The sequence below is a fragment of the Procambarus clarkii genome, chromosome 10 (genome assembly GCF_040958095.1).
Source record: "Procambarus clarkii isolate CNS0578487 chromosome 10, FALCON_Pclarkii_2.0, whole genome shotgun sequence".
Taxonomy (NCBI): Eukaryota; Metazoa; Arthropoda; class Malacostraca; order Decapoda; family Cambaridae; genus Procambarus; species Procambarus clarkii.
The window spans coordinates 9990008-10134186 of record NC_091159.1 but is presented as its reverse complement, the minus strand read 5'-3'; the positions used below and the strand labels follow the sequence as shown (position 1 = coordinate 10134186).

The following is a 144179-nucleotide window of genomic DNA, read 5'->3' as shown; positions in this document are numbered from 1 at the left end:
ACAGATGAAGGCCTGTGTGCGTGTGTGTATGTGGGGGGGGGGGGGAGGTGGGGGGGAACCTGTTGGGCTGGACGGTAGAGCGACGGTCTCGCTTCATGCAGGTCGGCGTTCAATCCCCGACCGTCCAAGTGGTAGGGCACCATTCCTTCCCCTCGTTCCATCCCTAATCCTTATCCTGGCACCTTCCAAATGCTATATGGTCTTAATAGATTCGTGCTTTTTTCCCCCTGAAAATTCCCCTGCCCTTCCCCCCCCCATCCCCTTTAATATTCAAAGTGTGAGATTCTCTTTTAAGTAATATATATTTATTAGCGTGTATAGTCATGACAGTTTTCCCTTAGCTAAAATATTGTCCTTGTTGGGTTTTCATAGAGGTACAATAATTGTATAGTGATAGCAGGTGAAGATATCCCTGATCTATGATGACAATCTCTGGACCACAAGGTGTTGTAGGAACATCAGGAGAGGATGGGGGGGGGGGGGATTGCCTATGTGGGTTGCACAACCCCAAACATGGGGTTGTGTTTGCGTGGGGGAGGGGGGGGGTAGGTGTTTGGCTGGTGGCTGGGGGGGGGGTCATCTCCCCCTCTCATCTCTGACTACCTTGCACAAGGTCGTCACGTGTGACTCCAGCATGGTGGTGGGGGTGATGGTGGGGGGTGGTGATGGTGGGGGGTGGTGAATGTGGGGGTGGTGATGGTGGGGGGTGGTGATGGTGGGGGGGGTTGATGGTGGGGTGGTGGTGATGGTGGGGGGTGGTGATGGTGGGGGGTGGTGATGGTGGGGGGTGGTGATGGTGGGGGGGTGATGGTGGGGTGGTGGTGATGGTGGGGGTGGTGATGGTGGGGGGGTGGTGATGGTGGGGTGGTGGTGATGGTGTAGCGAGGTGTGTTCCAGCTCCGGGGGGGGGGGGGGTTGCAGTAGATAAGAACAAGAATGTCTGGAGAGGAAGTCTTCAACGGAAGCCATAAATGCTATGGAAGATGTTGTATGTGTCACCATAAAGACACCATACACCGTGTATGTGGTGTATGTACTCACCTAGTAACACTCACCTGTGTGTGTACCACACAGTGCTAGGTCATGGCGGGCCGCTGGACACCACTGACTCAGGGAAGAACACAATTAAACAACACCTGTTAACCGCCTCAACACAATTGCGTTGCTATTTGTTTGTCTCTATTCTTAGTTACCTATTCAATGACGGTGGGGGGAAGGGGGTCGTCGCCCCCCTCCCTACCCCCCTTAAAGAGGGGGAAAAGACTTCGAGCGTCGACGGCCTGAAGGACAGTTGCTTTTGAAATATGAAGATCTTTTTGTTGGCTGAAGTTAAGAAACTGTAGATTCTCGGGAGATAACCTTTAGGTATGGTGGTGATGAGTTGGTCGCCCGGCCGTGGTCGGAGACGCCAGCAGACCAGCAGACTTACTTGGGAAAGATCAAGTTGTTTGGAGACCTGGACCCGGATTCACGAAGCAGTTACGCAAGCACTTACGAACCTGTACATCTTTTCTCAATCTTTGGCGGCTTTGTTTACAATTATTAAAAAATTAACGAGCTCCGAAGCACAGGAGGCTGTTTATAACAATAACAACAGTTGATTGGGAAGTTTTCATGCTTGTAAACGGTTTAATCAATGTAACCAAAGCCGTCAAAGATTGAGGAAAGATGTACACCTTCGTAAGTACTTGCGTAACTGCTTTGTGAATCTGGCCCCTGGCTCTTGGAGATGGTCCCCACTCGTGTATTCACCTAGTTGTGCTTGCGGGGGTTGAGCTCTGCTCTTTCGGTCCGCCTCTCAACTGTCAATCAATCAACTGTTACTAACTACTAACTAACTTTTTTTCCCACACGTGTATTGTATTGGCCTCTTGGTGTTCTGTAACCTGCACTCAGTCTCATCACCTTACAATTTCTAGCCTTAAATTCCAGTAGCCATCCCTCAAGTCAACTCTTATTACCCGTCTAGCTCCTCCTGGAGTAGTCCGCCATCTGTCTGTGCCCACGACTAAACAGAAAAATACAGCTGTGTGAACATGGACGTTATCAGCCACAAGACATAATAAAGGCCCTAGAACAGGAGGCTGGAAGCCGCGTTTATTAAACATTAACGGCCATTTTCCAGGCTGGAGCGTGGCCCTCTGCCTCCACATGGCTCAGGTACTGCTAAAAGGCAGTGCAGTTATTGTTGCTTTTGTAGACTCTTAGCGGTACTCTTTGGCCTTTTTTTAGTAATGTTTTAAAGATGGGGTTACATCCCTTTCGTTGCTGTGTTGCGAGGTTGTGTAGGTAGTGTTGCTGACCCTTGTATAGTATGTGTTGCGAAGTCTTGGTAATGCGTGTTTTGTGAGGCGGCTCTGAAGCAGCATTGTGACACTGGTTATTGGTGCCGGGTTCTCTAATACCTTAACCGCTTCCCACCGTTCACTTGTCCTATGTTCTAACAAAAAAAAGTCAAACAAATTTGCTAAAATTTTATAGTTTGTCCCGGAGGTGGCAAGGACAGGTGGTCGAATTTGATTACTTGTTTGCGTTACTTTCCCTTGATTTAGTCCCCCTTTCTTCTCCTTCCCTCCCCCCCCCCCCCCACCCTCTTCCCTCTCTGTTCTTCCCCTACAATTCCACCACCCTACAGTCTTACTGAAATTCCCGCCGCACCCTACCGATGCCCACTAGTCTTCCACACCCCCTCCCACTTCCCCCCACTTACCTACCTAGTCTTACCTCTTCCCTTCCATTTTCCCTCAGTCTTACCTGATACCTTCATCTCCCAACTGTGTTTCCTCCCCCCCCCCCCCCTCGCGGCCCCGGCAACAGGGGAGGCTGAGACGACCTTCCCTGGGAAGACGCCCCTCCGCCAGGCACACTCAGGTCAACTTTTTGTCCCGCGCTCAAAGGGCACCGGTACTAAGACCATCTCTGTCGCCCGTCTCTGGGGCCCGTCTCTGGGGCCCGTCTCTGGGGCTCGTCTCTGGGGCCCGTCTCTGGGGCTCGTCTCTGGGGCCCGTCTCTGGGGCCGTCTCTGGGGCTCGTCCCTGGTGCCCGTCTCTGTTGCCCGTCCCTGGCGCCCGTCCCTGTTGCCCGTCTCTGGGGCCCGTCTCTGGGACCCGTCTCTGGCGCCCGTCTCTGGCGCCCGTCTCTGGCGTCCGTCTCTGGCGCCCGTCTCTGGCGCCCGTCACTGGCGCCCGTCTCTGGGCCCCGTCTCTGGGCCCCGTCTCTGGCGCCCGTCTCTGGCGCCCGTCTCTGGCGCCCGTCTCTGGCGCTCGTCTCTGGCGCCCGTCTCTGGCGCCCGTCTCTGGCGCCCGTCTCTGTCGCCCGTCTCTGGGGCCCGTCTCTGGGGCCCGTCTTTGGGGGCCCGTCCCTGGCGCCCGTCTCTGTACCCCGTCTCTGGCGCCCGTCTCTGGCGCCCGTCTCTGTTGCCCGTCTCTGGGGCCCGTCTCTGGCGCCCGTCTCTGGCGCCCGTCTCTGGGGCCCGTCTCTGGCGTCCGTCTCTGGGGCCCGTCTCTGGGGCCCGTCTCTGGGGCCCGTCTCTGGGGCCCGTCTCTGGGGCCCGTCTCTGGGGCCCGTCTCTGGGGCCCGTCTCTGGGGCCCGTCTCTGGGGGCCGTCTCTGGGGCCCGTCTTTGGGGCCCGTCCCTGGCGCCCGTCTCTGTACCCCGTCTCTGGCGCCCGTCTCTGGGCCCCGTCTCTGTTGCCCGTCTCTGGGGCCCGTCTCTGGGGCCCGTCTCTGGCGCCCGTCTCTGGCGCCCGTCTCTGGGGCCTGTCTCTGGGGCCCGTCTTTGGGGCCCGTCCCTGGCGCCCGTCTCTGTCGCCCGTTTCTGTCGCCCCGTCCCTGTCGCCCGTCCCTGGCGCCCGTCTCTGGCGCCCGTCTCTGTCGCCCCGTCTCTGTCGCCCCGTCTCTGGCGCCCGTCTCTGGCGCCCGTCTCTGTCCCCTCGTCTCTGGCGCCCGTCTCTGTCCTCCGTCCCTGTCTCCCCGTCCCTGTCTCCCCGTCCCTGTCCTCCGTCCCTGGCGCGCGCACGCACCTTGCCCTACCGACCAGGCTGGTCTTGGGCTGCTCGCAGCGTGTTCACTCAAGTCACTGAACGAGTAAAATATACACGAGTAATTGCCTCGTGTCAGTGTCGAATTGGGGAGATGAGGAAAAAGTCGATAGTAAGAGTTTCTACACAAATTGAAAGTAGAGAGATTTGAGGAAGTTGTTTGTTTCTACCCCCATCTACTCCCTAGACCCCCCCCCCCCCGCCCCACGAGAGCGGTGGGGGGGGGAGGGACAATATGAACAAAAACAGCTTTTTATGATGAGAGACAATGGGACAAAGGTGTAAGTTGGAAACTCCGTTTAGTTACATACAAATGTATTACTTGTGGCCAGTACTTGTGGCCAGTACTTGTGGCCAGTACTTGTGGCCAGTACTTGTGGCCAGTACTTATGCCCAGTACTTGTGGCCAGAACTCGTGTCCAGTATTCGTGCCCAGTACTGGTGCCCTGTACTTGTGCCCTGTACTCGTGCCCAGTACTTATGCCCAGTACTTGTGCCCAGTACTCGTGCCCTGTACTCGTGCCCTGTACTCGTGCCCAGTACTCGTGCCCAGTACTCGTGCCCTGTACTCGTGCCCTGTACTCGTGCCCAGTACTTATGCCCGGTACTCGTGCCCAGTACTCGTGCCCAGTACTCGTGTCCTGTACTCGTACTCTGTACTCGTGTCCTGTACTCGTACTCTGTACTCGTGCCCAGTACTTATGCCCAGTACTCGTGCCCTGTACTCGTGCCCAGTACTCGTGCCCAGTACTCGTGCCCAATACTCGTGCCCAATACTCGTGCTCAGTACTCGTGCCCTGTACTCGTGCCCAGTACTTATGCCCGGTACTCGTACCCTGTGCTCGTGCCCAGTACTCGTGCCCAGTACTCGTGCCCTGTACTCGTGCCCAGTACTCGTGCCCAGTACTCGAGCCCAGTACTCGTGCCCAGTACTCGTGCCCAGTACTTATGCCCGGTACTCGTGCCCAGTACTCGTGCCCTGTAATCGTACCCTGTACTCGTGCCCAGTACTTGTGCCCTGTACTCGTGCCCAGTACTCGTGCCCAGTACTTATGCCCGGTACTTGTGCCCAGTACTCGTGCCATGTACTCGTACCCTGTACTCGTGCCCAGTACTCGTGCCCAGTACTCGTGCCCAATACTCATGCCCAGTACTCGTGCTCAGTACTCGTGCCCTGTACTCGTACCCTGTACTCGTGCCCAGTACTTATGCCCGGTACTCGTACCCTGTACTCGTGCCCAGTACTCGTGCTCAGTACTCGTGCCCTGTACTCGTGCCCAGTACTCGTGCCCAGTACTCGTGCCCAGTACTTATGCCCGGTACTCGTACCCTGTACTCGTGCCCTGTACTCGTGCCCTGTACTCGTGCCCAGTACTCGTGCCCAGTACTTATGCCCGGTACTCGTACCCTGTACTCGTGCCCAGTACTCGTGCCCTGTACTCGTGCCCAGTACTCGTACCCTGTACTCGTGCCCAGTACTCGTGCCCAGTACTCGTGCCCTGTACTCGTACCCTGTACTCGTGCCCAGTACTTATGCCCGGTACTCGTGCCCAGTACTCGTGCCCTGTAATCGTACCCTGTACTCGTGCCCAGTACTTGTGCCCTGTACTCGTGCCCAGTACTTATGCCCGGTACTTGTGCCCAGCACTCATGCCCAGTACTCGTGCTCAGTACTCGTGCCCTGTACTCGTACCCTGTACTCGTGCCCAGTACTTGTGCCCGGTACTCGTACCCTGTACTCGTGCCCAGTACTCGTGCTCAGTACTCGTACCCTGTACTCGTGCCCTGTACTCGTGCCTAGTACTCGTGCCCAGTACTCGTGCCCTGTACTCGTGCCCTGTACTCGTGCCCAGTACTCGTGCCCTGTACTCGTGCCCAATACTTATGCCCGGTACTCGTGCCCAGTACTCGTGCCCAGTACTCGTGCCCTGTACTCGTACCCTGTACTCGTGCCCAGTACTCGTGCCATGTACTCGTACCCTGTACTCGTGCCCAGTACTCGTGCCCTGTACTCGTACCCTGTACTCGTGCCCAGTACTTATGCCCGGTACTCGTGCCCAGTACTCGTGCCATGTACTCGTACCCTGTACTCGTGCCCAGTACTCGTGCCCAGTACTCGGGCCCTGTACTCGTACCCTGTACTCGTGCCCAGTACTCGTGCCCAATACTCGTGCCCAGTACTCGTGCCCTGTACTCGTACCCTGTACTCGTACCCTGTACTCGTGCCCAGTACTTATGCCCGGTACTTGTGCCCAGTACTCGTGCCAAGTACTCGTGCCCAGTAAGCGTGCCCAGTACTCGTGCCCAGTACTCGTGCCCAGTACTCGTGCCCAGTACTAGTGCCCAGTACTCGTGCCCAGTAAGCGTGCCCAGTACTCGTGCCCAGTAAGCGTGCCCAGTACTCGTGCCCAGTACTCGTGCCCAGTACTTGTGCCCAGTACTTATGCCCAGTACTCGTGCCCAGTACTTGTACCCAGTACTCGTGCCCAGTACTTGTACCCAGTACTCGTGCCCTGTACTCGTGCCCAGTAAGCGTGCCCAATACTCGTGCCCAGTACTCGTGCCCAGTTCTCGTGCCCTGTACTAGTGCCCGGTACTCGTGCCCAGTACTTATGCCCGGTACTTGTGCCCTGTACTCGTGCCCAGTACTTATGCCCGGTACTTGTGCCCAGTACTCGTGCCCAGTACTTGTACCCAGTACTCGTGCCCAATACTCGTGCCCAGTACTCGTGCCCAATACTCGTGCCCAGTACTCGTGCCCAGTACTCGTGCCCAGTACTTGTACCCAGTACTGGTGCCCAGTACTCGTGCCCAGTACTCGTGCCCAGTACTGGTGCCCAGTACTCGTGCCCAGTACTTGTACCCAGTACTCGTGCCCTGTTCAGGTGGTCAACAATGAGGGCAGAAGGTGTGGGAGCCACCTCCACCCTCAACCATACCAGATACCGCCAACATCTCCAACGTCAGGAAAGTTGTGTATATATACAGCATCACATACAACATGCCTTGTAGGTGAGGAATTCCCCCCCCCCCCCACCTTCCCAGCCCTATGGGCACCGCTAGGCAAGCACCGCTAGGCAAGCACAGTTAGGCAAGCACAGCTAGGCAAGCACAGCTAGGCAAGCACCGCTAGGCAAGCACAGCTAGGCAAGCACCGCTAGGCAAGCACCGCTAGGCAAGCACAGCTAGACAAGCACCGCTAGGCAAGCACCGCTAGGCAAGCACCGCTAGACAAGCACCACTAGACAAGCACCGCTAGACAAGCACCGCTAGACAAGCACCACTAGACAAGCACCGCTAGACAAGCACCGCCAGGCAAGCACCGCTAGACAAGCACCGCCAGGCAAGCACAGCTAGACAAGCACCGCTAGGCAAGCACAGCTAGACAAGCACCGCCAGGCAAGCACCGCTAGACAAGCACCGCCAGGCAAGCACAGCTAGACAAGCACCGCTAGGCAAGCACTGCTAGGCAAGCACAGCCAGGCAAGCACCGCTAGACAAGCACCGCTAGGCAAGCACCGCTAGGCAAGCACAGCCAGGCAAGCACAGCTAGGCAAGCACAGCTAGGCAAGCACCGCTAGACAAGCACCGCCAGGCAAGCACAGCTAGACAAGCACCGCTAGGCAAGCACCGCTAGGCAAGCACAGCCAGGCAAGCACCGCTAGACAAGCACCGCTAGGCAAGCACCGCTAGGCAAGCACAGCCAGGCAAGCACCGCTAGACAAGCACCGCTAGGCAAGCACCGCTAGGCAAGCACAGCCAGGCAAGCACCGCTAGACAAGCACCGCTAGGCAAGCACCGCCAGGCAAGCACAGCCAGGCAAGCACCGCTAGGCAAGCACAGCCAGGCAAGCACCGCTAGACAAGCACCGCTAGGCAAGCACAGCTAGACAAGCACCACTAGGCAAGCACCGCTAGACAAGCACCGCTAGACAAGCACCGCTAGACAAGCACCGCCAGGCAAGCACCGCTAGGCAAGCACAGCCAGGCAAGCACCGCTAGACAAGCACCGCTAGACATGCACCGCTAGACAAGCACCGCTAGACAAGCACAGCTAGGCAAGCACAGCTAGACAAGCACCGCCAGGCAAGCACAGCTAGACAAGCACCACCAGGCAAGCACAGCTAGACAAGCACCGCTAGACAAGCACCGCTAGACAAGCACCGCCAGGCAAGCACAGCTAGACAAGCACCGCCAGGCAAGCACAGCCAGGCAAGCACCACTAGGCAAGCACCGCTAGACAAGCACAGCTAGACAAGCACAGCTAGACAAGCACAGCTAGACAAGCACCACTAGACAAGCACAGCTAGACAAGCACCACTAGACAAGCACCACTAGACAAGCACAGATAGACAAGCACAGCTAGACAAGCACCACTAGACAAGCACAGCTAGACAAGCACAGCTAGACAAGCACAGCTAGACAAGCACCACTAGACAAGCACAGCTAGACAAGCACCACTAGACAAGCACAGCTAGACAAGCACAGCTAGACAAGCACAGCTAGACAAGCACCACTAGACAAGCACAGCTAGACAAGCACCACTAGACAAGCACAGCTAGACAAGCACCACTAGACAAGCACAGCTAGACAAGCACCACTAGACAAGCACAGCTAGACAAGCACCACTAGACAAGCACAGATAGACAAGCACAGCTAGACAAGCACCACTAGACAAGCACAGCTAGGCAAGCACAGCTAGACAAGCACAGCTAGACAAGCACAGATAGACAAGCACAGCTAGACAAGCACCACTAGACAAGCACAGCTAGACAAGCACCACTAGACAAGCACCACTAGACAAGCACAGATAGACAAGCACAGCTAGACAAGCACCACTAGACAAGCACAGCTAGACAAGCACCACTAGACAAGCACAGCTAGACAAGCACAGCTAGACAAGCACCACTAGACAAGCACCACTAGACAAGCACAGCTAGACAAGCACCACTAGACAAGCACAGATAGACAAGCACAGCTAGACAAGCACCACTAGACAAGCACAGCTAGACAAGCACCACTAGACAAGCACAGCTAGACAAGCACAGCTAGACAAGCACAGCTAGACAAGCACAGCTAGACAAGCACCACTAGACAAGCACAGCTAGACAAGCACCACTAGACAAGCACAGCTAGACAAGCACCACTAGACAAGCACAGCTAGGCAAGCACAGATAGACAAGCACCACTAGACAAGCACCACTAGACAAGCACAGCTAGACAAGCACAGCTAGACAAGCACCACTAGACAAGCACAGCTAGACAAGCACCGCTAGACAAGCACCGCCAGGCAAGCACAGCTAGACAAGCACCGCTAGGCAAGCACCGCTAGGCAAGCACAGCCAGGCAAGCACCGCTAGACAAGCACCGCTAGGCAAGCACCGCTAGGCCAGCACAGCCAGGCAAGCACCGCTAGACAAGCACCGCTAGGCAAGCACCGCTAGGCAAGCACAGCCAGGCAAGCACCGCTAGACAAGCACCGCTAGGCAAGCACCGCCAGGCAAGCACAGCCAGGCAAGCACCGCTAGGCAAGCACAGCCAGGCAAGCACCGCTAGACAAGCACCGCTAGGCAAGCACAGCTAGACAAGCACCACTAGGCAAGCACCGCTAGACAAGCACCGCTAGACAAGCACCGCCAGGCAAGCACCGCTAGGCAAGCACAGCCAGGCAAGCACCGCTAGACAAGCACCGCTAGACAAGCACCGCTAGACAAGCACCGCTAGACAAGCACCGCTAGGCAAGCACAGCTAGGCAAGCACAGCTAGACAAGCACCGCCAGGCAAGCACAGCTAGACAAGCACCGCTAGACAAGCACCGCTAGACAAGCACCGCTAGACAAGCACCGCTAGGCAAGCACAGCTAGACAAGCACCGCCAGGCAAGCACAGCTAGACAAGCACCGCCAGGCAAGCACAGCCAGGCAAGCACCACTAGGCAAGCACCGCTAGACAAGCACAGCTAGACAAGCACAGCTAGACAAGCACAGCTAGACAAGCACCACTAGACAAGCACAGCTAGACAAGCACCACTAGACAAGCACCACTAGACAAGCACAGATAGACAAGCACAGCTAGACAAGCACCACTAGACAAGCACAGCTAGACAAGCACCACTAGACAAGCACAGCTAGACAAGCACAGCTAGACAAGCACCACTAGACAAGCACCACTAGACAAGCACAGCTAGACAAGCACCACTAGACAAGCACAGCTAGACAAGCACCACTAGACAAGCACAGCTAGGCAAGCACAGCTAGACAAGCACAGCTAGACAAGCACCACTAGACAAGCACCACTAGACAAGCACCGCTAGACAAGCACCACTAGACAAGCACAGATAGACAAGCACAGCTAGACAAGCACCACTAGACAAGCACAGATAGACAAGCACAGCTAGACAAGCACCACTAGACAAGCACAGCTAGACAAGCACCACTAGACAAGCACAGCTAGACAAGCACAGCTAGACAAGCACAGCTAGACAAGCACAGCTAGACAAGCACCACTAGACAAGCACAGCTAGACAAGCACCACTAGACAAGCACAGCTAGACAAGCACCACTAGACAAGCACAGCTAGACAAGCACCACTAGACAAGCACAGCTAGACAAGCACAGCTAGACAAGCACAGCTAGACAAGCACAGCTAGACAAGCACCACTAGACAAGCACAGCTAGACAAGCACCACTAGACAAGCACAGCTAGACAAGCACAGCTAGACAAGCACCACTAGACAAGCACAGCTAGGCAAGCACAGCTAGACAAGCACAGCTAGACAAGCACCACTAGACAAGCACCACTAGACAAGCACCACTAGACAAGCACAGCTAGACAAGCACCACTAGACAAGCACAGCTAGACAAGCACCACTAGACAAGCACAGCTAGACAAGCACCACTAGACAAGCACCACTAGACAAGCACAGCTAGACAAGCACAGCTAGAAAAGCACAGCTAGACAAGCACAGCTAGACAAGCACAGCTAGACAAGCACAGCTAGACAAGCACCACTAGACAAGCACCACTAGACAAGCACAGCCAGGCAAGCACCACTAGACAAGCACCACTAGACAAGCACCACTAGACAAGCACAGCTAGACAAGCACAGCCAGGCAAGCACCACTAGACAAGCACCACTAGACAAGCACAGCTAGACAAGCACCACTAGACAAGCACCGCCAGGCAAGCACAGCCAGGCAAGCACAGCCAGGCAAGCACTACCTGGCCTCAGCGCCGCTGCACAGTCTCCCGCCCTCACCTACGGCCTTGTATGATTTATTCCGTTCCACGTCCAAATCCCCCTTCCCCCTCCCCCAACCGTCCCCCCTCCTCCCTCCCCCTATTGTTACCCTACCCCATTCCTCCCCCTCCCCCAACTATCCCCCCTTCCCCCACCCCCTCTTCCCCAACCTTCCCCCACCCCCTCTTCCCCCATCCCCCCCCCCAAGATCATTCCTTTCCCCCCCCCCCTTTCCCATCCCCCTACCAGGTTCACCCTGCTTGAGGACTGTGTGTGTGCTCATGTGTGTGCTCATGTGTGTGCTCATGTGTGTGCTCATGTGTGTGCTCATGTGTGTGCTCATGAGTGTGCTCGTGTGTGTGCTCATGTGTGTGCTCATGTGTGTGCTCATGTGTGTGCTCATGAGTGTGCTCATGTGTGTGCTCATGTGTGTGCTCATGAGTGTGCTCATGTGTGTGCTCATGTGTGTGCTCATGTGTGTGCTCATGTGTGTGCTCATGTGTGTGCTCATGTGTGTGCTCATGTGTGTGCTCATGAGTGTGCTCGTGTGTGTGCTCGTGTGTGTGCTCATGTGTGTGCTCATGAGTGTGCTCATGTGTGTGCTCATGTGTGTGCTCATGTGTGTGCTCATGTGTGTGCTCATGTGTGTGCTCATGAGTGTGCTCGTGTGTGTGCTCATGTGTGTGCTCATGTGTGTGCTCATGAGTGTGCTCATGAGTGTGCTCATGAGTGTGCTCATGTGTGTGCTCATGAGTGTGCTCATGTGTGTGCTCGTGTGTGTGCTCGTGTGTGTGCTCGTGTGTGTGCTCGTGTGTGTGCTCATGTGTGTGCTCATGTGTGTGCTCATGTGTGTGCTCATGAGTGTGCTCATGTGTGTGCTCATGTGTGTGCTCATGTGTGTGCTCATGTGTGTGCTCATGTGTGTGCTCATGAGTGTGCTCATGTGTGTGCTCATGTGTGTGCTCATGTGTGTGCTCATGTGTGTGCTCATGTGTGTGCTCATGTGTGTGCTCATGAGTGTGCTCATGTGTGTGCTCGTGTGTGTGCTCGTGTGTGTGCTCGTGTGTGTGCTCATGAGTGTGCTCGTGTGTGTGCTCGTGTGTGTGCTCGTGTGTGTGCTCATGTGTGTGCTCGTGTGTGTGCTCGTGTGTGTGCTCGTGTGTGTGCTCGTGTGTGTGCTCGTGTGTGTGCTCATGTGTGCTCATGTGTGTGCTCATGAGTGTGCTCATGAGTGTGCTCATGTGTGTGCTCATGAGTGTGCTCATGTGTGTGCTCATGTGTGTGCTCGTGTGTGTGCTCGTGTGTGTGCTCGTGTGTGTGCTCATGAGTGTGCTCATGTGTGTGCTCGTGTGTGTGCTCGTGTGTGTGCTCATGTGTGTGCTCGTGTGTGTGCTCGTGTGTGTGCTCGTGTGTGTGCTCATGTGTGTGCTCATGAGTGTGCTCGTGTGTGTGCTCGTGTGTGTACTCATGTGTGTGCTCATGTGTGTGCTCATGTGTGTGCTCGTGTGTGTGCTCGTGTGTGTGCTCATGTGTGTGCTCGTGTGTGTGCTCATGTGTGTGCTCATGAGTGTGCTCATGTGTGTGCTCATGAGTGTGCTCGTGTGTGTGCTCGTGTGTGTGCTCATGTGTGTGCTCGTGTGTGTGCTCGTGTGTGTGCTCGTGTGTGTGCTCGTGTGTGTGCTCGTGTGTGTGCTCATGTGTGTGCTCGTGTGTGTGCTCGTGTGTGTGCTCGTGTGTGTGCTCGTGTGTGTGCTCGTGTGTGTGCTCGTGTGTGTGCTCATGTGTGCTCATGTGTGTGCTCATGTGTGCTCATGTGTGTGCTCATGTGTGCTCATGTGTGTGCTCTTGTGTGTGCTCATGTGTGCTCATGTGTGTGCTCATGTGTGCTCATGTGTGTGCTCATGTGTGTGCTCATGTGTGTGCTCATGTGTGTGCTCATGAGTGTGCTCATGTGTGTGCTCATGTGTGTGCTCGTGTGTGTGCTCATGTGTGTGCTCATGTGTGCTCATGTGTGTGCTCATGTGTGCTCATGTGTGTGCTCATGTGTGTGCTCATGAGTGTGCTCATGTGTGTGCTCATGTGTGTGCTCATGAGTGTGCTCATGTGTGTGCTCATGTGTGTGCTCATGTGTGTGCTCATGAGTGTGCTCATGTGTGTGCTCATGTGTGTGCTCATGTGTGTGCTCGTGTGTGTGCTCATGTGTGTGCTCATGTGTGTGCTCATGAGTGTGCTCATGTGTGTGCTCATGTGTGTGCTCATGTGTGTGCTCATGAGGTAGGAACTGACGCAGGGAATGTAAAGCCCATATGTATTCACCTACTTGTGCTTGCGGGGGTTGAGCTCTGGCTCTATGGTCCCGCCTCTCAACCGTCAGTCAACTGGTGTAGAGGTTCCTGAGCCTACTGGGCTGTGTCATATCTACATTTGAAACTGTGTATGGAGTCAGCCTCCACCACATCACTGCCTAATGCATTCCAGCTGTTAACTGCTCTGACACTGAAAAAGTTCTTTCTTATGTAACACTCTGAGCTGTGAGAGGCTGAGAGTGAGAGTGAAGGTATGACAGGGTGAGAGTGAGAGTGAAGGTGTGACAGGGTGAGAGTGAGAGTGAAGGCAGGAGTGAGTGAGGTGTGAAAGGGTGAGAGTGAAGGTATGAGAGGGTGAGAGTGAGAGTGAGGTGTGAGAGGGTGAGAGTGAGAGTGAAGGTATGAGAGGGTGAGAGTGAGAGTGAAGGTGTGAGAGGGTGAGAGTGAGAGTGAAGGTAAGAGTGAGGTGTGAGAGGGTGAGAGTGAGAGTGAAGGTGTGAGAGGTGTGAGAGCAGGTGAGAGTGAGAGTGAAGGTGTGAGAGGGTGAGAGTGAGAGTGAAGGTGTGAGAGGGTGAGGGTGAGAGTGAAGGTGTGAGAGGTGTGAGAGAGTGAGAGTGAAGGTGTGAGAGGGTGAGAGTGAAGGTGTGAGAGGTGTGAGAGAGTGAGAGTGAAGGTGTGAGAGGAGGTGAGAGGGGGAACAAACGGAGAGAGAGTATAGCTTTGTGAGGTCGGTGGGTGGAGAAGTTTCGTCATCACTTCACTTGTTCTGTCACTACTTGTGCTTTGGTCTCTCTTTATTCCTGCCTCCCTCCCCTGCTTGTCTCCACATTCCTTGCCCTTCCCCCCCACCTGCCCTTCCACCACCTGTCCTTCCCCCACCTGCCCTTCACCTACCTGCCCTTCACCCACCTGCCCTTCCACCACCTGCCCTTCCCCCACCTGCCCTTCCCCCCCTCTGCACTTCCCCCACACCTGCCCTTCCCCCACCTGCCCTTCCCCCACCTGCCCTTCCCCCACCTGCCCTTCCCCCTACCTGCCCTTCCCCCCCACCTGCCCTTCCCCCCCACCTGCCCTTCCCCCACCTGCCCTTCCACCACCTGCCCTTCCCCCACCTGCCCTTCCCCCCCTCTGCCCTTCCCCCCCCACCTGCCCTTCCACCACCTGCCCTTCCCCCACCTGCCCTTCCCCCACCTGCCCTTCCCCCCTCTGCCCTTCCCCCCCACCTGCCCTTCCCCCACCTGCCCTTCCACCACCTGCCCTTCCCCCACCTGCCCTTCCCCCCCTCTGCCCTTCCCCCCACCTGCCCTTCCCCCCCTCTGCCCTTCCCCCCACCTGCCCTTCCCCCCACCTGCCCTTCCCCCCACCTGCCCTTCCCCCCCTCTGCCCTTCCCCCCCACCTGCCCTTCCCCCCCCACCTGCCCTTCCCCCCCACCTGCCCTTCCCCCCCACCTGCCCTTCCCCCCCACCTGCCCTTCCACCACCTGCCCTCCCCCCCCCTCTGCCCTTCCCCCCCCTCTGCCCTCCCCCCCCACCTGCCCTTCCCCCCACCTGCCCTTCCTCCACCTGCCCTTCCCCCACCTGCCCTTCCCCCACCTGCCCTTCCCCCCTCTGCCCTTCACCCACCTGCCCTTCCCCCCCTCTGCCCTTCCCCCCCCCACCTGCCCTTCCACCCACCTGCCCTTTCCCCCACCTGCCCTTTCCCCCCTCTGCCCTTCCCCCCCACCTGCCCTTCCCCCCCCACCTGCCCTTCCCCCCCTCTGCCCTTCCCCCCCCCCACCTGCCCTTCCACCCACCTGCCCTTTCCCCCACCTGCCCTTTCCCCCCTCTGCCCTTCCCCCCCACCTGCCCTTCCCCCCACCTGCCCTTCCCCCCCTCTGCCCTTCACCCACCTGCCCTTCCCCCCCCCTCTGCCCTTCCCCCCCCTCTGCCCTTCCCCCCCCTCTGCCCTTCACCCACCTGCCCTTCCCCCCACCTACCCTTCCCCCCCACCTGCCTTTCCCCCCCACCTGCCCTTCCCCCCCCCACCTGCCCTTCCCCCCCCACCTGCCCTTCCACCCACCTGCCCTTCCCCCACCTGCCCTTCCCCCCCCACCTGCCCTTCCACCCACCTGCCCTTCCCCCACCTGCCCTTCCCCCCCTCTGCCCTTCACCCACCTGCCCTTCCCCCCCCCTCTGCCCTTCCCCCCCCCTCTGCCCTTCCCCCCCCTCTGCCCTTCACCCACCTGCCCTTCCCCCCACCTACCCTTCCCCCCCACCTGCCTTTCCCCCCCACCTGCCCTTCCCCCCCCCACCTGCCCTTCCCCCCCCACCTGCCCTTCCACCCACCTGCCCTTCCCCCACCTGCCTTTCCCCCCCACCTGCCCTTCCCCCCACCTGCCCTTCCCCCCCCACCTGCCCTTCCACCCACCTGCCCTTCCCCCACCTGCCCTTTCCCCCCTCTGCCCTTCCCCCCCACCTGCCCTTCCCCCCCACCTGCCCTTCCCTCCCCCCACCTGCCCTTCCCCCCTCTGCCCTTCCCCCCCCACCTGCCCTTCCCCCCCCCCTCTGCCCTTCCCCCCACCTACCCTTCCCCCCCACCTGCCTTTCCCCCCCACCTGCCCTTCCCCCCCCCACCTGCCCTTCCCCCCTCTGCCCTTCACCCACCTGCCCTTCCCCTCACCTGCCCTTCCCCCCCACCTGCCCTTCCCCCACACCTGCCCTTCCCCCACCTGCCCTACTCTTACCTTGGCCACAATTACAGGATGGCCGCCTTTACGAGGCTTGTGTTGTGAAGGGTTGGTCAGTACACTAGAAAATAGCCCATTAATCCACAAATTTGCCGGTGGGTGTAAATGGCCTCGTTAACTGGTGTTGGGTAGTTAGTGGCGTCAGGGGCCCTCGTCTTGTCCGTAACTATCAGGGTTTTCTGGAGTGTTAATGACGAATTATAACTTTTTGTCTTAAGTTTAATCACAATGGTGGTTTGAGATTTTTGTCGCTGGCGTTTTCTTTTCTATTGTTTTTAATTGCTCAATTTTCCTTTCTTCGCAGAACGACTTTATAGTTAAAGATTTGTGTCGTGTTCAGTTTTGGGTGAACCAAGATTTCTGATATTCTTAGTTTTTTCATCTTAAGGTATTTTTCCCATCACTACCTGGTTGATACCTGGTTGATGGGGTTCTGGGAGTTCTTCTACTCCCCAAGCCCGGCTCGAGGCCAGGCTTGACTTGTGAGAGTTTGGTCCACCAGGCTGTTGCTTGGAGCGGCCCGCAAGCCCGCAAATTCAGCACTAGTTCAGTTCTGAATGTGGTGGCCGTGTGTATTCACCTAGTTGTATTCAGCTAGCTGTGCTTGCGGGGGTTGAACTCTGCTCTTTCGGCCCGCCTCTCACCCTTCAAGCAATCAACTGTTACTAACCACTATTTTTTTCACACACACACACACACACACACACACACGGGAAGCAACCCGTAGCAGCTGTCTAGCTCCCAGGTACCTATTTACTGCTAGATAACAGGCGCATCAGGGTGAAAGAAACTCTGCCCATTGTTTCTTGCCGGCGCCGGGAATCGAACCCGGGCCTACCTTGATCTACCTTGAGGTGCTTCCGGGGCTTAGCGTCCCCGCGGCCCGGTCGTCGACGAGGCCGCCTGGTTGCTGAACTGATCAACCAGGCTATTGGACGCGGCTGCTCGCAGCCTGACGTATGAGTCACAGCCTGGTTAATCAGGTATCGTTTGGAAGTGTTTGTCAAGTTCTCTCTTGAACACTGTGAGGGGTCGGCCAGTTATGCCCCTTATGTGTAGTGGAAGCGTGTTGAACAGTCTCGGGCCTCTGATGTTGATGTTGGGTGATCTCGGGCCTCTGATGTTGAGTTCTCTCTCAGAGTACCTGTTGCACCTCTGCTTTTCAACGGGGATATTCTGCACATCCTGCCATGCCTCCTGGTCTCATGTGATGTTATTTCAGTGTGCAGGTTTGGGACCAGCCCCTCAATTCTTTTCCACGTGTAAATTATTATGTATCTCTCCCGCCTGCGCTCAAGGGAGTACAGATTTAGGCTCTTTAGTCGGTCCCAATAGTTTAGATGTTTTACTGAGTGGATTCTAGCAGTAAAGGATCTCTGCACGCTCTCCAGGTCAGTATCTGGTATATCCCTTAGGAATTTTCTCATCTCATAATTTCCCTTTTGGTACGCCAGCCCTTTGTTTCCCAGTTCTTTTTTGGGGGGAGATGATTCCTAGCTCTACCAGGTACTCAAAGCTCAATACACTGTGATCACTCATTCCCAGGGGGGCTTCCAACTTAACTTCCCTTATATCCGGCTCATTTAGGGTAAATATCAATCAAGCCAGACTGGTTGATCCTCTCCTCTCATTCTTATCGGTCCCTTCATGTGTTCGCTTATTACGTTTTTTGTTGCCGCGTCCAGCAGCTAAGCTCTCCATGTGTCTGGACCTCCATGTGGGTCTCTGTTCTTTTTATACTTTGGATATACTTCCAGAGTTCTCCCCTCACCCGTCACACCCAGGGAAGTGTGTTTCCTGGGGGTGAAAATATGCTCCCGGGGGGGGGGGTGAAAATATACTCGGGGGGGGGGTACGGGAAAGGGGGGGGGGAGTATTTTAAGTGGCACTAGAAGCACAGGTGCGGCACAGGTGGTCAACCTTAGTTGGCCCTCATGTTTGTCTACTTGTATCTACCTTCCTCTTCCCTTCCCCGCCCCCCCCCCTCTCCCTTTCCCCCTCTCCCCCCTCTTCTCTTCCTCGCTCCCCCTTATCTCTCTAACAAACCTCTAACATCAGGAGTTAAATGCTTGGCTGCCAATTCTTACTAGAGATCCGGGAACTCATTGAGACAATAAAGTGGGGTTTAGAGTACAACTACATGCGGTACCCGGTGTTTCTCGGGTCGATCTTGTGTCCAAGCCTCTCCCACAGCCCCCTTACAGATCTCTTCTCCCCCCCACACTCCCCCGTCTCCTCCCCATATACTCCCCACATTCCCCCCGTCACTAACCATTATCATCACTGTAATCAAGAGATTGTGCCCAGAATACAAATCGAACGTCTGAACATTCGTTTCGTATGTCAATATCTGCATACACTACTATTTAAATGAATGCTAAACTTTACAGACTTTAGTCTGCACATTTCATATAGAGCAGCGTCGTGAAATGGGTGTAGAGGCAGAGTTCTCTTCAAGGGAGGCCCATGGACCCATCCACCCTACGAGACACTGTAAAATCAGAAAACACCACACGGGAGTTGTGAGAGACTAGGCACTAGCGTCTGCCTTCCAACTTTGGACAAATACACGTACATTCCCTTGATGGATGGGTTACCCGGCGGTGCCCGGGGTCTGTGTATGTGTGTGGGTGGGGGGAGGGGGTAGGGTTGCTGGTGGGCGCCACTCCCAGCTTGTTGATGGGCTGGCCGTGTGTAAATAATTACATTAACAGTTATATTCATTCCGCATACCTTACGACCACACAGATATTTTCCTCTGGAAGATCATTTTCACTTATCAGAAACAGTGATGGCCAGAGTACCGACTTAAGGAACTCTGGTAATGACATTTGTCACGTCATATTTTGCCCCCCCCCCCCTGGCAGTGATGAGACCACTGGAGTACCTTCACTGCAGGCCGGCCTCGTCAACAAGGACCTAGGGTCGTTAACACAGCCGACAAACCCGTGTTTATGTTTGAGATGAGCTTTACGCACGACTTACAACTGATGACGTTGGAACATTATAGACCTGGGGCCAGATTCACGAAGCAGTTACGCAAGCACTTACGAACCCGTACATCTTTTCTCAAACTTTGGCGGCTTTGTTTACAATTATTAAACAGTTAATGAGCTCCGAAGCACCAGGTGGCTGTTTATAACAATTACAACAATTGATTGGGAAGTTTTCATGCTTGTAAACTGTTTAATACATGTAACCAAAGCTGTCAAAGATTGAGGAAAGATGTACACGTTCGTAAGTACTTGCGTAACTGCTTCGTGAATCTGGCCCCTGTGCCTCTCTGATAACTCTGCTCCAATCGCATCTCTGTAAATGTTTGACCCACATTTCTCTGGCAAACTTCCACCAACAGAACGTGGACACGTAATCTACTCCTAACTATAGAACTTTAATGAATAAAAATGTTCATTTATGAGAATAAACCTATTTTTAATACACTAAGTTAAAATTGATGGATGTACTCACCTAGTACTCACCTAGTTGTGTTTGCGGGGGTTGAGCTCTGGCTCTTTGGTCCCGCCTCTCAACCGTCAATCAACAGGTGTACAGATTCCTGAGCCTATCGGGCTCTGTCATATCTACACTTGAAACTGTGTATGGAGTGAGCCTCCACCACATCACCCCCTAATGCATTCCATTTGTCAACCACTCTGACACTAAAAAAGTTCTTTCTAATATCTCTGTGGCTCATTTGGGCACTCAGTTTCCACCTGTGTCCCCTTGTGCGTGTTCCCCTTGTGTTAAATAGACTGTCTTTATCTACCCTATCAATCCCCTTCAGAATCTTGAATGTGGTGATCATGTCCCCCCTAACTCTTCTGTCTTCCAGCGAAGTGATGTGTCGTGGGGGGTTGGCCGCTGCATCAACGAGCCTGGCATGAGGACGAGTTGCTTGTTGAATGTCTACTTTGTAAATGCTTCACCCACGTATTACAAATACAAATAGTTCCCAACCTAACCAAACCTGCGCCTAACTATACACTGAATTCTAATCTGTAATAAAAAAGTGTTTGATTTTTTTAACATCCAGTACACTAAAATTTATGAATATGTCGTCAGGGGGTCGGCCGCCGCTTTAACGAGCCTAGTGTGAGTGAAGACAGGTCACAACTGGTTACGTTTCCAATTAGTCCCTTAGGGATACCGTCAGGTTTTCTGACAATCCAAAAAATTATCTTGCCTGATTTCTGAGGCCACGTCGCAGTTAAGTCTGTAATGTAAAATCGGGCAGGATATCTATCTATCTATCTATCGTTCGTTCGTTCTCTCTCGTTCTCTCTGAGACTATTTTATAGATTTCCTTCTCAGTTGATCATTGGTGGCCGTATGTTACTCCCGTAGTTCCTTTGTGCCCTTGGACTTGTTTTGCTTCCTTTCCTGTGCTGCAGTCTGCCAGACATGTCGCCTGCTGTTGATAGTCCTTGTATCCTTGCTGCAAACACTAAATTTTCTTTCATTTTTTTTCTTCCTACCTTCAGTTTTTTTTTCTTCTTTTGGACAGGGACAAATTAGACTTTCTACTGACACCTGTGGAGACGTAACCATGCCTTGTACAGTCTCCTCAGATGTTTCCTCATAGTATTCTTAGAATTAATATTACGGAGCTGAGAAAGTACCTTACTCTCCTCCATATACACAAATGACCAACTCGTATTTCTATGTTGTCTTAAATGGGATTTCCCTGAATGTCCGACTCGTACAGGGTAAACATCAGATTGTTTTGATGGTTAACAGTGCTCTGTTTGGGTGGAGTCACCGCCATATTAACTTGGGAGTGGAAAAGATATAACTTGCTTATAACTTAGCTCTCCATGTTCTCCCAATCTATCTTGCCACGGTTGAAGTCGTCCAGGATTAGTGATTGGCATACAGGCGACGGAAGGAGACCTATTGTACAGTGTAATTTTTGCCACCTTTGTCACTCTTGTGTGACTCCGTCGAGGAAGATTTAATTGTCTCACAATCGGGGATCCCGGGTTCTTTTTCCCGGCAAGACACAAATGGGCACGTTTTCTTTCACCTTATGCCTCTCTTTACTTAGCAGTAAATAGGTACCCTGGAGTTGAACAACATTTGTGGGTGTTGCATCCTGGGGACGTTCAATACTTAAACCTTGGAGGGAGGGGGGGGGGTGAGGACCTCAATAACAGCCTAGAGAGAGTGAGTGTTCTCACCTAGTTGTGCTTGCGGGGGTTAAGCTCTGTCTTTGGTCCCGCCTCTCAACCGTCACTCAACTGGTGTACAGGCTCCTGAGCCTAATGGGCTCAATCATATCTACACTTGAAACTGTGTATGGAGTCAGCCTCCACCACATCACTGCCTAATGCATTCCCTTTATCAACTACCGACACTAAAATTCTAATATCTCTATGGCTCATTTGGGCACTCAATTTCCACCTGTGTCCCCAAGTGCGTGTGCCCCCTTGTGTTAAATAGCCCGTCTTTATCTACCCTATCAATTGGTGTACAAAAAATAGTAGTAGTAGTAATAGAAACAGTTGATTGACAGTTGAGAGGCGGGCCGAAAGAACAGAGCTCAGCCCCCGCAAGCACAACTAGGTGAATACTCTCTCTCTCTCTCTCTCTCACACACACACACACACACACACACACACACACACACACACACACACACACACACACACACACACACACACACACACACACACACACAAAATCTTCAGCTCCTGGACACTGTCGCCTTATAATCACCACTAAGCTCCAGCAACACCACCACCTGCCGCAGCCGCCCGCCAGGTGTGACAACCTCACCTCACCTTCAGATTCCTGCACTTCCAGCACTGACGCCCCCTCTATCTGGACCCCCCCCCCCCCCACAGGAGTAAGCGGAAAGGCCCTAGTATGGGTGAAGAACTACCTAACAGGAAGGAGCCAGAGGGTAATGGTAAGGGGCGAAAAGTCGGACTGGCGAACAGTAACAAGTGGAGTACCTCAAGGATCGGTGCTGGGACCAATCCTCTTTCTAATTTACGTAAATGATATGTTTACAGGAGTGGAATCATACATGTCAATGTTTGCAGATGACGCAAAATTAATGAGAAGAGTTGTGACAGACGAGGATTGTAGGATCCTCCAAGAGGACTTACACAGGCTGCAGAGATGGTCAGAGAAATGGCTACTGGAGTTTAACACCAGTAAATGTAAAGTTATGGAAATGGGATCAGGTGACAGGAGACCAAAGGGACAGTACACAATGAAGGGGAACAGCCTACCTGTAACGATTCGAGAAAGAGACCTGGGAGTGGATGTGACACCCGATCTAACTCCTGAGGCACATATAAATAGGATAACGACAGCAGCGTACTCTACACTGGCGAAAATTAGAACTTCATTCAGAAACCTAAATGAGGAAGCTTTTAGGGCGCTTTACACTGCCTACGTGAGACCCGTCTTAGAGTATGCCGCGCCATCATGGAGCCCCCACCTGAAGAAACACATAAAGAAACTGGAGAAGGTTCAGAGGTTTGCGACGAGGCTTGTCCCAGAGCTACGAGGGATGGGATATGAAGAGCGGCTGAAGGAACTGAACCTTACGACACTAGAGAAAAGAAGGGAGAGAGGAGATATGATAGGGACATATAAAATACTCAGGGGAATTGACAAAGTGGAAATAGATCAAATGTTCACACGTAATAATAACAGAACGAGGGGACATGGGTGGAAACTGGAAACTCAGATGAGTCACAGAGATGTTAGGAAGTTTTCTTTTAGCGTGAGAGTAGTAGAAAAATGGAATGCACTTGGGGAACAGGTTGTGGAAGCAAATACTATTCATACTTTTAAAACTAGGTATGATAGGGAAATGGGACAGGAGTCATTGCTGTAAACAACCGATAGCTAGAAAGGCGGGATCCAAGAGTCAATGCTCGATCCTGCAAGCACATATAGGTGAGTACACACACACTTCCTGTCCCCCAACAAAATAAATTATATCACTGAACTACGTACGGTATCTTTTGGTTCTGCAACTGTTAGTGTGCCTGTCATGTCATCCTTGACAGCCTGGGATTGTCATCTTGAAACTGTAGTCTTTTCTTATCAAGGCCGCCACTCCCTCCCCCCCCCCCCCCCTCAGTGTCACACGGGACTCGCAGGGGGCGACACTGTCAGTTATGACACCTGACACTGTTGTCTGAGCTCAATTACATTCGCATTTTCGTCGCGTGTCCTTGCCCAACCACTTAAACCGGACCGTTTCGCTTCATGCAGGTCGGCGTTCAATCCCCGACCGTCCAAGTGGTTGGGTACCATTCCTCCCTCCCCTCCCACCTCTCAATAGCTTGGCACTTTCTCCAGATAGTTCCCTTCCCTTCGTGTAATCTCTGCCTAAGCTCATCGTGTGTTTGTGGACAGTATTTGAAGCTCACTTTGTTCTGCTCATTCTCCCTTGTTCACCTTCTCACCTCCGTTCCACTGAAGGAAGTTGCGTGCTTGACCGGGGGGGGGGGGGGGGCAGGGGGGGGAGGGCAGAAATTTTGGATGGCGATTTTATGGTGAGATGGTTGATGGTTGTATGAGGGGGGGGGGGGGGGGAGGTGGCAAGGCGAGGGAAGCAAGTCATCTTAGGGTACAAGTAGAGTATAATACACAAGAATCAAGGAAACTGCAGAAGGCCTATTGGCCCATACGTGGCTGCTCCTATATATATATCCTCCCAAACTTAGTCACGTGTGTGTGTAACCTGCGCTTGAAACCAGCGGTCTGTTATGTTACCCCAGTAATCCCTTCCACAAATAAACAAACCTGTTTACAGTTGTTTGCAACAAGGAGGCTGTTAGGGCTATCGAGATCCCCCCCCCCCCACCTTCACAACTCTTCGCCTTTACCAGGAGACAACCAACAAAAATTGCTCAACTTCCAGGTGTATATTTATACATGTTACTGCTAGGTGGACAGAGGCATCAGGTGAAAGGAAACGTGGCAAACAGTTCCCGTCCTGCTCGTGGAGTGAACCCGGGCCCCCTCGGTTGCGTGTTAAAGACGTAGACTACTGAGCCGGAGGATTGCAAGTAGAGGGGAGTGGAGCGGTTTACCTCTAGTTTAGATACATTGAAGGGGTGGGGGGTGGAAGTGAAGTTAGCAGTCCCCGTGGCGCAGTGGTAAAGCACTCGCCCGGCGCTTCGCGAGCCCTTTGGCCTGGGTTCGTATCCTGGCCGGAAAGAATTTATTGGGCGCCAATCTTTAACCATACGCCTCTGTTCACCCAGCTGTGAATGGGTACCCGGTTGTTAGAACGGTTTGGTGGGTCGTATTCGGTGGGAAAAATAGGATTAAGGACTTATCCGAAACGCTGAGGAGTATGGGGTGCACAATAAACTACCACTGGGCCACGCTGTGTGTGTTAGTAGTGACTGTGTGACACTGTAACAGCTCGTGTATAGTACTGATGGCACGCTGGGGGGGGGGGGGAGTCAATGTGTATTGCGTGTTAGCATAACGCTTATATAAATACACCTATAATGGGTTGAGATATATATATATGCATAAATATGTATAAAATAATATAATGTAAAATATATAATATGTATGTATAATATATAATATGCACTAATGTGTAACGCGTATATTGCATAGTAACAGTTGAACAATAATGTGAACACTGTGATATTGTAAGTTATGGCGCGCGCAGTTAGTGACCCAGCTGTTAGTCGGGCTCGGGTGGCCTCTTTCTGATTCATTACTCCACTTACAACTAATATATGAATGTTCACTGTGTGTGTGTGTGTGTGTGTGTGTGTGTGTGTGTGTGTGTGTGTGTGTGTTCAGCTGCGTGTGTTTGTAGGAATATGCTTTAGTCATGAACTCATCCAGTTTAAATATATATACAGTATATATATATATATAGATTGGTCGGGCACTTGTACACGGTATTCCCCCTTTTTAATGTAGCTGTAACTGGCTAGTGCTGGTTGTGTTTGTAATTCTGTAACAATAAGTCGTTGAATGTCCATTTCAGGAGGCAGTGAACCTTGCCAGTGGTCCACACCGGGCCCAGAGTGGTAGGTGACTGTGTGGGTTTTGTCAGTTGGAGTGGTGGTGGTGTGTGCGTGTGTGCGTCGGTGCGTGTGGCGGCGGTGACGTCACGGTCGCCACACGCCGCCACCTGCTAGCCCTCACCACCCATGCTCGGCTCGGCAACCCACTTGTCAGTTGACTAGTGGCTGTGGTTGAGTGAGGACACGGCTGGACTAGGCACGCAGGCACGCACACACGACCACTCGCTCTTAACTAGCTGTGTGTTCAAGGCTCTACCTCATCTCACCCTTCGCCTCTCTGCCCTTTTACAGAGCGGCAGTCTGGCCCCGGCTCAGGAGCGACTCCGCCTCAAGATGGAAGGGCTTGTCAACGTCAATATGGACGACCAAAGGTTTGCCGTGTTGAGCTACGATCAAGTGCGACAACTGAACGACGTGTTGCACGAGGTGGTACCTATCCATGGTCGTGGCAACTTCCCCACGCTGGAGATCCGGCTTCGCGACCTGGTGTCCATGGTAAGGAGCAAGCTGGAGGCTGACTCGATGACTGTGCGAGACATACGCATCAATGGGGGCGCCGCCTCGCACATCCTGGCCACAGACAGCGACCAGGCCTACAACGACCTCGACCTCATCTTCGCCGTGGACCTGAGCACGCCCAGGAACTACGACAGGGTGAAGAACGCAGTGCTGGAGGTGCTGCTCGACTTCTTGCCTGAAGGGGTAAGCAAGAAGCGCATGTCTTCGTGTTCCATGAAGGAGGGCTACGTCAACAAGATGGTCAAAGTCAATGACACTGATCGCTGGTCCCTCATATCCCTCTCCAACAACGGTGGTAGGAACGTGGAGTTGAAATTCGTTGACAGCATGAAGCGTCAGTTCGAGTTTTCTGTAGATTCCTTCCAGATAGTTCTCGACTCCCTGCTCCTGTTCTACGAGTGCGCCGAGATGCCCATTAGCGAGAGCTTCTACCCAACGGTAGTTGGCGAGAGCGTCTACGGCGACTTCCTGGAGGCGCTATACCACCTGCAGAAGAAGCTGATAGCAACAAAGAACCCAGAGGAGATCCGTGGCGGCGGCCTCCTGAAGTACTGCAACCTGCTGGTGAAGGACTACGAGCCCGCCCGCCCGGAGGAGATAAAGACCCTGGAGCGGTACATGTGTTCCCGCTTCTTCATAGACTTCCCAGACGTCAGCCAGCAGCAATCGAAGCTGGAGGCGTATTTGTGGAATCACTTCGTGGGTCCCGACGAGGCGCTGCGCTATGAGTACCTGATGGTGCTACACAGGGTAGTTGACGAATCCACAGTCTGTCTAATGGGTCACGAGAGACGCCAGACACTTAATCTCATTGATGAGCTTGCCTGTCAAGTGTTCTATAACGAGCAGCAACGGCTCTACGTTAAGCAACAGCACTGTAGTGGCAGCAGTAGCAGCAGCAGTTCTAGCAGCAGTAGCAGTTTCGATGTTCACATAGCTCCCCCTCCACCCGTCATCTACAGCAATGGTTACTATTACGCCCCTATTGTGCCCGCGCCTGCGCCGCCCCAGTCCTACACATGCACGTGTGGGTGGCTGCAGTGTGCCTAATGCACTCGCGTGCCCGGGCCCGACGGGTGCCAGCCCGACCAGGCCCGTTAGTGCCAAGAGTAAACACTGGTGACGCTGTGGTTGGTGGGGCGAGAGGTCGCTCCACCAGGACACTAGACTGATCCACAGTGCTTATCCTCACCACCTACCAGTGAGATGGGTGCCTGCCAGGCCAGTCACCAGCTGTGGTGGTGGTGGCGGCGGCAGCAGCAGCAGCAGGCACACCACCTGCAGGAGGTCCCTGCCCTGGTGAAGCTGCTGCTGCCGCTCTCGTGGTAACCTCAGCGTCACCGCCCCTATGTGATATGTACATGAATATGTGTGTAGTGCAGTACGAGTCCCCAGGCCATAGCCACACGTGTCCGTTTACGTTAGCCAAAGGAGTATTATTATTTCATTATATTGGTCGATTCTGGACAGACGTGTTACCAGAGGACCCACCACGCCCAAACGCAATTCCTCGCCAGGTGCCCCACACACACGGTGAGCCAACCACAGGTCTGATTGTTAGAGATGAAACACTGGTTATAGACTAAATTGGTAGATTGTTGTTTTTGAGATCTTTCCATGGCAGTACAGTGTTCCTGCCTTTGAACAACCCGAGAACATGGTGGGGGGGAAAAGTGGAGGGACAGGCTGAGCAGTTCGGTCGTGTCTGTAAAGTGGTGATTGTTGTCGGTGCCTCTACTTCCCTCCCCTACACGGGTAGGAGGGTGGGTGGCCCTGGCCCGCCCCTTGAATAAAATCCAAAAAGATGTGAATGGACGATGATTCCCAGTCATGCTTGCTGCTCCTGCCGCCGCCAGCCTTTGTACGAGGCTGTCAGTCCTTAGCTGGGCCAAGAGCTGGTCGGGAGGGCCCCCAGCACCCCAAGAGAGCCTTGAGGTGGTGTCCTGCAGCGTCGTCTTCAGGATCACTAGCAACCTCTTCTGACCTGCGCCCCACCCCCCCGTAGCTTCATCCCTGACGACCCATCCGCTCGCGGCACTCCCTCCTTAACTGGAGGCCATGTGCCATGACGGGGTCAAATGGGGTCACTCTGGGGTCACAGCCAGGAGGACCAACGCAACTCGTCCCACACGGTGAGGTGAGTAGAGTACATATTTGTTTATTTTTCCTCCCAACTGTATTCAGGTCACAACGGTGTTCAGTCTTGTTTACACACTATACAGCGACCACAATGGAGCTGCTCATTGCATGATACATGACCGTAACACAAGCCAATAAGGTCAGCGTACTGCGGCTGGTCTTACCCCCATACAGTGGGTGAGGTGTGAGCAGCAGCAGCCTTGGAGGTGTTAAAGGCGGTATTGTCATGCCAGGCACGTCGTGTGCCCATGGAGGTCCCTGGCTGGAGGGAGGTGGTATCGCAGATATCAAGGTGGTATCGCTGGTGTCGGTATCGACCGCTGTGCTTGCTGGCTACGGGCGGTGATGGGAGACGTGACAGTTGCGTTGGGACTGCTTGCTGTTGCTTGTTGCGTTTATTGCTTGTTGATTGTCATTTACTTGTTTTACTTGTTCGTCTGCTCTTATTCTTCGTGTTCTGTCGCCTGCCTTGTTACCCTTACAGTCTACTCTCCATCTTACTCACCCCCTCCCCTCCCCCTTTTCCTATTCGCTTAAAACAGTCCTCCCTTCTCCCCCTCCCTCGCCCTCCCTCCCCTCCCTACTCTCCACCCTCCCTCTCCTCTTACTTCCCCCACCCGACACCCTTCTCCCCGCCCTCCCTCCCTCCCCTCTCTACTCTCCCTCCCTACACTCCTCCCCATCCCTCCCTCCCTCCCCATCCCTCTCTCCCCATCCCTCTCTCCCGTCCTCCGCGTTCTATCGTTTCCCTCGACATTCGGCCATTCGACCCCCCCCCCCCCCTCCCCCATCATCTTACGCTCTGTACAGTTCACCGACATCCTCGACACCCTTTAATTCTTTACAGGTGTTGTAGGCGTACCCCTTCATGTACCCCTTTCCCTTTGCCATTTTCTGCGGACATGTTGTTGCTGTACCATATGCTGATAGTGAAGGTGTCCGTGCACGTGGGTCCTCCGTGTATACACACTAATACGCCGTTTACACAGCGATGGTTCCAGGGTAACACACAGCAATGGACGACGTTATACGGGAAGTTGTGAGATGGGCGAATTTTGAATTTAAGGGAAGAGGTGTGTGTGTGTGTGTGCTCACCTATTTGTACTCGGCTATTTGTGCTTGACGGGGTTGAGCTCTGGCTCTTTGGTCCCGCCTCAACCGTCAATCAACTGGAGTACAGGTTCCTGAGCCTACTGGGCTCTATCATATCTACACTTGAAACTGTGTATGGAGTCAGCCTCCACCACATCACTTCCTAATGCATTCCATTTGTCAACCAATTCTGACACTAAAAAAGTTTTTTCTTGTATCTCTGGCTCATTTGGGTACTCGGTTTCCACCTGTGTCCCCTTGTGCGTGTGCCCCTTGTGTTAATTAGCCTGTCTTTATCTACACTGAGAATCTTGTACGTGGTGATCATGTCCCCCCCTCCTAACTTCTGTCTTCCAGCGACGTAAGGTTTAATTCCCATAGTGTCTCCTCGTAGCTCATACCCGTCAGCCCGGGTACTAGTCTGGTGGCAAACCTTTGAACCTTTTCCAGTTTAGTCTTGTGCTTGACTAGATATGGACTCCATGCTGGGGCTGCATACTCCAGGATTGGTCTGACATATGTGGTATACAAAGTTCTGAATGACTCGTTACACAAGTTTCTAAATGCCGTTAAGTATTTCATCTCCAAAATGATACCTTGTATCTGACTTCCTGCTCCTTACGCCTAACGTAATTACATTACATTTGCTTGGGTTAAACTCTAACTACCATTTGTTCGACCATTCCTGCAGCTTGTCCAGGTCTTCTTGAAGCCTCGGGCAGGTGGTCCTCTGTCTTAGTCCTTCTCACAATTTTGGCGTCTGCATGAGAGGAATGAGTCTATACCCTCCGGGAGATCATTTACGTATATCAGAAACAGGATAGGTCCGAGTACAGAGCCCTGTGGGACTTCACTGGTGACTTCACGCCAGTCTGAGGTCTCACCCTTCATGGTAACTCTGCTTCCTATTGCTTAGGTATTCCCTTATCCACTGGAGCATCTTACCAGTTACTCTTGCCTGTCTCTCCAGCTTATGTACCAGTCTCTTATGGAGTACCGTGTCAAAGGCTTTCAGACAGTCCAAAAAAAATGCAGTCCGCCCAGGCTTCTTTTCCTTGCTTAATCTTTGTCACCTGGTCGTAGAATTCTATTAAGCCTGTAAGGCAAGATTTACCCTCCCTGAAGCCACGTTGGCGATTTGACACGAAGTCCCTTCTCTCCAGATGTGTTACTAGATTTTTTCTCGCGATCTTCTCCATCACCTTGCATGGTATACAAGTTAAGGACATTGGCCTGTAGTTCAGTGCCTCTTGTCTGTCACCCTTTTTGTATATTGGGACCACGTACGTACGTACATACGTACGTACGTACGTGTGTGTGTGTGTACACGTACGGGAAGTGATAGTGGGAGCCCACTGCTGTCATTCTGTTGCTGATAGACGGTTCTCGGGACAATGAATGCTCTGTACTAAGGGGCTGCATCATCTCCCCCCCCCCCCCCGTTGTACCAAGTGTTTTGACTTAGCTGCATCACAAACACTCCCGCTTATACTGATTGGCGGTTTGGGGCTGTTACTGCTCTTCATAGGTATATAATGTTTACGAATTTATTATCAATTTAACATAAGGATTAACTCTTATGATGGGGGGAGGTTACTTACCCGAAGCGTGCTGCTGTCTAGGATATAAGTTTATTTCTCGTGGTTCCAGAAACCAGTGGCCCTCTTCATTCTGCCTTCCATTATCTCGCACACTATCAACTTTGTATTTTTCGGTATCTTGCACGTTGTGATCATAACACCTAGTTCTTTGTTCTAGTGTGGTTAAGTAGAGTGCTGTCCTTGTAACGCCCAACTCAAAATCGTTTCTAATACTAATCTCGTATCGTATCTATTTTCTTGAGCATCACACGTCTAGAATGCCATGCTGGTGCTGCACATTCAAGGACTGGTCTGACATGGGTTGTGTAATGTCTGACATGTTTCCTTCAATTTATAAATGTCTTACGTAATACACCTTGAGGATTAATGTTTGCCTTGTCTTCTCATACATGTCCTTCTCTTTTTCTGATGTAAAATGGCCTTCCTCTGTGATCTACCGTACTGGCCTGTCCCCTCCTCTGTTAACTTCCAGTACTTTACACATGATGGAACTGAACACCAGTAACCATTTCTTTGAGGAAGGTGATAGCAAGAGTTGGGCCTCGGTGATGTTATCATCACTCGTTAGTTTGCTCTTCTATTGTTTTGCGTCGTATGCAAGTATTAACGTGTGAAATGTGCCTCTTTAGGAAGATTCATGTAGGCCTATGTACGAACTGGAGGGAGAAGGAAAGGGGGGGGGATGCATTTCTTAAGTGCAACTCATTTAAAGTACACTTTGACCATTCGAATTGAGGGATGCTGTTTTCACAGTTTTGTCATCAGCCGGGAGCCATATGGAGTTAGTATCTACTGCATGTAATAGATTTGGGCCTTTTGTTTTGAAGACTGATTGCATACAGAACAGCAACCAGCCACTGAAAACATACGGAACCACTGCCAAACCCTTTATTTAACTAGTTGGTAATAGTCACCTTCTACTCGCATGGAGGCTTGGCTCGGCTCTAGACGAGAGCTCAGTCTCGGGTACTCGGGGGCGGTACTGGGGGAAGGGCAAACGGGGAAGGGGGGGCGTTCTGGTGGAAAAGGGGGGGCGGGTGCTGGAGAACGGGGGTAGGGTAGACCGGTGTTGGGTTATACTCTGGGTTCTTCAGTTCTTTAGTTCTGGTTTCTTTGATGCTTCGACCCTTCCCTTCCCTCCTGTGTTAGACCAGTGGAGGGGAGCCGGGCGGGAAGGGTTTTAACTGGTTAAGCTTCATTCTTTAATGTCACTTTTAAGGTTGTAGTTGTTGTGGGTCTGAATTAGGCTTTGGCCAGAATGACGGGGTATTGATTTTTCTATTTTGTCCATGAATCTTATTTTAATTTTTCAAGTTTTCTGCAACATTAAACTTACACGTAGGCGGTCAATTTTCATGAAGGTCGGTGGGCTGTCAAGCGAGACGCAAGACTTGTGCGTAAGAGGTAGTGAGGTAAAGCCAGTCAAGTCCATAATTTATCCTTGTTTTCTGGGTAACAAATCAACCTATGGTAAAGTGTGTTGACCTGGGACGAGGTAGTCTATTGAAGTCTGAGATCCCTAGCACTTGGACCATTGCCAGTATTTCAACACTGCTGAGTTTGGACTTTTTCCAGTGCCTTGTACCACAGGGTGTTGGGTCTGCAACAAGAGAATGGCAGAACCACCTATCCTGAACTATTTGACTACCATACAGTATGTTGACCAGACCACACTAGAAATTGAAGGGACGACGACGTTTCGGTCCGTCCTGAACCATTCTCAAGTCGATTGTGACTTGAGAATGATCCAGGACGGACCGAAACGTCGTCGTCCCTTCAATTTCTAGTGTGTGGTCTGGTCAACATACTTCAGCCACGTTATTGTGACTCATCGCCTACCATGCAGTATGTTGTTTTTTTCCTTTGGTCAGCGGCAGCTGTTTACCACGCAGGCCTATCAAACCCAATCGCTTCTCTTACACGCAGTAATTTATGGTGCTTATGGACTTTATTATGCTCCACAGTTCATTATGTTCTAAATATCCATCGCTAATAACTTAACAGTATTCAATGAATGCTTTGGAGAAAATTGCTCTGGATAAGATACTTGATTTATTTAACAAACCACTTCCTAAGTCCGGTCGGATGTTGTCCTCGGTGAACATCCGTCACTTCTTAGTTTCATTTTGCGAGCCCACTGTTGTATTTCTTTAATTCGCTACAGACCTGGGTGACGGTTCCAGTTCTCCGTGCCTTCTGTGTGGCCTCAGGTGTCACTGGCATGTAATCAAGCCAAGGCTTGGCAGATGGCTGGTACCTAGCCCACTGTTGGTGAGGAATGTGCGGGTTAGAAATACAGGGAGAGATTGGCGATGTCAGTTGGCCAGGATGCTGGTTACACTGGAGCAAGGCCAGTCCATTCAGTTAAATCTGTGAGCTCGCTGATGAACTTGTTCTGTTTCTTTCCTCATCTTCATCTCAATCATGACATCTCAAGATAATCATCTCAAGATGATTATCATGAAGGGGCGGGAAACCTCAAGATAGATCTTCCCTTCCCACTTGTTTCTCCTGTTCCTAATCCTACATTTACGTATTTCTTGCTAAAGTCCACCTTTAGGCTGTGGCTCGGATATCAGCATGAAGCCTATGTGATGCTGGTAAGAAGTGAAGGCTGCTGGCAAAGTTCATTAATTTTTGTCAGCAGTATTCTGTGATAAATACGGGTTAAACAAATAAAGATCAATAACGAACTTGCATTAGTCTAACAATTAAAATAGGCTTTGACCTGTTACGTGGTAAGGAACGAAGACGTGGGAATTGCTGGGCTTAAGGGCAGAGAGCTGGCAAGGCAGGCTTCCTAGGACCATTCAGTACTATCTTGAGATTATCTTGAGATGATTTCGGGGCTTTAGTGTCCCCGCGGCCCGGTCCTCGACCAGGCCTCCACCCCCAGGAGTCAGCCCGTGACAGCTGACTAACACCCAGGGCTAGGTAACAGGGGCATAGGGTGAAAGAAACTCTGCCCATTGTTTCTCGCCGGCGCCCGGAATCGAACCCGGGACCACAGGATCACAGGATCACAAGTCCAGCGTGCTGCCTGCTCGGCCGACCAGCTCTAGGTCTACTAGGTCAATCGGCTGAATAATTTAGTGCCCAGGTAATTATTATATTAAAGTTTTAGGCCATCTTGGAAGTCATGGATGCAGGTGGAGTGAGGACTGGCCGGATGTGGGGTGATAAGAAATGTCGTTGGGAACAATACAGGCGCCGTGGGTTGGTGGTGCAGGCTCTCCCGTGGGTTGGTGGTGCAGGCGCCCCCGTGGGTTGGTGGTGCAGGCGCCCCCGTGGGTTGGTGGTGCAGGCGCCCCCGTGGGTTGGTGGTGCAGGCGCCCCCGTGGGTTGGTGGTGCAGGCGCCCCCGTGGGTTGGTGGTGCAGGCGCCCCCGTGGGTTGGTGGTGCAGGCGCCCCCGTGGGTTGGTGGTGCAGGCGCCCCCGTGGGTTGGTGGTGCAGGCGCCCCCGTGGGTTGGTGGTGCAGGCGCCCCCGTGGGTTGGTGGTGCAGGCGCCCCCGTGGGTTGGTGGTGCAGGCGCCCCCGTGGGTTGGTGGTGCAGGCGCCCCCGTGGGTTGGTAGCAGGGGTTGGTCTCTCTAAGACTGGCGCACTTCCTGTAGTTGTTTCAGATTCAGCTTCTCGGAACATAAGTTAGAAGTAACACAGCTATGGTGAGCCCATAGCATGGACTTACGTCGTGGACTTACCTGGCACAGGAGCAGGGATGTAACTTGGTCCCGTCTTCTGTTTTTAGATTTAGCTACTCAACGAAATGTCCATGTAGCACGGGCTACAGTGAGCCCGTAATATCCCGTCCCCGAAAGCGGGTTTTATTATACCTGGTGGGGTGGGGAGGGGTGGGGTGGGGAGGGGTGGGGAGGACGGGGGAAATATCGGCCATCATTCTCCTGCTCTTGCCCTCCAATACCGGTCGCCGTCACCTTGCACTCGGCAACCAGCCTCCGGTTTAATTAAACACACAGCAGTCATTTGCAGTGACGCTGCCCACCTATCCCCTCCCCCTCGGCCCTCTTGACACTTGAACTGATGCCAGCACGGCTGTGTGTGCCGCGTGGGTCCGAGCCGGTGACACCCCAGTGCCAACTGCACCTGGCCTAGCATAGGGGAGGTTAGCCCACGTGGCTTGGTTGCTGGGGGAGGGAGGGAGGGAGTTAAGGAGGAAGGTTTAGCCCACGTGGCTTGGTTGCTGGGGGAGGGAGGGAGTGAGTTAAGGAGGAAGGTTTAGCCCACGTGGCTTGGTAGGGGTGGGGGGGGGGGGGGGAATAGGTTGTAACCCACGTGGTTTGTAGGTGGTGGGGGTGGGGGGGAGAGGCTACCCCCACGAGTCCCCAAATACGATCAGAAGGTCAGGAGACCCGGTCCTAGACCTACTGCTACAGAATGATGAGGCGCCTCTCTTCCATAGATGAAGTGTAACCCCCCCCCCCCCCCCCCACCCCACCCCACAAAAAAGTGTGGGAAGGTCGGCCCACATGGTTTGGCGCTCGTGAGGGGGAGAGGTTAGTCCACAGCTGAAACAGCAGGCAGGCAAATTAATAATAAAATTATGACCTTGCCAATTAGCCAAGACAGTAAATTTTAGAGGGTTGGGGGAAAGGGGGGGGTATATATTATAGTATTTGCTGCAGGGGTAAAGTTAAAGCATTAGGTTTTCAGTTATAATGTCCCCAGACAGTAGTGTACCGGTTAATTATTTTTGTTAGGCTTTAATATATATAAATTTGTTAGCCGTTAAGATTGGCTAATATATTGTGTGTAATATAAGAAGGTAATATATTGTCCGTAATATAAACTAATAAATAAAGTTTAATTTGGACTTTAGTTCCTCCAACAGTTAATTAGTTCCCGAGTGATAAGAGATTCAAATATTTAAGTGGACGTCTCGCTCAAGGACGAACAAGAAGTTGTACGAACAATCTATTTTCGTGGCTCGTCGTGTTCGGTGAGCCGGGGCTCGTCGTCCCCGTGATGCCCAATGGTTGGCCAGCATAGTGACTACCAACACCACCTCTTGTTAGCCCTGGACGCCTGCTTTGTAGGCAAGGTGTGCAAGTGCGGTTTGAACACTTGATGCAAAAATTGCTGTATTCTTGTATACCAAGTGTCTTGGTTTTAACGAAACGTTAGTTCCACCCCCCACCCCCTCCTCATCCCCTCTTTCCTGTAGGAGACGCCGGGTAGTGTTCATTAGTTGAACGCGTAGTGAACAACTGAAACTGAACATAGTAACGGTTCAGCAAAGATCTCTTCATAAGTGTCCTTGAAGCGGGTTTTATCCTCTTGCGTTGATGAGATGATGGCTCGTAAATATTTGACTTGCTTACGTACTGTGTGTGTGTGTGTGTGTGTGTGTGTGTGTGTGTGTGTGTGTGTGTGTGTGTGTGTGTGTGTGTGTGTGTGTGTGTGTGTGTGTGTGTGTGTGTGTGTGTCGCGCGCACACACGAGTGTTGAGGGCATTTTGCGCGCGCTGCTGGTTTTTTTTTTCCTTTGCCCGTTCACTCGATTTCCCACGCCGTTATAAATGCAACCGTTTTACCTAACCAGGGTTTGAGGTCTGCTTCAGATACCACCCCCCCCCCCTCCCAACTCTTGGAGGTTGCAGTGCTGGTGGTAGACCCTAAAAATACAGAGCAGTCACTAAGTAGGAGCAAGCTTTGCTTAACCTATTAGAACACTTGATGCTCCTATTCCAACTTAATTAGGCATTTATACAAATTGCCTTAACGCTTTCCTTAACCACCTCCCTTCAATTAACCCTTGTTGATCCCCCCCCCCCTTCTTCCTTTCGTAAATCCGTCACGAGAGTAGTGTAAAGGCGCTAAGAGGCGCTTGCTAATATTACCAACCAGCTAATTGTTGCAACTTTCCTGTTTCCTGCACTGTTACCATCACCAAGGCTACATTTATCTTTTGTTGGAATAAACTAGGCTAACCACCCCCCCCCCCCCCCCCACCCTCTCTTCCCAGCCTCTGTTGGCTGGGCTGCTCACCCCCGTCCCTGCCGGCCTCTGTTGGCTGGGCTGCTCACCCCCGTCCCTGCCGGCCTCTATTGGCTGGGCTGCTCACCCCCGTCCCTGCCGGCCTCTGTTGGCTGGGCTGCTCACCCCCGTCCCTGCCGGCCTCTGTTGGCTGGGCTGCTCACCCCCGTCCCTGCCGGCCTCTGTTGGCTGGGCTGTGTTGAAACCAGCCCTAATACTGTCCGCCCTTAACCATTGCTAGTGGCAGCATAAGCTGGTGTTGCAGTGCTGCCACCTTCCACCGTCTCTATTGTTACATCTAGGCTGGCGCCCGGTGCTATCGCGAACGATGCCCTCCACCTTCCGTCCTGTGATTGTGTGGCACATGTCGACTGTGCCACCCCCGGCTCCCTTAACCTCATAAGAGCATCAGCTTGCGCTGGCAACGTCTGTAACGGACAGTTTGGTAGAGTTGCCATGTTAAGTAGTACTCTTGTATACATTGGCCTCGTGAAGGTGATGTAGCTTGTGTGATGTCTTGGAGGGCTGGGAGCGAATTAACGATCTTCATAAGTTGGTGGTTGTGCGCGCGGTAGAAATAACTTGACAGCGGTCCCTTCTGTTGAGGCTGACGTGATCTGGCTTCTCCTTTGATGCATCAGCACCCAGTTTGTGTATGTACTCGCATAGTTGTCCTTGCGGGGGTTGAGCTTCGGCTCTTTGGTCCCGCCTCTCAACTGTCAATGAACTGGTGTACAGGGTCCTTAGCCTATTGGCCTGTATATTATCTGCATTTGAAGCTGTATTGTGTGTGTAGTGAGGTTGGAACATAATATTTTCTACTTTGTACCCTAACGGATCGACTGGTATTCATTGCGCAAAATTGTTGGAAAGTGGAAGTTTGGGGACGAGCGAGATCTTGACGAGTTGCGATCGGCGACTTTACTTTCTCGAGCATAGGCAGCTGTCAGTTCTCAGTAGTAGTTTGATTGGTAGTAAGTTGTTTTGTGTGTACTAGATGTGGGTCCCGCGCTCGTGGGGGCTTCTCTCCCAGGTTGGCAGTGTTTTGTATGGCTGCCGTGTTCTGGAGCACCTCGGGCCGTGTGCATGTTTACCAGTGATCGTGTGACATGTTTCATCTGGTGTACCTCGCCCTTTGGTTACCTTTCATTGATTCGTAGGATAAATATTCCCAGTGGCGCAGTCTCTGACCGGGCCTCCAGCTTGTCTGGCCAACCAGGCTGCGTGCTGCCTTGCGTATAAATCACAGCCTGGCCGATCGGATATCCTTTGATGGCGTTTCAAACGTTCTTTTTGAACACATTGAGAGGGTCGCCCAGTTATTTATGTCCCTTATGTGTTCAAGTTTTGAAGTATTGAGCCTTTGAATAAAAGTGTTGTAGGCCCTTCTGTTTATTGTCCTTTCTGCCGTTCTGCGCGAGGGAGGGGGTTGTGGGGTTCAGGAAATTATAATACAAGGGAGGATAGGGGGAGAGTAGTGGATGGTGTGATGGCTCGCTACTAGGAGTCTGGTACTGGAGCACTGACTGGGACACCTCCCGCCTTGTTTATCTTGCTAACCCCCTCTCGCCCTCGGTCTCTGCCTCTCTCTCTCTCTCTTTCTGGGTCTCTTTACCTCCCTTTATCCCCCCCCACCCCCTCAGTCTCCATCTCAGTATAATGAATATTTTCAAATTGCCTCTTAAAGTCCCGTCCCTTTTTGTTATGATCTTTGGGTACACTGCTGCCCAACACTCTGCGAAGATTTCAATAATTTGTCAAGAACTAATGTGATGATAAACCCCATCCCCGCAGGATAGCAAGTTGATATAGATTTCATGGGATCGGTAGCCTACACTGGCAAGCTTTGGTGCAGTATGGGGCACACTGGACTTGTGATCCTGTGGTCCCCGGTTCGATCCCGGGCGCCGGCCAGAAACAATGGGCAGTTTCTTTCACCCTATGCCCCTGTTACCTAGCAGTAAAATAGGTACCTAGGTGTTAGTCAGCTGTCACGGGCTGCTTCTTGGGGGGGTGGAGGCCTGGTCGAAGACCGGGCCGCGGGGACACTAAAGCCCCGAAATCATCACAAGATAACGTAAAGATGTACATATACAACCGATTATTTAAATAAACTCTAAACTTGTACTAGTGCTTTCAGACGTTTGAGTCTTGTGGTTTCTTACACCTGAAATTATAGCCCAAGTTCTTCATTTTGAAATAAAATATTAGTTACAGGGTGAGGTTCGGTTATTAATATTGTTGGCTTGGATAATTGGTTTCTATATTCTATCCTGACATGTTGCAGTTAGTAACTAGACGAAGACTTGTTGTCTTGGAACACGTGTGTGTGTGTGTGTGTGTGTGTGTGTGTGTGTGTGTGTGTACGTACACATACTCGCCCAGTTGTGCTTGCGGGGGTTGAGCTGTGGGTTTTTGGTCCCGCCTCTCGACTGTCAATCAACTTAGTGTCAGTGTTCCTGGGTGGAGAACCTCCTGACCATTGCTCTGTACCTAACGGTAAGGCCACTGACGTCTCTGGTGTCTAGGATCTGCTGGAATGTCAAATCGGTGAAGACAGGTTCAACATCGGTACTTATGCGGTCCTTTACCCGTTTCCTCTCTTCTCTCCTGCACCCCTCTTCTCTCTCCTGCACCCCTCTTCTCTCTCCTGCACCCCTCTTCTCTCTCCTGCACCCCTCTTCTCTCTCCTGCACCCCTCTTCTCTCTCCTGCACCCCTCTTCTCTCTCCTGCACCCCTCTTCTCTCTCCTGCACCCCTCTTCTCTCTCCTGCACCCCTCTTCTCTCTCCTGCACCCCTCTTCTCTCTCCCGCACCCCTCTTCTCTCTCCCGCACCCCTCTTCTCTCTCCCGCACCCCTCTTCTCTCTCCTTTTGCTTCTGCCATTTGAAATACCATTTTGTTGTGGTAAAGGTTGATCAACCAGAATTTTCCCTGCCAGTAAGAGTAACAGCACTTGGAAGAGTTGATTAGATACCTTGTTGTATCTCTTTAAGACTCCTGCAGTAATGACAATGGTCGGTAGCATTCTTCGGCCACTTGGGTCTTGTCTCGCAGATAAACTTTGATATATATAGTTGTTTTTGCGTTGCTTTGGTTCCGGTGATCATCGTCCAAGCGGCCCGGTCTCCGACTAAGCCTTCTGATTGGTAATCTGGTCAGCCAGACTGTTGAACGCGGATGCTAGCAGTTTGACTTTTATAAATCAGTCTGGTTGATCAGGTATCCTTTGGAGGTGTGTATAGTTCTTGTTTAACACGAGAGAGGTCGGTCAGTTGTCTCTTGGTGTTTTAGTGTGTGGTTAAAGGTTTGGGCTTTTGTGTCGATTGATCTCTGCGACAGTGTTGAGAGACCGCCCATGCCACTTTTCCCAACAGAGACGAGGGAGGAAGCTCACGTGGCCATTCCCTCATGGAAAAAAAAGTACACCACCTACTTAACCCGGATTGAATTCCATGCTAAAAGGCAATAATTGGAAGGTGGCGAGTTTGACGTGTGCAAGAACAGTATCTTGGTTGTGTAGTGTTGATTTAGTCCTGATGATAAATTGTTGAGACGCGCGTGCGCAGACATCATACGCCAGGCATGTCAACAAAGGTGATGGGTGGTCGCTGAAGAGGAGATACGACTGAGATGGGAGACTTGATGACAGTCGTAGGTCATGACTCATGGCTGTGAACTTTAACGGTGGACAGTGATGGCTCGCGGCCTGCTGGTGGCACTGGTGCCAACGTCTGGAACACGCATTGCACTCTGCAACAACGGACTGCTTACACGATCACCTTGCTCGCACATGGGGATCGAGTGTGTGATAGTCTTGCAAGATTTGAGCAAGATTGCAATATTTGAGCAAGACTGCCTTTTATGGTATTGTGGCAGAAATGTACGGACAGATTCAGACTTAAGTGACTTTATTCACTTTTAGTTCTACTAGTGCAATGTCTCAATAGTACATTAACTTGCTGCATGGGGCCACTGTATATCAAGCTATTAAGCCTTGGTGTTGATCTGCGGGACAAAAGATTACCAGTGTTCTCAGCACAGGTTGAAAATTTACATCGGCTAAACCTGTTCGTATTGATCATTTTTGTTTTAAGACTCCCTCTCTTCATAATGAAATGGTCAGTCTGGTGTATGGCAGGAATGGAGTGTTCATACACTAGTAGTGTGAACACGAGCCATCGCACTTGGTAGATTTTAACGTAAGTCCTTCTTGCTTCACGGATTATCGTGAAATTGTCCACAGTCTGAAACTGCTGTAGAGCTTAAATATATTGATTTGCATATGCTTTGGAGTGATGGCTGCTGGAGAATCCTTCACAAGAGGGTCGGAGGGTAGAAATAGCCTTGGCTACTCTTTTGTCCTTTTGAGATGTTCAAAAAAGTTTATTGAGAATAAGATACAAGAGGGTCAGTGTGTAGTACCTCCAGTTTGACTCTTGATGGAGAGTCAGAGATGGTGTATCTAACACAATGTCTATAAATATTTGCTTATGTGGAAAGGATTCCCGGTGCCGGATATATTGGTCTATTGCCAGCAGTTACCGCCCCTCCCCTCCCCCCCTACACTCCCTTCCCTGCCTACCGACCTACGTCGTGCCCCAACCCCATCTCTTCCCTTCTATTACTACCGTGTCATCTTTCATCCTCCCTCTCTCCATAATTATGAAGGAATCCCAACAAGTAGTGTTAGAAGTGTCTAGCCTAAGCTCATTTAAAGTGGTTTCAGACATCAGCTTTATCACCGTAGCGAATTGATTAATAATGTTTCATTCACTTAGGCCATCACAGCCTCGAACGACAGACCACCCAAGCAGCAGCCCGGTCCTACAAAACGAGGCCATTTTGTTGTTGATAGTTATTTAATAATCCACATTGATGTTGGTGAGAAGCTTGAGTAATCTGCGGGCCAGAGGTGTTAATTGGTCTGCACACTTCATCTCCGGAGTGTTAAAATGTTCCATCAACAAATTAGGCGAAGAATGAGTGATGCCCTTGAGGCTTAACCGTACCTTGAGTGAGCCATCTTGTGGCCGGGGGGGGGGGGGGGGGGTTCTTGGTCATGAACAGTACGGTAAGGGAGCGCCAGGTCTCGGGTGTTGAAGGTTGGGCCGAAATGTCAAGTCCAGCCAAGTCCTCGACTCCTGCTGTCTCATTTTGTGTATTGAGTTACATCCATGAGTTTTGTCATAATTTAATCACCAAGACCAGGTTGACCAGTCCAGCAACCAGGACTGGTCGACGACCGGGCCCCGGGGACGCTAAGCCCCGAAAACGCCTCAAGGTAAGGTAGACCAGATCTGACTTGGGAGAATTCGTGTTAGTATTATGGGATAAATTAGAGCGAAGTGTTGCTTCACTCCAATATTCATGTTGGTATTGGAGTGATAGTAGTAGTTAGTAGTCTCACTCTCCTTCATATGGTCGGACTTGATTCAGGGAGTAATTACTAGAGAATTGTAACCTGTATTTTACTCTTAATATACCTTAACCTATTGATTTACTTCATAACTCAAAACTAAACTTTTTAAACCATAACTCTCGGGTTGTATTACATAGCAAGTGTCGTTGGATTTAAAAAAAAATGTCAGAGGTCTATCAACTCTTATCACCATCAGAGGCCCGAGACTGTTCAACACGCTTCCACTACACACAAGGAGCACACCGACCCCTCAGTGTTAAAGAGAGATGGATAAGCACCTCCAAAGGATACTTGATCAACCAGGCTGTGACTCGTACGTTAGGCTGCGAGCAGCTGCGTCCAACAGCCTGGTTGACCAGTTCAGCAACGAGGCGGCCTGGTCGAGGAACGGGCCGCGGGGACGCTAAGCCCCGAAACCATCTCAAGGTAACCTCAAAGCAAGGCGCCTGACACCAGGCTGGGCTGGGAGTATAACAACTCCCAGGTAATTTCAGATGTCCCCAACAGCCCCGCTCCTGTGCTAGGTAAGTTACGGGCTCACCATAGCCCGTGCTACTTGGAACTTGTTCAGAGTAGCTGAATCTATAATAACATTATTTCAGATATTGAAAGGCAGTTTGTGGTGTAGTGCGTGTGTGATAACGGCTGGAGTGGCTGAGCAGTTAAGCATGCACGCGCGCGCGCTCTTTTTCTCTTTTCTTTATTTTATCTTTTCTCTTTCTCTTTTCTTTCTCTCCTCTTTTTTTTCTCTTACACACACACACATTCACTGGGCTCGAAGACGAAAACCTAAATGTCGTATAGGCTCAGCCGTTTAAATTTGTCATTCACTAATTAATGGTTTTATTGGTTTAAATTTATGATGATGAAGGGTAGTGATCTCTGTAGCAAACGTCACAGTATTTGGTTATAAAATCTGCTGTCTGTGACCGAGTGGGATTTTAGGGTTTTAGACTGATGAAACGCGTCATTTAATGTCATGAAAATGACGAATGTCACCACTGATCCCAGGCACATCTTGCTGTGACAATGTACCATATGACAGTTGGCATCGTCTCTCCAATAAGTGAAGGTTAGTGCAGTCATCAAGGAAGGTTCAGGGATCGCGGTATCGTTAATAAAGTTATAACAGCCTACCCAGGGTGAATTACACTGCCGTAGTCGACCCGGCCAAAGGCTCCTGCGGCAGCTGTTGCGACAACTCTCTCATCTTGGGCAAATTAATTCTAGATTTTTACTGGTGACAACGGTGATGAACAAGGCCTGTAGGTCGGTAGTTATTAGTAAGGTAATTCTCCTTTTGACCGTCTGCATGAGTTACCATCCCGCTCCTGTGTCGGGTAACTCCACTACGGGCTCACTATAGTCCGTGCTACTTGCCACTTTTGTTGAATCTAGCTGAATCTAGCGAGTAGCTGAATCTATCCATAATAATCATTATTGGCTGTCTGTTCCTCCTATTTCTAGCTTGAGCCCCACCTGCCTTGCCCCCTGCCTTGTCAAGGGTCCTGCCTAGCTTGGGGGCAAGGCAGGACCCTTGACACCTTCCCACGTTCACACAAATGTAGATATGATAAGAGCCCAATAGGCTCAGGAATCTGTACACCCGTTGACTGGCAGTCCAGAGGCGGCACCAGAGAGCCGAAGTTCAACCCCCGCACGCTCAACTAAGCAAGTACACAGTATCGAAATACTTGTAAATTAATGGGTATTTCAGATCACCCCCCCCCCCCCTCCCCTATCTCTGTTTCTCCAAGCCTTCTCATTAGCCTACTGCAACATTCCTCACTAGTGACGAACACAGGCGCCCTAGACCCGCCCCCCCTCCCCCCCCCGCTCGCCGCTATCCTCTTAATAATTTACACTTGCAACACCACTGTCGTTGCCCCCCCCCTCACACTCCCACCCCATGGTCTGAATTTGCTCCCCCCCCCCCATCCTTTTCTAGCCTTGAATTCCACGTTGCCCGCTTGAATTTTACCTCTCGCCTGAATTCCAGACGACGCGTCAGCCCTTGAAATCCCATTGGAACACGTGTGGGGAAAAAGTTAGTTAATTATGCCACAAACTTTCCCTTTCTCTTTCACATTATTTTATTTATACCTCTGGCCAGGGTTGTCTGCTGTGTCCCTTACTGTGTGTGCGTGCCTCCCCCCATGTACACGGGAGGGCTGTCCTGGGCCGGGGGGGGGGGGGGTGTAGGAAGATTGTACTGGGCTGGGGGGGGGGGTAGGATTGTACTGGGGCTTGAAGCTGTGTCAATCTAGTTGAACCCCCCTCCCCCCCTCTCTCTCCTTTCCTACAAATAAAACAAAATCACACACTTGCCTCCACTTGTCTGGGAGTGACTCGTCTGTGCTTGAGGCAGCGTGCTCCTGGGATAACTTGCCTGCACGATTGTTACACATACAGTTTACTTGTGGCTCCTTCACAGTCATGATCCTATCATAATTAGTTTTTTGTATTCTTCCCGGAGGAGGGGGGGGGGGTTAGACTGGAGGGTGATGCCTAACTCACTCCACACGTCTCAGTCAAAACCTTAATTTCCTGAACTCATCACCACCATTTACATAGTTTGATGAGTAAATGTCATGCTTTTGTAGTGGTATTGTAGCGTGTTTGGGTGGGTGTAAGGTAGTGGTAAGTGACGGTATGTAACTACGTGGGTGTTGGGAGCGGGTGCAAGAGGTAGTTAGTGGATTAGAGGGTGGGCGTTGTGGGGGGTCGTGTAGGTGGGTGTGAGGAAGGGGCGGGCGGATTGCTGATGACTTCACCATCAGTTGGGGGAGGGGGGGGGGGGCCTTGGTGACCCCCTTCTGCACACTCGCTCGGGCGTTCCAATATATCCAAGGTGACGGCCCAGTCAAGTGTATTGGCTGTCTCTCTCGTGCATTATTGGGTTTGTTTCATCTTGGGTTCATCTTCATGGTCTAATATAACATTTTAAGTTTGTACACATGTTGGCACAGTGTAAAGTTTCTGACACATTTAAATTACTGATTCATGTGCAGTCTCCTGAAGCTACTCTTATTGCTCGCTTGATAAAGTTAACAATGAAATACGTTTATTGGGGTTTGTTGAGGAAGTGGCTCACGAGGCTACGATAAAAGTGGTTGGTCGGGCCTCGGTGCTTAAATAGAATGGTAGTTGACCCTAGAAGTGTCATTCTATGAATTTTATTTACAATTTGGCAAGCAAATTGCAAATGTTAAGTTGGGTGGGTGGGTTGGTGTGCTGGTTGTCGTGACACCAAACACGAAGATTCCAATTAATATCGGTAAAGAAATCTGTTCTGAAAGAAATAGTGCGCGCCAGTAGCAGCTTTATAAAATTATTCTTTCTCATTACATAATTCTGTACCCAATTAATTCCATGCCACATTCTCCCTTCAATCCTCCACCCCAAGGTTTAATTTCCTCTGGCTGCTGTTACCATGAACCTTCCTTCCTATATCATGGAACAGGTTAACTTAGACCTCAAGGATGGGGCACGGCTGTGTTAACGACACTAAATCAGTTACTAGTCCTCTCGCCTGTGGCATGGGACCTGGGCACCAATGTTCTCCCTCTGAAAGCCCCTCCCGCACAATTCTGTTAGATAACGATGTATTATCGTAGATGAAGGGTGAATGCTTGTACGAGGTTGAGTGACGGTTGTACATGCATAACCCATTTTGAAATAAATGTATGTTGTGGGTGAGGGGGGGGAGGGAGTAGAATGTGGCTTGTGAAGCCTTCTAATGAGCTAGTTAGTCTTAACGGCTTGGTCATTAGATTATTACATACAACCAAAGCGTCGTTATCTATCCTCCAGGTATGGACCATGAGCCACACGGGGGCCTATGGCCCCGTAGGTTGACCTATGGCCCCGTAGGTTGACCTATTTAAGGAATCGAGCAGATAGTGTTATGATGTGTGTTTGGAGGTGAAGAGCTCGCCAGGGGTACCAACAGTGGTGGTGTCAGGTTCAGGGTGTTGTAGGGTCACGCCACGACCCAAACAATATAGTCTGTTGGACCAACTTAATACTGCAAAAGCTTGGCTTCAGGCCGGGCTGAGACCTGAACCCACTCCGTTACTAGAGATACTTGTTCTTACTGCGCTAGGGATGATATTTATACTCGAAATTCAACCGTGAAGAGCAATTATTGCACGTGGTGTGAGTAACGGTATTGGTCGACTCTGCTGTAAATATTGACCATCGTCCAACACACATTACCAAACTGAAACAGTCACCCAGCGGCCCCGCACAGTGACATTGCTCTACTTGGCTACACCGCTCCCCACTCCTCCAAATCGGTCGTATTTATCTGTGGGAAAGTAAAAGTTAACTAGATCCAGTCCAGCAACGAGGAGGCCTGGTCGACGACCGGGCCGCGGGGTCGCCGAGCCCCGGAATAACCTCAAGGTAACCTCAAGGTAGATGTCCTCCGCCTCCCTCCCTCCCTCCCTCCCTCCCTCCCTCCCTCCCTCTCTCCTCCTCTGCTTCTCCTCCTGCCCGTCCTCCTCCTCGTCCTTCTCCCAGTCCTCGTCTCCGTCCTCCTCCCTGTCGTCCTCCTCGTCCTCCTCCTCATCCCCTTCCTCATCCCCTTCCTCCTCCCCATCCTCATCCTCCTTCCCTTCCTCCTCCCCTTCCTCCTCCCCTTCCTCCTCCCTCCTCCTCCTCCTTCCGACAAAGACACTTGCGGAATTCGCTTCCTGATGCGACGGTCTTTCCTCGTAACGATTTGTAGAGTACGCCCCTCCCCCCTCCTCCAAGGTCAGTGGCTGCCGGCTCCAGCCACTAGGAGCCACTAGGTCAATAGTCAGTGTACGACTCGTGGCAGGCCTGGACTCTCTCAATGTAATTCTGTAATATTAATATATTGCTCTAGTTATAATCTTTCTACATCGCAACCCTTAACAAGCAAATTTTATACCATTTAAAAATTGTCTGGGAAGAAGTTAGGTATATTTATCACCCGGTTTTTGTTTTCTTGGTCGAAATTACTGTACAGAATTACTTAAGTTTGCTTTCCTTATTGGGAAGTGGAACCCTGAAGTTACCTCGGCACATGCACACCCCAGACACTGTTGTTTTTTTTAAAGGGGATGCCTGCTTGATGGGGTTCTGGGAGTTCCTCCTCTCCCCCCTCTGATGGAGACATTGGTGAAGGGAAGTTTAGAGGTGGGAAATAGTGAGAGGTATGAAAGCAGGCGGGCTGTCCGCCTTGCTGACATTACACACATCGCTGACACGATGTGTGGGTGTTGGCAGCTAAGCTAAGCTGGCTCTCTTGTCAGGGAGCTGTGAGTGTGCGAGAGGTTCTTCACACGTGTTTCACCATATATGGATGTCTATAGATGAACACTGTGTAGCATTCATATATACACACTCCGATGCATTTTTATGATTTGTTGATTTATATATACATATATTTATACATACAATGTTTTGTAAATTATTGAGGGCAGTGATTTCTGGTCAGTTTCATCTGGGAATTATGTACTGTGGGGCGGGGTTTTCATCTAGTAAATCGCGGCTCTTGGGCCACCAGCTGTGGGAGCGGGGCGTCTCATCTTGGGCCACCAGCTGTGGGAGCGGGGCGTCTCATCTTGGGCCACCAGCTGTGGGAGCGGGGCGTCTCATCTTGGGCCACCAGCTGTGGGAGCGGGGCGTCTCATCTTGGGCCACCAGCTGTGGGAGCGGGGCGTCTCATCTTGGGCCACCAGCTGTGGGAGCGGGGCGTCTCATCTTGGGCCACCAGCTGTGGGAGCGGGGCGTCTCATCTTGGGCCACCAGCTGTGGGAGCGGGGCGTCTCATCTTGGGCCACCAGCTGTGGGAGCGGGGCGTCTCATCTTGGGCCACCAGCTGTGGGAGTGGGGCGTCTCATCTTGGGCCACCAGCTGTGGGAGCGGGGCGTCTCATCTTGGGCCACCAGCTGTGGGAGCGGGGTGTCTCATCTTGGGCCACCAGCTGTGGGAGCGGGGCGTCTCATCTTGGGCCACCAGCTGTGGGAGCGGGGCGTCTCATCTTGGGCCACCAGCTGTGGGAGCGGGGCGTCTCATCTTGGGCCACCAGCTGTGGGAGCGGGGCGTCTCATCTTGGGCCACCAGCTGTGGGAGTGGGGCGTCTCATCTTGGGCCACCAGCTGTGGGAGCGGGGCGTCTCATCTTGGGCCACCAGCTGTGGGAGCGGGGTGTCTCATCTTGGGCCACCAGCTGTGGGAGCGGGGCGTCTCATCTTGGGCCACCAGCTGTGGGAGCGGGGTGTCTCATCTTGGGCCACCAGCTGTGGGAGCGGGGCGTCTCATCTTGGGCCACCAGCTGTGGGAGCGGGGCGTCTCATCTTGGGCCACCAGCTGTGGGAGCGGGGCGTCTCATCTTGGGCCACCAGCTGTGGGAGCGGGGCGTCTCATCTTGGGCCACCAGCTGTGGGAGCGGGGTGTCTCATCTTGGGCCACCAGCTGTGGGAGCGGGGCGTCTCATCTTGGGCCACCAGCTGTGGGAGCGGGGTGTCTCATCTTGGGCCACCAGCTGTGGGAGCGGGGCGTCTCATCTTGGGCCACCAGCTGTGGGAGCGGGGCGTCTCATCTTGGGCCACCAGCTGTGGGAGCGGGGCGTCTCATCTTGGGCCACCAGCTGTGGGAGCGGGGCGTCTCATCTTGGGCCACCAGCTGTGGGAGCGGGGCGTCTCATCTTGGGCCACCAGCTGTGGGAGCGGGGCGTCTCATCTTGGGCCACCAGCTGTGGGAGTGGGGCGTCTCATCTTGGGCCACCAGCTGTGGGAGCGGGGCGTCTCATCTTGGGCCACCAGCTGTGGGAGCGGGGTGTCTCATCTTGGGCCACCAGCTGTGGGAGCGGGGCGTCTCATCTTGGGCCACCAGCTGTGGGAGCGGGGCGTCTCATCTTGGGCCACCAGCTGTGGGAGCGGGGCGTCTCATCTTGGGCCACCAGCTGTGGGAGCGGGGCGTCTCATCTTGGGCCACCAGCTGTGGGAGTGGGGCGTCTCATCTTGGGCCACCAGCTGTGGGAGCGGGGCGTCTCATCTTGGGCCACCAGCTGTGGGAGCGGGGTGTCTCATCTTGGGCCACCAGCTGTGGGAGCGGGGCGTCTCATCTTGGGCCACCAGCTGTGGGAGCGGGGTGTCTCATCTTGGGCCACCAGCTGTGGGAGCGGGGCGTCTCATCTTGGGCCACCAGCTGTGGGAGCGGGGCGTCTCATCTTGGGCCACCAGCTGTGGGAGCGGGGCGTCTCATCTTGGGCCACCAGCTGTGGGAGCGGGGTGTCTCATCTTGGGCCACCAGCTGTGGGAGCGGGGCGTCTCATCTTGGGCCACCAGCTGTGGGAGCGGGGCGTGTCATCTTGGGCCACCAGCTGTGGGAGCGGGGCGTCTCATCTTGGGCCACCAGCTGTGGGAGCGGGGCGTCTCATCTTGGGCCACCAGCTGTGGGAGCGGGGCGTCTCATCTTGGGCCACCAGCTGTGGGAGCGGGGCGTCTCATCTTGGGCCACCAGCTGTGGGAGCGGGGCGTCTCATCTTGGGCCACCAGCTGTGGGAGCGGGGCGTCTCATCTTGGGCCACCAGCTGTGGGAGCGGGACGTCTCATCTTGGGCCACCAGCTGTGGGAGCGGGGTGTGTCATCTTGGGCCACCAGCTGTGGGAGCGGGGCGTCTCATCTTGGGCCACCAGCTGTGGGAGCGGGGCGTCTCATCTTGGGCCACCAGCTGTGGGAGCGGGGCGTCTCATCTTGGGCCACCAGCTGTGGGAGCGGGGCGTCTCATCTTGGGCCACCAGCTGTGGGAGCGGGGCGTCTCATCTTTGAGTAATCTTTCAAACATTGGGTCCTCTAACATTTCGATGGTGTTCCACACCCTGATGGCTTGATGCTGCAGTCTGATGTTTAGTGGCTGTATGTTCAGGAGTTCATGGAGCTCCTGGATTGTCTGATCATATGGTGCGGACACGCCCTCATGATCACCAACATCCCCCCCCCCCCTTCTCTCTTTCTCTTTTTCTTTTTCTCTTTTTTTTCTCGCTCTCTTTCTCTCCTTCCTTTGGGGGGGAGGGAGATATCACACCAGACCTGTCCCCTGAAACCCACTTCAAAAGATAACATCAGCAGCGTATGCAAGGCTGGCGACATAAGAACTGCTTTCAGAAACTTGTGTAAGGAATCATTCAGAACCTTGTATACCTCATGAGACCAATACTAGAATATGCGGCTCCAGCGTGGAGTCCACATCTAGTCAAACACAAAAGTTAAAAAAAGATTGAGGTATGCCACTAGCTAGTCTCCAGGCTGAGAGGAATGGGGTATTAGGAAAGATTACTGGAACTGAATTGAACTTCACGACACTGACAAGAGACATGACCATTACCTGCAAAATTCTGAGGAATTTTGATAAAGATCAGGGTAGGTAAAGATACCGTTTAACACGGGTGGTACGCGAACAAGGGGAACACAGGTGGAAACTGAGTACCAAAATGATCCACAGGGACGTTAGAAAGAACTTTTTCCAGTGTCGGAGTTGTTAACAGATGAAATGCATTCGGCAGTGATTTGGTGGAGGCTGACTCCATACAGTTTAAAGTGTTGATATGATAGAGCCCAATAGGCTCGGGAATCTGTACACCAGTTGACAGTTGAGAAGCGGGACCAAAGAGCCAAAGCTCAACCCCCGCAAGCACAATTAGGTGAGTACACAGGGGCGCGGTGGCTGTGTGGATAGCACGCTGGTCACGTAATCCTGTGGCCCGGGTTCGATTCCCGGCGCCGGCGTAAACAAAAATGGGCAGTTTTTCACCCTGATGCCCCTGTTACATAGCAGTAAATAGGTACTTAGGATCTAGAAAAGTGTTACGGTCTGCTTCCTGGGGCGTGTGTGGGGGGAGGGGGGGGGGGACTAGTAACTGTTGAGAGGCGGGCCGAAAGAGCAAAGCTCTACCCCCCTTCCCCCCACGACCACGACCTAACCACCAATCAACATATTACGGAACATTCTGAGTGATAAACATTCATTTCTTAAAAAAATACGCGAGTACAACCAACCTCGTGGACAGTCTTCACCATTTGATAGGTACCAATTAGAGAGGCTGGGAATATTTAGGGTTCAAAGGTCAGGAAGGGCGAAGCGTCACCCCCCCCCCTCTTTAGTGACGCGTCTGCTGTAGCGGCAGCCTTTACCTCGTACATCACGTGGGACTACACTATGGGGGATCACTCGCTCGACCCTGTCACCCCCCCCCCCCCCCAATCTCCCAGCAGCACCCAGTCGAGCCTTCCTGTCACCCATCTCTTTCCCCACCCCCCCTCTGGCCCTCTGCCCACGGTCCCCATGAAGCCCCCCCCCCCCCCTTCCCCAACTCCTGCAGGCGAGAGGTGCGTGCGTAGTGGCTGTGTGCGCCCCCTGGAAGACCTTGGGAAAATAGCGAGCGCCTGGATTCCGCAGCGAGTCGCTTCACCCACACGATGTTGCAAGACCACCGACCAGCGCTACGCTTCCCGCGTTGACTACGCAGTTGTCGCCACCCCAGCCCCCTCCCCCCCCCTATGCACCTCCCCCTACACCCCTCCTCTACTCGCCTTTCTCCGGCCCGCCCCCCTTCTACCCTCCATTACCCTTCTACCCATTAATGTGTTCTGCGATTCGTAGCTGCTGTTAACGAAAGTTTTCATGAAGACTGATTGGCGAGTAATGTTCGTGTTGCATTCGTACAGGTTGTGTAGGACTGAGACGCGCTTTGAGTTCGGAAAGTGCCTGAAATGTGTTCCTTGGGGCCAGAGTGAGAGCAGTAGGGTGTTCCCTATTAACCCATCAGTTTACCCCTGACCTATCAGTGAGTGACGCTAATCCTGGGGGGCTTTGCCGGTCCATGCGGCCGTCCTCAGCAAAGACGTATTCGTCAATCTTCCGAACGTACTGTTCGGAATTTGTATTTTCGTAAATAGAATTGCGTACGGAGGCGTGGATTGGCATTTACTTAAATTTTCAGAACACTGGACGGCGCCGTCGAGAGGCGGGCTCGAACACTGGACGTAAACAAAGCACTGTTGAAGTACGCACGGGGTCGTGAGCCGTGTGTGAAGTATGCCATTCATAAACAGGTAGCTGGCTGTCTGCCGGATTACCCAGCGTGTAGGCTGTCAGGACGGCTCTTGACGGTCTCTGACCTGGCGTCCTAGTTGCTGCTCCGGTCAATCACACTTTTGGACGCGGCTGCTCGAAACCTGACGTGTGAAACAATCTGGTTGATCAAGGTATCCTTAGGTGGTATTTGATCAGTTCTCTTTTGAAGATCGTGATAGGCCGGCCAGTTATGCCTATTATCTGTGGCGGGAGTGTTAATACGTCACATTTTGACGTATAACTCCCCCCAAACTGACAAAATGTGTGGCTGACAACTACGTTTTCTATGCGTGGGTCCACGGTTAGGTTCTGTTTATATAGTTCACCATTATTGTGACGTTTTGATAACTGGAGAGGACGGGCTTAATCAGCTTGTATACGTGTTCATGTGTCCAACGTGGCCAGGGATGTGCTCCACACATTGCGCAGCGTCCTCCGGGGCCAGGGATGTGCTCCACACATTGCGCAGCGTCCTCCGGGGTCAGGGATGTGCTCCACACATTGCGCAGCGTCCGCCGGGGTCAGGGATGTGCTCCACACATTGCGCAGCGTCCTCCGGGGTCAGGGATGTGCTCCACACATTGCGCAGCGTCCTCCGGGGTCAGGGATGTGCTCCACACACTGCGCAGTTATTGACAACTCAACGACAAAGTAAACGAAAAAGTTTATAGCTTTCTACTACCAAAGTTCGGCCTTGGGTTGGGGGGGGGGAAGGGCTTGTTATGACAATTTGATCAAAAATGTTGTTGCTTGGTGCGGGCCGCAGTGCAAGGTATCCATTACATGCCGGCTGCTCCGACACTCCCTGTGGGAACACGTCCAGTTGCTGCTTGCAAGCTTGGCCTTGTGTTGCTGCAATACTTCCTGCGTGTGGGGAGAGGAGGTAGTGGTGGGCCGGTTGTAACTATAGTCTTCAACGGCGCCATTATCAATCATACATACTTTGCTGCAGTAAAAAAAGAATTATTATGCATACTTATTTTTTTGGCCTCGATGATCAGTATAATGTGTACATGGCTTCAGTAGTCGGTCAGGAAGCTTTGGGAAGATTATGATCCCATTTTTGTGTGGTCTGTAATTTTAGGAAAGGGGGGGGGGGGTTTCGCGCGCTCGTACGGACACGTACATACCCACACGCACCCTTTCCTCCTCCTGAAAGAGAGGGGAGAGTACAGATTAGTACTCGCTAGACGTAACCTTGTTTGGGTGGAAATAGTTGCTACGCTGGACCAGTAGGTCTTTGCAGCTTCCTTTTAAGGTAATGACTATGTATAACAGTGTAGTTGTAACTAACCTGGTTGATGGGGTTCTGGGAGTTCTTCTACTCCCCAAGCCCGGCCCGAGGCCAGGCTTGACTTGTGAGAGTTTGGTCCACCAGGCTGTTGCTTGGAGCGGCCCTCAGGCCCACATACCCACCACAGCCCGGTTGGTCCGAAACTTCTTTTAGAAAACTTTTTTTCTCTTGAAGATGTCCACGGTTGTTCCGGCAATATTTCTGATGCTCGCTGGGAGGACGTTGAACAACCGCGGACCTCTGTTTTTACAGTGTTCTCTGATTGTGTCTATGGCACCTGCTCTTCACTGGTTCTATTCTACATTTTCTTCCATATCGTTCACTCCAGTACGTTATTTTACTGTGTAGATTTGGGACCTGGCCCTCCAGTATTTTCCATGTGTATATTATTTGGTATCTCTCTCGTCTCCTTTCTAGAGTACATTTGGAGAGCTTTGAGACGACCCCAATAATTTAGGTGCTTTATCGCGTCTATGCGTGCCATATATGTTCTCTGTATTCCCTCTGTCAGCAATCTCTCCTGCTCTGAAGGGGGAAGCGAGTACTGAGAAGTACTCAAGACGGGACAATACAAGTGACTTGAAGATTACAACCATTGTGATGGGATCCCTGGATTTGAAGGTTATCGTAATCCATCCTATCATTTTTCTGGCTGACGCAATATTTGTTTGGTTATGCTCCATAAACGTTAGGTCGTCGGACATCATTATTCCCAAATCCTTGACATGCTGTTTTCCTACTATGGGAAGATTGGATTGTGTTTTGTACCCTGTATTATGTTTCAGATAATCATTTTTGTCGTACCTGGAATTTATCACTGTTAGACATGTTATTTTCTGCTGCCCAATCGAAAACTTTGTTAATATCTGTAGTTTTTCAAGGTCTTCAGCGGAGGTAATTTTCATGCCGATTTTTGTATCTGCAAAAGGATGACACGAAGCTGTGACTTGTATTTTTGTTTATATCTGATATGAGAATAAGGAAAAAGTGGTGCAAGGACTGTACCTTGAGGTAGAGTTTTTAACTGCGCTTGGACTCGATTTTATTAGATTGACTGTTACTGTGTTCTGTTCGACAAGAAATTGAGTACCCAGCGTCCTACTTTACCAGTTATTCCCATTGACCTCATTTTTTGTGCTATCACTCCATGGTCACACTTGTCGAATGCCTTTGTAAAGTCTCCAGCTTACAAGACGGAAGGGTTTATAAATACAGAACACTACGTCTACATGGCGTCTACGTTACACTTGGGTGACACTTGAGCCTCCACTTCACTCTACGCATCACCAGTAACTACCCTCGAGTAGGGACACTACTTAGTATTGAGGTAAAGTAAATATTGGCTAACTTCTTCGAATGTCTTGTGATAGTTATGGGGCGCTATGTACTCGCGGCCCGGTCTCTGACCAGGCCTCCAGGTTGGTGGTCTGGTCAACCAGGCTGTTAGACGCCGCTGCTTACATCCTGGCGTACTAGTCACAGCCCGGATGATCTGGCACCCTTCGGAATGTTTTATGAAAGTTCTTAAGTTAGAAGAAATACATTTATGGCACCGGCAGAAGTGGACTAACTGAGATGCTCTGTAGACGGGGCTGACCCTCGTGCGTGCACTCGCAACCCATTAATATCCACTGGTCAACTTCACTTGTTTTAAAACTCCAGCCGTTAAGGCTGAGTGGACAGCGCTCGGGATTCGTAGTCCTGAGGTTCCGGATTCGGTCGCCGGCGGAGGCCGAAACATATGGGCAGGGTCTTTCACCCTGATGCCCCCTGTTCACCTAGCAGTAAATATGTACTTGGGAGTTACAGCTGTTATGGGCTGCTTCCTGGGAAGGTGGGGGGGGGGGGGATAATAACAGTTGATTGACAGTTGAGAGGCGGGCTGAAAGAGCAGAATTCAATCCCCGCAAGCACAACTAAAGCGAGTACAACTATGTGAGTGTACACACACTTTCTTTCTTTTCTCTGTTCTTCTCCTTTTTCTTTTTTTTTCTTTTTCTTTTTCTCTTTTCCTCTGAACTTGCACAAACTTTTCTTAATCTAAGACAGCCTGTGCGTGCGTGCGTTAACTTGTCCCATTTTCAAGTATCTGGAATTTGTCAGTTCAGTGTTGGGAGAGAGGTGCTAGTTGGCCAACTCAAGACACAAGTGTGTTTGGCGTCTTGTGCCAGACGGAATGTTTATGCTGACACTTGTGTTTTTAAACACACTAAACACACAACTTTGTGTCATTCTATGTTGGTAAATGTGTGAGGTGGACGCGTCTAGTGTGGCAGGATGCCGCCCGGCCTCTCAAGTGATCCATCACACACTGACCTCTACAACCCGACGGACTTGTAACGTTGTAGTATTTAGCTGGACTAGATTTTATGGTTTTCTCAAGTCGAGCCTGGCCTCGGGCCAGGCTTGGGGAGTAGATCAACTCCCAGAACCCCATCAAGCAGGTATCGCGCAAGCGGTTCGGCAATACTGCCTTTTTCTAGGCAAGAGTCCGTTAGGTCGGTTACGTTTGTGGCGTTTGGGTGCGTCTCCGTGGCGTTTGGGTGCGTCTCCGTGGCGTTTGGGTGCGTCTCCGTGACGTTTGGGTGTACTGATCATGTATCATTTGGAGGTATCAAGGCTAATCAGGCTGCGACTCGTATGTGTGACTACGAGCAGCTGCGTCTAACAGTCTGGTTGACCAAATCAACGGAGCTGTCAGAGGCACTGACAAGGCATCTGACTTTGAGGCCTGGTCAGGGACCGGGTCTTGAGGAACATTGATCCCTGGGACCATCAACCGGTATAGCTGTTCACTGGGCTCTTAACTATACTTACCGCTGCTCATTGTAATGTCACGATGATTGTTATAACTTTTTCCATTTTACTGGAGCAGATTTTATGGCTTATCACTGGTAGATTTATCAGATACCTTCACAATGTTTGGGTAAACATCAACCGTGTTTAGGATTCCGTCTAATCTGCCGAGATTTTGTCATGGTTGAATAATTGTGAAAGGCTGGTTCATTCAGCTGTGAATCACTGTTGACATGGGGCAGTGTAAATAGTTCCGCCCCCCCCCTCCCCCCCCACGTTAAACGGAAGTGACTCCTGGTCACTAACAGCGACCAGGAGTCGCTTCCTGGCCGCAGGAAGTGACTCCTGGTGATGTGCGAGAGGTCTACGGTGTTTGTCAAGGGTTGTGCTGCCTTAACTGCCAGGCATACATCGTGTCAGCAAGGCGGACAGTCAGTCAGTCAGTCTGTCTGTCGGTCGTCATAACTCCCACTAAACAACACGTGTCTTCAACTATTCATTCACCTTTACCCTGACATCACCCTTACTACCCATCCTCTCCTCTAATTGTTTCTTTCTTGAAGTTCTTACTCTTTCCAGTCCTTCCCTTCTCCTTCATTTCCCCCCCCCCCTCCCCGGGTCTCCTTACCGTCTGCACCTTGGGCCTTGAGGGAGTCTCGAGGGTTGTGTTGGTGTGAGAGGCGCCAAGTGTCGTCTTGGTGAGGAAGACGGAGTCGGTCTGCCCACAGTTTAGTGGTGACGGACCCGAACATTTAAGGTGTTGAGAAGTGTGCAATAGTGGTTTTGATGCAAGCCGGCGCCGCCACGAGTAGAGAGCAGTCGATAGCAGCTCGAGGGGGAAGAAGGGAAAGTATTTGGCCGTGTTTGATCAAACTGTTGCTGTTGGTCACACACCACTGGCTGAGGGTGGTGGTTTGTGGGGAGGATGGAGGCGGCGGCGGCGAGTATATCTTTGTCTGGTACCCATACGGTCGAACTTCATATAGATCACTGGACCGGGCCGGACCTTGGACTGTATGGGGGGGAGGGGGGGGGAGCACTGCTGGTGGAGGGTGTGTGGGGCTGGCTAGGGGGGGGGGGGGAGCGTGCCGCTGGTACGAACAGTCTTCCACGCGTGTGATCAATCCAAACGGAAAATGACTTTCATTGGTTGATAGCAAGAGTTTGAAGACGGTGGAGGGAAAGTGTGTGTGTGTGTGGTGGGGGGAGGTTAGTGCTGGTGGCGCCAAGAGTGTGATGCACTGTGGGTACATCACTCTGTGGTGGTGGTGGCTGACTGCATGCACAGTTTCAAATGTAGATATGATCCCAGTAGGCTCAGGAATCTGTACACCAGTTGAGAGGCGGGACCAAAGAGCCAGAGCTCGACCCCCCGCAAGCACAAATAGGCGAGTACAGTACCTTCCCCCGCCACTCTAGGTGGCGGGGGAAGGAACTACATATGAGAACAAGAGAGATGTAATATGTTCAAAAGAATTGTATGAGGACTTCCAAAACATACCTGATCAACCAGGCTGTAATAAATGTCAGGCTGCGAATAACCGTGTCGGACAGCCTGGTTGATCGGGCAAACTGAAAAGACCGGGCCGCGGGTACAAGTAAACAAGTGGAAGGCTCTTTAAGAGTAAGTTACTGAAGCCACCTCCATCCACAACTTTAAAGCCAGATGCGACAAAGAATTTGGAAGTCGGTTAAGAGTTAGATTGTAAGGCAGCGGGTACAAGGTCAGTAGGCGGGGGCATATAGAGCTGGACCCCTGTAGACGCTGGTAGGCCAGTGTACACGGGGGGGGGGGGGTTACCTCACTGTTGATACTGTGTTAATTGGAGGCACGTAGTTTCCGAACACTTCACGCACGCACGCACGCACGTGCACTGAATCAACGACATTGATCGTTAACAGTAAGAACGAGAGCTGTACCACAGGGTGTATGTAGCAAGTGGTGTTGTTCTAGCTCTGGCTCTCACGTGCTCTCTCTCTCGCTGGCTCTCACGTGCTCTCTCTCTCGCTGGCTCTCACGTGCTCTCTCTCTCTCGCTGGCTCTCTCACGTGCTCTCTCTCTCTCTCTCGCTGGCTCTCTCGCGCTCTCTCTGGCTCTAGGAGCCTGGCAAGAGTGCACATCGCTCGGGATTGGTAGTCCTGAGGTTCCGGGTTCGATTCCCGGTGGAGGCGGAGACAAATTCGCAAAGTTTTTCACCCTGATTCCCATGTTCATCTAGCAGTAAATAGGTACCTGTGAGTTAGACAACTGCTACGGGCTGCTTCCTGTGGATGTGTAACAAACAGGAGGCCTGGTCGAGGACCGGGCCACGGGACGCTAAGCCCCGAAATCATCTCGAGATAACCTCCTCTCCATACTATCCAGCAACAGTGTACTCACCTAGTCGAGTACACTGTACTCGACAACCCGTCCACTCAACTGGTGGGTGTTGGGCACGCAGGTCTGAGAGTGGGGGGGGGGGGGGAGGTATGGGAGTTCCTGGTGTGATGGCTATCCCCCCCCATACACCCTTATTTCCCCCCCCCCTCCCTTCCCCGTCACACAACTGCCAGTTGTCTGGTCCCTACCCCCAGACCATACCACCTCACCCCCCCCCCCCCTTCACTCTGAACGTGCAGGATGTACAAGAATTTTAATTGTAATTCTCCCCAAGAGCGGTAGTGTATTGGGCAGCGTCACTCGCCCAGGGAGTGACCACCGACCCGTCCTCTTACAAATAACGTCGCATTTCGATCGTATGTGTTGCACAAGGTAAAAAAATTTCGTACTTGAAAATGGAAGCGGCTCGCGGAAGTGACGTACTGTCCCATTTTTTGTTTTGGGTCCTCTGGTAGGCTAGAAGACACTTAATTGGCCGTTTTCTTGACGTTAGGAATCCTTAGGAGGACGAGGCTGAACCTGCAACCATAGCACCATGTAAAACACTCCGGAGGACGAGGCTGAACCTGCAGCCATAGCACCATGTACAACACTCCAAATGGAAAGAAAACCCGCTACGTTGTTCCTCTCAGTCATACCCTGCCTGACGCAGCTGGGACTTGCACAACTGTCTTAAAGTGGACAGGCTGTCAAACAAGGGATTAACTTGATTCGGTCCTTAAGCTTACGTTATCTTGGTAGCGCAAAGTTAGGGAGGGATCCTTTTGAAGAAGGTATTTATATTTGACGAAGTACCTTGAAAACTGGACTGTTTTTTAAGAGAAGTTCCGGATCAGCCGGGCTGTGGTGGGTATGTGGCCCTGCGGGCCGCTCAAAGCAACAGCCTGGTGGACCAAACTCTCAAAAGTCGAGCCTGGCCTCGGGCGGGGCTTGGAGTAGAACTACTCTCAGAACCCCATCAACCAAGTATCAAGCGGGTACCTTCCTGACTCGGAGTTTGTAGTACACATGTTACGTCTGTTAGATGGGGGGCTTGTACTAATGGTTCAGATTGTCCCCCTCTCGTGCTGCAAACTCTGCAATTAAGCTGATCATCTGTCATTTGCATACGGAATCTCAATGGTTATATCGAAGACAAATTTTTGGTCAATTGCAGAAACTCTTCCTCTGTCATCTTTCCGTCCATAAGGATTAAGGGTGTTGGCTGCGATTGTGTTGTTCAGATTCACCATCTACCCGGCTATCTTGTGGTAATGCTCCAAGATGCTAATTTGTTAAAGGGATCTTGGGGATGAAGTATTCAATGTGTTGACCAGACCACACACTAGAAGGTGAAGGGACGACGACGTTTCGGTCCGTCCTGGACCATTCTCAAGTCAAATCGACTTGAGAATGGTCCAGGACGGACCGAAACGTCGTCGTCCCTTCACCTTCTAGTATGTGGTCTGGTCAAAATACTTTAGCCACGTTGTGACTCATCGCCTGCGCATTCAATGTGGACTCCTTCGACGCCCTCGGCAGCCAACACATCTTCTCCTTCATTCCCACAGATGCCAGCAACTCGAATCTGTTGTAAAAAAAAAAGTTCCTGCTTATTGGTTGTGTAGCTTCAAGAAATGTTGTCTATTACAATTGTGTGGTGAACGCATTGGCTGCTCCGCTCTGGTTGCTGTGTTTGTGCTTACAATGTGTGCACACAAGTCAAAGATCTTTATAATTGAACGTTGTTTGTTAAATTGCTCGCTAATGAGCTGTTAAGAGAGCGCCGACCAGGCAGTGTCACGCTAACTTCCCTTGGAGGGTGCCTTGGGTGTCACGGCACCACGCCCACTACATCACGCCCACTACACCAGCCATCGTCTAGTGATACACACAGCTTGAAGTGCTCAGGTGTGTGTGTGACAGTGTAACTAGCTCCACAACATTACTTAGCACCGTGAACTATGGTGTTCACTTTCTAAACCCATTATATTCCCTGTAACCCTTTCCACCACCGCTCACGTGATGGGTGCGGGGCACACCACAAATGACTGAACTACCTGCCCTATTCATTTAACCTGGCGCTGTGCACCTTGTAACAAGCCAGTATAGCTAAGAGGAAGAGGGTTGTTGGGTGTTACTGGGCGGGGGGGGGGGGAGGGTGTGGAGCTCTGAAGGGCTTCACAAACTTGCCACAAGATCATACTTTTCAGTTCCTTGTTGATGCAGTTATTGTGATTTAATTACTCCAAATGGAAAGTAAACCCGCTGGGTGTAAATTAGCGGTCAATTATTCACCTAAATTTACTCTCCTAGTTGTATTCACCTAACTGTGTGTGCGGGGGTTGAGCTTTGCTCTTTCGGCCCGCCTCTCAACTGTCAATTAGGTGATGGGTGTGCTCCCCTAGATGACCTGGCACACTGCTCACCACCTCATCTCTGCCTGTCAAAGACATTATAGTTTGTCCCAATGGCTATTTACTTCAATATGTCTGTAGTCTGCTAACCTACCTTGAAGTGTTTCCGGGGCTTAGCGTCCCCGCGGCCCGGTCGTCGACCAGGCCTCCTTATTGCTTAACTGTGGTCAACCAGGCTGTTTGACGCGGCTGCTCGCAGCCTGATGTATGAATCACAGCCTGGTTGATCAGGCATCCTTTGGAGGTGATTATCCAGTTCTCTCTTGAACACTGTGAGGTGGTCGGCCAGCTATGCCCCTTATGTGTATATATATAAAATTTATTTCTCACTGACATTTGTGAATTCTTCTGTTAGGAAATGTAGATGTTTGTTTCTCAGAATGTTTGGTAATATGTTTATTGTTTGTGATGTGTGTATATGTATGTATTAACACGTTGCACTGAACGGGGTGAGAACAGCTTGAGCTACCTCATCCCTTTGTGTATATTTTACCTCAATAAACTTATTTCAATTACTTCTGTTGTCCGGTCTTGAGGCGTCGAGCAACCGGCGTCTCTCCCAATACCAGTCAGATGCAAATAAAATGTATTGATAACAATCGCAGCACCGTAATATTGACGTTGTCAGTGTAGCTGCCTCGATAGACTGGTTCCGTACGCTCTGATTAAGAAAGTTGTATTTTGTTTAAGGACAGGCAAATCCAGCAACCCGTCCTCCTAAGGTTTCCCGACGTCAGGAAACTGTCGTACTAAAGTTCCCGTGTCCTAACCTATCAGAGGACCCAAAACAGAAAACGGTGTATTATATTCCGCGAACTGCTACCATTTTCTAGTACGACGATTTTAGGCCGTAGATTGTCCAAATGTGACGCGCTATTAGGATGACGGGTTGAGTCGAGGGTGCGAGGAGGGGGGGGGGGCCGTGCACACAGACGCGTGCACACGAGCGTGCGTGTACAATCCTGGGGTTCATCTGTGGGTGGTTTAATGTGGTTGGATATTATGAACATTACTAGCGTGCGTGCGTGCGCGCGCCACTGGCCGTCACCTCGCCCTCGTGTGCTTCCTGAGGGAGGGAGAGGCCCATGATGGGGTTGAAGGGGTGACATTTAGTCCAGCAACTATTACTGTACGTGGTGGATCACTACACTCCCGTACGCGCGCGTGTGTAATTATTTTACCCATGAAGTTTCTTATCGCCGTTGCTTCCTCTTCTCTTGAATACCAAAGTGTCAGCAGTATGACCTTGACCCCCAAGTCTCGTGACCTCCCTTTACGTACGTGACCTTCTCGTACACCGGGGTTGACCACGTTTCGCCAGTGACGTGTGAATGACGTGGATATTGCATGACCTTTCATCTTTTGTCTTGACTTTTACGGGCGTGTCAGATTTAGTGACCTTGCTCGGCTTGCTCTCTACCTAACTTGGTGTTAATGACCGTACCTGACATTTCCTATGGCCTTGTTTGACCCCGCTGAACCCTGACCTCAAGACATGATGCTCTTGACTGGTGTTGAATTCATAAAGGTGTGCGCTCAAACTAGTGCGGGGGGGGGGGCTTGTTTGGAGGTTAAGGGGGGGGGGCCTTGTTTGGAGGTTAAGGGGGAGGGGTAAAGCTTGTTTGGAGCAAAGCGATAAGGAGCATAATTTGAGCTCATGTCTGTTTGTTAAATTTAACCTTTTCCTATCGTGGATTGCAAGACATGGTCGCCAAACACACAGGGCCAAGTAGTAAAAAAAACCCGTCAGGTGGGTGCACGTGGAGGAGGCATGCAAGCAAGCAAGCAAGCAGTGCATGAGGCCACTGTCCTCCTCAAGGTAGGCCAGTAGCGGGTACCTCGCCACTAACCTGATATATAAAGTCAGTGACGCGCGTGACACGTCTACCGAGCTCTTGACTACTGGATTACCAGCGACATAAAGCTGTGTGGTCCCCTGGCTGGTGTATAGAGAGATTTCTAAAGATGAGAAGAGGGAGGCAGGAGAGGGGAGTTGGAGGATATGCCAGAGGGCAACCCGTTCTCGCACTTTCGTATAGTCAATACCGACTTATTAAATATGTGCACATGTGACATACTAAACATACTAGTTTACCTTGAAAAGCTTCATAGAAAACACCGACCTTACCTAACCTTCTTAGCATGTTAATTTAAGATAAGCATACTAAGGTGGTTAGGTAAGCTCGGTATTTTCTATGAAGCTTTTCAAGGTAAACTAGTACGTTTAGTATGTCACGTATGCACGTATTTAATAAGTCAATAGACTAAAATTGCGAGAACGGGTTGCAAAGGGTATAGGGACCACAGCCGCTGCTAGGGGGACGCATGCGGTTCTGGAGGGAGGGAGGGAGAAGGATTGACTGTGAGGAAGGGGTGCGGCTAATCAGGGAATACCAATCAATCTTAGTAATGTAACGTGGCGTTAGAAGTGGCTTAACACGCTATTGTGGGAGGGAGTAATGCCTCGCATCTTGCCAATGAAGAAGTTAATACACTCTTGAGGCTAAGTCGGTTTAGAGAGGGTTGACGTCACTGTGACGTGTGGGAAGCCCCAGCGGCTGGGGGTACAAGACCATCCTTCCCACTGCCTCGCCCCCTTCCCACTGCCTCGCCCCCTTCCCACTGCCTCGCCCCCTTCCCACTGCCTCGCCCCTTTTGCCAGCGGTTGCCGAAATGTCCTAGAGATTTGTAAGCAGTTTACATTAGTTTTCATTCCAACATTTCTCTTGATAGCCGTTGCATGTGTGGTGTGGTAGGTGTCAAGTGTTATCGGTGGGGTGCCCGTGCTTGCGTCTCACCTCTCCTGTGTTATGACGTTTACACGTGTGTCTGGCTGCTTAGTCTTACATTATGTGGGAAGTTGTTGCTTAAAGTTGCCCACCTTTTATTTTTTAGTTTTGCCGCGAAAGATGAGTTTATTGGGCAGCGCCGCCCGTCCTGAGGGACTATGCCGCCATAGCAGCAGCGCCGCCCGTCCTGAGGGACTATGCCGCCATAGCAGCAGCGTCACCCGTCCTGAGGGACTATGCCGCCATAGCAGCAGCGCCGCCCGTCCTGAGAGGGACTATGCCGCCATAGCAGCAGCGCCGCCCGTCCTGAGGGACTATGCCGCCATAGCAGCAGCGCCGCCCGTCCTGAGAGGGACTATGCCGCCATAGCAGCAGCGCCACCCGTCCTGAGAGGGACTATGCCGCCATAGCAGCATGTACAACTACCCCCAGTAGCAACAAAACCCGCCTGGTTGTTCCTCACTTGTACCCAGACAGCTGGGACTTGTACAAGTCACAAGTGAACAGTATCAAACAAGATTAACATTTACCAATCCTTAAAGGCTTTTGAATTGCACCCGATCACTGCACCTTTAGTTTTTTTTTTTCAAGGAATCTTAATGCCGTAATGAGAGCTGTGCTTGCGTTGAAGAGGCATAGTTCTTTTGTAATAGGTGGGGGGGGGGGTCAAAGTTTTGGTATGCATTACAATAGGCTGACACTATGACAGTTAACAGTGGAGCCAGTTCTCCAGGTTTCCCCTCCTAAAAAAAAAAAAAAAGAAGTCGGTGGTCTCAAAATTCAGAGAAGTGTGAACCTAGTGTACCTAAGTTAACTACCCAACAGACGAGGTGTGCGAGACGCACTCTGTCCCTTGTCTCTCACACAGTAGCATACACAAGCACAGCCCACCAACCATTACCCCCCCCCCCTCCCTTCCTTCCTCCCTCCCTCCCTCCCTCCCTCCCTCCCTCCCTCCCTCCCTCCCTCCCTCCCTCCCTCCCTCCCTCCCTCCCTCCCTTCTCACACACTACTCGCCTGTCCCCCTCGCACACTAATCACCCATATGTTCTCTTCTCGCACCACCTGCCTCTTGGACCTTTTTTTTTATATACCAGCCACCCCTACTCGGTAATCACAACTCCCTCCAACCCCATCCTCCACAACCCGTTAACCCGGAAGTTAAAGGAAACATAGGGGGGTTTAGGACACAATCAGACCTACTCGATAGAAGGAAAGCAACATGTAAAAGATCTAGGAATTAAGATGTCTGACGACCAGACATTTGGTGAACATAACCGAGCAAATATAGCGGCGGCCAGGAAAATGATTGGTTGGATTATGAGAACTTTCAAATCCAGAGACCCTCACAGCAATGCTAATACTATTTAAATCACTGATGCTGTCCCGTCTTGAGTAATGCGCGGTACTCGCTTTCCCTTTCAGAGCAGGAGAGATTTCAGAGGGAATACAGATAACATATACAGCACACATTGAACATATACATGGAAGATACTGGAGGACCAGGTCCCAAATTGTCACGGTAGAATAACAACATACTGGAGCGAAAGGTACTGAAGGATATGCAGAATAGAACCAGTGAAGAGTAGAGGTGCCATAGGCACAATCAGAGAGCACTTTGAACATCAGAGGTCCACAGCTGTTCAACACCCTCCCAGCAAACATTAGAAATATTGCTGGAACGAAGGTGGATGTATTAAAGAGGCACTTGGACAGGTTATTGCAAGAAGTGCCGGACCAACCAGACTGTAGTGGATGTATGTGCCTTCGGGCCGCTCCAATCTTTGTGAACGATATGGAAGAAAATACAGAATAGAACCAGTGAAGAGCAAGGGTGCCATAGGCACAATTAGAGAGAACTGTATAAACATCCGAGGTCCACGGTTGTTCAACATACTTCCAGCGAGCATAAGAAATATGGCTGGAACAACCGTGGACATCTTCAAAAGGAAACTAAATAGTTTCCTCAAAGGAGTGCCGGACCAACCAGGCTGTGGTGGGTATGTGGGCCTGCGGGCCGCTGCAAGCAACAGCCTGGTGGATCAAACTCGCAAGTAGAGCCTAGCCTCAGGCCGGGCTCGGGGAGTAGAACTATTCCCAGAACCCTCTCCAGGTAACCTCCCAGCCCACTGCCATCCTCCACAACCCCCACTCCACAGCCGCCCTTCACAACCCTCCAGCCCGTCCCACTCGCCATAGCCTTACCTCTTACTGAACGCTAGGCATTACACTATCGACCCCCACCGTTAAAATTGCGGTGGTTTAAACTAATTAAAATCGCCACAATATTGTCGCGTCATAGGCCTAGGGCTTATTCAACTCCAGTCGAGTAGGTAGGCAGACGTTTCCAGTTGGACAAAATCCCGCTGCATTTCTTTCAATGTCAATAGAGAGGGTTATATCATGGGCAGGCTACTGTAGTAAGGGAGCAGCGGATACCAACCAATTGTGAAGCTGGACTCGCAGTGTATCTTACACAAGACGAATGATGATTCCTGCCTCTGGCCGACCAGCACTCTGGTATCACTGGTAGAATCAGCCCCGTCCTCCTACGGTTTCCCGACGTCAAGAAAACTCTCTAAAGTGTCCTATCCTAACCTACCAGAGGACCCAAAACATAAAACGGGATAAGTCACTTTCGCGAGCAGCTTCCATTTTCTAGTACGACAATTTTTGGCCCTGTGTATAGCATACGATCGAAATGCGCAGTTATTTGTAAGAAATAGGTTACCTTGAGGTGCTTCCGGGGCTTAGCGTCCCCGCGGCCCGGTCGTCGAGCAGGCCTCCTGGTTGCTGGACTGATCAACCAGGCTGTTAGACGCGGCTGCTCGCAGCCTGACGTATGAGTCACAGCCTAGATGATCAGGTATCCTTTGGAGGTGCTTATCTTGGAGGTGGAGGTTGACCAAAGCCATGTGGTTTCTGCTAGACTATTGAAGCCTCGCCTCTTGATGCTAAAACCTTTTGTCTCCAATTTTAGCATCATTTTTAATTATCCCGGGTCTTTAAGCCTTCTATAAATAGGCTTATATTTTTAAGCCTGTTTGGAAGCTTAAATAAAACTTCTAAATAGCTTTAGAAGCTCAAATAAAGCATCTAGATAGCTTCAGCTCAAAGCTTCAAAATAGCTTTAGAATGAAAGATTTGTATATTCATTTTGCTGTGAAATTATGAATGGTAAAACAAAAATTGGCTCGTGACAGCTCCGATCTTGGTCAATGCTCGAGACACTACGTACTTTTGTTGAAGTGCGACGCTCAGTAGTTGCCAGTTATGGAGGCGGTGAGGGTTGAGCACGCCAGAAACTATAAAGCTTTTAAATTCGGCCTTAAACTTGTAATTACATTATCTTAAATCACTCGCTGGTGGTGTAGATTGTCATAGCCGCCCATGAGATGCTGTGATGCCTCAACTTGTTAAAACATCCAACCTGCGTGCTCGATTAACCACTTTGTTTACTCCCTATAATTACTGGCATACTAATCGGCTTGCTCATTTAAAACCGGTTAGTCGTCTATACCTAATCACCAGACTGCTTTGTGACTCGTTTAAGTCAACCTTGGTACAAGATAATGGGGTTAGTGTGGAAGGATTGTGTGTGTGTGTGTGTATGTGTGTGTGTCGAGACTTGGGCGACTTGAAAGAGTTAGTGTGTGTACTCCGACGATTGATGTTGGGTACGGCCGTGTGTGACAAGTTCTGAGCCCACAGTTGGCTAGTTGCCTCTAAATGATCAAATTTCGGCTTCTAGGATACTGTTTCATTTGTCGTGCTTGGTCATTTTGAATGTTTTTGAAACGTAGAGAGATGGCTGCTACTTCCTCTTGTTTCTTCAAATGTTAAACCTTTGCTCCTCTCCACCTAATATTCACTTGTATCGAACCAGCTTACCACAACTCTCTAGTTTCTTTAAGCTAGCCTCCTGGTTTAGCCTCCCCTTTCGTTTTCAGTTAATTTTAGAAAACGAGGACACAAGTCACTGGGTCCTAACGGGATTTAGTGTTGCATATTCTCCAGTTTCGTTGTTCAGAGTGAAGACCAAGTCAAGCCTGTTTGGTGCAGTTTCTCTCCTTTCATTTGTTTTTCTGTTGCTGCAACTTGGGCCAGGAAATGGGGTTTCCGTAGTTTTGTTTCGTCCTTTTCGCATCTTGTATGGCCGGGACCAGGATAGTGTAGGCTGTAAACACCAGCTGCTTTCCTTGTGGCTCAGTTGTTCCGGCGAGAGGATTGGTCCGTGTTTGTACCTATAACCCCAAATTTCCTAAATCCTTGTGTTACTGGAGATTGGGAGCGACTCTCCTCCATGTTTGTCTTGATAATGGAACACCATCTGCGAGAGAGGAAGTAAATCAACTCAAGCTGAAGATGTCAGGGAGAGCAGCGCGTCACAGCGTAGACCTTTTGGGGGCTAGTCTTCACAGTAATTACCTGCCAACCTCCTCCAGTGCTGCCCTCTCATCTCTCCTGCCTTCTCCACTCCCCCCTCTTCAGTGCCGCCTTTTCCTCCTCCCCCGTGTGCCTTTCCCCACCAACCCTCCCCTGCCCACTAGCTATGCCCTTGACACAGTTTCATTAGTAGCTAGCGACTGTGAGCTCCAACCCGCCCGCCCGCCCGCCCCAAGGACGTCAACCCACCCATCCGCCCACCCGCCCACTTAAATCCAGCGTACCTACCAACCAGCTTATTACGTGGATAGCTTCCAGATTACCTAACTGGCCAGGTTGTAGCCATTCGGCCGCCCACCTTGGATATTGTTCCCCCCACCCCACCCCCCCCCGTATATGGGCGCCCGCACATGTTCACGCCCTGGGGGGAAGGAGGGGGGGGATAAAAGTGTACCCATTTGGGTTTTTTCAGCACACGCACCCAAACTCTTCCCCCCCCCCCCCTCTCCTACTGCTGGTGTTCCCCCCTCGCATACCACCCAATTATCACCCCCAGCCACCCAGTGCTTGCTACCCACTCCTTGACCCCCCTCCCCCCCAGCTGTCTTCCTCAGAGCCCCGTGTCTGTCGTCCGCACCCTCCTCCCACCCACCATCCCGTCTCCTGTTTCTCACTCGCTTCTTAAAGGAAAGCGTCAGTGTTGGGCCCCGCCACGGGACACAAGACAGAACTAGCGTGTGGTGTTGAAACACCAAGGGAACAAACTCCCACACTGATCCCTCCCCTCCCCTCCCCCCTGCTCAGTGTCATTAGTGACATAAAATACATAAAGATGTGGTGTGGCGGAGGCAGACTATAGTGTCAAGGGGAGGTGTTCTATACAGCGCGGCAGGCTCTGAAAAACCGTACACCAGTTTAGTGGACTTTGACGAGAGCAACGAGTCGATGCTTACATAAATAGGCGCACTCTTACTCACTCACTCACAACCTTCTCCCTATTTACGTTTACCTAAAGATTGCCCATACCCCCCCCCCCCCCCTTCTCCCTCGCCACCCTGCCTGCCCCAATACTCAAACCGGTACTTCTTTGTTTCTCTCAGGTTGTGGCTACTCTCCCTTTCCCTGGGAGACCCCTGAAGCTGTGCAAGGACGCCTCTCCTCCACCTCCTTCGTCCTTTCCTCTCCGTCCCCTGCATTTTCTCCCCTTCCATTATTCTAAGAATTCATAAGAGAATTAATAATTTTACAAATCATATATAAACTGGTTAGACAACTTGGTACAGGGAAGGGAACTATCGGGGGAAACGCAATGCAATGCAATTAAGACTAGCATTACCGGCTATTCATGCCCGTGCCACCTGTTGGGTGGCTTAATCTTCATCAATCAATCAATCAATCAATCGACTAGGAGGCTAACCATAGCCCGTGCTTCTTGCCCCGTTCCTGTGCTAGGTAAGTTACGGGCTCACCATAGCCCGTGCTACTTGGAACTTGTTCCGAGTAGCTGAATCAATAACAACACAATCGACTACAGCACTTGGATAAGAAAGATCAGGATAAGAATTTGGGACGGGACGGGACGGGACGGGACGGGACGGGGGGGGGGGGAGGGGGGGAGGAATGGTGCCCAACCACTTGAACTGTCCTGCGTGAAGGGAGACTGTCGCCCTACCGTCCACCCAAGTGGTTGGGCACCAACCACTTGGGTTGGTTCTGTGTGTGTGTGTGTGTGTGTGTTTACTAGTTGTGTTTTTACGGGGGTTGAGCTTTGCTCTTTCGGCCCGCCTCTCAACTGTCAATCAACTGTTTACTAATTTTTTTTTCCCCACACCACCCCCTCACACACACCCCAGGAAGCAGCCCGTGACAGCTGACTAACTCCCAGGTACCTATTTACTGCTAGGTAACAGGGGCATTCAGGGTGAAAGAAACTTTGCCCATTTGTTTCTGCCTCGTGCGGGAATCGAACCCGCGCCACAGAATTACGAATCCTGCGCGCTATCCACCAGGCTACGAGGCCTGTGTGTGTGTGTGAGGAAGTTTAAAAGCTATTTTCGCCCATGTACACTTCACATACTATCTGGTGTGCCTGGTATTAGGTCCATAACGGTTATATTCGTCCAGGCCGCTTGCACGCGTGGTGGTGTGTGTGGGGGGGGGGAGGGGGGTGCGATTGTGAAGGACACGCAGGGGAGGGGGTGAGGGGGGAGGGGTGAACGTCGTGGATCATGTCCTGTAGTACAAACATGTTAGCCAGAGCGTGCTTTTGGGCTACGGTGAACCGTGTCAGTAGCACAATACACCGGTGACGGTGATCAGACTGTTGTCGTGAAGAATACCCACTCTCGCTTTGCCGCCTCACCCCCCCCCCCCCCTCCTGGGGGATGGGGAGGGGGGGTCGCTATCAATACATCTACATTGATAGCGTACGATGTAACATTTAGTACGCTATCAGTGCCATTGATAGCGTACTAAATAACTAAATTTTATTTTGAGTGAAATTACTCGCCGTAGCGCAATATAACAATTTGGCTAAATTTTGTTGGTATAGCAGGAAACTGGGCGTTTGGTGCGTGGACGGACGGACTAGTTTGGCGCCTTGCTTTTGGTGAGTCTCCAACCCGTCCTCGACAAGTCCATTGCATCCAGCGGTCGACCCCGCAGACGCATTCATCAATTTTTACATGTTTATTCAAAACGGGAATTTTGTCAAATATAAATTATTATAATAGCATATTGTGCCTATATAGGCATTGGTTAGGTTAAGTGTTTAAAGTTCTGTTCGCGATTATTTGTTTGTAGTACGTGGGTGAAGCATTTACAGCGTTGTGGTTCGAACAAAAGTAGTCAGTGAAGCACATGCTCTGGAAGTGTTCGAACGTCAACAGTCGAGTCGTGTATAAACAGTATCATTCATAAGCAGGAGGTTTGGCGGGTGGATGGGATCACTTTTGGGTCTTTATTTCGAGGACGGGCTGGATTCTGGTTTTGCTCGCTAATTCGAGCTTGGCTTCGTGCCCAGGTGGCTTCAGCAAGGTTGAGAAATTTCCTTAGAGCCTTTATTGTTCTCTGGAGTATTAGATAATTGTCGCTTGTCACCGTTTCCATTAATCTGGGGAAAAATTGGACACCTTTCCTTTGTGATGCTTGGGGACGTGTGGAGTGTGTGCTTGGGGACGTGTGGAGTGTGTGCTTGGGGACGTGTGGAGTGTGTGCTTGGGGACGTGTGGAGTGTGTGCTTGGAGACGTGTGGAGAGTGTGCTTGGGGCTTGGGTGTCCAGACGAACACGGCGAGGTTGGCTCCTCCTCTTGGTCGTTTACGCTTCCTTCAAGGTCCAATTTTGAGCAGCAGAAACGGGTCTTTTTGAGATCTTCGTGGGGCCCCGTTAGCGCGGGTGGTGGTGTAGGGGTAAACTCGCTCTTACCAGTGGTAGTCCTTGTGGTCCCAATTGGTCTGTCTGGGCGTCGTGTGGTTTGCGCCCTCCCGCCACCTCGCCAAACGGTTGCTCATCCCTCTGCTCTTCGGCAGGTGTCGCCAGCCACAATACCTTCTGGTAGCCGCTTGTGACTTGGAGGCGTCTCTGGGATCCACTCCTAGGGATGACTGGCGGGGGTTGGTGATCGTAGGAGCGCCCTGTGAGGTGGTCGAACGGTGAGGCTGTGGCGGAGGGCGAGGTTGGGGTAGCTGGTAACGGGGTTAGACACGGCCTCGATGGGGGGGAGGTGGAGGGAAGGGGGGTGTGTGGAGAGTGGTGAACTGGCCGACCTTGGAGTAACTGAGTAACAGGTCTGGTGGGAGGGGGAAAGTGGCCCTATCTCCTCCCCCTCCCCCCCTTCCTTCCCTCCAATCTCGCCACCACTAACCCAATGCCCACGTCTTCAAACTACCCCCTCCCCCCCCCCCCCTCCCTCCAACACAAGTCGAGTTTGCCATCTAGGTGAACCACCATCGCAAGTCACTTACTTTCCTCTATTAAATCATCTATTTCCTTAACATTTATCCATTACTCCTCTGTTTACCTTATTCTCATCCCTTTATCCCTATCCACCCATTATCCATAGTCTAACTCATCACTCTACCTATTGCCTACTTTTTCTGGTTCTTGTGGGATCAGTGTTTCCCGCGGCCCGGTCTCTGACCAGGCCTGCAGGTTGGAGGCCTGGTCAGCTAACTAGGCGCAGCTGTACGCAGTCGTTGCACAAAGTTGCTTTAATAGTTCTTTTGAGATCGCTGGCAAGTTAGCAACAGTATGTGGCTGGTAGAGCGAGGCGTCTCTTAGGTGTGGAGGGAGTAGCTGCGGTACAGTTTGATCAACTCAGTTATTCATTCCCTGTCTGTCCAAGCCACTTGGGCCGGACGGTTGATCGACGGTCTCGCGGCAGGTCTTGCTTCACGCAGGTCGGCGTTCAATCCCTGACAGTCTAAGTGGTTGGGCGGAATTGGAAGGAAGGGTTCCTTTCCCCCGTCCCATCCCAAATGCTTATCCGGACCACTTCCAAGTGGTATATAATCGTAATGTCTTGGCGCTTTACGCCCTGATAATTCCCTCCTTCCCTTTTGACAATTTATAAACTTTGTTCGTGACAAGGACGTGGTAGACTTAAGATTTTCAAAGACATGCGAGGACAAATTCATAAAAGGAAAACATCCAAATTATCTTTCACGTAAAGAAGAATTATATTTTACTTTTACACGAGTACTGATTCTATGCTGGAAATAGGAGGGGTCGTATACCCTCCAGGAATTCTGTTCATTAAGAAATGCGAAGTACAGTTACTAAGGCGCTCGATGTGATACGAAGAAAACTCCTAGATCCTGGCGAAATACCAGAAGCACTTACCCCCCCCCCACCCCCCTTCATCTGCAGTTTTGTGTTCTTGTTCGTTCATGTAGGATTCACCTAGTTGTGCTTGCAGGGGTTGAGCTCTGCGCTTCACCCCGCGCCTCAACTGTTACTAATTATTAAATTTTTCGAACATGGACACAAACACACGCACAAGTGTGTGTGAGAGAGATTAAAACATTGATTGTAACCATGATATATATGTGCTCCAGCCTACAGTTTAGACCTATTGTCTTATGTATGACCCTCTGTCCTGCGTAGCAGTGAATACTAGCATTATCCTCAATTTAATAAGACCTATCAAAATCCTCAGATTAGGCAAAATTGTAATTAAATTTGTCAAAGATGTTAATAATAATAAGAGATCTTGAAAATGTGTTGTACGTTAGCGGAGTGTGGTGTGTGCTGCGGGGTTAGTGGCTGTGACGTTACTGATCACGCCTCCTTCATTCTGGCTGGCTTTGTGAACCCTTCTTCCCTTGTGCTCGGTCTCGCTCGGTCTCGCTCGGTGTTCTCTCTAAACACTGGTGGCATAAGAGCACCATTAATGGTCCTAAGTGTACACTACCAGCACAGATCTGTTGCCCTACCAGCATTCATTGACGCCTCGTGTTAGGAACGGATCTATTTAGTGTGTTTTGATTTGGTGTTAAATGCGCTGGTAATGTTAAGGTAGTCATTAGGTACAGAATGTAGTGTAACTGTACTAGAACTTTCCTGCGGTTGGTTAGCTTGGCTTCATCAGTATCTAAAGAAAACATGTTTGAAATGAGTCAACACAGTCGGCTCTGTTGACACATTTTCACTTGAAATTTGACTCCTTATTCGAACTCAAAATGTTGTTGTAGTTTGATGTATTAGTTGTAGGTTCCTCTGCCGTTTGTTCCTCTTGTCAATTATCTTCTTTCGCTGTTGTTCATGCTGCTGTTCGCTCTTTACTAGGCTTTTGTCTACCCGTTGTTGGTCCCGGGGATCAATGTCCCCGCAGCCCGGTCTCTGACCAGGTCTCCTTGGTCAAGTTGGCCTGGTCAAGAAGGCTGCTGGACGCGGCCGTGTTCACTCCTGATCCTGTTGCTGGCTAGTTTTTACACGGGTGTGGTCGCCTGGTGGCGTCAGTGACCCAGGTGTAGCAGTGGTTATAATGTCATGAACAAGTCACAGTACTATTACAATATGAAGGCCTTGTGACCTGCAGCTGTTAGTTTTTCAGTCCTTAGAAACGCCGCCATTTGTGTCTTGGGAGGTGGTGGGGGGGGGGGGGGGGGGGGGAGCTCAGAGGACCTCTGAAGATGAACTGTGTGTGTGTGGGGGGGGGAGAGCTCAGAGGACCTCTGAAGATGAACTGTGTGTGTGTGTGGGGGGGGGGGGGGGTTCTGAACACCTTGGGCCCGCACGCTCGTCTTAAGGATAAGCTTTGTGAACTGATGGCGGCCTACTATGATAGTTTCACGACGGGAGGCTGGTGAGGAGTGGGTGTTCAAGACCTCTCAAGACAGGTTCCTCGCTAAAAATACTTACTAGCGACAACAGACTAGTTGAATTATCTCGCACTTTTTAAGGTGCGAATCCACACTGTAGATGGCGACGCATAGAAAACAATATTACTTTAATTTTTTTATAATGCTTCGCATTTGTGAGGAATTGATTGGTTCCGTCAACTGTGACGTATTAGGTGAAGAGTCGTCTGTCCACGACGGGTTGGTGGAGAGTTGGAAGTAACTGGAGGAGGAGGAGATGGCGAGGCAGAGGCCTGGCGAGAGAGTAAGTGGTGGGGCCCGTGCCCCCCCCCCCCCCCTCTCACCCCAACCACCTCAAGGTAAACAACTGCCTACCTGTTAAGCCTCTGGTCTACGTGTACCAGATTGAAATCTATAGCCAAGCCTCGATGAAGAACAATGCAGTGTCTTGTGCTTATACTTAAGGGGGGACGGCAAGTTATTGTTTATAATGTGATGTCTCGATGTTAATACGGCGTTGGAGCCATTACAGCATACAGGTATAGATAAACGGATACAATTACTGTGAATGTAATTGTATTCTTATATTGTCAGTGAATTTAAAGAACTGTCGGACGAACAAGCTGTAGTGGATATGTGGGCCACCACACGCAAGTCTATTGGACCAAGCTCTCACAAGTCGAGCCTGGCCCCGAGCCTGGCCCCGAGCCTGGCCCCGAGCCTGGCCCCGAGCCTGGCCCCGAGCCTGGCCCCGAGCCTGGCCCCGAGCCTGGCCCCGAGCCTGGCCCCGAGCCTGGCCCCGAGCCTGGCCCCGAGCCTGGCCCCGAGCCTGGCCCCGAGCCTGGCCCCGAGCCTGGCCCCGAGCCTGGCCCCGAGCCTGGCCCCGAGCCTGGCCCCGAGCCTGGCCCCGAGCCTGGCCCCGAGCCTGGCCCCGAGCCTGGCCCCGAGCCTGGCCCCGAGCCTGGCCCCAAGCCTGGCCCCAAGCCGGGCTTGAAGAGATCTGCCAGAGCTTCCTGCAGGCACAGTTAGTGCCTGGAGTGGACAGTTAGTGGGCACTAACTGTGGTTAGTGTCCAAAGGCAAGTTTTTAGGCACTCGCACAACTTCGTGACTGACCTGTAACGGGATTTTTTTCTTATTATTGGACAGACAAAGGTTCCCCTGTTGATTGCCTGGTCACTGAGGCTGTTTGTGCTAGCACCCTGCTGGATTTTACATAGCTCACCCATATTGATATACTATCAACTGAATAAACTCTTAGGTCTTTCTGTGGTCTTTGAGCAAAGGCAGTTTGACGGGAAGGGAGGTACTTACAGAAGTTTTTCTTCTGCCCGGAGGATATGACTGTTCCATGCTCTAGGACTGGGGTCTTGCTCGGTCACGGAGCTCGTCTCCTCCTGTTTGATTAAATGCTAATAATAACAGAGATTAGAGAGTAAACATTGCTGGACAAATATTTGTATATTCAGCGCCTGTGTTCTAGTTTTTCTGATAAGTAAATTGGCTTTCGCTCGATAACTTGCTAGGCTGAAGTTGGGGTACACTCTTGTCAAATTTTTCAGTCGATTTATTTTAACTTTCTATTACGATCTTCAGCGAGTTTAAATAATAGATAAATTGCCTCAACTTCAAATACGTTCGGTGTATAGTGAATATTTCCTGAGCATCTGATAGCTGCTTGAAGGGTTTCTGGGAGTTGTACGCCCCAAGCCCGGGTCGAGGCCAGGCTCGACTTGAGAGCTTGGTCCAACAGGCTGTCGCTTGGAGCGGCCTGCAGGCCCACATATCCACCACAGCCCGGTTGGTCCGGCTCTTCTTGAAGAAAACAATCTAGTTTTTTCTTGAAGATGTCCACGGTTGTTCCGGCAATTTTTTTTATACTTGCTGGGAAGGTGTTGAATAACCGTGGACCTCTGATGTTGATAGTGTTCTCTGTGTCTGGCACCCCTGCTCTTCACTGGTTCTATTCTACATTTTCATCCATATCGTTCACTCCAGTACGTTGTTATTTTACTGTGTAGGGACCTGGCCCTCCAGTATTTTCCACGTGTATATTATTTTGCATCTCTCTCGTCTCCTTTCTAGTGAGTACATTTGGAGAGCTTTGAGACGATCCCAATAATTTAGGTGCTTTATCGCGTCTATGCGTGCCGTATGTGTCCTCTGTACTCTATTTCAGCAATCTCTCCTGCTCTGAAGGGGGGAGTGTACACAAATCTGTGTGTGCGACATCTGCATTTTGCTTTTCTAGGGCTTCTGTGATTCAGTGGTTGTGTAACTGTGACAAGACAGGATCTTCCCGCTCTAAATCCATGTTGTCCTGGGTTGTGTAGTTCATTATTTTATATAAAACTAGTTATGTGGTTAGGGATCGCTTTCAAAAACTGTGATTATATTGTGATGTTAGTGAAACTGGTCTATAATTTTTTGCCAAAGCTTTAATACCCCCCTTGTGCAGAGGAGTTATATCTGCAGATTTAAGTGCTGCTGGTATCTCCCCCTGTATCCATATCGACATGAGGGGCACCCCCCCCCCCAACTTCCTTTCCCCTTCTATACACAAGACATAACTAGGACATCACTCTCACTCTTCAAAGTGAACCAACATGAACACCACTTTAAGGATACCTGATCAACCAGGTTGTAAATCATACGTCAGACTGTGGCCATCGGTATATAACGGGGTTGACGAGACCACGCCGAGCTATAGCTTGAGGCTTGGCCAGTCGGGCCTCAAAGACGCTCTAAGGTAAGGTGTCAAGTCAGTTTGTAATAGACTAGTTTGGCCTAGGTTGTTAGACTCGTGCTATGCTGTCTACAATATTGCTAATACCAGCATGCAGTCTGGTGTCGACCTTTCTAACCTATGTCGACACTTCTAGCTTCGTGTCGATCTCACTTATACCTGAATTTCGAGTTAGGCAAGCATAAGCAAGCTCCCCCCCCCCTCCTCCTCCTCACCTTACTCTACCCCATCACACCCCTCCCCCCCCCCTCCCTCCTGCTGAGCCTGTCTTGGCCTGGATTGTGCACAAGGTCTCTTGGTGTCTTACGCCACCACCACTACCACCTATGTACGTCGCCACCCACCCTCACCACCCACCCTCACCACCCACCCTCACCACCCACATCCTCGCTGACTCTGCCGCCCACAACCAAGGTAATCAGTATGCAACTCTAGCCTTAAATTCAAGCACAAAAACATACATGTGTAGCAAAGTACAGATTCACCGAGCGCACAATTAGAAATGATAGGAAGTTTGGAGATGTTTTCAGTACCAACACGTTAAATTTTGTAACGCTGTATCAGAATAGCCACAAAAGATTATATGGAGGAAAAAAATTGAGTGTATTGACCTATGCGAAGCAGCTCCTATTTATGCCCATGTAAATTAGTGTCTGACCAACGCTTGAAACAATCCAGCGCTCTCCCGCTCTCACTTTTGTTCCCCAAAGGCCTGGGCAGGAAAGCAGGACCCCGGAGACGGTAATCCAAGGAACCGACGCAAGGTAACCGCCCTCAAACTGAAGACGGTTAGACGTCGACCAGTGAAGTCTATGCTTCGTGTGAAGGCCTGGAGTATGTCTAGGCCTCAGTTGTTAAAGGCGCTCCAAATGTGCTTAGGAGACGAGAGAGATGTCAAATAATATACATGTAGAAAATACTGGAGGGCCAGGTACCAACTCTATGCGGTAAAATAACAACATACGGGAGTGAACGATATGGAAGGAAATGCAGAATAGAACCAGTAAAGAGCAGGGGTGACATAGGCACAATCGGAGAACTATATAAACATCAGAGGTCCACGGTTGTTAGACATCCTCCCAGCTAGTATAAGAAATATTGCCGGAACAACCGTGGACATCTTGAAGAACACAATCTAGTTCTCTCTTCAAGAAGTGCCGGACCAACCGGGGTATGGTGGGATACGTGGGCCTGCGAGACACTCAAAGCAACAGCCTGTTAGACCAAGCTCTCCTAAGTTGAGCCTGGCCTCGGGCCGGGCTGGGGGAGTAGAACTACTCCCAGAACCCCACTTTATACTTTATTCCTGAACATAGTCCAGAACTAAAGAGAAATGTGCGTACTAGCGGATGAGGTGGGGGGGGGGGTTGTACGGTGGTCGGGGTCACGTGGTTAGTCAGTGTAGCAGTTGGGAGAGATCGGGGCCAACCAGTTAAACGGTCGAGCGGCTACCTGTCCAAGTGGGTTGTTGTCCACGCTTGTTGCGTCCCGGCGTCGCTCGGTAACAATCGCAGATAAAGGCGAAAATCACATGTTGAACGACAAAAAAAAACTTGGAAAAATGTTAGATTATTGCTTTTGAAATGTGTGAAGTCATGGGTGCGTTTGGATGTTTTAACTTGAAAGTAATTTGTTTGAAGAAGAGTTTTATGAATTGTTAATTTTAATTTCCTACTGTAGTTGTTGCAGACGGTGGGCCGTTATGGGTAAATACAATGACTTTAGATAATGTATTTCCCCCTCGCCCATGTCTTTTCCTTACTGTTTTTGTTAATTGTATCTATAAGCGCCCCCCCCCTTCCATGGTTTGTGTCCGCCACACCTCCAACTGTGGAGCTTCAGCTCCAGGGCCTCGGTAGGCTATGAACCAAGCGGGTATATCACTCATCATTCAGCACTGTGGAAGTAGTTGAGGTGTTGTCTCCTTGTTCCATTTACTGACTGCTAGTGTGCGAGGAAACTTGCTTCCTTGCGCCAAGATGGTTCATCAGGGCGAGTTGCTGCTTCCCAAGAAGCATCATGTCTACCTCAATCCCTGAGTGTTCTCGCCTTGTGTGGTTACTACGTGCGTGCTGGGGCCAGCAGGAGTATCTAAACCCTGACAGCCGCCGTAACCAGCTGTCAATTGCCTAAGTCACTTTGTAATCCGAATTCCTTCTACCTACTTTTGAAATGTTGCTGCATTTGACTACAGAATCTGAATTGTAAATTCCATTTGCTTTACTGGCATTCGGCAATGTTCTAGCAGTTCTTACGCCTTCCTTTGCTCATCTACCCTTAAGGTTCCATAATTATCCTCATGATGTGCCAAATTCTGTACTGAAAATGTATTCGTTGACCTTGTCAATTCCTCTGAGAATGTTGTATGGTGTTATCACGCGTGTTCCCGCCTCAAAAGTGTGACATGTTTCATCTTCCACAGCCTCTCCTTGAAATGTAATGCTCACTTCAGGCTCAACCCTCGTTACATTACCATTCGTGCTTTCTAAGGGTGGCGTCATCTCTTATGAGTTGTACTCCAGTGCATCAGTCTCCAAGATAAGTTGTCTTCTGAAAGTCTACACGTGCCTTAGCTACTAATTGGATCAGGTTGTGATCAGCGAGGTTGTGACTTGTGTACAGTGTTGGTGGCTTGTGTGTGTGTTGCCTGCGTCTTGCTCTCGTCCACAGTGCTGGGCCAGAGGTCATGTCTCAAGTCTCCACTCACGCTTCTCCCCTCAACGTAACCTTTTTTTGTGTGTGTACCTGGAGTTTACCAAGTGTGTTCTGGGAGTTTTTTCAAGCCTGGCCCGGCCCAGGGCCAGGCTTGAATTGTGATAACTTGGTATAACATGATGTTGCTTGGAGCGGCCCGCAGGCCCACATATTCCCTACAGCCCGGTTGGTCCGGCACTTGCAGAAAACGTCTTATAGAAAAAAAAAAGTTTTTTCTATAAGACGTCCATTTTTGTTCTCTCAATATTTCTTATACTTGGTAGGAGGATATTGAACAGCCGTGATCCTCCGAAGTTCATTCATTGTTCACCTGATTGCTATGGCAATCAAAGGCAAACCTAAGGATCCCTAAGTTTGAAGGTTCTCTTAATACATCAGAACTACATTTTTTTTAGGTCACGCTATATTTGCTTGGTTATGTTCCCTAAAGGTTAAGTTATCAGACATCATTACCAGACCCTTCACATGTTGCTCTTCTACTGAGCGGATTTGATTGCGTTTTGTACCCTGTATTTTGTTTGTTTTGACCGTACCCAAGTTCCTGGAGATTATCACTGTTCAAACTAGTTATTTTCTGCTGCCCAGTCGAAAACTATTATCAACCTATTTTTCCATATCTTCTACAGAAGTAATCGTGATGCAGGTTTTTGTTGTTCTTTGTCTCCTTTAGTACCCGTACTTTCTCAAATTTGTGTTTTTTCTCTCCTGCGTGGAACTGTAGTCTTCTGAAATACAGGTAACGGCAATGGCCAACTTGTTTCTTGAGATGGTTAAGTAGTTTTACATAACTATCGCCTGTCATTTCCTAACTGTAGGCGAGACGTTGACAGCATCCTCGTGTGGCATCTCCCCTTTACCTAATGAGGTCGGAAACTTTTCCAGCGGTCACGACCTTAAGTCTTCCCGGCGGGTTCTGCTGTGGTTCACATCCTCCTGCTGATACAGCTCTTGAGTTGACACACTGCTGTTCCAATCAATCTGGTGAACCCCTTCACCAACCTGGTGAACGCGTTCTCTCGTGATTTGCTACTCCGTAAGAAAGTACAAAACCTAACCAGAGACGTATGAACCCAAGCAACCCACCTAACCTATCGAGTCGTATGACTAGAAAACGTTGATATTTGTGAGCCGTTACTTTTCATAGTAGGCTGCATTTGTAACGCTGGTTACCATGACGTGAAAGAACGCGACTTGAGTAGAGGAGGATGTTGATCTGGGGGAGTGAACACACATGGGTCTAGCACCGAGGCAGTTTATATTTTGGGGGAGGGAGGGGATTTACATTTTTTAGAAATTTGTAAATTTATATATTTAATTTGTAATGGATAGTTATTGTTTTCGTTTCATCTATCTCTAGTTCGGTCATATGTGGCGCTCCCAAACCCCCAAACAAATTTTCCAACTCGGTCTGGTCCAATCACTTGGGCTGGACGGTGGAGCGACGTATTATCGTACTAGAAAATGGAAGCAGCTGGCGAAAGTGACGTATTGTCTCGTTTTCTGTTTTGGGTCCTCTGGTAGGTTAGGAGAGGACACTTTAAACTGACCGTTTTCTTGACGTTGGGGAAACCTTAGGAGGACGGGGCTGTAATGTGGGCTTGGGGAGGATGATTGTGGGGGGGGGGGGGGGACCTGGTTCTCTGGGGCGGCGGGGAGGGGCGACTGGGGGGCGCCCTTGACATGGTGGAGAGCGCCTGGCCGCATTTTCACTTTCCACAAGAAACTGCGGCTAGCCTGTCTGCCCTCCCCCCCCCCCCCCCCCCCCACCCACGTCAGGTACACCAACCTCCTCGAACAAAAACATTCACAACAACAAATAAGTTTCTCCCTCGCTCGTTGTTCGTGCGTTGCCATATCTCTCGTTCACTTGTTGCCTTCCACTTGTCTTAATGTTCTAGATGTTCACTCGTCTTTATCCTTCTTCCTTTCGCTTGGTTTTCATCTCCTTAGATACCTCCAATTCCGTCTTGCTCTGGCCCCACCTGTGTTGTACATTTTTTGTTAACGTTGTCAGTCAGACATCGTGGACGTCGTGATCATGTCCGCGTCGCATTGTTTTCAGTATTGTTTTATCCCTTATTCAACCGTCATAGCACAGCTCGTCGAGTTGAGGGACAAGTTTGGTGGTGTGTCGCCTGGCAATATGAAACATTGTGCTCTAGGTTTCGGCTTGCACTGCGTACTGTGATATTGGTCTCACGTATGTTTACTAATGGTGTCTGATAATCAGGGCTGGGGAGAAAATAAAGGGCAGGGGTTTGAGGTGGGGGGGGGGGGGAGGGAGACCGTATCCCGTCTAAGTCCCCCCATCTCCTCTTGTCCTGTGTCTAGTCCGTCTGCCCCTGCAGGAGCATCGCCCCTTGACGGTAAGGTGATCCTGGCGGGTGGTGTGACGGGGGGGGGGGGGGACGTGTTTATTTGGTCTGTTGCTTTTACAGAGAGGGGCAGGACACCCTAGACGCCAGCACTGTCGGAAGGCGTCCCCCACACACCACCACCCGACGGTACACGCTGGTAAAGATGGCACCATTAACGGAGATCACTTGGCATCAAAGAATACCTCCCTGGTGGAAGACAAAGGGTCACAATACCTCCCTGGTACGAAATAAAGGGTCACAATACCTCCCTGGTACAAAATAAAGGGTCACAATTCCTCCCTGGTACAAAATAAAGGGTCACAATTCCTCCCTGGTACAAAATAAAGGGTCACAATAAGAGGTCAGTGGCTCAAGATTGGATCTATTTAGGATCTGTGCTGTTAAGATTTTAATATGGCAGGAGCACCTGGAGGCAAGATGCAAAGCAGTGCTTACGAAGGAAAGATTTAAGAATCCTCACGATACATTTAAGCTACAGCATCCCTCATGAAACTAAAAATAAGGTAATGGGTAATAAATAGGTGATAAAGGTAATAAATGAGGTAATAGCCAAGCAGAAGTATGGGAGGTTGATTGATGAAGATTAAGCTACCCAAGAGGTGGCCCGGGTATGAATAGATGGTAGATTTTTTCTCTTTTTGGAGTGAGTATGGGAGACCAGTCGGGCGAGCGGACAGCGCATTGTGATCCTGTAGTCCTTGGTACGATCCCGGGCGCTGGCGAGAAACAATGGGCAGAGTTTTTCACCCTATGCCCCCTGTTACCTAGCAGTAAAATAGGTACCTGGGTGTTAGCCAGCTGTCACAGGCTGCTTCCTGGGGGTGGAGGCCTGGTCGAGGACCGGCCCGCAGGGACACTAAAAAAGCCCCGAAATCATCTCAAGATAACCTCCAAGATAAGACCAGTCATTGGTAGATATACACCATGTGCGGTGTCCCACAAGGATTTGACAGATAATTCTGATCCTACTTTGATGGAAAGCTGCAGAGTTTCTGAACAAATGGCAGCAGAGGTGACGCAGCTGAAGCGCCAGGTGCGGATGTCTCTTTAAATACTGGTGTGTGTGTGTGTGTGTGTGTGTGTGTGTACTCGCCTAGTGTGTGTGTGTGTACTCACCTAGTGTGTGTGTGTGTGTTGAAGATAATACAAGCTTGTCCTTTTCTTCGGAGTTTAAGGAATTTTGTGTGTGCCTATATGAATAATCTGATCCTTGAGTTCACTTTGATCCTTCTAAATGTGGCATTACTGGTTTAGGGTGTTTCAGGATTATGTTGTGCTTTCATATGGGGTGGACCCCCGAGGAGGGGGGAGGGGGGGGGTGTTCTGGGAGGACCAGTTCTCCTTGGCTGGTAACACCGTCACTGCTGCACCCTACACTGCCTTCACCATCCTCTCTCTCTCTCTCTCTGCCCCCCTACCTCACCATTTGTACCTTAAACTAGTTTCTCATTATCTCTACCTTTCCCCCCTCCCTCCCCCCCCCCCCCCCCCCCCCCCCCTCTGTAGTGTCATGTAGAGGTAAGCTCGCGTCAGTACCCAGGGTTCGCATCCCTAATTTCTAGTTGTTCAATGAGCCGCCGCTAGTTGTTTTATAATATTTGTTACAAGTTATATTAACTAGGGTGTAGTTAGCGCTTGAGAAACTGTGTGCTAATTAAAGTGTAGCATTGATGTCGCTGTGCGGTACAACACAACATTTCTGTAATCGCAGATCGGGTTGTGTAGTTTTGGTTAATCAGTCTTGATTTCATGAGTAGTTTTACATTTATACCGACACAAAATAACCTCATTCGCTCATTCATAGCAACAAAACGAAGAATTATAATTTAGACTTAGAACCTTTTTGTCAGCGTTTTAAAAGGACCACATTGTTGCTGGTCTGGAAGCGGTCCACCCATGCCTTACTGTACTCGCCTATTTGTGCTTGTGGGGGTTGAGCTCTGGCTCTTTGGTCGCCGTGTTTGCCAACACAGGTTGAACCTGTGTTGGTTCCCAGGGATCAACGTCCCCTTGTCACCTCTTTGTGTATAATAATTTTAAGTTATTGCGAACCTGGGCCTAGACCGGGTTGGAGTGGAACAACTCTTGGAATTCCTAATTACTGCTGGGTGAACAGGGGGAAAACAGTCGAGGGTTGGCGCCTAGTCGATCCTCCCTGCCTAGAACTGGTAATCCAGACGCAATCGCTCGTGGGGGGGGGGCCCCGAGTATATTACCACTGTGCCACCAACATGGCGGAGATGGAATAATGATATTCTGATAAAAATATTTTAAGACAGATGTTGCTAATGGTGGTGTTTTTCAAGCCTCGACGCCACTTCTGGCTAAAATGTCCCTCTACCAGAAAAATAAAATGAGTAACATTCGCTGACATTTCAGATGATAACCGTTTGGAAAGTGTAACGCCCTTTAAGCCGTTCCAATTAGAAAGGTTACATTACAGAAACCCTTAAACATCAAAGCCCTAAAATCTAACACTGGGGGACTTTTTAGAACTTCTAAGACCCGTAGCTTAATTTTCTTTAAAAGAGTAAAGTTGCTTGAAGTATTTTCCAGACAACCGGGCTGCAGAGCTCGCGTGGTATTGGAAGCTAGAACTAAAAGGCAGGCTGATCAGGCCATCTACCAGAAGGCCTGGTCACACACACACACACTGAATAACAGACAGGTTCGTGGTGAGGGCTGAACGTTAGGTTGTTGGGTAGTGAATGAACTTGCCTACTGCGGGGATTGTATTACCTCTTCACTACTCATTAGGCTGTGTTTGTGTGGTGGCGTTTCTCCGTGAATGTGACGCTTGTTTACCGTCAATCATTACGAAATGATTAGACACTTTGTTTCTCTAGAAAAGTACACAAGATCTGTACATTCTGAAACCACTTGGTTCTCTCGGTATGAATTCTGGTATTCATTAAATATATGCCAAAAATGCGTTTGATTTACTGTTGTACACCTGCTCACTCCTTACCATTGTTGTAACGATTTGTTAAAGTTGAGAACAAAGTTTCTAATATACCTTCCAACAGTCAAGGTGCTTCTAGCGGAATGTGAAAATATCCCGCAATATGGATTACAGTGCTCGGTATTATGAAATATTAGAAGGCGTGCTTATAAGAAGTTGGTCTTGACATTTAATGTGGGGGCTGGTTGGACGGGGGGGGGTAAGGAGGGGGGGGGGGGGTAGGACTCTCTTAAGTGTTTACAGGGTAGAGCTATGGCTCTTGAGCCCCGCCACGTTATTGTTTCTGGTTGTTTCCTTTTTGAAGCTGTTAATTTTTATTTTTCTCTACAGTCTCTTGTAGCCCGTTTAATTTACTGACGCGGTGGTCGTTTAGTGTTTTCCTCCCGTCTCACTGGTGCGTCTGTCTCGACTTGTCCAATCTGTCAATTTTCCTCCTTAGCTGCTTGTATGTCATCTGTCTAACGTGGTAACTTTAGCCTCCTTGTGGCGTCTGACAGCTGTGTTCCGTGGGTTCTGTGGTTGATCCCAGAATGTAGGCTACTGTCTGCAGTCCAAAATGTGTAGCACAAAGTCTGCCCGAAGTGTTACTTAGTGCATGTGTACATGCGGGTAGTACCATGTATCTAATACCGTAGATGTACTGAACGTTGCTGCTTAGACACTGTATAGTAGTGCATAAAGGCATGCGAAGAACAAAGTTTGGAAGCGAATAAAAGAATTATGATAAGGGCAAGAAACAAAATAGATAAGTAGTGTTGATATAGTGCGGCGGTTGACACGGATACTCACCTAGTTGTGCTTGTGAGGGGTTGAGCTCTGGCTCTTTGGTCCCGTCAATCAACTGGTGTACAGGTTCCCGAGCCTACTGGGTTCTATCATGTCTACATTTGAAACTGTGTATGGAGTCTGCCTCCACCACATCACTGCGGTAGTAATGATGTGGTTTCCAAACCATTCAAGGGTAGGGAAGTGGGAGATATGTGTCGGAAAGTTTAGGGAGGTCGGTCTGAGTAGTGTTAGGTTATGGAGAAGGGGTGGGGGGGGGGGTCTTGTCGGGTTGCGCAGCTTTATGCGTGGCAAAAGCTTAAATATGTCGTTTATTAGACATGTTGGTTGTTCACGCACAACAAGACCGCATACTTGACTCGGTGATGGCTTTTGGCCGGGCTTGGGGAGAACCCACAATGCTGCCCAGGTACACCACCATCTGGCCGTGTACAACCCCCTGTCTCTCTGGCCGTGTACAACCCCGTCTCTCTGGCCGTGTTCAACCCGTCCTCATACAAAGAACGTCGCTTTTCGACCGTATGCGTTACTCAAGACCAAAAATTGTCATACTAGAAAATAAAAGCGGCTTACGAAAGTGATGTTCTGTCCCGTTTTCTGCTTTGGGTCCTCTGATAGGCTAGAAGAGGGTACTTTAAATTGACCGTTTACTTGAGGTTAAGAAACCTGGGGAGGACGGGCTGCTCAGACGCAAGGTTTAGTGAAGGTGTGTGGTGAATGTGACCCGTCACCCGCCAAAGGACAGTAGGACACAACCTGTAGTGTCCATTATGACGCCATAGTGATGCCGCACCTTGTGCGCTCACCTTGTGATTTTAATTTCGATGCACCAGGCTTGTTTATAACGTAGCAATGGGGCCTGACAGCTGAATGGAGCGCTTTGGATTCGTAGTCCTGAGGTTACGGGTTCGATCCCCGGTAATGGCGGAAACAAATGGGCATAGTTTCTTTCACCCTAATGCGTTTGTTACCTAGCAGTAAATAGGTATCTGGGAGTTTGACAGCAGTTACGGGCTGCTTCCTGGGGGTGTGGTGGTGGTAGGGGGGGGGGGGAGAATTGATTGATTTGGCAGTTTAGAGGCGGACCGAAAGAGGAGAGCTCAATCCCCGTAAGCACAACTAGGTAAATACATCTAGACGAGCACATCTAGGAGAATATAGAGAGCGATTCGCGACCGTGAAAGTTGATCTTTGTAATTAGTGTGCAGTATAGCTAAAGGGAAATCGTAATTGTCTTTCTGGAGCACTTTCTGAAACGGCCAGATCCGTCACATGTTGTACTGTGCGCGTTCACGCAGGGTTGAGCTTCAGTTCCTGGCCCACACCTTTCCAACTGCCTGGTGTCATGTCTCCCAACAACCTCGGGGCCTATATTTACCTTTGTACAGTTCATTCTTTTTTAACGCGTTACTCGACCAATGTTTCTTCTCTTCCCAGAGCATATTCTGTTGTCCCGGGACTGTCCACATCTCCTAGTTCGTCACTCATTAAAACCCGCCTATGGTCTGAATGGGTCTAGGATGCTGTTCACGTCTTGCTTCATAATACTGCTCTTAATTCTGGGACCAGCCTTGTACCTTAGTTTTTCTTTCTTTTTTTTTCCTGCTTGCGAAGACTCCTCATTGTGATTAATCTGATATTGGCCTCAAGTTAGTAGTATTTTCCTATATGAAATGTATTAGTTTAGTGTAAACTATAAAACTTGGTGTAATGTCCACTGTTAGGCGTGTTCTTGGTGGACACCATAGTGTTCTGCACTTGGGCTCCTTCATTGTCCTTATTTGACACTTCTTAGTATCTTGCGTCATGTCCACACGGGGGCCAGCGTCTTCTGGAGCGTCGTCGTCTGCCGCCGCCGCCTCCACTCTAGAGGTTTATCTTGAGATGATTTCGGGGGTTTACCGTCTCTGCGGCCCGGTCGTCGACCAGTCCTCCTCATTGTTGGACTGGTCAACCAGGCTGTTGAACGCGGCTGCGAGCAAGTTGACGTATGAGTCGCAGCCTGGTTGATCAGGTATCCTCTGGAGGTGTTTGACAAGTTCTCTTGAACACTGTGAGGGGTCGGCCAGTTATGCCCCTTATGTGTAGTGGAAGCGTGTTGAACAGTCTCGGGCCTCTGATGTTGATAGTTCTCTCTGAGTACCTGTTGCACCTGTGCTCTTTAACGGGGGTATTCTGCACATCCTGCCATGCCTTTTGGTCTCGTGTGCTGTTATTTCTGTGTGCAGGTTTGGGACCAGCCCCTCTAATATTTTCCACGTTTAAATTATTATGCATCTCTCCCGCCTGCGCTCAAGGGAATACAAATTTAGGCGCTCTAGTTGGTCCCAATAGTTTAGATGTTTTACCGAGTGGATTCTAGCAGTAAAGGATCTCTACAGGTCAACAATTTCTTTAGCTTTGAAAGGGGGGGGGGGCTGCTCCCAGTGAAATTCAATTAAATTCAGCCCCCAACCTACGAGCATTGTCATGTGATGATTCTTATTGTGCGCGTCATCTACTTCATATTTGTGTAAGGAGACTGTCCTTAAATGGTTTCCTCTTCCATTTCATCCCTATTTCCCCCTCCCCCCCCTCTCTTTATCTCTTTGTGTGTGTGAGAACAAGTGCATCCTTGAACATCTCTGGTACATCCTTCATCATGTATTGTTTACATGTTAACCATCCTGTCTTTACCAAAACTGTTACTATTGGCAGGTATCGTGTCCGTCTCCCAGCTCTCTCCTCACTTCTAACATTTTGAGGCTTGTTACTGTTTGTTTAATCCAATTCTGGTTCCTGGAATGAGAGAGTACTCAAAGTTGCAGTATTCGTCAGCTTAGCGCACGGCTCGTCTTACTACATCTTGGGTGACTGTCTACGTGTTCCCCGTCGGTAGTGACAGGTGTCTTCAGTCAGCATAAGCCTCTTATCTAAATGTGTTTGAGGCGAGGCTTATCAGTTGGGCTCTGACTCACCTATGTTCCTCGTGCATTTTGTTGTTCTAGCATTCTGTTCTGCTTGTTCTTGAAACTAGTTGGAGGTAGATTTTACCTCCTCGCTTTACCACATGTAGTGCATAGAAATGTCTCTTCTTCTTTAGTGTTCGAAATTATTTTTCCACTGACCACCTCTTGTGTGCAATAATGTCGGTGCAATATAGCCAGCTAGTCGGTGGTATTCAACAACAGTAAAGTGCTCAGCGTAACCGTACAGAATCTAAAATAATTGCTGCCAGATTATAGGTCGTATCTAACCCGACCTGTGATGCAGGGAATTAGTTTTGATTCGATCGATATTTGATATGTTGCTAGTATAATATGGTGGCCCTTTTATTGGTGGCTCCCACGTTTATTTGAGGGAGAAGGATCACTGATACAACTGTGTAAATTAAAGAAACTAGTTTATCACTGTTAACCCTACATTTTGGGAAATGTTAGTGTACGAAGCGTCTACTCGCTGCTTCCCTAAGCCATAATGTTGCAATATGACACGCTTAACTGCACGGCTCAACCTAACCAACCCCTTCTCTCGAACATCGTATTTTGACGTACAAACTCCCTAAGGGCAAAAACTAGTGAACCAAAAATAATAGTGGCTCGCAAAATTGACGCGATGTCCCGTTTTGTACTCGTGGGTCCTTGGATAGGTTAGGTTCGGTTAATTTAGTACGTCGGTTTAGTGACATTGTGGACGCTGAAGAGGATGGGCTGACCTAAGAACACTGCCGTGTTCAAGGGATGTTCACAGGAGCTTAATGGGGATGATCGGGATATAATTAGCATGCACAACATTACAGTCTGACGTGTTGGAAATTAGTCACACACGTGTTAGGTCTTACAACCGCTTCCTGGTCTCGATACACAGCAGGAATCGATTAACGGAGGAGACGATGTTTAATATTTCTTGAGGTTTTTTACTTGGAGCGGCTTACCATCAACCTGTCCTCTTAAAAATAACATCGCTTTTGGCCGTTTACCCGTATGGCCGAAAGTGGACGTAATTTGAAAATAAAAAAAAAATGAAAATAAATTTGGGATTTTTTTTTTAACAGTAGTAAGTTAAGGGTCCTCTGATAGGTTAGGTGGGCAGGAAATTCTGTTTCAAAACGTTAATTGAAAGTTTCCTCTCCTAACCTGTCCGAGTAAGCCGGACGACTCAAACAGAAAACGGGACAGTAGTCACTTTTGAGTCGATTTCACTTCAAAATACGTCCAAATTTGGCCATAGCGCGCATACGAGCGAAAAGTGACGTTATTTTTAAGAGGACGGGTTGTACCATGTGGCTGGGCTCATGTCTGCACAGTACACCATTCCCATGGAGAAGCCTCGTGCGGGAGATGACGAGCCCACACCTCGCTAATTTGTTTCACAAAACATCTATATAGAAAAGTCAATGTAGCTACTGCCTCGAGTCATCTCATTGGTTCACCTCGTCTGTTCTCTCGGTATCTTGCATGTTCTGATCATATCCATACTCGAATTATTATAGTTTCTAACCAGCCAGCATAATCATAGTTCAGCTCCTCTTTGGCATCTTAGCACATCTTTGAATTTTTCTTGGTCATTTTCTCGTGCGTTACATGGTGGGGTACATGCTGGTGCAGCATATTCCAGAATACATCTAAAAGTAGATGTTGACCAAACCACATTTTAGAAGATGAGACTATGACGTTTCGGCCCGTCCTGGATCATTATAAAGTAGATTGTGACATTAATCAGACATCTAAAGTAGATGTCCGAATAATAACCTGTTGACGTTTCAAAATGTTTCTAATTTCATTTCAACAGTGAAGTTGTGGGCGCTGCTGATCACCATTAACATTCGTATAGTCTCCAGAGGCTTTTTTAGTTGCTATGACAGTTGGTTCCATTGTGTACTGTACTACTATCCAGGCCTCGGTTTGCCATTTATCAAATGTCATTAAATTTGCTGGGATTGAACATTAGTAGCCATTTGCAGACGATGAGTCACAATGTGGCTAAGATATGATGACCAAACCTCACACGTCAGAAGATGGAGGAACGACGATGTTTCGGTCCGTGCTGGACCATTACCAAGTCGTATGTGGACCATCATGACGTAATATTTGATAATGGACCAGGGCGGACCGAAACGTTGTCGTTTCTCCCTCTTCTGGCGTGTGGTTTGGTCATTATTAGTAGCCATTTCTCTGCCCAGTCCTGCAGCTTACGTTCTCTGGTCTGTGTACCTGCGTACACTCGTGTAAATGTGTCTGTAGGGTTGACCGTTAGCTTCTGGGCCCCGCCTCAACAGTTGTCCACACTATTTTCTCACTACCCTTACGTTTAAACTATTCTTCATAACATTGTTGTGACAAATCTATGCCTCAAGTTTTATGTTTGAAAATGAGAGGTCTGTGACAGGTTGGCGGAAGAATGTTCGAATTACCCCCCCCCCATCCCTACCTCGTAGCCCCCCCCCTCTTAACCACATTGGCGGCGTCTGGTCTGGTCTGGTGTTCCGCTCTGGTTTGTGATCCCCCCCCTTCCCTCCCAGTGGCTTGGCGCTTTCCCCCTGATAGTTCCCTTCCCCTTTCCCCCTAAAATGCTATCATGTATCAATCCCCCCCCCCCCCGCCCTATTCCGCCGCGTCCTGCTAAGTTTTTTCACCATTTTATTTTTATCTTCCTTATGGTTTCCGTTCGTTAGTGTCCATGGGGGGGGGGAAGAGGACAATCGCAGGCTCCAATCAATTTCCTCTTATTTATTTCCTGTTTCCTCATATTTCCTGTTTACTAAATGTAAAACTTTCCTTGATTTGCTGTCCATGTGTGTATGTTGTTTACGGGCTACTCATGCCCGTGCCACCTCTTGGGTGGCTAAATCTTCATCAACGTGTCCATGTGTTGAACATATTCTCGCGGTCTTCTCCTTCCCAGTGTTCCTTCCCTTCGGGGAGATTGATTGACAGCCTTCTGATCGGCTTTCCTCGAGTGGTAAGCAAGTGATTTTTGTTTTGTTGCGGCTGTTATCAGTGGTGGTGTACGGAGTAGGGCGAGGGGGGGGGGTACTATAAGTTACACTTGCCAGGGGTGAGCTAATCCCCCCCCCCCCCCCTTCTTATGCTCGGCCGCTCAACCCTTACATAACTGGTGTATAGGTTTCCGAGCCTATTGGGCTCTTTTCACATCTACATTCGAAGATGTGTAGGAAGTGTGCCTTCATCACCTCGTTACATTTTGGTGCATTCCATTTGCTCGCCGTCTCGGGGTTCAGCTCCCGAGCCCATTGTGCCTCCTAACCTTTCCCATTACCATCTCTATGGTAATGGGAAAGGTTAGATGCATCTCATTCCACGGGATGAGATTCTTAGTAATTTAACTAAACTAAGACGCTTGTACTACTAGTGTGGCTAATTTTTCATTTTGTTTTAGTGTTCCCTTGTTCGTGTAACAGCACTCACACCTTGTGTACTCGCCTAGTTGTGCTTGCGGGGGGGGGGGGTTGAGCTTAGGCTCTTTGGTCCCGCCTCAACCAGTTGGTTGCGTGCGTGCTTCCTGTCTGTGTATGTTGGAGGTAAAACACCGTGACGCCATGTTAACTCCCGTCTTTGGTAATTCATTCCTCTTGAGCTCTGGGACACGGGATGGTCCCAGGGTGGGTGAACATGGATGTCATATCCCTAAAGTGGGGGGGGGGGGGGAGTAGCATTAGACCCTTTTGCATTGTCTTTTGTTCTCTTTTAAACAAAGTAAAATTCAGCTTGAAATTGTACATCTTGCAAATTAGCACCACAAAGTTTTGTTCCAACTTTCGGCTCTGTTAAAGAGTAAGTTTGATGCCTTGTTAACCAAGACACGCCGTGTGTAGTACTGGTCAGCCTCGGTGGCCTAGGGAGAACTTGGGCCAACAGGCCGCTCGGAGCGGTCTGCTGGACCACATACCCACCTCGGCCTGGCTAGTCCCGTCTTCATTTTAAAAACACTGCAATCACCACCATTGGCCGATTCTTCAATAAATCACTGAACTATATTATAACGGATCTCTAACCCTGTCCGTGGAGGACAGAGGAAAATGTGTATATGCTGGTTAGCATTATAGATGTGTGGTCACGTCTGTGGTAGAGAATAACAGGTTCCTGCAAGAATTGTATTACTATCTATTTGCTTTTTGAACAAGTCTGCCTTTGTTCCGGTAATATTTCTAATGTCTGCTGGGAAGTATTCAACAGCCGTGGTCCTCTGGTACTCATAGCTACGACCACGCCTCCTTCAGACTGGCAACGGGTAGTGTCTCGTGGTGCTGAGGCTGACGGCGGGAGTAATGTGTACATAATGACATTGCTTGGTAATTGTGTGTAATATGTGCATTTGTACATGACTAGCCACCCAAGCGTGGCGGAGGTCTGGCTCAGTTTACATAAATGTTGTATGGAACGCAGCAGCGGGCAAAAGGACAACAGTCTGCTCTGAACATGGCTCCAACAAAATGCCGTCTTTGCTCAAGTGAACATGGCAGCAAATTACACACGAGCACTTAAGGTGTACCCTATGCGGTGTGGCAAGCAGCACTCGCTCCCTTCTTGGCTATGTGGAGTTTTTCCTAGGATCAGTCCCCCCACGGCTCTGTCTCCGACTTGAGGTGGACAGTCTGATAAACCAGGTAACTAGACGCCCCCGCACGCAGTGAACATAAATGAATCGAATGACGGTCAACACAAGACAAAATGATGACCGCTAACCAGACCCCCATATTTCTCCGCTACCCAGCCCGTCTACTCCCTGAATTTGCACTGCACAAGTGTTACAGCACTCTGCAACCATCAACCCTCCTTGAACAATGAGAGCCCCGGTACTCAACCACACCTGTGTCTCCATCAGCGGGCCCTCAGGTAAGGAGAGTGATGGCTGCAAAAATTACCTTCATGCATCTTGCAATAACTAATTCCTGCAAGATGCTAATTAAAGCCTAATTTCATCAGGCAATGTACGAACACCCTGGCACAAGGAAATATTTCCGATAGTTTAAATTACAATCACAGAAGAGGTTCACTAGCTGCCTTAATTGTTACAAGGGTAAAGTGTCGTCACTGACCCACCAAGGCCACTTGTGCAGCACTTGACCTATTCAAGAATCGGCATTTGAATTCCCTGCATGAATGTTGCCGCCTCATTTATCAAGGTTGAATATTTTCATCTTCCTGTTGTTTTTATAATCTGTATCCTCGTCATGGGTTTTCCTCCTCCGTGGTGACAGTTTTGTTGAAGCATTGCCTACTGACCTTCAATCTGCGTACCTAATTAGTCCAGTTTGTATTTGGTTTATTCTACGTTGGTTGTGACATTTTTCGTCCCAGTAAGGTACTTGACCGTGCTGCGATAGGACGCTGACCCTGAAGTATTTTGTGTTGGGTTATAGATATGTCTCGGCCTCCTCCCGCGAGTGCGCCGTCTCGGTAGTTCAGATGTTTAGCTCCAATTATACAAGCCATAAACGACGTTGTCCGCCAAGCATCCTGGAAAGCCTTGGCTATATCCCTAATCATCATGTATATGGTGGCCACGTCTCGTCAGACTCGTCTCCAGCGATGATCAACTCCCTTGTCCTATCTTCAGACCCGGGAAGAACGCAGAGCGCATGCCGAAGTGAACGGCGGGGAGGGAGGACAAGGTGACCGCATCAGATATATATATCTGGTATACATGTGTTAGTACTAGCTAAGGGGGCTGAGCGTGACGTACATGTAGTAGTGGGGGAGGGGGGGAAGACGGTTTGGTATACATGTAGTGTTGGCGGGGAGGGAAGGTGGCGGTGGTATTCATGGGGCGGTGGCACCGACCTCGACACACAACTTCAGGTAAACCATCAAACATTGGCATTCAGGGTATCGAACCATTATTTAAATTATTTATACCATCTTAAAGTTCATTGAGGGGGACGCGTTGACCTTGCCGAGGGGGGAAGGGGACGGTAAAGCAGGACGGGAACTTGCTAATGTTTGTGTTGACCTTAATGCAGTGAAAGGGTCGATGCAAATCTCGTTGCGCTTGATTAGATGGTGACTTATTTTAAAATTAGTCTTGTAATAGTGGAGGCGAGTGGGGGCAAAGGCGACCTTCCTCGGTGTGGGGTGGGATTGTGTGTGTGTGGGGGGGGGGGGACTATAGGTGTGTGGTAGAGGTGTTCCCTGCACCGGACGCTTGGGTGCAGTGGGAATGACCTTGTCTGCGGGCGAGACGGGCCCGTGAGACAGTTACCCCCCAGTTATGTGGCCTTCACCGTCACTACACACTGAAATAGAGGCGAGGCACGCCACTGAATGGGATCAAGCGACAGGGTTCGTCTTGCAACGCAGATAAAGCTGGATTGGCAGCCCAGAAACGACAACACAGATTGTAATGACATTCTCGTAAGATCAAAATGACCAAAACCAAGATCAAATGACTTTTAGGCCTCTCATTAGTGAAGTGGAATGTACAGATTAAGATTCAATTTTGTGTTTTCGCTGTATAGCCTGTGTCTAGCAATGCGATGGGAGTAATGGAAGAATGTGAAATTTACCCATTCTGAAAATGCTTTAAACTTCATTATGTGTGCCTAGACATTCTACTCGAAGGCTAAATTGCTGGCACTCGTTGTTCATATAGTCGTGTAAAATTGTACTAACACTGGCACGGTATAATAATGTATGAAAATGTAAAAAGCCTAAAAACTAGTGACATTCTCCACAATAAAATTTAAGAGTAGTTCCACATGACAAGTTTTGGTTGTAAAGCAACGATGGTAAGTACAGATTGGACGTGTTCGTACCTTGTTTGAGAGGGCGCCAGAATGTCCGTGTTCCAGGGTTAAGGCTCGGCAACCCGGGCGAACGCGGCCTCTCGGCAAGAACAACTTGTCGTACTGATCAAGAATTTACGAAAAACATTATTATGGAGGCAGAACAAAATGCGAACGTTGTATATACACACGTTCATCAAATGCCGTTTTTTGTGACATGAAGTGATAGTTTTGTATATTTTGTGAAAGTTAAAAGCAAACAGCAGAGATTCTCCAAAGAAAAATGAATAGATAAAATAATTTTGGCGATGGTGGTAAAGGTAAAATAGGGATAAAATGTTTACATTGCCGAATCTTAAGCGTATATTTTTTGAAAAGTACGTAAACGTTTATGTATCAAAAGTACCAGAAAACGTGTAATTGACATTTTCAGTAGTTGGAGAGTAAACTTTCTGCTCATGCATATGGTAATTGTGTGAAACAGCTGTACAATGTTGATATATGACTTACCCGCATACAGTACGGTGCAGAGGTACTCGAGGCGAGACTGTACTTGCTGCTTGTCACCTGTCATTAGTGTCGCCATGTTAGACGGTAGTGGGGAGTCGTGGACCAAAGGGTGATAGGGAGTGGGGCAAGACACGTGGTGGGGGAAAAGGTAAGGTAAGGTAGGGGGGGGGGAGGGGGAGAAAGTGTACATCTGACGCCCAGTTTAGCAACATCTGGCTCCCGCGTTATTTATACCTGCTGCTCGTGCCGTTTCCCCCATTTACCCGGTGTGTGGCGTGCTGGACCGTCCACCCGGCCATATGACACACTCGCACTACCTATTTTCCTGGCCTGTGTTTTGACTTCCCTTTGCAACCACGAGTTACTATCTTAACTCCGCGTCCCATTACCGAATTATGGTTATCTTGAGATCTTGATGATTTCGGGGCTTTAGTGTCCCCGCGGCCCGGTCCTCGACCAGGCCTCCACCCCCAGGAAGCAGCCCGTGACAGCTGATTAACACCCAGGTACCCATTTTACTGCTAGGTAACAGGGACATAGGGTGAAAGAAACTTGGCCCATTGTTTCTCGCCGGCGCCTGGGATCGAACCCAGGACCACAGGATCACAAGTCCAGCGTGCTGTCCGCTCGGCTCCCTAGATTATAGATTGGTAGATTATAGTATTGTCTTAGTCAGCCCTGCAAACGCAAAACGAAATTGTTCCTATTTTCCGCTTGTTACAACTTGTAATAGTTATTACATCTTATTGTAATGTCTTTATGACGTATTAGAACGTTGTTACAACTTGCTATATTGGTTGTTACAACTTGTTAGGTGTTAAAACTTGTTCTAACGTTGTATCAACGTCGTAGTTTGGTCGTGTTTGGCGGGCGGTTATTGGGCCTCTACACTGGTCGGTGTCATCTGCTTGGACGATTAGTGTCTTTTCAAACGTCACAAATCGGTACTAACTTAAACATCCTGGTAAATTTATCTAACAGATGTCCAGTATGTTCAAATATTTGTAAATGGCGAGCAAGGCTTACAGAAAATGTGATGTTTTGGGATGAAATTGAAAAGGTAGTTGGTAGCAAATAACAATCATGAGTTTTACACACTCGCACAAACGTGGTGTATATCAGAGAAAAATCAACTTATTAGGTGCCCGGAACCCGCGACCAACAGACCGCCAGCCACAACCTCTACCCACTGCCCTACCCCTAACAGAAATAGTTTACTTTGGGGCAAAGTTAAGGGTTTCCCCTAATATACTCCTAACTGAGTATCTCTGCTATAATAATCATTGGCGAGTCTTGTTGAATATTGCAGAGTTTCTTGCTGCCTTTTAAGAGATGTTGAAGATGTGAGGCGTTTACTCACAATAATACTCTAAAATATATTAAGCCCGTTTAGAATAACTGAATATATTCAATCTTGAGTGGTGAAGAAATAAACATTGCTATGCATTATTCAAAGTTTACATTTGGTTAGACAATTTTGCTCCATACGTCTGGTGCTGCTGTAAACGTCTAAAAAAGTAAATATTATCGCATGAGTCCAGTGATTAGTCGCAGTTCGTAATTGCCTTCACATGCAGTGTGTGGAGGCAAATTTGAAATGTAACATGTGTTGGAAATGTTTCCGGGGTGTTCCCGCGGAGCACCACCTTGTGGCCAAAGGATAGGGTCAAGCTCTTGTCTAGTTAGGTCACAGAGCCCTATCTCCTCCGGTTCTACTCATGACTGTTGCATAGTCAAGCAGTTGTTTGTAAAGCTAACTCACTAGGGATCGATGAATATTTATACTGTCAGTGTCCTGACTACTGTTTCAGCCCAACTACTTGGGCTGGACGGTAGAGCGACGGTCTCGCTCCATGCAGGTCGGCGTTCAATCCCCAACCGTCCAAGGGGTTGGGCACCATTCCTTTCCCCCGTCCCATCCCAAATTCTCATCCTGACCCCTTCAAAGTGCTATATAGTCGTAATGGCTTGGTGCTTTCTCCTGATAGTTCTCTTCTCATTACTGTTTCAGAGCACTTACATCTGACGCTGAATGACTTAAGCCTTTCGTCACTGAAAGTTTTTTAAACTTTTAAAGTTACCAGAGTCAAAGTTACCAGCTGTGTGATCTGTTTATATAAAATAGGCCTAGTTGTGTGTTCGTAGTAATTCTTAGGTTACTTTAAATATTTACTTACACCATATTTAGAATATAAAAACATTTCATATAATAATGTTAAATTAGTAATTATAAGCTGGCACTGCCAGTGCTGTGACTTGACCTCATTAGTCCCCCGCCTCATGTTCTCTTATTGTTTGACAGGTCGCAGAAGAGATGACCTCAGGGAGCGTCCACATCCCCACACAGCTCTGGCCAGCAGTCAAGCAGAGGTCGGGCCAGGTCATCCAGGGCCAAGCTGACCACTTCTAGAAGCATCTAGGAATCGTCGTTGCAGTCTTCTAGGAGTGGATATGCGGCTACATCGCGTCCGCAGCTTCTAGAACAAAACAAAGACTTCTCGAGAAACAAACGAGCATTCAACACATCTTCCCATGCCTACCTACCCGCCCGACTTAACTTCAGAAGTCGTCCTGTTGCAATTATTAGCACAACGAAACAAAAAATGTAAATCTCTAATGTTCCCCTCTCTCCCCACGTCCTTTTTGTCTTTGCCTTTAAAAAAGCAGTCATCAACAACGTATGAATTTGGAGGGAGGCGGTGTGAAGGAAAGGGAGGGAGAGTTGTGGTGGAGGCAACAATACGACCCGGAACCAAGGCACGCCACCTGCATCTACCTACGCCATCTGTGGGAAGAAAGTGTAACTGTTACTCTCGGGGTGTTTGAATTTGGATCACGCATCTGACAGTTTCATTTCTTTTGTGCTTATTTTCTTTTCCATATCTGAAACGTATGTTGGCAGAAACCATTACAGATGGGTTGTTGTACGTGCCAATCGGTTGCATTAGCAGAGAATATTTGTAAACTTTAATGCAGATGTTTAATCTGTGTAGGTAGAGTAACTAAATTACATTCTAATGGGGGTAATAAGACTGAATATGCACATACGTTGGACATAGAAATTAGCACGCCAGAGATTGAGACTCGACAGTTTACCACGCATGTGGTAATGTGGTCTCGTGTGAGTGTGGTTTACAGCGGCTTAATTACGGCTTACAGAGCAGATTTAATGTAGAGCGTGGCTTAGGGAGCCACGCGCTAGAAGAGCAGTTGTTTACCAGGCTGTGTAGCCTGGTGTGGTCAGTACCCAGAGCAAGGATTACCTGTAGTTTATTTGGCAGAGAATATATACCTTGCGCTTGGTTGATTGACCAGACCTTTTCTTTGGTTAAAGTGCAAGTTTGTGGGCCCTTGTTACTAGCAGCTTGCTTTGGCTAGGGCTTATCTACACCCTCCTTTGGCCAGGGTGTAGTTTGACTTTGACCTGTAATTCGCATACAAATTGTAAATTATCATGGCTCTAGGTCTGCTCTGCCTATAGCCTATTTATGAACTGATGACCTGTGGTTGGAGTGTGCCCGTGTGGTGGTGGCGGCGGCGGCGTGGCGAGGCCACAGCAGTCACAAGCAGCCCTGGGTGGCTCTCAGGAGCTGCCCATCTAGTACCATTTGTTTTATATCTCCTCTAATAGGTAGGTTCACTTAAATATTACCCATTATTTGTCCAGGGGGTGTAAAAGTCCACGGGCGTCTGAAGCCCATCTTCACGAAGGTACAAAGCTCTAGGCGAGTGAATGAATGAATCCTCTCCTGATTGTTTCACATGTGTAGATACATCACATCCATTGGTAAAGATTAGTTTAACCCATATGCTGTGTGAACTTATGAGAGAGAAAAGTGTAAACGTTGAGTGAGTTGAGATCATCTTCGTAATTGCAGTTTATTCCTCTAAATGTGATATAGAAATGACTTTTACTTGTGGTTGGTGTATTGGCCGTCTTAAGGACATCTTAAAGAACTATATGTAGCCAATATCATAATTCTGCAGTAACCAGGAGAAACGTGCATATAAACGAGGCTCTTCTAGTTTTTAAAATGGCGGGGTTTACATGTCTTGCCCGTCTAGTGATATGTAAATGTTAAACGATATTTCTTTTTTTTTTTTTTAAGTAGGCCTAAGTATTTTCTTGCAAGCACAAATCAGTAGGAAGGATGTATCACGGCTCGTGTGTGCAGTGTTCTCCCCCCCAAAACACATCATTTTATTGTATTTATAATAGGCTACACCGTCGATGATCACGATGGGCAATTTAGAAATGTGAATTTGTAATTAGAATGACTTAATTATCCCTCCGTTACATAAATTTCATACCTGCATATTACTTTCATTGTGGACATTTCATGGGACTTGTGGGAATTTATTATATTTGAATTTTCTTGTTAAAATCAGTCGTCCCCCGACACCTTCACTGTGCTCTGGTTACTCTTAAGGTGTGAGTGTGTATATGTATATCTATCCCTTGCTATCACTAGGCAAGAGGGCAAGCAGGGGGAGGGGGGCAATCCCCTATAAAAAGCTGTGATTTAAGGTGTAGCACCATTACTGTGATACCTACAGGTGTGACCCACTCTCTGTAATTAATGACTTCGGTGAAACCTTTTCCTGTTTTACAAATCTCCCAGTTGATTGAGTGATGGATTTTCTTGCAGCTATGCAATGAAGGTTCGATTATTTCCCCCCCTCCCCCCCTCTCTCTCTTCTCCACTCGCCCTCCATGTGTGTGCACACCTGAGCCGGTGATCACCTTTCCCTGCAGACTTGCCTACCACGCAATCTCACTCATTTGAAGGAGTTATCCCCCGAGATGGGCAGCCGGGATAGATGCTCATCAATGACCTGTATAAACTCGGCAACAGACATGAACTGATGTTAGAACATGTCTGTTACAGCTCAATCATCAGCAACGGACCTGGCCCCTTGGTGTTCTTTTTTTTTTAATATCTCGCCCAACACCAGCGTTGTTTGTGTTCAGTGTATGGTTTTAGCCTTTTTATCTTGTCTTCTTTCCCCAGATGTAATGTAGTAATGGGTGTTTTCTTGCACTAGTATGGAGTGTAGGTGGTGTACATAAGGCTAGTGTCGGTATTAGGTTAGATACCCTTGGGTGTTCTTATCAGTTTAGTGTGACGTCTTAACGTGGCAAGCTCCTCCTGTGGGGTCTCTCCTTCAGGTCAATGAGACTGGAAAGATGGGCTCTTTATTTTTGTAATGGTTACTTTCATCCTTGCATCTCGCCCCAATATTCCTCTATCCTTTCCCACCCCCTCCTATTTATCCCTTCTTCCCATCTTTTCTCTATACCATTGCTACCTTCCCCCCTTCCCTCCCAACATCTCTTACACTTCATTCAGCAACATTAAATCCCGAGTGATTTGGCATTTTCCTCGTCCTGTGATTAAGAAGTTTCCACTGACGAGCTGGGTGCTCTTAGGACCCCCTCGGAAGGGGCACCTGAATAACTTCTTGATTAGGCAACTACTCGAGTCGTTATGAATAATTACTTGAGTGTTTAAGTAAATCCTTAAGTGTTTGTGTAAATATTTAAGTGTTGAAAATTGTGTGTTCAAGTAATTAATAAGGTGCTTTGGTCAACACCTCTGTGGTTAAGCAAGCACTTCAGTAGTTCAGTAGCTGCTAGAGTTGTTTGCTGGATTACTTGAGTGATGTACACAAGGTGTTTAAGGAAAATTTAGTACTTACAATTTGCTGACCTGTACATGTACTGTGGATGCATAATTGTACTATAAACCTGTTTGTGCACTCTGAACACTAGTACTTCACTAAGTTGTACAAGCACTTTGTATTTCAGCTGCTCAAATGCTTACATAAACTTAATATTGTTGAACTTGGGCTGATGTTTATCGCTTCCTGTCAGGATAGATACATTTCTAAGGTAATATTTTTCCCCTGTTAATTTTATCCAATGCCTAAGAAAGGCCATAGCTTGACTAATCATTCGGAAGGGACATGTAGCTGATCAGCTAGTGTAAATGGGCAAGCATTTAGGAAATTGTAAGAGACTTGTAAAGAGGGACAAAGTGGAATCTCATTTTAATGAGTTCGGAGGAATGGTCGAAGGAGTATGACCAAAAGCTGATCAATTGGAGCAATGCAAGACCCCCCAACCCCCCAACCCCCCAACCCCCCCAAAAAAAAGTCGGGAGAAAGGTGCAACTTGGTCAGGATAAGGAAGTCTGTCAAACGACTAGCATTTGACATTGGGGACACAACTTGTAGAGACATGTTCTGTTGATAGCTTAGTACACGTTTCTGGAAAGAATCGAAACGTGATTCTATCATATTGGTAGGTGAATTTCTAATCATTTTTGGATGTGTCTCTCCACTTCAGTTTTAGAACCTATCGTCAAATGCTAATAGAGCTTAAGAGGGCAGCCCCCCCCCCCCAACCCCCTTCATCAAATATTAACTTAATTCGCTTCATATTGAATTTTAGAGCCTCGTGTATAAAACCGCTGCCAAACTCGGTTAGGACAGATACAGATTTGTCTTAGGTCAACTGCTATGGAGAGTAGTATCCATTTCAATGATTACTCCTCTCTTAACCTTTGTTGCAGATCTCAGTGAATGGTAGAAAGGTATACTTGGCTGATAACGGGATATAGTTTATAAATAGGAAGAAATCATCGCTCATTTTTCATTTTTATTTAATGCCGAAATAATGTACATATGAATATTCTACAGTTTCAGAGATACTGTTTACATGTTTTCATTTTACTGTGGATTGTTGGGTTGCAAGAGACCAAGGTTTTAAAACAGCGTTCAGCTAGGTCATATAAGGCACTCTTTATAGTTTTTTGCCTTTTTGTTCCTCATTGTTCTGTGCACAGAAATGAGATGTTGGATAGGTACTAGTTTGTGTTGCACGTGTGTGTACAGTACAGTAGATTTTCCTTATTATTTTCTTTGTCCTTCTGTTTTCAAGTGTATACAAATAAAACCATGAGGTTAACGTTGCCACAACCAGCAGCAAATTTTTATTGTAGCGGTAACATTCCTCCTCCTCAAGAGTACGTCTAGATTTATTGGGTAAGATAAGCGTCTTGATGGTTTTTTTTAATTAGGACATGATTCGGAAGCTTGTAATGCCAGGCTGATATTCTAGTACTGGAGTGAATGCTGCTTAACGGTTTTAAGTTTGCATTCTTGAGATAGGTTTTGGTTTTGTCATGTGTACTGTAAATTTGGAATTACAACCATAATGGCTGTTAAGTTCTAAGAGATTGATAAATTGTAAATGCAGTTGTAAATATTTAAGTTTAATATTCATTTTCCCATCTAAAAAGTCAGTTTGGGCATCTTGTCAACTGCACTCCACTTTCCTTGTAGTACACAAACACACACTTTGTCCTCTCAACAAAACCAAACATAAAACTAAGAGGATAAACAAGAAGGAAAGTGGATCGGAACATTATTCCAGTGAGACTGATTTGGGTAGTGGGTTGAAAATAATACTGTACAAGTTTAAGCATGAATGATTAGTGAGAAACTGACGTTAAAAGAAAACAAAAATGCACATCCATAATACTGCTTCGAAATAAAGACGTACAAGTTAGGAGCCGAGGAACCTTGTACGTTTCATAGTCCTAGCGTCGTCCTTCCAAGCCACCGCCTCCTTTTTTATATACATGTATATATGTGAATGTAGCTTTTTCCTAGATGTAAGAAATGCTGTTACTTTGGCATTTTCTAGGGAATAGCTGATAGGATAGGGTGTCTCTATTTATTAATTTGTTCTGGTTTGCTCACAGTTCATTAGCTTTTTTTTCCAATCTTTGCATACAAAATGCCTGTTTGAGTGCAGATGTGATGCATAATAACCTTTTTATTAAAAATGGGGACCAAAAGATAGGCTGCAAAGCATTTTTTTTAATTGTAATATTTGTTTTTACTTTTGTTTTCTTTGTCCATTTGGCAAAAAATTTTGTTGCTGTTGTTGGTCTTATATTTGGAGGGCAGAGATTTATAAATAGTAGAGAGAGACCTGACCTTCACAAGAGTTCAGGCCGGTGGAGGATGTAAGCTAATGTAGTGTGTCCGACTTATTGTCTTTATATAAGATAAGGTTTATATAAGCAAGTGTACTAAAGTCGTCAATTAATACACGACTACTATAAGTAGAAATGTATACCATCTGTGTAGAATAGCACGAGGCTTGTCCAAATGTATTTCACGTTAATTGATACCGGTATAAGGATGTATAGTATAGGAGACCTGTTTTCCAGATCTGCATGCCAATCTGAGTATTCTGTAAGCCTCTGGCACAATATTGTGTAGCAGAAAAATTGTACCATATTAAAGTACGTCCACCATGTTGCCATGGATAATACTAAACTGTAACGATCAGTGTTCAGACCTCCCTCATGCCAACAGAAGTCAGTTACCTTGGTATGCCACCAAGTGCATCATGGCTAGTTCTCACGGCTGAAGTGCTGTCAATTTTTCCATTTTGCACTGTAGGTATGATCCAGGCAGGTCTCTCTCTCTCTCCCCAGTCTACACACGCTGTATTGCCTGGTGTCTACTGTGGGTTGATGTCTGTCCTCATTTCATGGGCCGCCGTAAAGTTTTCTTTCCCTGGATATGGTGACCTATTTGCCATACACCAACAGTACTATACATGGTTCAGGGCCATGTGTGCCATGTATGGTCTAGATTCCACAAAACACCATATATGGTTTAGACCATGTACAGCTGTTTGGTTTGGGCCACACATTAATTATGGCCGGGGCCATAATCTATCGTGTATGGCTGCGGCTTGTGCACATGCAAATACTGTAGACACAAATCTTGCTCACACACTCTCTCTCTCTCACTCACAACCACACCACACCACACACTCACTCACAACCACACCACACACTCACTCACAACCACACTCACACCCTCACTCACTCACTCATCCACACCACACACTCCCTCACTCACTCAACCACACTCACACCCTCACTCACTCAACCACACCACACACTCACACTCTCTCTCACCCACCATGTGTGGCCAGGGCAAACATCCCTGTACATGGTCAACTCAGGATGTCAGATTTATATATGATAACTATCTTATATTCTGGATATAAATGCCGTGTAAAAAAAAAAAAGTTAGTATATGTTTAAAAAAATGCCTAAAAGTTATAAATAATAAAAAATTAGAAAATCTACAATTCATATATAAATATATATATATATATTTTTGCTTTACAGTTGCGGGCATATAGGGGTTAGAAGTCCTGTATGTTTGACGGGAATGCAAACCATCAACAAACAAAATAGGGCTGTCAGGAGGGTATTATAGTGGAGATTTATCAAAATCACATTTCTTTTTAAACATTTTTGAGAAGTTGTTGATTTCTGCTCAGATGATGTCACCACGGGGTTGTCATACTGTGATTTTGAATTTGTCCCCGTTTTTGAGGGATTTAATTTTAGTGCGTAGCAAGTGGATTGTGCCAGGAAAATCAATTTGAAGAAAATTTGTAAACAATCCACTTTTATATATAATATAGTGTATATAATATATAATAGTGTATATTATATAAATATAGTACTTTTATATATTATATATAATAAATATTGTATATACAATTATTAATTACATGACAACTGGCAGTCCTTACTGTAACTTAATACAAAAATACAAAGATCTAATAAAAATGACAAAATTCTTAGTTTTTATTTATACAGTACCTTGATATGTTCATCTTGCCATGTTTGCCATACTGTCCTAAGTACTTTAGTGTGGCGTATTGCTAATGGTTAATACAATATGAAAATGGTGTTTGACACAAATTACATGGAATAACATGACATTAATGCAAAATTCTCAATGTTTTAAACATGTTTTAGGTAACCTGAAGGTTCGCATTGAAAATTTCGGTAATTAGGCTCGAGCATTTATTTCAGCTACTTTGGGGCATACAGTACGAGAAGTGAAAATGAAAATTATGAATTAAGTGAGGTAACAAAAAAAAGTTTCACAAGCAGCCAGCAGCTGCCAAAGTGACTAGAAAGTTGGTATCCTCCCCACACAGTAATTGTTTTTCACAACCAAGATGGACGATAAAATCATGGCTGGTCACTCCAGATTTTATAATGTAATTTGAGTTGCAAGTATTTTGTGCGTGTGGGCGCGCGCGTAGCTCTGTACTTAGTTATCAAGCTTACAAAGGTACTCATAAATCAAAGTAAAAAATGTATTACTGAATAATAACAGCTTGTTAGTTTATCACAATTCAATGTTTAATATCATTCTCCGGCAGGTAGCTATCTACATTATTTTATTCACAACTTTGGAGTATGTGATGTGTGGGAAAACTCTTGTTTTTCTCTGGAAATAGATAAGCCGAGGGGTAAGCTCTTCCCTTAGTCAACCCGTCCTCCTAATACAGTCGCAATTTGACGTGTGCGTTACACAAGGCCAAAAATTGTCTTGCTAGAAAATGGTAACGGCTCGCGAAATTGACATACTGTACTGTTTTTTGTTTTTGGTCCTATGGTAGGGTTAGGGTACGGGAACTTTAGTACGACAATTTCTTAACGTTGGGAATCCTTAGGAGGACGAACTGCACTGTCAGTTAAACAAACCAACATAGAGGCAGTGTCCACCGGGAGTGTGTGTGTACACGCAACCATCTCTCCAGTTTATGAAAGAAAAACCAATTAACACGCATTAACACTAATCCCAATTGATGAAGTATGTATTTTTGTAGAACAACCATTAGTTAATTTTCTCTGGAATCTCGCTTCTAAATGCTTCATAAATATACCAAAAAATACCACAAATGATAATTGCCAACCACCCCACCTAGTTAGGCCCGAGTGTTTAACATAACCTTGCATGTAATGTTAACTTAAATGTGAAAAAATCCAAATTCTTAACACACAGTACATTAAAATTGATGAATATGCCGCCGATATGAATATATCGACTGCCGCTTGGACGGGCCTACCTTTCTTCTAACAAACGCACAACGTAACCACGTCATTTCTTACACTGTGATAACGTTGATATATTGTTTAGGCTTGGGTGCAGGCTGTACGCTTGGTGGGAAGGTGTGTGCGGCGCCGCCATCAGACCCCGGCCAGTGACCTGCCAGGCCTCGCCCGGGCGAGACTTCGGCCTGTATCAAGTGTGTTTCAAGTGTATTCTCGAGTGTGTTCCAAGTTTTGGTAGGCCTTGAAGACGCTCACCAACACGCATTCATAACTGTGAACGTGGCCGATGTCTTGAGATCAAAGTAGGTGAAGTGAATTAGAACCTGTAATGAAAGAACGTAACAAGTGAGAAGAGCCAGGCTACCATGACAGTGGCAATGCCTCTTGTTTAGATAGTACTTATAGTAACCATGTGCATCATCGTACATATATTGACTAATGGACAGTTAGAAAGTAGAATTTGGTACTATACACACCAGAAAAGATTGTATTGGTTGCTAATAAATCTTGACCTAACCGTCCTGGCCTAATGCACACTCTCAGTAGTAATATATTTGTGCTACACTAGGCTTAGGCTACATTTGTGCTACACTAGGCCTAGGTTACATTTGTGCTACACTAGTCCAAAGGTACATTTGTGCTACTATAGGCCTAGGAATATTTTTTTTAGCTTTAATTTCCCGGACTCTACGAAATGAATAGTATTAAATTCTACTATCTCATTGTCCATTACGTCAATATATGTACGTTGGTCCATATAGTTATAAAAAATATATCCTCATCTTAAAATAAAAATCCTCCTCCTGGCCGGGGAGGAGTTTACTGGACGCAAATCCTTAACTGTAGCCTCTGTTTAACTCGACAGTAAAATGGGTACTTGGTTGTAAACACGATTCTTCGCGGGGGTCGTATTCCAGGGAACAAAGGATTAAGGATTTGCCCGAAACGCTACGCGTACTAGTGGCTGTACAGGAATGTAACAACTCTTGTGTATATCTCAAAAAAGTACTATCTAAACAGGAGCATGGGTTGTGATGACTAATTCAAATGATTAATAATATAATCAAATGATTAATTCTCCAACGTTCAGAATTAAAGAAACTTGAGTCATATGAACTGGATTAGTGAATGCAAAACCATCAGACGCGAATAATTGTGATTATAGCGTAATATTCAACATTATTCAATGTTAACGACTGGATGAGCTGATGACAACACGGTGAAAGCAACTCTGGACACCACAGGTGAGTTTCTTGCTTCAATATACTCGAGATAATATTATATAGCCATGATGGTTTGGTGCACTTTTTTTGGGGGGTAACTTTTACTAACCCTCGAAACTGTCCTGAATCATAAAGGTTAGGTAATAATTTTTAAGTTGTGTGTTCCTGTGTCATAGGGGAGCCACGCATAGAAGGTGTCGATAAAAGTTTTATACCGTATGTATCTATCGAAGTTGTGAGCTTTTTGAAACTAATGTTGAGCGCTGCATTGGAAACTATTTATGAAACTTGAAAATTACAACAATATACAAGAGAATAAATTACAAACAACAAATTCCAAGAGAATAACAACATACTGGAGTGAGAAAATACGGAAGGAAATGCAGAATAGAATCAGAGTAGAGGTGCCATAAGCACAATCAGAGAGCACTGTCTGAACATAGGGGTCCACACCTGTTCAAAATCTTCCCAGCAATAATTATAAATATTGCCGGAACAAAGGTGGATGTCTTCACGAAACATTTAGATAAGTGGCAGAACAACCAGGTTGTAGTGATTGTGGGCTTGCGGCCCCATTCGAGCAACAGCTTGTTGGACCAAGTTAGCAAATGGAGGCCGGACTCTGAGCAGAACAACTCTTGAAGCCCTCTTTAGGTATGCTGCAGGTAACAAACTCAGAGTACCTACATAATTATAACATGGTTTTCATATTTAAAAGCTTTTAATGTAAAGTTATTTATGCCATCAGCAACTAAGCCTGGGTTAGACTGACGTAGATATCGTCTAAAAGTAAGAGGTCTACATTAGTGTAGATAATGTAGAGGAGACAGAAGCCTAAAAAAGCCGCTATATGACTAAAAATTATGTAAAATTGTAAATGAAAGCGGTTAGTAGTTATTATATAGAATTAACTATGCATAATATTCAAAGTAATTGATCCTTTATATGTCGTATCAAAGTCAATAATATATTTATAACAATTGTGAAATTAAGTCAGATTTCATTTATCCCGATTTTCAACACTGAAGGACATTTCGTCTTTTATACTTATTTACACAGTTGTTTGCTCCCAGATGAGCTGGAGTGTGTGGCAGCATCCACCGGATATAGGTCACATGCTTCCCGGGGAGATAAGTCTGGCCATAGCTCGCCTTACTACCTCATATCTCCTTGCAGATTCGGTTCCCAACCCCAGCTGATCAGGCCACCAGGTCAAACATCCTGTTGTGGTGTGCTGAGGTACACATATGACCATAACAGTGTATTAGACTTGTTTAAGCTTTGATAAGCTTAGCTTCGCTTAGTTTCCAATCACACATGTCGGTAAGACAAACGGCTCGTCTGTGTTCATGACTCAAATTTTATTCCCAATTTCTATAACTTTGCTGAAGCATTAAGCTTTCCAGACAAATTATATTGGTCTGTTTTGGCATACCATATTATTATTATTTTTATGAAAACGTAAATACCTAGACCCTGCAGACTTTAATATTTATAGATATTTTAATGAGTTAAGAAATTGGTGAAAATAATACTGTTTACAATTATAATATAAATGTATAAAACAAGAGTACAGTATTGTGATGCAAAATAAAGAAATAATTTCAATACAACAAAGCAACACAACCAAATTATAAAGAAAAATTAATGTTTTGTATCTAGCAGTGTTTTAAGTGATATTTACACAGTAACAAAACATTACTATTAGTTTCATACAATGTAATAGTTTGGTCCAATATACATAAAAGTTGGCGTGGGTGTGAGTCAAGCGCAGGTGTTTTTTTATAGTAATAATTGAAGCAATGTTATTGGGGTATGATTCAAATATTCCAATCTAAATAAAATATTAGTGTAATATTATTGTATTAATATTGTAGATAGTGTAAAAATACAATTATTATTCCAATATAGTAGGTACCACCACTAGTGCAATTGTGAGTATCATAGGCTCTGAGAAGAAAATATTCTTTTAAATATAGTTTTAAAATATTTCTGAATTAGACTACTAAACATGTTATTTATCTTGTATAAATATTATTAGTCTAATAAAAAAATTTAGTAATATATTAATTGAATATAAATCATTTCGGTCTAATAAATTTTAGCTTTAAGTTTATAAAATTATTATTACTATATTTTCTAAGGAAAGACGTAATATAGACAACTTGAAAGTATTATATTTCATGTTTAACATTGGCCCGGCTCTGATTTGTGAAGGTTAACACATTAAATACGTAAACAATAAAAGAAGTCTCAAGCTATTTTCATTTAATACGCAAATATTATTATATAATAGTTGATAAGAAGATAGTAGCTATATTGGCAAAGGTACATAATATAATTTGAATGGTATATTAACTGCAGTTTTATTTTATTTATTTTTTTATATTTTGGCTAAGAGGAAAAATCTAACCGGAGATGATAGGGCTCTGGAGTAAAAAAATAACACGAGGTTTATAACTAGAGGCGGGAACACACCTTACTTGAACTCCTATCCTTTGTCCAAAATTGGCGTTGCAATAGGCTCCGGGCCGTTGAGACAGAACGAGCGAGCAGTTAAAAAAAAAAATTTATTTACTATTTCTCCAGCAACATATATGTAGCAAGTATTCACTTTGGTATTACGCATTTATATCAATATTTCTAGAGAACCATATTTATAATTTTTTCAATACAACTTGTGAATGTTGAATCGTGTTAATGAACAAGCGAGTTGGTGTCACTCAAAATTGGATTCTGAATACTGCACATAATTCTCTTAAGATTCTAGATTTTGTATTTGTGTTGTCATTCGGCACCGGTTATGCAAATACCACTCCAAGAGTGCGTGCTAAGAAACTAGGCCTACATCTTTCACCACACAGGAGGCAGGTTAATGGGCAATAGTCGAGATTTATACATACCGATTTAATGTGTAAATTAAACATAGTGCCTATACACCGAGAGCTGTGCATCTCAGCGTACCTATATAGTTTACAATAATCCTCCTCTCTACTCGGAGTTCAAATATACTGAAAGATATACTACAGTAGACTGGCGTCATATTACGACCCTGGATGTCGATTGGTCGTGATCTGATCTAAGTTTAATTAAATCTCTGGCTGCACTAACATTAAATTACTTGAATATTTAAGTGGGGTTCATCTCGTCTGTTGGTAACAAGTCATAAAATTTCCTTGTGATTTTAAAATAAAAAGATACAATTTTGACTCATCCAAACTAAAATTTTGGGGTTATTCAATTAAACATCTAAAAATAAAAATTTCTTAAGAAAAGGATAGGTTTATTTAATATATGAGTAGAATACCAGTTTTTTTTAAAGAAACTTACAAATTATACAATGTTCATATTATTATTTAGAATAATGACTATTGGTTTATTGTCAATTTTCTTGTTGTGACGGAGCGTTACTCTCCACCGCCACCTGCTGAGGCTTCGGGTAAACCCTCATCAAAAAACCCACGGGTGGTGGCATTACCAACTCTGCCTTACAATCTTTTCATAAGGCTATTTGGGTTGTATCGAACTCTGGGGAGAGGGGTGTTACTCGCCCGTTATATATATTGACCGTCACAAAGTTCCAAAATATATATATATATATATATATATATATATATATATATATATATATATATATATATATATATATTTATATATATATATGTCGTACCTAGTAGCCAGAACGCACTTCTCGGCCTACTATTCAAGGCCCGATTTGCCTAATAAGCCAAGTTTTCCTAAATTAATATATTTTCTCTATTTTTTTCTTATGAAATGATAAAGCTACCCATTTCATTATGTGTGAGGTCAATTTTTTTTTATTGGAGTTAAAATTAACGTAGATATATGACCGAACCTAACCAACCCTACCTAACCTAACCTAACCTATCTTTATAGGTTAGGTTAGGTTAGGTAGCCAAAAATGTTAGGTTAGGTTAGGTTAGGTAGGTTAGGTAGTCGAAAAGCAATTAATTCATGAAAACTTGGCTTATTAGGCAAATCGGGCCTTGCATAGTAGGCTGAGAAGTGCGTTCTGGCTACTAGGTACGATATATATATATATATATATATATATATATATATATATATATATATATATATATATATATATATATATATATATATATATATATATATATATATAAAATAGGGAAGGGAGTACCACCTCTGGCTGGAAGAAGGGGGACCCATAGCCTCGGAGGAAACCACACATAACGCATTGGAGGGAATGTGGGTCCCCTCCAATACAGTTTCTGTGTGCTTTTCTCCTACCACCCCCTTCCCTTTTTTTTTTTTTTTCCTTTATTGTGTATTTAAAGGTTACAAAACATACAAGACAAATGCCTAAAGGTTATGGATCTCTTGAAGCTCCTCCGCTTCTGGACAGGAACCGAGGACGCAGCAAGCATTTCCCCTCTGGATCGCCACACTGAGACGCTGAAATAAAAAATATATATATAAAATATATATATATATATATATATATATATATATATATATATATATATATATATATATATATATATATATATATATATATATATATATATATATATATATATAATATATATTAGTATATTTTGGTAGCAGTCTTTCATATCTTGTTAAATATGACCGAAAAAGTAAGATTAATAATTCTAACACGAATTTTTTCAATATTTCTTATGTTTCTTTTTACTGTCGATGGTAATTGAAAAATCAATTCTCCAAAATTCATTTTTATTTCTAGTCTGACGCGACGCCTGAACGCGTTTCGTAATTACCTATTACATTTTCAAAGATTTTAGTCAACACACACAACTGTAACCTGTAAACACGCCATTTGCTTCTATATTTATACTCGCATTTGGGTGAGGTGATATGGTACAACAGTTTTGGATGAGGTGAACAAACTTGTGACAATTGCAAGACAGAACACGGAACAATGGGTATTAATTGGATATGAGAGCATAAGAATGGAAGTAACTGCAAAGGGCCTATTGGCCCATACTTCCTCTTGATGCTTCTATATTGGTACGGAATCTTGAAGTGGGTAGAATATAGTTGTGCATTAATTGGCTGTTGATTGCTGGTGTTGACTTTTTGATGTGTAGTGCCTCGCAGATGTCAAGCCGCCTGTTATTGCTGTATCTATCAATGATTTCTGTGTTGTTTGTTAAGACTTCTCTGGTGATGGTCTGGTTGTGGGAAGAGATTATATGTTCCTTAATGGAGCCCTGTTGCTTATGCATTGTTAATCGCCTGGAAAGAGATGTTGTTGTCTTGCCTATATACTGGGTTCTTTGAGGCTTACAGTCCCCAAGTGGGCATTTGAAGGCATAGACGACGTTGGTCTCCTTTAAGGCGTTCTGCTTTGTGTCTGGAGAGTTTTTCATGAGTAGGTTGGCCGTTTTTTTGGTTTTATAGTAAATCGTCAATTGTATCTTCTGATTTTTGTCTGTAGGGATAACGTTCCTATTAACAATATCTTTCAGGACCCTTTCCTCCATTTTATGAGCTGTTGAAAAGAAGTTCCTGTAAAATAGTCTAATAGGGGGTACAGGTGTTGTGTTAGTTGACTCTTCAGAGGTTGCATGGCGTTTCACTTTTCTTTTTATGATGTCTTCAACGAAACCATTGGAGAAGCCGTTGTTAACTAGGACCTGCCTTACCCTACAGAGTTCTTCATCGACTTGCTTCCATCCTGAGCTGTGGCTGAGAGCACCGTCGACGTAAGCGTTGACAACACTCCTCTTGTACCTGTCTGGGCAGGCACTGTTGGCATTGAGGCACATTCCTATGTTTCCTTAGTGTAGACTGCAGTGTAGAAACCTCCGCTCCTTTCCGTGACTGTTACATCTAAATATGAATGTTACATGAATGCTACACCGTATTCATCTACAAACACAAACACATGCAAAAAAACTCTCACACACTCACAGCTCCCTGACAAGAGAGAGCAAGCTTAGCTTAGCTGTCAACACCCACATATCGTGTCAGCAAGGTGGACAGCCCGCCTGCTTTCATACCTCTCACTGTATTTCCCACTTCTATACTTCCCTTCACCTATGCCTCTCCTTCCTCTTTACTCCCCCCCCCCCCAAGAAAAAAAAGAGGACAAGGGATGGGAGAGTGTTGAATAGTTGGGAGAACGAGGGGACGGAGGAGGAAGGGGGGAATGGTGGGGAGGACTGAAAGACATGGGAAGGTTGCTGTGGCTCAACCACAGCAACTATATATATATATATATATATATATATATATATATATATATATTAATGGGGGACCAAAAATATCGTGGCCTAAACATTCCCTCTAATGCGTTATGTGTGGTTTCCTCGGAGGCTAAGGGTCCCCCTTCTTCCAGCCAGAGGTGGTACTCCCTTCCTATAAAATTATATATATATATATATATATATATATATATATATATATATATATATATATATATATATATATATATATATATATATATATATATATATATATATATACTAGTATATGGCACAACTCTCCTAAACACGAGAGTGAAGTATAGAACTTTAGAACACTTTCCCACCAGGAGACTCGAACCCTAGCCAGCACAGAAGCCTTCCAGCAACTGGCATAACAGGTACGCCTTAACCCGCTCCACCACCCGCTCAGACCCTTAAAAGAGATGGTAATTTCGGAGTATTTAAATACACCAAAGATCACCACCTCCCAAGAGCACTAGAGCAAGTGAGGGGTCATTTAGACGTTAATTTCATCAAGTCCCTGTTAATATGGGAAGACACAGTGTCTATGCTTAAGGCACAACTCTCCTAAACACGAGAGTGAAGTATAGAACTTTAGAACACTTTCCCACCAGGAGACTCGAACCCTAGCCAGCACAGAAGCCTTCCAGCAACTGGCATAACAGGTACGCCTTAACCCGCTCCACCACCCGCTCAGACCCTTAAAAGAGATGGTAATTTCGGAGTATTTAAATACACCAAAGATCACCACCTCCCAAGAGCACTAGAGCAAGTGAGGGGTCATTTAGACGTTAATTTCATCAAGTCCCTGTTAATATGGGAAGACACAGTGTCTATGCTTAAGGCACAACTCTCCTAAACACGAGAGTGAAGTATAGAACTTTAGAACACTTTCCCACCAGGAGACTCGAACCCTAGCCAGCACAGAAGCCTTCCAGCAACTGGCATAACAGGTACGCCTTAACCCGCTCCACCACCCGCTCAGACCCTTAAAAGAGATGGTAATTTCGGAGTATTTAAATACACCAAAGATCACCACCTCCCAAGAGCACTAGAGCAAGTGAGGGGTCATTTAGACGTTAATTTCATCAAGTCCCTGTTAATATGGGAAGACACAGTGTCTATGCTTAAGGCACAACTCTCCTAAACACGAGAGTGAAGTATAGAACTTTAGAACACTTTCCCACCAGGAGACTCGAACCCTAGCCAGGTGATCTTTGGTGTATTTAAATACTCCGAAATTACCATCTCTTTTAAGGGTCTGAGCGGGTGGTGGAGCGGGTTAAGGCGTACCTGTTATGCCAGTTGCTGGAAGGCTTCTGTGCTGGCTAGGGTTCGAGTCTCCTGGTGGGAAAGTGTTCTAAAGTTCTATACTTCACTCTCGTGTTTAGGAGAGTTGTGCCTTAAGCATAGACACTGTGTCTTCCCATATTAACAGGGACTTGATGAAATTAACGTCTAAATGACCCCTCACTTGCTCTAGTGCTCTTGGGAGGTGGTGATCTTTGGTGTATTTAAATACTCCGAAATTACCATCTCTTTTAAGGGTCTGAGCGGGTGGTGGAGCGGGTTAAGGCGTACCTGTTATGCCAGTTGCTGGAAGGCTTCTGTGCTGGCTAGGGTTCGAGTCTCCTGGTGGGAAAGTGTTCTAAAGTTCTATACTTCACTCTCGTGTTTAGGAGAGTTGTGCCTTAAGCATAGACACTGTGTCTTCCCATATTAACAGGGACTTGATGAAATTAACGTCTAAATGACCCCTCACTTGCTCTAGTGCTCTTGGGAGGTGGTGATCTTTGGTGTATTTAAATACTCCGAAATTACCATCTCTTTTAAGGGTCTGAGCGGGTGGTGGAGCGGGTTAAGGCGTACCTGTTATGCCAGTTGCTGGAAGGCTTCTGTGCTGGCTAGGGTTCGAGTCTCCTGGTGGGAAAGTGTTCTAAAGTTCTATGCTTCACTCTCGTGTTTAGGAGAGTTGTGCCTTAAGCATAGACACTGTGTCTTCCCATATTAACAGGGACTTGATGAAATTAACGTCTAAATGACCCCTCACTTGCTCTAGTGCTCTTGGGAGGTGGTGATCTTTGGTGTATTTAAATACTCCGAAATTACCATCTCTTTTAAGGGTCTGAGCGGGTGGTGGAGCGGGTTAAGGCGTACCTGTTATGCCAGTTGCTGGAAGGCTTCTGTGCTGGCTAGGGTTCGAGTCTCCTGGTGGGAAAGTGTTCTAAAGTTCTATACTAGTATATATATATACATATATATATAATATATATATATATAATATATATATATATATATATATATATATATATATATATATATATATATATATATATATATATATATATAGAAGGGGTACCACCTCTGGTGCAAGTGTAGGGACCCATAGCCTCGGAGAAGAAAATAAAGAGTACTCAGAGAAGACCTTGTGGATCCTCACTGAACACTTTGATATTTTCTTCTCCTACCACCCCTATTCTTTTGGTATGTGTGTATATTTATCTAACTTTATTTGAAAATGTCATTACACAAAAAAAGTTACAATATTGATACATGCAGGGTACAAGGCTGCTTGTCACAAGTTGAACAGCTCCTCCAGCTCCTCAGATGGCGGGCAGGAACCATGGATGCAGTGAGCATTTCCTCTCTGGATTGCCACACTAATGCGCTGAAAAAGAAAACTGGCAGCTCTAGGGTCTCTAGTTGTTTCGATTAGCTTAGACCCCAACTCCTTCAAAAAGCTAGCAGCACTTTTACCCCATGCACCAAGTGTCTCTGAGGCAATGGGGACAAAATTGTAGTGGTGCTCAAGGTCTCTGTATTTACGTGACTTGGCCGCTTCCCGGTGATTGGCAGATCCTCCAGCTTGTGTAGCACTGAAGTCAACATAGGTATTGGCTAAAGTTGAAACGCAAGTGTAGTCCCACACCAACTGTCTACCATTCTTCCAGGGGTTCACCGTGATTCCGTCTGGGCGACCGACAGGCTCATCAGAGTTGCGGGACATTAGGTAACGGGGCTCTCTCTGCTGGACAACCGGCTGTGGTAAGGCTTCTCTTAATAATGTCATTGACCTCGCCGTGTCTTGCATGCCATCCTCCTGTCCTTTGGCAGAGAAGACCATGCCGTCCGTATCTGTCGGCCTCTGCCTCGCCGCAAATACACCTGTATTCAGTGTGGATTGGGGCAGCGAGGCGGAGAGCCACGGCAATTCGGAGGGCCTGCGGTGTGAGACGGGTGCCGGTTGCTGACATTGGTGTTGCTAATAGGAAATCACCTGCATGGGGAGCTGCTACAGCTCTTAAGTCGGGCAGTGTCATGTGGTGTTGTCGCAGCTTCTAGCAAAGTCGCAGCTTCTTGGTCGGCAATGGGGCGATCCCAGCTGGATTGCTTATGGGCTTCAGAAGGCGGTGGTTGGGGTGCTGGTCCTGCGAGAGAGACCCATTTGGTTGTGCAGTCTGTGAAGCTGGGATCATATATATATATATATATGCTTATGTGAGATATGTGTTTATTGAGATATGTGGGTTACATATCTTAATAAACTTTCTTGAGCTTGATTTCATATATTTGCTAGTTATAATTTTACAATGGTCAGTATTGAAACCACTTTTATAAAAATTACTTTATTGCTATTAAATTAAAAAAATATATTAATGGATCATAAAACTTCCATTTGGTTTAATGCCCAAATATGATTCATATGTTGTTGGGAAGGTCACAAGTGCTTTATTGTCATTAAAAAAGAGTAATAACGAAACCCTTACATCACAAAACATCCATTTTATTTTATTTAATGCTGACTTTGGCCTGTGTGCAATTAATTCGTAATCGTCCTTGTAATTGTGTATATCGGTATTTCATTTGATATACAGTTTATACACAGTATTCAGAGTACATTCTTTCCCAGTTTAGATTTCCTCCCTTGACTGAAATTCTTTCCCTCGGAGCAACTTAACTGCCCATTTAAGAATCACTGATATAAAGGGGCTCTTATTTTCCTTATTAAACAATATACAATATAAAGATCATATATACATCAATTTACAAGGAAAAATACTACATTTTATATAAATTATATAATTCTCAGTAAACCAATTTTTCATATAGCATGAGCCGTAAACCTCCAAATTTATACTTGATCCGTCCTCGCAAAAACCTTCATATTTGTCTACTGAGTAACTCTCCTGCCTGCCTCTCCACACACAGTAACTCTCCTGCCTGCCTCTCCACACACAGGAACTCTCCTGCCTGCCTCTCCACACACAGTAACCCTCCTGCCTGCCTCTCCACACACAGTAACTCTCCTGCTTGCCTCTCCACACACAGTAACCCTCCTGCCTACCTCTCCACACACAGTAACCCTCCTGCCTACCTCTCCACACACAGTAACTCTCCTGCCTGCCTCTCCACACACAGTAACTCTCCTGCCTGCCTCTCAACACACAGTAACCCTACTGCCTGCCTCTCCACACACAGTAACTCTCCTGCCTGCCTCTCCACACACAGTAACCCTCCTGCCTGCCTCTCCACACACAGTAACTCTCCTGCCTGCCTCTCCACACACAGTAACCCTACTGCCTGCCTCTCCACACACAGTAACCCTACTGCCTACCTCTCCACACACAGTAACCCTCCTGCCTGCCTCTCCGCACACAGTAACTCTCCTGCCTGCCTCTCCACACACAGTAACCCTCCTGCCTGCCTATCCACACACAGTAACCCTCCTGCCTGCCTCTCCACACACAGTAACTCTCCTGCCTGCCTCTCCACACACAGTAACCCTACTGCCTGCCTCTCCACACACAGTAACCCTACTGCCTACCTCTCCATACACAGTAACCCTCCTGCCTGCCTCTCCGCACACAGTAACTCTCCTGCCTGCCTCTCCACACACAGTAACCCTCCTGCCTGCCTATCCACACACAGTAACCCTCCTGCCTGCCTCTCCACACACAGTAACTCTCCTGCCTGCCTCTCCACACACAGTAACCCTCCTGCCTACCTCTCCACACACAGTAACCCCACTGCCTGCCTCTCCACACACAGTAACTCTCCTGCCTGCCTCTCCACACACAGTAACCCTACTGCCTGCCTCTCCACACACAGTAACCCTCCTGCCTACCTCTCCACACACAGTAACCCTCCTGCCTGCCTCTCCACACACAGTAACCCTCCTGCCTGCCTCTCCACACACAGTAACCCTCCTGCCTGCCTCTCCACACACAGTAACTCTCCTGCCTGCCTCTCCACACACAGTAACCCTCCTGCCTGCCTCTCCACACTCAGTAAGCCTCCTGCCTGCCTCTCCACACACAGTAACTCTCCTGCCTGCCTCTCCACACACAGTAACCCTCCTGCCTGCCTATCCACACACAGTAACCCTCCTGCCTGCCTCTCCACACACAGTAACTCTCCTGCCTGCCTCTCCACACACAGTAACCCTCCTGCCTACCTCTCCACACACAGTAACCCTCCTGCCTGCCTCTCCACACACAGTAACTCTCCTGCCTGCCTCTCCACACACAGTAACCCTCCTGCCTGCCTCCCCACACACAGTAACCCTCCTGCCTGCCTCTCCACACACAGTAACCCTACTGCCTGCCTCTCCACACACAGTAACCCTACTGCCTGCCTCTCCACACACAGTAACCCTCCTGCCTGCCTCTCCACACACAGTAACCCTACTGCCTGCCTCTCCACACACAGAAACCCTACTGCCTGCCTCTCCACACACAGTAACCCTCCTGCCTGCCTCTCCACACACAGAAACCCTACTGCCTGCCTCTCCACACACAGTAGCCCTCCTGCCTGCCTCTCCACACACAGAAACCCTCCTGCCTGCCTCTCCACACACAGTAACTCTCCTGCCTCCCTCTCCACACACAGTAACCCTCCTGCCTGCCTCTCCACACACAGAAACCCTACTGCCTGCCTCTCCACACACAGTAGCCCTCCTGCCTGCCTCTCCACACACAGTAACCCTCCTGCCTGCCTCTCCACACACAGTAACTCTCCTGCCTGCCTCTCCACACACAGAAACCCTACTGCCTGCCTCTCCACACATAGTAACTCTCCTGCCTGCCTCTCCACACACAGAAACCCTACTGCCTGCCTCTCCACACACAGTAACCCTCCTGCCTGCCTCTCCACACACAGTAGCCCTCCTGCCTGCCTCTCCACACACAGTAACTCTCCTGCCTGCCTCTCCACACACAGTAACCCTCCTGCCTGCCTCTCCACACACAGTAACCCTACTGCCTGCCTCTCCACACATAGTAGCCCTCCTGCCTGCCTCTCCACACACAGTAACTCTCCTGCCTGCCTCTCCACACACAGTAACCCTCCTGCCTACCTCTCCACACACAGTAACCCTCCTGCCTGCCTCTCCACACACAGTAACTCTCCTGCCTGCCTCTCCACACACAGTAACCCTCCTGCCTGCCTCCCCACACACAGTAACCCTCCTGCCTGCCTCTCCACACACAGTAACCCTACTGCCTGCCTCTCCACACACAGAAACCCTACTGCCTGCCTCTCCACACACAGTAACCCTCCTGCCTGCCTCTCCACACACAGAAACCCTACTGCCTGCCTCTCCACACACAGTAGCCCTCCTGCCTGCCTCTCCACACACAGAAACCCTCCTGCCTGCCTCTCCACACACAGTAACTCTCCTGCCTCCCTCTCCACACACAGTAACCCTCCTGCCTGCCTCTCCACACACAGAAACCCTACTGCCTGCCTCTCCACACACAGTAGCCCTCCTGCCTGCCTCTCCACACACAGAAACCCTCCTGCCTGCCTCTCCACACACAGTAACTCTCCTGCCTGCCTCTCCACACACAGAAACCCTACTGCCTGCCTCTCCACACATAGTAACTCTCCTGCCTGCCTCTCCACACACAGAAACCCTACTGCCTGCCTCTCCACACACAGTAACCCTCCTGCCTGCCTCTCCACACACAGTAGCCCTCCTGCCTGCCTCTCCACACACAGTAACTCTCCTGCCTGCCTCTCCACACACAGTAACCCTCCTGCCTGCCTCTCCACACACAGTAACCCTACTGCCTGCCTCTCCACACATAGTAGCCCTCCTGCCTGCCTCTCCACACACAGTAACTCTCCTGCCTGCCTCTCCACACACAGTAACTCTCCTGCCTCCCTCTCCACACACAGTAACCCTCCTGCCTGCCTCTCCACACACAGAAACCCTACTGCCTGCCTCTCCACACACAGTAGCCCTCCTGCCTGCCTCTCCACACACAGAAACCCTCCTGCCTGCCTCTCCACACACAGTAACTCTCCTGCCTCCCTCTCCACACACAGTAACCCTACTGCCTCCCTCTCCACACACAGTAACCCTCCTGCCTGCCTCTCCACACACAGTAACCCTCCTGCCTACCTCTCCACACACAGTAGCCCTCCTGCCTGCCTCTCCACACACAGAAACCCTCCTGCCTGCCTCTCCACACACAGTATCTCTCCTGCCTGCCTCTCCACACACAGTAACCCTCCTGCCTGCCTCTCCACACACAGAAACCCTACTGCCTGCCTCTCCACACATAGTAGCCCTCCTGCCTGCCTCTCCCCACACAGAAACCCTACTGCCTGCCTCTCCACACACAGTAACCCTCCTGCCTGCCTCTCCACACACAGAAACCCTACTGCCTGCCTCTCCACACACAGTAACCCTCCTGCCTGCCTCTCCACACACAGTAGCCCTCCTGCCTGCCTCTCCACACACAGAAACCCTACTGCCTGCCTCTCCACACACAGTAACCCTACTGCCTGCCTCTCCACACACAGAAACCCTCCTGCCTGCCTCTCCACACACAGTAACCCTCCTGCCTACCTCTCCACACACAGTAACCCTCCTGCTTGCCTCTCCACACACAGTAACCCTCCTGCCTGCCTCTCCACACACAGAAACCCTACTGCCTCCCTCTCTACACACAGTAACCCTCCTGCCTGCCTCTCCACACACAGTAACCCTCCTGCCTGCCTCTCCACACACAGTAACCCTCCTGCCTGCCTCTCCACACACAGTAACTCTCCTGCCTGCCTCTCCACACACAGTAACTCTCCTGCCTGCCTCTCCACACACAGTAACCCTACTGCCTGCCTCTCCACACACAGTAACCCTCCTGCCTGCCTCTCCACACACAGTAACCCTCCTGCCTGCCTCTCCACACACAGTAGCCCTCCTGCCTGCCTCTCCACACACAGTAACCCTACTGCCTGCCTCTCCACACACAGTAACCCTACTGCCTGCCTCTCCACACACAGTAACTCTCCTGCCTCCCTCTCCACACACAGTAACCCTCCTGCCTGCCTCCCCACACACAGTAACTCTCCTGCCTGCCTCTCCACACACAGTAACCCTCCTGCCTGCCTCTCCACACACAGTAACCCTACTGCCTGCCTCTCCACACACAGTAACTCTCCTGCCTGCCTCTCCACACACAGTAACTCTACTGCCTGCCTCTCCACACACAGTAGCCCTCCTGCCTGCCTCTCCACACACAGTAACCCTACTGCCTGCCTCTCCACACACAGTAACTCTCCTGCCTACCTCTCCACACACAGTAACCCTACTGCCTGCCTCTCCACACACAGTAACCCTACTGCCTGCCTCTCCACACACAGTAACCCTACTGCCTGCCTCTCCACACACAGTAACCCTCCTGCCTGCCTCTCCACACACAGTAACTCTCCTGCCTGCCTCTCCACACACAGTAACTCTGCTGCCTGCCTCTCCACACACAGTAACCCTCCTGCCTGCCTCTCCACACACAGTAACCCTACTGCCTGCCTCTCCACACACAGTAACTCTCCTGCCTGCCTCTCCACACACAGTAACCCTACTGCCTGCCTCTCCACACACAGTAGCCCTCCTGCCTGCCTCTCCACACACAGTAACCCTACTGCCTGCCTCTCCACACACAGTAACCCTCCTGCCTGCCTCTCCACACACAGTAACCCTACTGCCTGCCTCTCCACACACAGTAACCCTACTGCCTGCCTCTCCACACACAGTAACCCTCCTGCCTGCCTCTCCACACACAGTAATCCTACTGCCTGCCTCTCCACACACAGTAACCCTACTGCCTGCCTCTCCACACACAGTAATCCTACTGCCTGCCTCTCCACACACAGTAACCCTACTGCCTGCCTCTCCACACACAGTAACCCTACTGCCTGCCTCTCCACACACAGTAATCCTACTGCCTGCCTCTCCACACACAGTAATCCTACTGCCTGCCTCTCCACACACAGTAATCCTACTGTCTGCCTCTCCACACACAGTAACCCTACTGCCTGCCTCTCCACACACAGTAACCCTCCTGCCTGCCTCTCCACACACAGTAACCCTCCTGCCTGCCTCTCCACACACAGTAACCCTCCTGCCTGCCTCTCCACACACAGTAACCCTCCTGCCTGCCTCTCCACACACAGTAACCCTCCTGCCTGCCTCTCCACACACAGTAACCCTCCTGCCTGCCTCTCCACACACAGTAACCCTCCTGCCTGCCTCTCCACACACAGTAACCCTCCTGCCTGCCTCTCCACACACAGTAACCCTCCTGCCTGCCTCTCCACACACAGTAACCCTCCTGCCTGCCTCTCCACACACAGTAACCCTCCTGCCTGCCTCTCCACACACAGTAACTCTCCTCCTGCCTGCCTATCCAGACACAAAAAAAAATATAATTAGAAAGTAATACTGTATAATTATTATATTCTTAATATTCTTGTATTATATGTCAATATGAAATATTAAAGACCTCATTAAATCCGCTCTAATGCTTGGTCCACATAAAGCGTTAAGTATCTGTAATCCAGTTTACAAGAACAACTTTTTGCTTACAAAAATAAAATAAATTGCATAATATTCTCGATTTCAGTACATTGGTCACACCTATTGTTGGCTGTAATGCCCAACGTCAGGCTGCGAGCAGCCGCGTCTAACAGCCTGGTTGATCAGTCCAGCAACCAGGAGGCCTGGTCGACGACCGGGCCGCGGGGACACTAAGCCCCGGAAGCACCTCAAGGTAACCTCAAGGTAACGTTTCGATAAGCCCAGGTACAGGTATCGTCGTGCCCTCGACGCTGGGACTGAGGGTGCGACGACCAGCTAGGCTTAGGTTGTTCAGTGCCAATATTTTCAACAGAACACTAGACCCCAAATGTTTTACATCCAAGACCCCCCCCCCCACCCCCACCCCCAATTACCGCTGGGTTGTTGTTGTTGTTAAAGATTTGCTACCTGGAACAAAAAGTTCCAAGTAACACGGGCTATGGTGAGCCCGTAATGCCGCTGGGTACACAGGAGCGAGCAGTGAAGTAACGGTGCTCAATTATGCTACAGTGTGTGTGTGTGTAGTATAACGAATCTGTCGTTAAGATGGAACGCTATTTGTCTGTCATATTTAAATAATATTCTTAAAAGGTTCTTCCTCCCCCCCCCCCCCCCAACACACTTTACACCCGCAAGAAACCTAAGTTTAAGGACTGGTAAATGTTAATCTTGTTTGATGATCCGTTCACTTGAGACAGTTTAGCCTGGCTGGGTTTTCCGTTACGGCGGGTATTTTCACTGACGGGGCGAGAGACGCTCTCCAATAATCTCGCCCTTTGGGCCAAAGTAAGACAAAACAAACAAATAATAAGGCACCCATCTACTTACTGAATGGGATCCAATCTTATCATCCACTATCCCCCATCCCCAAGCTTAGCCACGGGGTCTTAAACGTCAACACTCTAGGCTAGATGATGATGATGGCAACCTCTGGCAGCAGAGGATGAATTTTACCAATATATGAATGCAAGCGGAATTAAAAACAGCCAGAGAATCCATGAACATTTAGAGAACACAAGAACAGCCAGTGAACATAAGAATAGTCAGATAAACAGTTGATTATTGGCTTTTTTTCGAAGAACTTGAACTTCGTTCACGATCTGAATGTTCCAAAATTGAAAGAATAAGTAAATCTGAGGCTACGATTTGTCGTTTGCAACTGTGTGATGACAAAATTAAACATTATAATTATTTTATAATTGCAATATTATTGTATTTTATTTATTAATATTCAATTTTATTTATTAATATTCAATTTTATTTAATAACATTCAATTTTATTTATTAATATTCAATTTTATTTATTAATATTCTGTTTTATGAGCATTATTTTATTAGTTTTATTATTCGATTTTGACTTTGTAGACAGGTTCAAAAATACTACACACTAAGATAGTGTTGTAATCCAAATTACAACACGCCTCAAAACTGAACAACTGTATACAGTAATTCAGTCGAGATCACTCAAGAGATAAATCTCAAGAAGCTTCTTGAGATCACCTTCTTACTCAACCTTCTTGAGTAAAGAAAATAGTTTCTTCAACCTGTCCTACAAAGAACGTTGCATTTCAATCGTATGTGTTACATAAGGCCAACAATTGTCGTACTTGAAAGAAAGTGACGTACTGTCCAGTTTTCTGTTTTGGGCCCTCTGGCAGGTTAGGAGAGGACACTTTAATTTGACCGTTTTCTTGACAGTGGGAATCCTTAGGAGGACGGGATGCAGATAACATTATATTGACGTTACCAATATGTGGGAAAATCCTGTCCCGTCTACAGTAGAAGTCTCAGGAAATGCTTATGGGTTCAGTAGAACTCCAGGTTGCAATCCTTGTACCATGTCGTGGTCTAGTGGCTAGAAGCGTGTGCGTGGGAACACCCACCGGATAGGTTCGAACCCTCATCACGGCACCTACGGATTTTCTCATTGATGCAGTCACATCAGTGTGATTATTCTTTGTGAATATATTGTAGTGGCAAAAAAAAGGTGATTGTGACAATGATAATAACATTGAAGTGGATTATAGTTCTTCATGGGTATGCTAATGATAAACTTCCATATCAGATAGACTAGGTCTATATTAAGTTAAAAGCAATAAACATTGATGGATCCATCACTGTCACCATTCGTGGCCTCCCATACAATTACTGTATGTGGTATCACCCCAACCCCAGTTATGGCGCTGGGCGCCTGACAGCTGAGTGGACAGCGCTTAGGATTCGTAATCCTGAGGTACCGGGTTCGATCCCCGGTGGAGGCGGAGACAAATGGGCAAAAAGTTTCTTTCACTCTGATGCCCCTGTTACCTAGCAGTAAATAGGTACCTTGGAGTCAGACAGCTGTTACAGGCTACTTCTTGGGGGTGTGTAACAAAAAAGAAGCCTGGTCAAGGACCGGGCCGCGGGGACGCTAAGCCCATAAATCATCTCAAGATAACCTCAAGATGTGGTACCACCCCAGAACCAGTCATGGCACCTATGCAATCACAGAATGTGTCACTATTTACCACCCCAGAAGCAGTCATGGACCCCATACAATCACTGGATGTGGTACCATTGTTCTCGAATCTCAAGCCTAAATTTTGCTTCTGTAATAGCTCTACACTCATCTACACTGTTAGTGTATTTATAAACATGGAAGCTGCCGCAACACTAGTCTTCATAGGCACCCTGGAACTGGATCACTGTACAGTATTGTTACACTGCACTGAAGAATTATTTTGTGCTTTAAAGTTTAGTTACTCTGCCTTCGCGTATTATTTTGTAGTTTGCAGTAAAGTTACACTGCCTTGGGGCATTCTTTTGTGGTTTAAGTATAGTTACACTGCCGTGGGGAATTATTTTGTGGTTTACAGTATAGTTACACTGCCGTGGGGCATTATTTTATGTTGTACATTCATTACATTGATTTTTGTGCTGTTCGGTATAATTACACTGACTTGGTGCATTTATTTGACACCTCTAGAATTGGAAACACTCGAATTAATGAAATTAACGGGGCTCCTGTTTGGTGACGGGAAGATTTGAAAAGTAGCAGCCAGCAATCATTAATGAATTAAAAATATATAAAAAAAAGGCTAGGAGGCACGCAAATTAATTGATTGCCATCGGCATCCACAGGCGACAATATCTATCTCAGGTGATTATATTATACTCTCCTTGACGCACTACCAAAAGGTAAGCCAACAGATAAATTTGCACAGATTTGCTGCAGCTAAAACATTCTGGGTCTTCGAAAGTCATTCAGTTAACATAATATAGTGTTGCGATATCCTTGTACCCCCCCCCCCCCACCCCCAGTGATTTAAAAATAGGTTCTGTGGGCTACCACAATGGGGGGAGGGCCTACACCCTCCAATTTTTGTTTTTTTTTAAGAAAAATCTGGGTGTGAGGCGTTTCTGTAGGCCTATGTACAAATGGTGCCGTGAGTCAATATTTCTTTTCAATCGTAATACACCATCACTCTGATTTCCTGTTGTGCAAAAAAGTGCAACTGTTTTGCCTGGCCAGAAACGTACGAACCCAAACCACCCACCAAACCTATCGAGGCCGAGGCATAAAAAACGTCAATATTACGGTGGTTTATTTTTGTTACTAATACGTCGCCTGTTTAAGCGATTCCGTAAACAAAATTGACGTATTAGGCGAGAGTAAACATTAGTCATTATTAATAAGAGTGAAGCGGTAAAGTCCTGTACAACTCGCTCTCTCAACTACTAGTTCCCGTTTTTTTTTTACGGTTACGGAACCACCGTTACAAATGCAACCTATTAAGAAGAGCAACGGCTCACAATATATTCATGTTTTCTGTCCAGCAGACGCGAAAGGTTAGGTGGCTCGCTTGGGTTCGAACGTTTCTGGCTAGGCCAAAAGGTTGGCTTTTTTACGGAGTGGCAAACTAAGAGACCCCGGCTGCCCGCGCACACACACACACACACACACACACACACACACACACACACACACACACACACACACACACACACACACACACACACACACCACCACCACCACCACCACCACCACCTGTCCAGGTGGGCTTTTTTCCTGCCACAAGTGGAAAAGTCAGCTGGAGGGAGACTTTCTAAACTACAGTAATTGGTGGTTTGGTAGTTACCGTGTGTAGGGGGGGGGTGTGTGTGTACTTCAGGCAACGAACACACAAACCGTTACTTATTAACCAACACCAAATTACTCGTTAGTCCAGTCACCAAAAGCCCTGTTTATGAACATACAATATTAGGCCTAAGATAAGCGTGTATTAGGCTTAGGATTGATCGGAGAGGCTAGGTTAGGTCTTATATTTAGGTTTTGCGATTAAAACTAAATGTTTTCGGTTTGTACAGATTTACTAGTACAAAGTTAACGTTCTTGTGGTTCATCTCTGCATATTGGTACTTTCCATCAAGTAGTAACTGCAAGTACTTCCATTTTAGGAGGATGATGAGGTTCCTCCCATGTTGTGGTACACTGGGGATGTCCCACCCATGTTGTGGTACACTGGGGATGTCCCACCCATGTTGTGGTACACTGGGGATGTCACACCCATGTTGTGCTACACTGGGGATGTCCCACCCATGTTGTGGTACACTGGTGATGTCCCACCCATGTTGTGCTACACTGGGGATGTCACACCCATGTTGTGGTACACTGGTGATGTCACACCCATGTTGTGGTACACTGGGGATGTCACACCCATGTTCATGTTATGGTACACTGGGGATGTCCCACCCATGTTGTGGTACACTGGTGATGTTCCACCCATGTTGTGGTACACTGGGGATGTCCCACCCATGTTGTGCTACACTGGGGATGTCACACCCATGTTGTGGTACACTGGGGATGTCCCACCCATGTTGTGGTACACTGGTGATGTTCCACCCATGTTGTGGTACACTGGGGATGTCACACCCATGTTGTGGTACACTGGGGATGTCACACCCATGTTGTGGTACACTGGGGATGTCCCACCCATGTTGTGGTACACTGGTGATGTTCCACCCATGTTGTGGTACACTGGTGATGTCCCACCCATGTTGTGGTACACTGGGGATGTCCCACCCATGTTGTGCTACACTGGGGATGTCCCACCCATGTTGTGACACTGGGGATGGCCCTCCCATGTTGTGACACTGGGGAGGGCCCTCCCATGTTGTACACTGGGAATGGCATGGCAGCAGATGGTGAATAGATTTGAGTTTAACATTTTTGGAGGTATCATCTTTAAGACGACCCTGAAACACGGCCACCGCTCTCCATCCCTACAAGAGGGCGGGAGGGAGGGAGGGAGGCAGACGGGTGGAAAGAGAGGGGATGGCAGTTTTAAGTGAGTTATATGTTAATGTAGTGTCTGTCTGTCTCTCTCTATGTCTCTGTCTGTCTGTCTTCTCTCTCTCTCTCTCTCTCTCTCTCTCTCTCTCTCTCTCTCTCTCTCTCTCTCTCTCTCTCTCTCTCTCTCTCTCTCTCTCTCGCTTTCTCTCTCTCTCTCCCATCGTAAATAATTGTGGCAACTCTTAAGTGTCCATCGTCACACAAGCCCATTTCCTCCGTAGAAACAATGTGTCCCGTCGAAGGCTATTAGTTAAAGCTAAACTTCCTGTGTCTGTGGACGTTAATCCTCGCTAAGAGAAGCGCTGAGGCCTCTCACAGACCTCAGCTGCCTCCACCCTGGTTTGGTGATGTGGGGCCCCGACCCTCGACCAGCAGTGAGGGGCTGCCAGGGTCAGACCCATGTGTACCACCGGGGCCTGGAATTACGACTCAGGATTTAGGGCAAGGAGAGACCCAAATGTTATCCCTCCCCCCCCTTTCCTCTCTCCCGCCCCCCTCAGCCCCTCCTCACACATCACCTTGCGACCCAGTGGACAGTGCTCGGGGGTCGTAATTCCATGAGCCCCGTGTTCGATTTTCAACCGAGGTTATCTTGAGATGATTTCGGGGCTTTAGTGTCCCCGCGGCCCGGTCCTCGACCAGGCCTCCACCCCCAGGAAGCAGCCTGTGACAGCTGACTAACACCCAGGTACCTATTTTACTGCTAGGTAACAGGGGCATAGGGTGAAAGAAACTCTGCCCATTGTTTCTCGCCGGCGCCTGGGATCGAACCCAGGACCACAGGATCACAAGTCCAGCGTGCTGTCCGCTGGACCGACCGGCTCCCGCTCCCGAGGCAGACACAAATGGGCTGAATTTTTTTCTCCTGCTGCCTCTGTTCACTTAACAGTAAATAGATACCTGGTGGTTAGACAGGTGTTACGGGCTGGATGCTGTGGATATGTACTCACCTATTTGTATTCACGTATTTGTGTCTGCAGGATCGAGCATTTACTCCTGGATCCCGCCTGTCGAGCCATCGGTTGTTTACAGCAATGACTCCTGTCCCATTTCCCTATCATACCTGGTTTTAAAATTATGAATAGAATTTGCTTCCCACAACCTGCTCCTTAAGTACATTCCATTTTTCCACTACTCTCATGCTAAAAGAAAACTTCCTAACATCTATCTCTGTGACTCATCTGAGTTTCCAGCTTCCACCCATGTCCCATCGTTCTGTTACTATTCCGTGTGAACATTTCATCTATTTCCACTCTATGTTCACTCTGTCAATCCCCTTGAGTATTTTATACGTTCCTATCATATCCCCCCTCTCCCTTCTTTTTTCTAGTGTCGTAAGGCTCAGTTCCTTCAGGCGCTTTTCATACCCCATCCCTCGTAACGCTAGGACAAGTCTCGTTGCAAGCTTCTGAACCTTTTCCAGTTTCCTTACGTGTTTCTTCAGGTGCGGACTCGATGATTGGGCGGCATACTCTAAGACTGGCCTCACGTAGGCAGTGTAAAGCGCCCTAAATGCCTCCTTACTTAGGTTCCTGAATGATGTTCTAACTTTTGCCAGTGTAGAGTACGCTGCTATCGATATCCTATTTATATGTGCCTCAGGAGTTAGATTAGGTGTTACGTCCACGCCCAGGTCTTTTTCTCGCGTCGTCACAGGTAGGCAGTTCCCTTTCATTGTGTACTGTCCCTTTGGTCTCCTATCATCTAGTCCCATTTCCATAACTTTACGTTTGCTCGTGTTGAACTCCAGTAGTCATTTCTCTGACCATCTCTGCAACCTGTTCAAGTCCTCTTGGAGGATCCTACAATCCTCATCTGTCACAACTCTTCTCACCAAATTTGCGTCATCTGCGAACATCGACATATAGGACTCTACTCCTGTAAACATGTCGTTAACGTATATTAAAAATAGAGTTGGTCTCAGCACCGATCCTTGAGGTACTCCACACGTTACTGTTCGCCAGTCCGACTTCTCGCCCGTAACCCTCTGGCTCCTTCCTGTTTGGTAGTTCCTTACCCATGCTAGGGCCTTCCCGCTCACTCCCGCCTGCCTCTCAAATTTGAATAGCAATCTCATGTGCGGTACTGTATCAAAGGCTTTTTGGCAGTTCAGAAAAATGCAGTCTGCCTAACCTTCTTTGTCCTGCCTTATCCTCGTTAATGGCCATGGCCCTCCCGTGGTAAGTGTGTGTGTACTCACCTATTTGTGCTTGCAGGGGTTGAGCTCTGGCTCTTTGGTCCTGCCTCTCAACTGTCAATCAACTGGTGTACAGGTTCCTGAGCCTGATGGAATCTATCATATCTAGAGCTCAATCTGTGTGTGTGTGTGTGCGAGGGACAGATAAATATATGTAGTTGGTATGAAGTAGAGAAATTAGGTCAGGAGTCAGTACATTAGATAACAAACAATTAGAAAGGCGGGGTCTAAGAGCTAACAGCTAGATTCTGCAGTTAGAAAGAGTAAATATAAATAGTAAACACATACTAAATATGATCAAAGCATGCGAAATTATTCATCACAATATTTAAAGAACGTTCAGAAGGCGGGACTAAGAACTTAGCTCGGCCCTGCAAGTACATGTAGGTGAGTATACAACACATGGAAATTAAGAAACAGCACACATTGAGAACTATGCCTCTTCAACGCAAGCAGAGTTACCCGCTATTGTTATGGCTCTGAGGTACCTATAAAAAAGAACAAAAGGTGCAGTGATCTGCAGTGATTCAAAAGCTGCACTTCAAAGAGTTAGGGGAAAAAATAGACAAAAACTCGAGGGACAGTCGCTGAAATCAAGAGAGCTGTGAAAATACTAACCAGTAAGAGAAAGGTGATCAAGTTCCTGTGAATCACCCTCCCATATTCTGTGGATATGCAGGAACAAATGTGCTGGCTGCTGAGGGCCCTCTTAGGAGACCATATTGGAAAATATTATAAAAAAAAAAATCAAAGTCTTCTAACCCAAGACTACAACTCCAAATTAGTCATCATCAGGCAACAGCACCGTGAAAAGTGTGAGAACGAGTCATGACCAAGTGAGTGAAGACTCTGTGGACACCAGTCTGAGAGAAGAATACCCCACAGGGGATCCCTTACTTACTATGGTCCAGCATTGTTCAGAGCTTGGAACAGCAGAACGAGGGGTCATAGACGGAAGCTGGAGACGCAAATGACAGTGGACGTCAGAAAGAGCTTTTTCAGTATCAAGAGCTGTCAATAAGTGGAACAGGTTAGACGTGGAAGTCGTCGACGCTAATTCGATTCAAAGTAATAAATGTAAATAGGATAGAAGCGTGATAAATGAGTCATTGCTTTCATCTAAGAACGTTCGGAAGGCGAGGCCAGGAGCCTAGCTCGACCCTGCACGCACATCTAGGCGAGTACACCCACAGCTGCATTATTACGAAAGAAACATGTCTGGGCATAGATAAGCAATCTTAAACCGCGCGTGTAGCTACTTAAATACAAAAAAAGGAAACACAAACACCTCATTTCCACTAACGTAAACAAGGGCTGTTAACACCAACTCCGGCTGGCTAACGAAAATTTGTCTAGTGAACTTCAAGTACGTTTATTGAGACAATAAAATGCATCTCTAAGGGATAGAGCATCTTAGGCTATGTCTACCTTCCTATCTAGTGAACTTACAACACCTTCTCACACACACCTGGATTGTACCTGGACTTGAATCTGGAGTTCACACTAACCATTAATTTTCTTAAATACACGAAAATACGTCACTGACAGATACTTAATCCAAATGCCTGACTTTTACAATGTTAAACACAAAGTAATATATACACTTCACCTTTCCTCTTGCTTTGTATTGTTTTACGACGTGATAAGCGTCCATATCTACACACACACACACACACACACACACACACACACACACACACACACACACACACACACACACACACACACACACTTTAGGCTTATACCAAGGTCACTTAAAGGTCGAACCACTGACCATTCCCAGGATGTAATCCCACAACAGGTGGTGAATAACTTCCAGGTATATACCTATTTTCTGCTAGGTAAACAGAGGCATTATAGTGGAAAAGGAAATGTGCCTAACCATTTCTATCCCGCCCGGGAATCGAACCCACGTTTCCCCGATTGTGAGTTGAGAACGAAGCCAGTTGGGTTAGGTTGTTAATTTTCAGCCACGCTATTGTGACATTGTCTGCAAATACTAATATATTTTCGAGGACACAGATGTGGAACCAACACACTCATAATGCTGATTCTCTCAAAAAATCCCCACCAAATGAAGATTATAAATCAGTATGAAGCAAACCTAATTTTTAACCATAATTTCCTTTGAAAGAAACATGTGGCACACATAGCTGACTCACTCAGTCCAACACCCACCTTACATAAACATCTGACTTATGCAAGGATCCTATTTACATAAACAAGTGACTTAAATTCCTGTCTTACATAAAAATATAACTTACATAAACATATGATTTAAGTAAACACTGAGATACCGCCTCGCATATATATACACCTGCCTTATAAAAAAAACACCTGATTTACGCAAACACACACTGTTCACAAAGTCAGAAAATTAGTTAAAAGAAAAACTCCTTAATACATTGTGACATGTCAGAGAGAGAGAGAGAGAGAGAGAGAGAGAGAGAGAGAGAGAGAGAGAGAGAGAAAGAAAGGGGGGGGGTAGGTTACAGGTTTTCAAACACTGTAGGAGATAACAGTACGCAGACAGGAGAAGAAATAATGGGAGCAGGAGGTAGAAGAGGAGTAAGAAATAAACAGAAATATAATGGAATGAGAAAAGGGAAGTGAAGGATGCAAATAAATAGTAGGAGAAGAGGGAGTAGAGGGCTGCATATTTCACAACCTAGACATGAGCGGGTGCTCAGCGTAGACGGGAATAAGAACATAATTAAGATAAGGGTGCAGCGGGCAGTGAAGACAGGCGTGTTATACGTAAGTTATCTTAACCTCAAGTTATCTTCCTCGAGGTTATCATATGATAACAAGAACTTTCCGTATTTAACAGTAAGGGTGAGCTGTTCAAACATGACACTTTATTGTTGCGATTATAGAGATTTAATGTCCGTAACATTGTGGAAATTGTAAGGTCGCTTTGAAAATTAACGTTATTACTGACAACTGCCCAATAAACTCGTCCTCCGGTGTAAATATGTAATATATTTTACACGTGATAATTTTAACATCTGTTATCACACATATACATTTTAATATACGTCATCATTTTAACATACGTAATCATATTACGCACAAAATAATTATTGTGAAACGACAACTGCTCTACTGTCTGTTTATTAGTTTGATTAAGAGGCAAATTGTACTATTCCAGTGTTCATATGTTTTTGAAGAGAGTAAACGAGGCTATATCAATCATTTTTGAGGTTTGAGCTGACACATGGGGTGGGAGAGGTGGCCTAGTGACAGTTATATGATTATTGCTTCACAACTTTGAGGTGTGGAGGAGCACCTTACCTTGAGGGTAGCAAAGTAACGTTAGAAGAGTCATGGAAACCAAGCCTAGGGTAGCAGGTAATGTTAGAGATGTGAATCGTACCTGGATGGGATTCTGGGATTTTTTCTACTCACCAAGCCCGGCCTGGGGGCCAGGGCTTGACTTGTGAGAGCATGGTCCAACAGGCTGTTGCTTGGAGCGGCCCGCAGGCCCACATATCCACTACGTCCCGGTTGGTCCGGCACTTTTTGCAGAAAAGTATCCATTTTTTTAAGACTTCCATTTTTGTTCTGGTAATATTTCTTATATTTGCTATTTGCTGGGAGGATATTCAACAACCGCGAACCTCTGATGTTTATACAGTTTTCTCTAATTGTGCCTAAGGCACCCCTGCTCTTCACTGGTTCTATTCTGCATTTCCTTCCATATCGTTCACTCCAGTATGTTGTTATTTTACTGTGTAAATTTGGGATCTGGCTCTCCAGTACATTCCACGTGTATATTATTTGATATCTCTATCGTCTCCTTTCTAGTGAGTTCATTAGGAGAACTTTGAGACGATCCCAATAATTTAGGTGCTTTATCGCGTCTATATATACTGTATATTTTCTATGTATTCCCTCAATATCAACAATCTCTCCTACTCTGAAGGGGGGAAGTGAGTATCGAGCAGTACTCAAGGCGGGGCAGCACCAGTGAATAGTATGAGCCTAAGGCAGCAACTAATGACGCAAACGGCGTCAGCATAACCACGCCTAAGGTAGCAGGTAAAATAATAATGCACTAACAGATAATTCAGAATTAACCAGAATGATATATTACATAAACTTTGTAATAAACGGTTGGAGGAGCGTGTATAAGTACTGTAACAGTGCATAACGAAGAGTGGGTGCACACAAAATACGAGAGATATGAGAAACATAAATTCAAAAGCAAAGAACTAGGGGGAAGGGGGAGGGTTAGGCTTTAACCTGGCAGTCTATGCCAGTGAAGGCTACTGGTCACTTGTCTGTGTGACTAATCCTGCGAGATGGGGGGGGGGGGGGGGGATTGTTGACACAAACTATGTAAGCCACCATAATAGCTCTTGACACAAACTACACAATCCACTATATAGTTTAAGGTAGCTATCTAGAGGACGCCTAACCCAGAGAAAATACACACAATGAGATGCATGTGTCGGGGTGGGGGAGAGAAGTGAGGGGCTCAGGTGCACACGTGGTGAGGAAAGAGAGGAGAATATTAGGGGAGGGGGGGGGGTGTTGCAGGGGGTGACAGATGAACAATATGGGGGAAGTATACAGTGTTACTGATCCACGCTAAACACCACCTAATTTATATCCACCCAAATTCATTTATATACATATTTTTCTTACTTACGCTCGGAACAACCCAACGATCCCATGTGTATTTTGTAACTCGGGAATTTATTACATAAATCAACACCCCTGTTTCCAGAAAAGTATTTGGTCAGATCTTTCCTCATTCTAAACTTTCCAATTTATATCCATTGTTTCGTGTTCTTTTCTTTGTGTAAATAAAACCACACTTCCGTGGAAATAAACATTACATTCACCTGGGCTCCAGGAGACGCCGAGCCCGCGTGTGTGAGGCCAAAGCTCTGTCGACCGGGCTATTGAGTGGTCTTAATAAGGAAAATTTCCAGAAGCAGCATCCTGCTGTCTAACTGGAATTTTCTACTTTCTCTATATATTACTGAAGCTCAGAGGAATTAGTGAGGCGGAAACAAATGGGCAGATTTTCTTTCACCCTGATTCCCCTGTTTACCTAGTAGTAAATAGGCACCTGGGAGTTAGACAGCTGCTACGGACTGCTTCTTGGGGTTGTGTATGTGTGAGCGCATATGTTAGAGAAATATATGTAGTAGACATGATAGAGGAAAAATACATTGATTAGAAAGACGGGGTCCAAGCACTAATAGTTCGATTCTGCAGATACAAATAGTAAATACAAATTGTAAATACACACACACACACCTGTGGCCTTGTACAGGCGTCAAACACTTGTACCTCTGGTCATTAATCCTTTGCACAAGTGCATCAATGGCCAAGTGTGGAGTTACGAAGACTGATCCCGGATTTACATAACCTTCAATATAAAAATTGCGTGACTGAATTAGAATTAGTAAGAATTAGAACTGGGTATCCACAATGCAAGCTGAGTTGGTAGCAATACTGATAGCATTCGAAATTATTGACAACATTGAAGTAGACAGCTTAATTATTTCCGACTCCCTTTCCTCACTACTAGCAATAAACAGTTTGCAATCAAGTAATAACGTGCTTGTCTCAGAAGCCAGAGATAGATATATAAGCATACTTAGCAAGAGGGTAAATCTAAAAATGTTGTAGATTCCTTCTCACATTGACCTGCAGGAACATGATAAAGTTGACGCCCTTGCTTAGGCTGCGGTAAATACAGACAGTATTGAACGACATCTTGACTTATCAAATACGTCCTTTAAAAGTGTCATTGGACGAGACCTTCTGGACGAATTTGACGAAAGTAGAACAGTGCAAACTGGAATTAGCAGGTCCATTGTTTATCACAATAAAATGTGTGAAATAAAACATGTGTATGGGGCAAGTAACAAAGTCAGCAGACTAACAGACGTTGTCACAGCTTGATTAAGACTTGGCTACAAGTATCTTTGGCAGTTCGGCTTGTATAGGGATCTAGATGAAGTGTGTGGACTGTTACCTATCGTACGTTACGGCTCGTGATCCTACAGTAGCCAAACTTTAATAAGTCTAGGGATACGACACAACTGCTGTTCTCAATAGCGAATCACCAGTATAACCCCTTACTAGGTAATGAGCACAACAATAGAATCTTCATAGGACTGAAGAATAAAGACTAAGCATATATATATAATTTATATTAAATAAATCTCAAAGGCAAACAGATGATTATATGGTCACAATATATCACATTAAAAATATCACTGTAACTTCCAGACATTAAATCAATACTAAGAATAATTATGGCTATGATAGAACAAAAGAACTTAACTCCAACAAGTTGTTATCTCCCCGGCTCCCGTCCAGCTACTGAACAAAATCACGCGAGAATCAAAAGAGATTGCCTCGCCCCGCGAATAAATTGCCAAAGTAACAATATTTATTATTTCAACAATGGAGCACTACATTGTGACAAGAGTAGTCTCAAACTAACTTAATGAATAATTAGTACATATTGATATAGACAAACAAAAGTAATTATTCTTTACATAGTAATTAAAATATGCATACAGAAGGAAATAATGGCATGCACACCCCAGCAACGGACGATCCCACGACAATTTGCCAGATACAGTTCACTCAATTATTATTTCACTCTGTTACCCACTTATGATCACATATAAATCATTAGTTCCCGTGGGAAAACTGATCACACAAAGAAATAACAATCATTCCCACGATACGTTGGGCCTAACGCCAACACTAACATGAATGTGCATTTGCATATAACATATAAGTAGAACAATATACATGCTTGTAATTTACATACAATTATAAATGTACATATTAATATATTCACTTACGTATCTTATAAGGGTACGTAACACTTCCACCTCCAAGAAAAAAAAAATGCAATGGATTGAAGATCAATGGCATTTTTTTTCAGAAGTAAAAATGTTAAGTAAAAAGAAACATTTCATTTATGGTACATCAAAACTTCTTGACAAAGCATCAGCAATAACATTTTGTCTGCCTGGAATATGTTTGATTTCTACATTAAATTCCTGCAAAAACAATGACCAGCGCAGAATTCGTTGGTTCTTGACTTTCATCATATTTATAAAGATAAGGGGGTTGTGGTCTGTAAATACTAACACTTTATTTCCTGATAAGTAAATCTCAAACTTCTTGATTGACAATATAAGACCCAACGCCTCCTTTTCTACCACGGAATAATTTCTCTGAGCTGCATTAAATTTTCTGGAATAGTAATACACAGGATGCTCAATCTGGTCTAAACCAACTTGAATAAGCACAGCACCTATTCCAACATCTGACGCATCAATGTGTAATATAAATGGTTTATCAAATTGGGGACTAGCAAGAATAGGTGAGGTGGACAATATGCCCTTTAGGTTCTGAAAAGCATTCTGACAATCTTGTGTCCACTGAAACTTTACTTGCTTGCGTAACAAGTTTGTCAAAGGAGCAGCTACTGTTGAAAAATTTCTACAATAACGCCTATAGTATGCACACATACCAATAAACCGTTGGACTCCTTTCTTATTGGTCAACACTGGGTAGTCCACAATGGCTTGAATCTTATCTTGTAAGGGGATAATCTTACCTTGGCCTACCTCGTGTCCAAGATAAGTTATCGTACCTCTTGCCCAACTACACTTATTCATATTTATGGTTAACTTTGCGTTTTCCAACACTGTAAACAAGTTCTTAAGGCCTAAGAGATGATCGGCCCAATTCTTACTGTACAAAACAATGTCATCAAGGTAGGCCCTACAATCTGGCACATCCTTGAGTAAGAAATTCATAAGTCTTTGAAAAGTAGCAGGTGCATTTCTCAAACCGAATGGCATGACATTAAATTCATACGCACCATCAGGTGTAACAAAAGCAGTAACCTCTCTAGCATACTCTGTTAATGGAATTTGATAATACCCTTTTGACAAATCAAGCTTACTTACATATTCGGCATGACCTATGGACTCTATACATTCTTCCAACAAGGGTAAAGGAAAAACGTCCACTGTAGTGTTCTTGTTCAGTTTCCTGTAATCCACGCACAATCTCCAGGTTCCATCTGGTTTTGGCACTAACAAACACGGAGAGCTCCAAGTACTTTGACTTGGCCGAATGAAATCATGCTGGAGCAGATATTCCACTTCTGCTTGCATAATTTTCCTCTTTTCGGGATTCACTCGGTACGGATGTTGTCGAATGGGGGTGCTGTCCAGGAGCTGAATGTCGTGTGTGATGAGGTGGGTCTGGGTAGGAACCTCCCCAAACAGAGATGTATGGTTGTCCAGCAGAACCTGGAACTCATCACGTTGTTCCTCCTGTAAATGACATAGCATCTCCCTGCCATTGGAACTGGAACTGAGAAGTGGGATATTAACAACATGTCCCTCACTACAATCATCCTCAGGTGGTAACTCTTCCCGACTAAAACAAGCTACTACACCAGGTCCAACATAAGCTTTTAATCTGTTAATGTGTACAGTCATTTGGGGTTCTGAAAGATTAGGGTTAATTAGTTTATAAGTTAGGTCTCCCACCTTGTCTACCACTTGGTAGGGTCCTGCGAACTTATGGGACATGGAAGTCCCCATACGAGGTTTCAACACCAACACCAAATCTCCGACATCAAACGACCTTAGCTTAGCTTTGAACTTCTTGTCATATCGTACTTTCATGGCTTGTTGAGTCCTTCCCAGATGTTCTTTCGCCAACTCACGAGCCCGACACAACTTTGCCTTGACCTCACTCAAGTACAATCCGCTCTGATGAACAGAGACATCTCCCAACAACTTTTCTTGTAGCATTTTAAGAGGACCTCTTACTTGGTGACCAAACACTAGTTCAAAGGGTGAACAGCCCAATGACTCTTGTAGCCCTTCTCTAGCAGCAAACAACACAAAGGGGAGATTCTCATCCCAATTACGTGGATGAGTTTCTCCGTTTGTCTTCAGCATTTGTTTCAAAGTCTGGTGGAAACGTTCAAGTCCACCTTGGCTTTGTGGATGATATGGACTGGACAATTTGTGCCGAATCCCTCGGGATTCGCAAAAAGTTCTGAAAACTTTAGAAACAAAATTTCCCCCATTATCACTCTGAATAACTCTAGGCATTCCAAACAACGAAAAGAATCTTTCAAGACACTTGATGAGATTATGAGCCTTGGTATTCCGTAGAGCATAAGCTTCAGGAAATCTAGTAGTCATACACATGAGAGTGAACAAAAACATGTTACCCGATTTAGTCTTAGGTAAAGGACCCACACAATCAATTACAACATGAGTAAATGGTTCATCAGGAACTACAATAGGTTGCAATGGTGCTCTAGGTACAGATTGATTTGGTTTACCAACAATTTGACAGGGTATACAGTTATGACAATATCTGACCACGTCTTTCTTTAACTTTGGCCAGAAAAAATATTTACTTATCTTATGGTACATATTCGTGATACCTTGATGACCTCCCATGGGGTCATCATGTGCAGCCTGCAGGACCTGCCTACGATAATCATTGGGGACAACGAGTTGGGTTCTAATCTCACAATCCTCTGAAGAGGGAGTTCCCTTGGGTCTCCACCTTCTCATCAGAAGTCGATCCTTGAAGAAGAAACCCGTCCCTTCCTCCAATGCATCAATATTATCAGGAGCCTCAGAAATACACTTACTTAAACTAGGATCAGTAGTCTGTACAACACTTAAGGGCAATGACTCAGACTCAGCAGCGAGCGGGCAAGAACCTAGTAGCTTGATCTCTTTTCCCGATTGATCGGAATAAAATGGAGTCATAGCTACTTCGGCCTCACTCTCGACAACTGGCGCACTGGAGACAAGCGGGCAAGGTACAGATAGTTCAGCCTCCTCACCTTCACTTTCCTTGTGATTTAGGTTCGGCGGGGCTTCTACTACGGCCTCACTCTCATCATCCAGTCGAGTCATAAAAGAATCCTCAAGATCCACCTCCCACTCCTTTACTGAAGGGGTCCTGGTCTTGGGATCAGCAACCTTAGTGAAGACAGGATTACTCTCACCTGTTTTTCCCATTGATCTAGTAACAACACAAGCAGGGTAAACAATATCATCATCTGCTTCCGGTTGAGCTAATACATTATGGGGTTTAGTTAACATGATGGGACACTTGGGCCCTACAACCATTTGGTTGCCAAAATCATTACCTAGAATAATGTCTACCCCAGGAATGGGTAGTTGTTTACTTACACCAACATTACACCATCCTGAAGTATATTTAGAATCAAGGTTAACTTGCAATAAGGACACTGGTTGCACACTACCGGCAATACCCTGGAGAAGCACAACTTCACCCAGATCTCGGGTGTCAACATCATCAAGTACCTTCTGGGTAATAAGAGACTGTGAAGCTCCAGTATCACGGAGTAATTGAACAGTCTTATGTCTACCATTAGTACATAATAAGGTACCTGTGGACATATAGGGTTTGAATTCAGCCATCCAATTGGGACTGACTGTAATACATGAAGAATTAATAGGTTGCACTCCTTTACTCATAATAAGACCAGTTGGTCGGAGTTCAGGATGCAAACTAAAACATGAAGAAATCACATGCCCCCTTCTCTTACAATGGGTACAATGTTTGACAGTGGACACACTGGTAGAACCAACTGCCGGTTTAGAATTAGCATTACTAGGCTTAGATGATCCTGGCAATGGAGTAACCATCTTAGGGTTAGTAAGAGAAGAGTTCACGGGAGTAACTGTCGCACCAGGAGGAGACTTATACTGATAAGGAGTACGGTGAGCATTGAAATTTACTCTACGACTAGACTTAGGTGAAGTGGCCGTAAACGGGGCCTTAGTCAGCAACTCATGCTCATCCGCGAGCTTTGACAGCTCATCAATATCGGTTACATTCTTTTGTTCTGCCATAAAAGTAGACAACTGGTCTGGAAGACAGGACAATACTTCTTCCATTATGAGAAGATTCTTTAGAGCATCAAAATCAGTGACTGCAAGTGACTTTAACCATCTGTTGCAAAAATTCGTCTTCTGACGAGTAAAATCGGCTATTGTCTGATCCTTGATTCTCCTTAGGTTCCTGAACTTTTGCCTGTGTGCCTCTGGATTTAGCTGGTATGCATTGAGGATGCTTTTCTTTACAAAGTCATAATCAAAACTATGAGCGTCAGGTAGGGATGTGAAAACCTCCTGACTACGCCCCTTGAATTGAGACTGCATAATGGCTACCCACTGATCCCTTGGCCAGTTCATACTGATGGCGATTTTATTAAAATGTGCAAAGAAAACCTCAGGATCTTCCTCATTGAACTTGGGCAACTCTATATACTTATTCATCCTGATGGGATTATTATCACTATTTGTTGAAACATTACTAGTATTTCCATGCCCAGCTGCCATACGCTGTGATTCAAGCTTGAAGTTAGTGTCAGCCATTTGTTGTTGAATCTCTAATTGCCTAGTTTGTTCCTCGGCTTGTTGCTTCTTTGTGGCTTCAAGTTGCAACTCAATTAAACCTCTCTGGTTTTGTGCCGCAATTTCTAAACGCCTAATCTCCAGCTCCCTTTGCTGAGCTTCAGCTTCTAATATTTGCTGTTGCTGTTGAGCTTCAATCTCTCTTTGACGAGCTTCAGCCTCTAATATTTTCTGTTCTTTTTGAGCTTCAAGCTCTAATTGGCGAGCTTCTAACTCAAGACGCTTTAACGTCATCTGATCACTTGACTCCTCTCTTAACTCCTCTAGAATTTCTTCATCTAAATCCCCATTCTCAACAAAATGCGTCACAATGACTTTCAATATTTGGGCTTTAACCATTCTATTGCTGGCGGTCAAATCCAAATGATTTGCCATTTGTATTAACTCAGTCTTTTTAAGGTTCTGAATCCCTTCAAAGTCTGGGTGAGCCACCAACGCTGCAACTTTCTCCTCCATCGTTACTAACACTTGGCACTTGATTCACAAAATAATTAAACACAATGGCACTGCACTACACTTCACTGTAAAATTGTCACCACACTGAAAATTCGCTTGGC

At 47.9% G+C, this 144179-nt stretch overlaps 3 protein-coding genes across 3 annotated transcripts; 2 read left to right on the top strand and 1 right to left on the bottom strand.

Annotated features, from left to right (window-relative positions):
* Positions 1 to 2891: 2891 nt before the first annotated feature.
* Positions 2892 to 18025, bottom strand: LOC138363127 (proline-rich proteoglycan 2-like). The gene is made up of 2 exons (XM_069322118.1): positions 17973 to 18025; positions 2892 to 4077 (listed from the first exon to the last, which is right to left on the bottom strand). The coding sequence occupies exons 1-2, from the start codon at positions 18023 to 18025 to the stop codon at positions 2892 to 2894; spliced, it is 1239 nt and encodes a 412-aa protein (XP_069178219.1).
* A 7455-nt stretch (positions 18026 to 25480) lies between these two features.
* Positions 25481 to 102495, top strand: LOC123747170 (terminal nucleotidyltransferase 5C). Its single transcript, XM_045729207.2, has 2 exons — positions 25481 to 27984; positions 98667 to 102495. The coding sequence occupies exon 1, from the start codon at positions 25662 to 25664 to the stop codon at positions 26895 to 26897; it is 1236 nt and encodes a 411-aa protein (XP_045585163.2). The 5' UTR covers positions 25481 to 25661; the 3' UTR covers positions 26898 to 27984; positions 98667 to 102495.
* LOC123748362 (uncharacterized) lies at positions 40369 to 75538 on the top strand. Its single transcript, XM_069322117.1, has 2 exons — positions 40369 to 40538; positions 75139 to 75538. Exons 1-2 carry the CDS (start codon positions 40369 to 40371, stop codon positions 75536 to 75538), a joined length of 570 nt encoding a protein of 189 aa, XP_069178218.1.
* Positions 102496 to 144179: the final 41684 nt, after the last annotated feature.

Coding starts and splice junctions, on each gene's coding strand:
- LOC138363127 (XM_069322118.1), bottom strand. CDS start 18,025: ATGGAGGTCCAGACACATGGAGAGCTTAGCTGCTGGACGCGGCAACAA. Junction 4,078..17,972: donor TGGACGCGGCAACAAAAAAC/GTAATAAGCGAA, acceptor TTACTCGTTCAG/TGACTTGAGTGAACACGCTG.
- LOC123747170 (XM_045729207.2), top strand. CDS start 25,662: ATGGAAGGGCTTGTCAACGTCAATATGGACGACCAAAGGTTTGCCGTG.
- LOC123748362 (XM_069322117.1), top strand. CDS start 40,369: ATGGCTCGCGGCCTGCTGGTGGCACTGGTGCCAACGTCTGGAACACGC. Junction 40,539..75,138: donor GAGCAAGACTGCCTTTTATG/GTATTGTGGCAG, acceptor TTATATTGTCAG/TGAATTTAAAGAACTGTCGG.